This window comes from Bradysia coprophila, unplaced genomic scaffold (genome assembly GCF_014529535.1).
Source record: "Bradysia coprophila strain Holo2 unplaced genomic scaffold, BU_Bcop_v1 contig_732, whole genome shotgun sequence".
Taxonomy (NCBI): Eukaryota; Metazoa; Arthropoda; class Insecta; order Diptera; family Sciaridae; genus Bradysia; species Bradysia coprophila.
Genome location: NW_023503972.1, coordinates 3,739,956 through 3,864,771, shown reverse-complemented (window position 1 = coordinate 3,864,771; position 124,816 = coordinate 3,739,956). Strand labels below are relative to the sequence as shown.

At 34.2% G+C, this 124,816-nt stretch overlaps 1 protein-coding gene across 10 annotated transcripts; it reads right to left on the bottom strand.

The window, feature by feature from the left end:
- Window positions 1–27,690: 27,690 nt before the first annotated feature.
- On the bottom strand, window positions 27,691–117,345 carry LOC119084206 (optomotor-blind protein). 10 transcript variants are annotated; one of them, XM_037194088.1, is made up of 9 exons: window positions 117,254–117,345; window positions 112,975–114,404; window positions 89,455–89,568; window positions 87,227–87,389; window positions 50,859–50,942; window positions 37,406–37,552; window positions 37,222–37,298; window positions 31,445–31,662; window positions 27,691–31,375 (listed from the first exon to the last, which is right to left on the bottom strand). In XM_037194088.1, exons 2-9 carry the CDS (start codon window positions 113,472–113,474, stop codon window positions 30,585–30,587), a joined length of 2,094 nt encoding a protein of 697 aa, XP_037049983.1. In that variant the 5' UTR covers window positions 113,475–114,404; window positions 117,254–117,345; the 3' UTR covers window positions 27,691–30,584. The 10 variants fall into 10 exon arrangements, with proteins under 10 accessions (XP_037049983.1, XP_037049984.1, XP_037049988.1 ...); XM_037194089.1 differs by lacking the exon at window positions 117,254–117,345 and adding an exon at window positions 115,622–115,637; XM_037194093.1 differs by lacking the exon at window positions 117,254–117,345 and having other exon boundaries at window positions 27,691–31,360; window positions 112,975–115,587.
- Between the last annotated feature and the right edge of the window lie 7,471 nt (window positions 117,346–124,816).

The following is a 124,816-nucleotide window of genomic DNA, read 5'->3' as shown; positions in this document are numbered from 1 at the left end:
TTGTTTTTTATTTTATTGATATTTCACATAAGACCTACACATGCCACCAATGTAGTTATCGAGTTGCCCTAAGTATTTTCGAATCTTTTACTTCAATAGATTTAGCATACGGTTAATGCGTTTCATTAAACAGTATATAAGACCGCATTAGCAAATTTCTGATATAATCTCACAATTCTGCTAACTTATTATGGTAAAAATGGCCGTGATTCCGGAGATGTTTATGCGGAGATCAAAAAAGTAACATTTTGTAGCGAAATGACAATATAGAAATCCATCCCAAACTCAACAATTATTCATTTGGCAAAGAGATGTTTCCTCAAATTCACATCAAACTATTTATTGAGTTTTTTGAGTAACAATAACTTGCTCGTCGTCGACCAATGTGTGTAGTGTACGTACCTTTCTGTGTCACTTTGCCTCTGATGAATGAAGGTATTTATAGTGTTAAATGATCAAAGTAATTTTGATAAAATTAGAGGCAAATTATGTAAATTATACCGACAAACTTGTCAGTGAATCGAAAACCTGCATGATAATGCTGCCAAGTAATACGCAGCCCACTGAAAACAGGGGGTGACATGAAATTATTGTAAATTTCTAAACAACTAAATATCTGCAATAGACTTGGGAATTTATGCTAATGCAAAGTAGAAACAATAATTTAAGTACTTAGCACCGATGTTGAATTTACGTAAGAAACATAAACATTTATTAGTTTGCCTTTGTCACATGAAAAACATTTATTTATTACCTCATAAACACCGGTGGTATCAGGAGCCACTTTTCAAAATAGTTTGCCACAAAATTTTCTTTTCATATTCATATTTACCTTACTCTCTCTGTGCGACTGGTGAAAATTTTTCCTGCAACAGCAAAAGAAACCGTCAGACTGTGGCGGTTGGTGAGACCCGTACAGCACATTTTTGAGCTTACCTAACACAAATTATGATTTAAATTGAAAAGAGCTAGTGTTGGCTGAGCAGGCTTTCATTTAACCAACCAGTGTGATTTGTCTTCATCTTCACTTTACTTAAAGGCCGTCCGCAATTCAGTGTTGCAATACAGGCCTTAAATCAATGATAACTCCATAAATTAATATGAATTTCTGAGATACAAAATGATCGATCATACATCATACTAGTCCTTACCCGCTAAAAAATTTGAAAAAAAAAAATCCGTAGGACTGAGGAGCATACGAACTTTTTGACTTTTACCCCTTTGCTCCTCCTACCACCAAAGGTGAAATTCGTAATCTGGGCGTTTATATGAATTCGAGCTATCACACGTTAAAATAGGTTTATATTAGATTTGGCCGAGATGTTAAATTTTTTGTATGAAGAAACCAATTTTCAGACATTTTAAAATGATGAATTTTACCAACACCAACCTTACTTAGCGTGTTACGGTGAAACTTTTGAATTACTTACTAGGTGGGTTTTGATGAAATTTTTAGGGTATGTCAAAGACGTAATTCTAAGAAACTTATTTGAAAGAATTTTCATAAAAGTTAATAATTTTGGACCTATGAGCGTTTTAAGATATTGAAGTACTTATTTGACCGAAACTCGGAAAATATGGCAGATAGAAAGTTCGTTTAAAAGCCAAAGCTATAGAATTTTAGATTCTAGCCGACACATGTTTATCGGTTTTAATGGAGATTCGATCGAAACGATGACGGAACACTTACAAAATAACCGATATCTCCAAAAAACCAATTATAGTGGAAGTGTGACGCAAGTCCCATCATGCACTTACAAAAAACTGGTATCGGAAGGGTTTTTATTGACAAAAAATAGACACAAAAAATTTTAGAATTAAAATTGAATCGAGTATTCAAGAATTTTTTTCCCCAAAAACGGGCGCTAATCGTGCAACTTATCAACTTTTCTAATATTTTTACAGCCCGATATGAGTGTCCATCACTAATTGTTAGAAAAAATCGCTAGGTCACAATACCACCAAAAATCCATAAGACCAAGCACGTTGTCGTACGCCTAAATAATAAACAAAGAAGAAAAAACCCCGAAAAACAATAATATGGCATAATTCTATAAAAATAAAGTTGAAGTAGATAGCGCGACATTTTGGCGTGACGCGGAACCACAAAAATTTACATACCAGAAAATTATATTCGATTTATATTGTACCTATTGTAATTTTCTGGAGGATATAGAGTGAAAGGGTGAAAAAAGACACGACATTTTTCAAATAATTTCCGAATGGGTTGAGCTTTTGACAGCATATTAAATTAGCTGATTTATCGTTAATGGGTTCCACAAAAAACAAAAACTCATTATCATAATACTGATGAACCAAAACGGTTACAATTTCTAGCGTTTTTTTTTTCTTCTTCGGTTTACTTTACTTTTCTGTTTCGTTTTCGTTATTATGAATATTTATTCAGCAAGCAATGACATAGGCATTAAACTTTGTTACCGTCAGAGGATACAAAATGGGGGTATAAAACCTCAAACCACCCCCGACTGACTAAAATAAATAGTTTTCCAAATTAACGAATAACAGCAGCAGCCAACAACTTTTTAACCCGTTCATTGTTTGTGTTTTACTTTTCCAGTTTTATAAAATGGTTTCGTATATTTACTTACCGTTTACGTATCTCTCCCTCTCTATCCTCACACAAAACTCTTATATATAGATTCGAAAAACTATTTATGTTAAAAATAAAACTTTTTTTTTATTTTATTGGAATATTAAAGTAGTCGAATTATATAGTTAAATTCATTAGTTGCTCATTTGACAACCTGAATTTTATGTCTTTGGTCACGACAAGACAATTTTCTTATTACATTTTGAAGGTAAAAGTTGATGTTTTGCTTGCTCGGTAATAATTTAGTGTATTATCTTGGAACGATATAAATGCCTTTCCTAAACTGAATCTATATGTTCGACGGTCTCGTTTTTTTCGTTGTATTCTTTAAACTTTTTCTTTTCTTTTGATTTTTCTTTTTTTTTTCGTATAGATTTATGGAACTCTAATTTGTTTAAAGAAATTATTTTTCATTTTCAATTTGATTTTATAATAAAATTTCTTTCTGATGTTTCAATTTGAATAAGACAGGAGGAAAGACAAGCACGGGAAAGTAGATGTGGAACTTTTAACGTTATAAATATTTCGAGGACAAATTTTGATGCAGTATTTTGTTGGCGTATAGAAATACGAATGTGAAAAACGATTTCTTGGTAACTAAATTTTATGATTTTGTCTCGTAGAGAATGGGTAACGTCATACTGCAGTAAGATTATTAGACTGATATTTCGTATGCATATTCTGTTGGTAGAAAATCCATGCAATTAGCACCACATATTTTTACGTCAGTTTGAGGTTTTTTTCCCAATTGTTCGCATAAGTCAGTTTTTCTATTTGCTGAAGAACCGGCACTCATGGCCGCTCTACGACGAAATTTTCAATTTACTATCTATCTTCAAGTGCCCGTTCCTTTAGAATGAGTGGAATTGTTAAGCATTCTTCATAAATAAGTGGTATAAGTTATTTGCAGCAATTCTTACATTAATTACGTGTATCTGGAGTCGGTTACTGTTTAAGATGGATGATAAATTGAAAAACCTTGCTGCAAACAAAATGTCGTAAGAGATACTTGTTGTGAGGCTGGCATGGCAAGTGTGGTATCGTTGTAAAGCTTATACTGCAGGCTGATCAGGTATTATTGTTTTGTTGCAAACAGGGTCAACCTGTGTATTGCAGATGTGTCCTAGTTTCACCGAGGATGGTGAAAATAAAATTTTTCAAATATTGTACAATTCAGACAAATTTTGTAAAATCCATTCTCGACGTTTAATAAAGCATGAAATCCTCTAAGAATATCGCCATTCAAAGAGTTTCAAACTTTCTTCGTCTTGGACATATCATCATTCAAAGATGTCGAATTTTCGACTTTAGCTGGCTGTAGCTACGTGGTCAAGTTGTCAAGGGGAGCCATTTCAATACGAATTAGCTTAGAATTAGTCCCTCTATCCGTTGCGATAACAATCTGTATTCAAATTGACTCGTCGGTGCCGCACGACCATGAGTGCCGGTTCTCCAAAACGGCTGGAAAATTTTGCGAACTGAATGTGGTTCCTTATAGTTCTCGAGTCCCTCAAAAAGAATATAAAAAAAAATCAGATTGTCAGATTCAGCTTTTTTCTTTTGTTCGTAAAAACAGTAGTATATTTTTGGTAAAAGGTTAATTTCCCAAAATTTACCAAAATCAAACCTGGTAAATTTGAGAAAATTCTGGTAAACTTTGGCAAATTTTTATAAATAAATCGACTGAACAGCTTACCTGGAAATAAATGTTAGAATAATTGTTTATAAGATCTGCAAAAACTAGAAAATCAAATTAAATCGCAAAACCTAAATTCAATCGAGTTGAGGAAGGGTTCTGTTACCGTAAAGACTATGAGACTGCCACTTAATTATAAGTAAATTCTCAATAGGTCAAAGTTCAAGTATATAAAACCAGTCGGTGAAATAAAATTCTCATACATTTTTCCACCCCAGCTGAAAATTTTGACAGATAGCCCATACATTTTCTGTCAAAATTTTATTTCAAAGACTCGATGTGTACTTGAATTCTTATTTTATTTATAAATTATAAGTTAAAATCGCAATCTACCTATAAGATATCCTTTACATTAGCAGAGACGAATGTAACGGAAAGGCACAGATAGCAACTAACATGTCAACCGAACCGAAACCATGTGCTATGTCGTTAAAAAAACGCTGTAAATTATATTCCATGGTCTGAAATTGACCTGTTCCAAGCTTTATCCATAAAACGTAATTAAATTTAACCGATACCCAATATTTTAAAGCATATGGTTGAGGAGCAACATAATGGATGAACAAAGACGGGATCAGACCCCCCAAATAGAAGAGAACTCTAAAAATTAGGAGTTACATTTAACCTCCAGTTCCAGTTTAAACCAAGATTTAAAGTAATTTCACTCATTTGTCAGATATCTTTGAAGTGTAGTAAACTGCCAATCATATTGTTTCCCGAGGTCTTAAGTGGAATATTCAAAATTTACCTTTCCCACGATTCAACTGTTACTGCTGCTAACAATCAATTATTCAAAGTATTCCAAATTTTTCAATCTTTACCAGTTTCATAAATCTACACCTACGCTGCTGCTTGCTGTACATTTACATCAAAATTAGAGTTGAACATAAAATAGAAAATTCCGTAAATAAATAAAAAACACAAAAAAATATGGTCAAATGCGTCTAAAGTATAAAATGCAATTCTACATTTCGCTCGTTTCACTTACACAAATTAATTGGTTGGATATTATTCCCCTTTGCATGTAAACGAAAACATTCCTTATGACACCGTTGATAAAAATCAAAAATTTTCAATTTATTTTTAGCGCAACATAAAAACACACTAGGAGTGGTTCATAACAATTTTCATACTTCCTGCTATTGTTTCAACAACCGAGGATGAATTGTGTATTAATATTCCGTAATATTACGTTCGTTTCGTACATATATGTATAACCGAACTCTATAACTTTTAACATGATAAAGATGTGTTTGCGCGGGACGATTAAATAACCAGAACAAATTAAATGCCATTTGAAGTCACTTTAATATTTGTTGGCAAATTACTGTCAATTTACATTATTAAATGGAAGATATGACAATCGACTTTTAGGTAGTTTGGTATTTTTTGAATTTAAAACATGAATTTTCCATATTATAACATACGTAATATGGACATGCAATACAGTGAAAGTTAATGAATCATGTCATGGATGGATATAATGGATATGGGTGATCAATTATTTAGATTGTTGAAAATATTAACCGCGGTAGTCTTCGGTTTACCAGCAATACGATTCATAATTTTGTTAAATAGAGTTGGTGGAATTCTGTTTGGAGATTTACGTAAATACCTTCGTCTTAGGGGCCTTGATGCAGGTATTGAAGGATTTAAAAAACAAAATCTTCGTTCGGTACTCATAAAGACGACATAAGGGAGACCTACGGTTATGTCATCTGTTAATGACATCAAAAACAAAAAGAAGCGAGGTACTCTGGCTCATAATGGTCTTATATAGGCAAATGACAATGTAAACTTATGAAGTACAAGATTTGAAAGAATGCAAACATCTAGATACGAATGTGGAAACGTCTAGATGAGTGCAATACACATAACAATCCACTAGGTCGGTTTTGTAAACCTGCTAGACGAATGCAAAATTGTCTAAACCTATTATACGAGCATCTAGACGAATATGTAGTAGGTGTCCCATTAAGTTGATTGAGCAAACGGCTTGAAAGAAACTAGTTCGCAATTTCTCAGTCAAAACGTCTCAGTGGAATTGTTAGGAGTGTTAGGATAGGAGTCATGATTTTTTGGTGTGAATAAAAACACATAACACATGCAATCGTACACGCATACATATTTGAAAATTTGGAGGCTTTTTGACGGTGGAAAAATTAGTGCTAGAAGTAGGTCTATGGTAATATACATTCCTATAAGCGTAAGGGTTGTATAATATCTGTTCTAGCAAGGAGCGAGGTAAGAAACCCGGCCTGAATTTTGAAAATCTAATGAAATTTATTGCCATTTTTTGTGTTCCTAGGCGCGAACTTTCGACTAGTATGAAATTCAAACCCTTGGTTGTTTACGTTCAAAATGTATTCTCTAGTAGTAGTACAACAAACATTTCAAATCAATTATACATCATTCGATATAATATAAAATATTTCTTCCAATTTCGCCGTGCTGTCAAAGGTTTCCATCACATTTGCAGCGTTTGTTCTTTGGATTGCAATGCTCAACCGTTGTTTCAAATATTGTTTTGACCCTTTTTCTCCTGTTGTTGCGTGAATGAGTTTTCCTAATTTATCGATAAATTTGACAGCTTCCTCCCACCATGGACCTAACGTCTCGCAAGCAAAGGGCAGAAAGATGTAGTTATCTGCTATTATTTTCTTGTAATCTAGTAGTAGTAGTATTAGTTGTCGCTGACCATGGTTTGAAGTCAATATTTTAACATATTTTAATTTCTTAAATTAGGGAAGTTCTTAAGAATTTTTTTTGGACATTATTGTAAAATGTGCAAAGTAGGGAAATAATGGGCTGCACTCAAAGGAGTGATTGTTTTCCCTTTGCATCACTGTCCACAAAAATTCACGTGAAATAATTCTATGCTTTAATTTGTGGATTTATGTTGAATCACCACCATCAATGCACTTCAAGCAAAAGTGGTACTCTAAATAAGGTACTGAAACCTGACCGTGCTCCATACAAAATTTTACACTGTAAAAAGAGTAGGGATAAAATTTCATACAAAAAGTAATCTATTTGGCAGCTGTCATTAATAGCACTTTTGCTTGAAGTGCGTTGCCACCATATACAGAGGAACAATTTGTGCGACTTAATTGTTGGATTTCATTAAATTGTTTTTCATAAAAACTATGGCTGTGTGACTAATAAAATAAATTCTGCTGAAACGCTATTTGCTTAAAAGCCACACTAATGTTATAAGTCGTTTTTTGTATATTTTTTTTTCTTTCTCCTAAAAATGATTTTTTATTATTAAATTACACACATCGATGCGCGTCCGCAGTTGCTTGACGCGTAGAAAATTTCTACCAGAATGATAGCGTTAACCAACGACAACACAAACGAAAAAAAAAAACGTTGAATTCTATTCCAATTCAACCCAACCTTAATAAATTTTTTCGATCAAAATCAATTATATATGCAAAACGCCTTTTTAAATTTATGACTCAGGAAATTGTTGAGTTTAAATAATTGGTGTTAAATGCCTAATATTGTATTGTTTGTTCATATTAAATTGAATTCAAATGGTCAATTTTAAGAGTCTCATATTTTTGTTGCTGTTGGTTTCTCGGAGTTGCTTGACAGTTTTGGGTATAAATGTTTTTCGAAACATTACAATGGATACACAAATCGAACGCATGGGCACTGCTTTGGACATGCCATATGTTCTAGAATTATTATCCGACTTATGTTAATGAGTTAATGTTGGTGCGATCTGTGGACAGTTTATAGAAATAGACAAGGGAAAGAATGATCTACTATGCGTAATGAAGCAAAATTACAGAACGCAGAGACTTTTTCACTATTGTCTTTGAACGAGTGAAGAATGTAACAGATGCTGTGCCGTTAGTCCCGTACGAAACCAAATGGGCAATTCCAGCTAAAGAGTGGAAATTACTATTTCCGTTACAAACACTTTACCAGGTTTTTCTTCGGTTCCTTCGCTTCCTAGAGCTTGTTCATATTTTAAAATGTTGTTTATATGTGCGTGTGTCGCACGAAAAATGTTGTCCTCTTCCTGGGATCTAAAGATATCAAAATTTAAAAATAATGTTATGGTGATAGCAAACCCTACCTAAATAAGTAAAAGATTTTGAAAATAATCGTTTTTAAGTCTTTAACGAAAAGAATTAATAGATTCGACAAATATGCAGACAGTTTTAAAAAGTTAGACATTGGACTGCTAGCGGGGCTAGTCTACGGACTCATGAAATTAAATGATTGGAAACACTTTTTAATTTTTTTCTAAATTTTTAGAGCAAAATTTTTTCAGTAAGAATCGTCTCAGAGAATGAGAGAAAACGTCGAATTCAAGTATTAGGAAATAGACATCTGATTCCAGATAATCGTTTTAGAAATGTTTGGATCTGGAAACAGATCAGTAGATGTGAAGTCATCTAAAGTACAACCCTTTGACCCGATTTTACAATTTTTACTTTTTATGAATTATAGTACATTCAAATACCTATTACATCGTTTTCATTTACACTTACAAGAATTATTCTTCTCAAAAAACCCTAACACACTTAGCTTGTAATTTGCGTTAATTTCAGGGAAACGAAAGTAATTTTCAAAATCAATTAAGATTTACTCACACAATGATACATAATGATACAATGATTCACTATCTATAATCGTAGGAAAATACTTTGCCCATACCGACTGACTCGATATTACCTAATGCGACTTTAAATAGCGAAATGTGTGTTAAAACTAAAGAAGTAAAAGATTTTTAAAGCAATAGTTTTAAAGTCTTTAACGAAAAGAAGTAATAGATTCGACAAATATGCAGACAAACAGTTTTAAAAAGTTAAAGACATTGGACTGCTAGCGGGACTAGTCTCTGGACTCATGAAATTGAATGATTGGAAACACTTGACATACTTGAAACACTCTCAGAGAAAGCGAGAAAACGTCGAAATTACTATTAATTGCGAATAGTCATCTGATTCCACATTATCGTTTTGGAATTATTTGGATCTGGAAACTTTTTACTAAGAACGTACAAAGTAAGAACATTTTGAAAATGAAAAGGAAAACTCAGTCAGAAAATTGAACAATATAATGACAAAGACGTAGGTAGCAATGTGTGTGCATATAAAAAAGAACTTTAACGACAAACATAAAAAGCCCCCCGTGACGAATTTTCCACAAGAACGGAAACAAGACGTGTATACCGACATTTGCTTATGTAAAATGGGTATAAATAATAATTTATCTGTGCGATTATTTTGGAAATGTTTTTTTTTAAGAATTCAGTGGGTGGCCATTTTACGAAATTTTGGTTTATGAATAAAAAAGACACAAATAAAGTTTCGGGGGGAAGATAATATTGTTAGTTAAACGAAATGGATTTCTGTATAAATGTCTCGAATATCGACAGTTTGCACGAACAGATACAACAAATAAAAAGGGTTAATTTAGACGGTATACACATAATGTCGAACTGGAAAATCAAACCCACAGTTGACACTAAATTCCGTTTTGCTGTCGCGGTAACATTTTTTACATCAAGATAGACATGATACAATCAACGAAAATGTATTTCACTTTTGAAAGTTTGTTTTATACGATTCGAAAAGTTAAACCGAAATTTACTTATTGATTGGAAGTGATCACGAAGCAGAGTTACAAAACTAAGTGAATCCATTTTTCTTTGCTTTATTTAAATTCATAAAAATGTAAAGTTGGTATTCGAACGCATCGTTCTTTTCGACGATATTCGTACAATTTACATTGGAGCAACTCACTTCAAGCAAAAGTGATCATAGTTGACAGCTGTCAAACAGAGCACTATTTTGTATTAAATCAACGAATTTCAAGCATGAGTGCTACTCTAAATAGAGTACAGAAAACGGACAGTGTATCAAACCAAGTTTTGCACTGTAAAAAAATCTGTAACCAATTTTTCATACAAAATAGTAATCTATTCGGCAGCTGGCACTCGAAGCACTTTTGCTTGAAGTGTGTTGAATAAATGGTTCAAAAATGTACTGAAAGAATTTAAACAGAAGAAAACCGAATCATCTACCACTTGTTAATTGAAGCTGCAGTGACATGTGATAGCTCTTTGAACTCGTATGGATTCCTAGATTCCTGGAAAGAAGTCAAAAAGTTGCTGTAAGTATGCTCCGCCGTCACCAATTTTTTTTTTTGTAAAACATTTTTGTTAGTGGACCTGCGTCACGCCCGCTTACTAATGTGCGGGCATGAACCGACACATTATTAGTTACTTGAATTATTAGTCGGGTGCGAGTTGTCCAAAAAAAGCCGCTCATATTGAATGTGAAAAGCGATTTAATGGTTGATTATCGTCGATGGATCGACCAGTAATTCGAATCGTGATGTTGGCAAGCTGGGAATGGCTTGGTTTGGTCTAGGGAGCCGACGTTGCCCAACACTTCTTTTAACTCTATTAAATTTTGATTTTTTAAAATTTATTTAAAAATATAAAATGAAATATTTTTGACATGATTCCATGGGCGAAAATATTCCGAATGGTGTCTATTTTATGTTAAGAATAAAAAACATTAATTACTTTAAAAAGGCATTTCTCAGATTTTCCAGATTTGCACACTTTTTTGTATTGATGGGCATCATCTTGAATTACAGCGCCACCTGCATACTTTTTCAATCACTTATTATTTGCTCGTATGCAGAAAGGTTCAAGGAACACAAGATTTTTTCCCACTCAATTCGGATCAAAATTCAATTTTATAGAGCCGAAAGAAGTTGTAGCTAGCGGCGGCTCCCTGGCCCATCAGACCAGGCTGATCCTAGCTTGACCACATTGCGATTCGAGTTCGTGGCCGACCCACCTACGATAATCAACCATAAAATCGCTTTTTACATTCAATATGAGCGAAAGGACAACTAGCACCCGACTATATTGATTTCTGATAGATTGATGCGAAATCTTTTACTTCATTTCTTTTAACATGCAATTCGCTAACATGAATCTGGCGAGGACATTAATCCAAAAGGTAATAGTTATACTGTTGTTTCCTAGTCATCCTTAAATTTGCATCCCAAACATGGTGTACCATTGCGTGAGGTAATTAGACAACAAATTCAAACTTTTGACCTGAAAGCACTTCTGATGTCTGAATAAGTCTGATCGAATGAAAAAAAAAATATTGAAATTTCAATGGTAAGACCAATTTTTAGCAACATATGTTCACGAGTGCACACTGTGCGATGCATACGTACTACGGTAGCCCTTATAATAAACCGCATCATATGAAACATAAATTTTGTAAAAAAAAAACAAAAAAGAAACTTATTGAACGGCCTATAATAACTTATAATATCAGATAATTGATCGGTTCCATATGGTTAACTAGCCATCAACTGTAACTCATTTTGCATAATTTTATTTCTTCAAATATTAAAAACGTGTAGTTCTTCGATGAAATTGTTTTTTATTATTATATCGTGGAACGGATGTTCATTGAAATCGTTTATAAATTGGTATCAACACCATACAGTCATAAGACTATGGATTGGATATTGTTGTACAATTGTGTGTTGCTGTTCAAAAGGAATTTCTAAACAGTTTTTTTTTCTCGGTTCGGTGTTACTGACAATGACATAATGTCATTTCCTTTTCCAATAATTTAATAAAGTCTCTACTCTAACCACTTCTGGCGATATCGATATGTATGACATAATACTTATAAATGTAATACTGACTCTCACCCCACATACACACCAATTCATGTTTTCATGACTCCCTCACATAATATCATATGGTTTGTACACCGAACGAATATGAACCGATTTCGATACATCTCGCACCACCACAACCCATATGTGTGTTTGGTATATGTTTCCATTGCGTTATGTTATTGTGCTGCTAATTTCGTTTGGCATGCAATAAATAAGTAAATAAATTGAGCGTTAAACTGTCTTGGATGCAGTTTATTTCATTTTTATATATAGGATTAGGATATGGAAAAAGCGACAATTTTTATGACAAAAGCAGCAAGTCGTAAGGCATTTTTATTGATTAACTTTTCTTCCTTTTGTTTCGTTTTTTTTCTGTTTAATAAATTTGTTCCAATATCTCAGCCGATAAAAAAAATAAAATTGCCCCCAGCCTATCGTCAATTCCATGAGAATCAACTATTGGCAATGAGTATTTGCAATACCATCTCTAGCAAACAAACTTCGTTTTGACCCAGTCAAAATACCACCTTTTTTGACTTTGACATAATTTCTTCAATTTTTAGAAAATCGTTAGACTGTTTTCATAAATAAGGTAGGGGCTAATCGATTTATTTTTCTGATTTTTTTGTCAAGTATCCAGTACAACTACGAAAAATAAGGACACTCCTAGTGGTTGTTTTAATGTTGCAATGAGAAAGTACAACGGACGCTGTCTTCAACATCACACAATGACACAATGTACAGCTAGCTGAAGAGAGAAGAGGCAACCTAAGTAGTGAAATAATGGTCGGACAACAAAAGATGCTGGAATAAAAATAATAATCAGAAAACGCCAATTTTGGCAGCCTACATTGTATTTAACTGAATTAAAACAACAAATCTGTACAATGTAACAGATTGACAAAATGACAAAATGACACATTTTGTATAAGGAAAATGTCATTTTGGGGGTTTATGGCATCTACCAAATCACCTGCAATTGTTGCCAATCGATTTACTACGGCCAAACACGAAGACAATTGCAAATAAGGTATGTATACAAGAACAACAGCAAAATCATAAGTGGCCGAACACACATTTAACGAATCTACATTTAAATTTCAAAAAAGTTGATGCGTTGATGAAGTAGATGAAGCGTTTGGAAAAGAAGAATTAAAATTGCTGAAGGTGGTAATGAACCCTATGCGTTCAGATGCATTCGAAAGTTACTACATTTAAAGACATGCAAAAATCAAACCGAATGTTGGAATGATGAACGCTGATAATAATGGCAACGTATCGTCGTATCTGTTCAATTATATAAAGTAAAGTAATGATTGGATGTGTATGCAAATTTGAACTTGAACTTGATAATTACTTTGATATTAGGGTTTAGATTTAGTTGTATGTTGCTGAAGATGGAAGATAGATCTTCCAAAATGCATTCGACGTAAACATTTTTTAATTTTCTTTATAAATAAATAATATAATGGAACGCTACTACGAAAAGACCCCAACGCAGCAAAAACAATGTACGTCACGTCACATACTGCTACTCATCTGTATCGATATCGACGACAATAGTATTGTCAAGCTCTGAGTAAAATGTCTTCAAGTAATTAAATTTAGTGAAACTTAGCGAAATTAAAGAAATTTTTTCTCGAAAACAGGCTCTGGGCGACTATTCTCGTAACTTGACAATTGCGTGTATAAAATTCCATAAGAACTGTCACGTTACGAATTATTTAAGCAACGAGCCCAACGAACATATGAGAATTGAGGGGTTCCGAGAATTTGGCACACGTGAAGGGGGTGCCAAATTCCGTACATGAAGTGGAATCTAGCACATGTGCCAGATTACCTTTTTTCCTAGGTTTTTGAGAATTTGGCACACGCAACGAAGCTTGTGTGCCAGTTTTGTGCTAACTCATTTTAATCTGGAAGTTATGGTTGAGTCTGTGAGTCAATAAATTTGTCATTTTACGAGTTTTCGCAGTCAAAACTAATAAATTTGTCTTTTTACAAAATGACGCAAAAAAGCTATGGCTTTGAAGGCATCGAGATAAATTCAATAATTTGTCTACAAACTAGAAAATTCGTCCTTTTACGAAATCTTGCATAAAAGTTGCGATGTCTTGGAGGAATTGAGTTACAAACAATTTTTTTTACATTTTTTATCGATGAAGAACCTAATTATAAGACACTTTGTCTCGTATCATATGCCAAAAAAAGTTAAAACTTTTTTATAAATCATTTTGAAAGTCACTAAAAACACGAAAATTCGAATCGAAATACAAAAATTTTTGATGACATACTGTATTTCTATTCGAATTTTCGTGTTTTTAGTGACTTTCAAAATGATTTATAAAAAAAAGTTGTAACTTTTTTTGGCATATGAAACGAGACAAAGTGTCTTATAATTAGGTTCTTCATCGATAAAAAAAAAAAAAAAAATGTTTGTAACTCAATTGTCGTTTTCCGACCCTATTGAGCAATCGTCGTCGAGCAGCTAAACGTTGTTCCTCGAATCGAAACATCTCAATTCCCTAATTTTTGCCAAGCCTTCCCTTTATAGGTAAATAATGTTGACTAATAGTGACAGACGGCTAACTATGATTAGCACACCATTCACTTTTATTTATTTTTCTATTATGGCTACCGTGTGCCAATTTCCAAAGTTGCATGGTGCCAAATTACTCTTCAGATGGTGAATCTGGCACTGTGCTAAATTCACATTACAGTGGAAACTGGCACGCATCAAACTTGCATGGTGCCAATTTACCCTACCCCGAATTGAGGCCCTGTTCTGATCTGTGAAGACGATGATTCATGGCATTGTCAAATTATAAATTGACTGTAACTATTTATGGGCGATGCAAAAAGTGCCACACAATTCAGTAAATCCCGATAAATCCCGTTGCATTTCAATATATATTGTTCTACCATATAACGCATAAAAACCTTAGAGAGGCAATTTTGTGAGAGAATTTCATATATTTTCTCTCACAAATTCGCCTCTAAAAGGTTTTTATGCGTTGTACGGTAGTGTTAATCTGAAAGATCGCGGGATCCCTGAGACTCGAAGATTTTGTTTTCTATGAGAGGAACGTGATTTTGCCTAAGATGTACATTTATCGATCTATAAATTCAACCCACATACCAAATTAATGTTTAAATCATAGCACTGCGCTGTGGTTAAATAGTTGAGAAATATGGAGTAATGCGTAGCAGTAAATTGACGTCTATATACGATATTCCAAAGATACGAAAATCGTTTTTCACACAAGATGTAAAGAAAAACATTCTTTTAATAGACGAACCACATTTACATCGCCGTGTGTGTGACACACTTGAAATTGGTCTCGCCCAAATTGCCTCTGTCTTCCTACGAAAACATTACACCAATATCGATGTTCATCGAAATTATCTGCGGGAAAACCAATATAATATTCTTATCTCTCTGTTGGTATGCTGCTCTTCGATTTATTTATATTCGTTTTCATTGCGATTCGAAGGGGAAGAGGGTAGAACTTGTTAGATACGGAAAGGTCACATATGTCAAATGGCTTGTGTTAACTGTTAAGTAGAGTTGTTACTTAATTGTAAGCAATTTTTCTTCTAAATATTTTATTACATTTAGATGTATCCCAGAAGGGTGGATTTTGTTATTTATATATTCACTTGAAATGTGTATATAGAAGATATTGTTGTAATGTAAACGATGTCATTTGGTTGTCTACGTTATAGATGGTATAGATACAAAGAACTGAGATGTCCTATTTGGTACACAAATTTTCATCAAAATAATGGGAAAAGTGCGGAAAAAACAGAGTTAAAGTTGGTGAAGACAGAGAGAGAGCAAATTATAATTTTAACTCAAACTAACTGCCAAAGTGTTTGTCGTCAGCGTCCGTATTCGCATCCATATATGCCACGTTAAATACATTGTTAGTTAGTTCGCATGGTTGACCACCCTTGATTTGTTCTCTGTATAACTGTTTTTAACATTGAATGAAATGTGGGCTGAATTGATCATCATAGTAAAATGTCTTTGACATATTTATACGAATGTTCCCTAGGAATAAATATTTCGTTCGGTCCGTATTGAAAATGACACATTTTGAATGTGGCTACGATACACTTACATACATATGGTATGCTCTGCAGAAATGCTGTGGATACAAACTAATCAATTTTAAATCGTATTTGTAGTTCTGTTATTGCAATTTGTAAGCGTATCATGTGTCTGATGTTCCGGCATAAATGTAATGAAAATAATTTGAAAGGACGCACAAGATGAGTTTGAACTGGTCATATACTTTAGTGACCCGAATGGTTCATTTAAAAGGCAACAAAGGACAGAAATGGACAGACGTTTTTCATCCCTTTGGAGGATTCTTTTTTCAGTCTAACGGGCTGTTCACAAAAATCTCTAAATTTTTCGACACCCGCCCATGTCACGCAAAATGTATGAGAATTTAAAAAAGAACGTAAGGCCACGGTAATGCTTGCTTTCCACTTACCAGAAAAGTAATATAATTCGTGTGAGAGACAATTGAATTTTTTCAATTTTTGCTTTGTTCACATTGTTTGTCTCTCACAGCTCTCCGCGAAGTACTTTTTGTTAAGTGGAAACCATTAATTAATGCTTAGTTTCCTCTTACCAAAAAAGTACTCCGTGTGAGAGACAAAATTGAATTTTTTCTTTGTTTAAGTACTCTCACGTAGTACTTTTTGTGGAGTGGAGTGGACACTTGATTAATTAATTGATTTGTTTACTTGACAGCTCGCTCTCTCATGGCTCTCACACGAAGTACTTTTTGTTGAGTGGAGACCTTAATGCTTAGTTTCCTCTTACCAAAAAAGTACTCCGTGTGAGAGTCAAAATTGCATTTTTTTCAATTTTTCCTATATTTATTTGACGACACGCTCTCTCACGACAACAAAAAGTACTCCGTGAGAGAGCGAGCTGTCAAATAAACAAAGGAAAAATTGAAAAAAATCAATTTTGACTCTCACGCGGAGTACTTTTTTGGTAAAAGGAAACTAAGCATTAAAGCGCCTTACATGCAATGGCCGTAAGAGAGAGTTGCATAAGTTCACTCTCTTAAAATCTTGCATCTCTTTAGCACTAAGCTTTTTATGCGTTTTAGAGTAGTATACACTGCTATTTCCCTCAAAGGCGAGACGATGAAAAGAGCTGATACTAATTTTGGTTGGGTCTTGTCAGACCTTTAATATTACTCTAAACTCGCTTCACTTCAAATTAGGTTATCCCCCCGGCATTGCGTATACAATTTCCGACTATTCGACTAATTGCATTACTCTTCTCTAATTAATTATTTCATGTGAGAGAGAAAACTATCGCTTATATTAAATGTTCTGTTGCAACGTTTCGGTCGAATGAGTTCTCTGTGCGAAATAAACTCTCCAACTCCAATGCTGCTATTCGTCTTTTGTTGCTACAGAAGAAATAAATGATACAAAAACCACCTGTGTAACTCATCTCTTTGGTTCTGGTGCATTAGTAGTCCCAATACGTATCATTTCTTGCCCTTTTCAATTCATTCGTCGAATTAACATGGAACTGCATTCAACATCTTGAACAGTAACTCGTACAAAGTGTCTGCGGTCTGTCTTTGTTCTGTTCTTGAAATACATTAACGTATTGAAATCTGTAAAATGATGTTCAACCAGAGTTGAATTTTCTATTAGGTGCTTGCCATTAGTACTTCTCAACCTCTATTTCAATTAGTCCAATTTGCAGATGTAGAAGAGAGATTCGAATCAGTTTAAGTCAATCGTGAAGTTGCGTACAGAGCTTTCGGTTTATTTATACCAGCAAAAGTATTGTTGGCGAACACTGGATCTTCGTCTATCACTTGGTGATTACAAATCGGGGAAAACTAATTATCGAAATCGGTTGCGCTTTAATCGAGTTACAAACGTAACACTAAACCTTTAGGACCGCTGAAGTCGTACTGGTCTAAAAATTAAAACGCAGCGAGACTACTTAGTAATGAGCTCCAATGCCAATTCGTGACAGTTTATAAAATATAGAAGCTCATGGAAAATTAGAGGGAAATCATTGTCCTCAGGTACATAAAAATCAAAAAATCGTTCCCCATTCATGAAATGTCGACGGGCCCTTTATCAGTGGCATTCTTACTTCCCGTTACAACATTCAGCTAAAGTCCGGGCATGTATGGGCATATCGACTCTCAATAATTTTTATCTTTGCGTTAAAATTACGGAAAGGAACTCCCGTCAATAAATTGGTCTCGCTTCTCACCAAAATTAAAGCAACTGCGACAAATTGAACAATAAAATGAATCCAGAAATCGTCCCCCACAATCGGCCAACAAATTACCGAATTTATTTTATTGACAATAATAGCAAAATCTCTTCGTGTACAACACAGAAACCAGATCCCAATCCTCCCCTACACACACACACACACATATCTAGACAATTATTCGCCTCACGTCTTACATTTTCATAAATCAAATCAAAATTTGCGGTCACCGTGCACATCGATTAGTCACACTTATTCAGTTCCAGATGATAACATTAATTTTCCATAATAAATCCACAGACATTTCGGCCAAGCAAAATGGTAAATGTACTATAAATAAATAAATATTGGTCGTTGCAGACCGAGAAGAGATGGAGAAGACGAGGAAAAAGAATTCCTTCTTTTTTCTTGGGTATTTTTACTGGTTTATGTGACCAATTGATGTGTGATTTTCCCGTACATTTCCATTTATGACAAAAAGATCAAATTTGATATGTATCCAGCGAACAATGCGAAGGGAAAGTAAATTCTTGGAGAGGCCCTGGCCAAACAAATAAAATATTACGATTCGATACGGTGGGGGTACGTACAACGTGCATGCAATTTGAAAAATAAAATTATCGTTTTGGTTGTTTTGTGCTGGTTATTGCATGTTATGTAAAGTAAAAACTATTAAGGAGGCACCACAAATAATAAATGAAATTTCTGAAATTACTTTGATGAGAAACCTTGGAAGAATTTCATCAAATGAATTGAAACCGATGGAATACGACTCCGTTGTATCTAGTGTGATTCGTACGTCTAGTGCGGTAAAGCAGAATATACCCAGTGCCGTAAACTATGCTTTGTTGAAATAACCAAAGGTCTTATTGAGCATATTGTTGGATACGGCTAAAATATAAAATTTACTGAATCCCTGCGAACCGACAATTTTCCCGTAGCCTAGTAGCCACATCATTCCCACCGAGTTAGCTAATGACCCATTGTCGTCTCGACGTTAAGAGTGATATCGCGAAATCTTCGAGCAATCGGCTAGCCATGCCATGTACATCACACTGTTCCATAATGTAGCCCAGGGTCCTAGGAGAATTTATCACACGCATCCAACCAACCACAATCTCGGCTGCTTCATAAAAGTCAACAAATTTCGCATTTTATGTAAGAAGTAAAGTCAGGAAAATTATCATTGGAAAGGTGAGGTACCAAGCAACTCTGTAAATTAAATTTAAGGTGAAAAAAATGAAAGTGGTCGACAAACCGGTCAAAATTTCTTTGGAAATTGTCCTCTCCCTTATTGCCAGTAGTCCCTCCAGCACAAGTTTTTACATTTTTAGGAAGTACCGAGCCTAAGCCTTCTAATGGAACCCTAAACCGTTAGGTTTGCTGATGCGCGTACCCGTTAGTAGTCAGAGAAAATTTTTCTCAATACAGTCACTGAAGCCAGTACAGCCAACAGCCCGACGTATTTGGTAGCTTATGAAATCGGTCTAGTCTAGCACTACAATCCCCTAAAATTTGAACGAAGTCGACTCTTTATTACCCGAGATAATCTGTGTGAAAAAATTTCCACTTGAAAACCACCGATTTTTCAAACAGCTCTACCACGAAAACGACAATTCCGAGAGAGGCGAGATATACCTCGTTGAACTCGTAATGAAGCAAGGATTCGATGGCTACTATACTCGACAAAAATCCAGATACGTTTTGAATTTGTCCTCTATACAAATTGTTCGAAGATTTCGCGATATCACTCTTAATGTTCATTATTTTCACATTCTCCAATATTTGTGTTCATAATTTACGGAACGCTTTCCCTAGTGTCAAACAATCGCGACTTCCCTCTTTTCCGGCACACACTACTGGTAAAACGTTCTACTATTTTACAATTTGTTATCCACATCAGCGACAGAAATAATCGATGAGTTTTCGCCAATGCAATGTTTTATAGACAAATAAATGTTAAAACAAATGAAGTAAAAGATTTTGCATCAATGTCTTGAAAATACTTGAATAAGAAGACGGGAGACATATCTGAAGATGCTTTGTTTGCAACTCCGCCCGCCGGCAATAAAAATTTGACTTTAAAATTTGAATTTCCATCAAATTGCCATCAAAACATCAAAAACTTTTAAGTTTCACACTACATTCGGTTAATAACTTGGATAAGGTTTTTTAAAACATCACGCTAAGAGATGGCATTGGATAGGACACTCAAGTGTTGACATGACATCGAATGCATCAACGTCTACCACGACTGGTGGGGACGATATGAACGATAGACTAAATAGCATTGGATCAGAAAAGTGGAAAGAGCTTGTTGAGGCTGCATGCAGCGGACAATGTGTTTTATATGAAAAGAAAAGGAAGAGGAAACGATCTTCAGTACCGTATTTCAGCACGTAATTATCAGTAATCAAGAATCCAATTCCAAGTCTATTGAGTCAGCCAGTCACCTCTGTCATGTTCCCCAATTTTTATGAATCATTCAAATCCATAATTCTGACATAAAAATCATTTTAATGTCCTGTGACAAATCGTATGTGGGCAGCATAGAAGTGACCAATTATCATTTCGAAATTTATGGCACTGCATTAATATTCCCGAAACGAAGGTGAGAAATTGTCACTTTTGGTAACATCAGATTTCGTTTTTAATTCGGAAATTATTCGTCTCACGTACCAAATCAAAAAATTGTTTTTTTTTAATATTAATATCAAAAGTTGACTGGAAGACGCCGCGCTCATAACACAATAGAATCATAATCGTTCTGTAATTTTGTTTTTTTTGTTCAGAAATTAATTATTTATTAAAATGAGGCCCCTTAGGTTGCACTGAACTCGTGAATAGTAATAAAATTCTCTGTCGTCAAAACCGTCTCAAATACGATAAATGAATGAAAGATAGCCACTCATGACTTAATCACATCCTCATGTTGTACAACTATAAATGCGTACCGCTTTTAGAACAAAACAGAATTTTCATAACTCGTAAATATTTCAAAGTCAACGACAACACCTCTACATGTCCACATGTTTAATTTAAAATCGTTTGCTACTTTATTTCGATAATAATGCCTTCCGAAAAGACAAAAGAAATTCCTAACATCAAACCCGAATCCAAAAAAGCCAAGCAATGAACATTTTCAGCCCATCCGCGCAAGAATAAAAATAAAAAATAGCAACGAGAGCGACGAGACATGAATGAAGTTTAACAAGTAGTACATTTTGAGCACACCGTTTGTAAGACTCTATAAAGAATTATAAAGCACATGAGAAATAAACATGAGAAGGGGACCCGTACGAATAGTGTACACATGAGCTGGTTGTTCCCTCTCAACAGCAACTTTCTAAGTAACTAATTTACAGATTTATGACATTTTTACCATTATTCAAAATGGCGGCTGGCGCTCATTTTGTTAGGTATTGATAACACTACTGACGCAGTCTTCATTACCTTTCACACAAACGAAAAATCATGTGAATTGGTCAAAGATTAATCTAGATTTAGACCTTCACTTACCTTCACTGTACGGCCGAGTAGTTCGATATACGCCCACGATACGGAGCTCCGATATTTTTAAAATCCCGGATCGGTATTGGCAACACCTTTTCAATAAGGCAAGAAAGTTTGAAATTATCTATTGGAATTCCTATATTCACGCCGTAAGTGCGGTCGAAATTCAAAATGGAAAGTGCGGAGGTCTTTCTAACGTAGCGTCATTTTCATACAATGAAGCGTTGAAATGTATTTTTCGGTTCACTTTCTTATCGAATCGTTCACTTAAAATTCAAATCTTAGGTACACTTACGGTGTGAATTGGCGACTATCTCACATAATTTTACGTCTTCAGAAAAAGATTTTGTACCCATAGACTGAACGCCTGCTGCTATGTCATTGCAGGGGTGAAAATTTTCCCAAAATCGCCCATCTTCGAAATTAGCATTCCAATTTTGACATGAACAAACAGGAAAAAAAAACCGTTTAAGAGTGTCAATTTTTGTGTTGACAATTTTTGTGCTATCACAATATTTTTGAAATTCGTTCAGTTTTTCGTTGTAACACAAACATTTGTGCCATCACGAATATTTAGGCTGACACAATTTTGTTCGAGTTCGGTTCAGTTTTTATACAATTCACGCCGTAATAAGTTTGCCTAAAATATGAAATTTAAGGGAACAATTCGATGAAAAAGTGAACCAAAAAATACGCTTCCCTGTATGAAAATGACGATACGTTAAAAAGACCTCCGCACTTTCCATTTTGAATTTCGACCGCACTAACGGCATGAATAGCTTTTCATCAAAGATCTCAACTCAAATACCAATTTGAATTTACAGGACCAGATTATAGACGGCAACTGAATTCGCCCTTCAATAAATTGTATTAGGAAGAGATAAAAAATGGGTTCTAAATATAAAACAAATAAAAAAGTTGAGATAATAATTTCAGAAAAGGAGATAAAATCAGAGATCATCATGATTCTTTATGGTTCGAGTGCAGATTTAACCATAAAGAAACATTAAAGTCGACTAACATTTTCTTACAAAATTTTCTACTTGTGCTTTTCCGTCGAGAAGAAAGTTAGAGTTGAGTTGAGATCTTGGATCAAAAGCTGTTGTAAAAACTGAACCGAACTAGAAAAAAATTGTGTGGCCTAAATATTCGTGATGGCACAAATATTTGTATTACAACCAAAAACTGAACGAATTTCAAAAATTTTGTCAACTCAAAAATTGTCACCATCTTAAACGGAGAAAAAAAAAGAATGAAAACAATGACTCATAAAGTGACATTTTCCTGATACAAAACGTGGTATTAAACGCATAAGACTCTTGGCTTCGTACGGGTCTGAAAATTATAGTAGAGAGCCGCGACAAGACATTTTAACCCGAGCTTATACAAAGATGTATCGTTTTCAATATATACCTTGTGTGTGGACCTTCAACCTGACTGACTTGTCATTATCTCCCTGCCTGGCTGGATGGTATTAAATAAAATAAGAACAACAAAGGACTTGGAAATTATTCCGTGTTTTATTCTTTGCATATTTTGTTTATTGTTTTTTTTTGTCCTCCTCGCCGTTGTCTTCTTTATTTAGTTTTACAGATGGACATGGAGACGAATCTCGGGATAACATTTTTGTTTCATTCTCTCCGTATTGCGAATGGTCTTTATGTTGCTATCATTTGCCTATATAAATTTAATTGATTTTGCCACGAATATGTCTAAATGCGCTTTGCACAGACCAATATAACAATTTTTTGAATTGAGTTGAACATGTCGCTTTTTTCCTCTTCTCAGCGGTTTTTTTTCGGAATTAAACCAGCGCGGCACTTTGGACTCTTCTTGAATTTTATTTGTTTTAAATAAACACAGTCCTTTGTTTACGTTAATACTTTGTCGTTTTGTTGTTGTTGTTTTTTTTATCCATCTCTGCCATTCAATGTTTTGTGTGTGAATTAAAACATTTTCAAATAAATTACCCAAAAGTTCACGTATAGTTTCGCTGTTCGGTCGTGTTGGAATAGAATTTTTGTATCGAAGCAGAAAAAAATGGTAAAATAAACGACGTGTTGCATGGTATGTTTTATTGGCTTTTTGTTATTTATTTCAAATATGATAATTTGAGATGGTAGCGTTTTTTCGACAGTGGAAGTTGTACCATTAAATTTGGCACTATTATCACTAGGTCTGGCCAGGTCCTTGACTGTTGAAGTTATCAAAATGTATTGAAACATTTTTTTATTTATCACTTTTTCTCACGGTTCTACTGTTTTTTATGCATAAATACTGAGCCACATCATCTTTTCTTCAAGAAAAGAAACAGAAAACAGCAAATATTACGGTATTCGACTATTGTAACACAATTTCTGTTGTAGTGCTAGTAGAGCAAGTAGACCTGGTGAATGCTTATGTTTAAAGTGGTGGATGTCCTGGTAGAAGCTCAATGTAGCTTTACATGGGGCTATACCATATAAGTGACATGCTTATGGTATTTTTTCTTTTATGTAATAGGTAGTGGCACCCTTCTCAAAAACAAAATCTGATCAGTCGTAAATCGACCAAGTACTTTGTTTTCAATGGCTGTATGACATGACCTTGAGTAAATAGGAAACTGACATTTGACCCATATATTTCACCATCTGTTGTAGGCAGCTACGGCAAAAATGAATGAGCTCTGGCTTGTGTTTTCTGATATAAAACGAGACGAATAATAAATTTAATGAAGTAACAGATTAGTATCAAATCTTCAGAAGTACTTTTAACAAAAGAATTTACAGATTCGCGATACGAGTACTGTTTTCAAAGCCATGATCGATGACTTCCGGTAGTTTTCTTCAATATCAAAATGTTCATCTAGTCAGTAAACAAAAGAATGGACGGATTCCATTATTATATACAATTCTTTCTGTAAAACTAGACATACTACATCTGGCAAGTCAATTAAACACGATTTCGAGTTTTTACTCAGCCCTTCAACGGGTTTACGACTTGCAGCCTTCATAAATACTTTCGCAATAAGAAAACCTGCCAATTATTAGTTGTTCCAACGCTGTTATCATATAAAAAGTCCAAATCCATATACGATACGTTGACCTATTTTACGCTCACCCTTGATGAGTGGACCAAAACTTTGGTCAGTCGAAGCAGCGATTCAAATTAGATAAACGCACCGTTTAATACAATGGTAAATAAAAAACCACTCGAGACAAACTACTATTCGCCTAATTCATTTTTTCACGGAAAACTGTTTCACCACCACCCCTTTCTATTTTTGAACGGGTTATTCTATTTATTATGAAAGAAATTATTATGTTAGAAAATGTTGTGTCAGTTACGAGACGATACCACTTTTTGATATAACATTATAACCGAATAGATGCCTCTAGAATGTAGGATAGAACATATACTATATAATGATTGCCATATTATGTGAACGGGTGGTATATACAGAGCACATACCATTTTTTTTTCGTTTCAGATATTTTCCGAAATTCTTTATTAATATTTCCTTGTTACGAAAATGTTATTTCCGATTGTGTCACAAAATATTTGCATTTGAATTTTTCATCGTATTATGACGGTATATAATATATAGATACTGCTGGTATAATGTCGTACATGTCGTTGTCGAAACATTTTCGTAATGAAAAATGGTAATTATGACGTTAAATTTTAATTTGAAAAGGTTTTACAGACAAAGTAAGGGTAGGCGGAGGTAACGAGTATTACCGAGAAAAAAGCATCGCTGCTCAGAATACGGTCGGCAACATCAAAATGCAGTCAACGACTTTGAAATGAGTGACTCATTTCGTTTCAGCTGACGCGACTTATAATTTATAAGTGACATCTTCATATAAGAGGTTCTGGAAGGTTACTTATAATTTCCAAGTTATAAGTTTACTTATAAATTATACGTCATTTGCGTAAACTGTCTATTGACATTGATGTTGAAAGAAAGTCCGCTTGTTGCGGAAATGGTTTAAAAATCAGGCTTCGCAGAATCTGTTCAAAACTGAACTTTAATCGATTTATAAATTCTAAAATGGTGTCTATGTATGCTGTAGAGTCCGATGTACGCAACAAACATGATAAACGCACTTTTTGACATCGGACTCTTGAGTGGTGATGCCTCAAAGAAACAGATTTTTTTTGATGGGATTTGCCATGCAAAAAAAACGTGGGTAGTGGCTCACTACTAGTGAGGGAGTTGTGGATGTAATTGGAATTAATGGGGATGTCCCTACGTACAATTTACGACAACATTCATCTATTTTCGAGTCTAAGAAGAATTAGATTTTTCGAAAATTTGGTGTAAACTCAACTCAATTAAAGTTTGTAATTGGTTTGCATTCTACAGTTTCAATTGTTCCACCGTTCCACATGTTGTCAACAAAAGTAGCGTAAAAAGTGTCGTTTCACTCACACGTACGTGTGGAATTGAAGAAACGTAAAGACAAACGCTACTTCTATGTGATGGAATACGTGTGGAACAAAAAAAAAAAACGAAAGAAACAAACGAAACCCACCACATTCCTATGATGAGATCAGTTTACGTCCGTGAAAACCCTGAGCGACGATTTTGTATAAAATTAATTGCAATAAACTTCCATCGCGTTCTTTAAGCCAAGAGATTTCAAAGAATACCACACTCACCATAGTGACCATTTATTGTACACGGGCTGGTTATGCCACATTTATTCTGTGATGTCAGGTTACTCAAAAATTTGGTCCGAATAAATGGAACTTGATCAAAAAACCTTATTTTTCTATTCATTACGTATTGTTTTCTTATTTTTTCCAACTCTTTTTCGTAGACAACCTATTACTTGGTAGAGATTAAGAGAAACAATATCTTTCGTACCTTTATCTGAATCCTAAATCTGCAAAGTTATTAATGGACGATCGTAACTTCAACTATGTCGACTCACAACATTATTCTGGGTCAGTACGTACTGGCTTGGAGACTCTTATTCAGTTTCGCTTTTAGTACATCAGGTTCATAGAGTAGAAGCGATTATGGTAATGATTAAGCCCTAAGTCCTTCGTGGGCTGTCCAGGCAGATTATTATTGAGTTATTACCTATCAGGGATTGAGGAAATTTGGTGGAAATATTTACTTAAATATAGTTGCTGATTTGGCGTTTTTTTAACCTAAATTTCTGTTTTGACCCCTCTTCCGAGCAGAATTTACGCTCTTCACTAAGTTTGACAGCTCTTTAAGCAAATTGTTGCAAATCGACACTTTACGTGTAAGCTGTCACCGCAATCAGCAAAGGTCACAATACGTCAAAAACATGTGGAAAAATGAGAGAGAGAGAGAGAGAGAAATAAAATGACAACTAATACCTGCCTAAAGTAGCTGCAAAATTCGTTAAAAAAATTCAACTACTTCAAAAGTGGAAATGTTTTTGCAGCAACTTTTGCAACTACTTCAAAAAGATAGAGAGTCAAGGAATACTGTGTAAACTGAAACGATTTTTTTGTTGATTTTTTAATAAATTTATTAATTGATTTTTATTTATGTCTAAGTAAATAACATAAATTAAATGTTGCTCCATTAACATTTTTCTTGATACAATTTTTGTTTTGTTTCTTGTTCTGTTTGTTTGTTTTGTTGTTGTAAGTTTTTGTAATTTTTTTTTGTATGAAGTTTCGATTGTTCATAAACAATTTGTTTTGTTGTTGTTGTTGGTTTTACAAGGACAAAATTTATTTCGAAATAAATTTTCGTTTTTTAAAAATGATTTCAATTATTTTGTTTGTTTTGTTTTAGAGTTAAATGCAAGAGGAATCGGGACAAAAATTTAATATTTTTTTTGTTTTGAATTAAAATTTTCTTTTTTTAATTTAAATTTTTTATGTTACAAATAGACGTTTTTGTTATCCTTCTTCTTCTTCAATTTGTAATTGGTTTTATAATATTTTTGTCTATAATTTTGTTTTTATGTATAAGGGGGTAAGGTTTTTGTTGTTTTTTTTATTTAAATATATAAATTTGTAGGTGTTTTTCCTTATCATTTTCTTTTATTAAAGTACATTATATACATAAAGAGCTGCTGATACTATCTTACATTTACAAACTTTTTTTTTAACCTTTAGGTCATCAAAATAATTTTAAAAAAATTGTCAAACAAACAAACTTGAAAGCAGTGTGTGTATGTGTGTGATAAATTTAGTTAACTTTTTCTGATTTTCTTCTTTTGTATTTCATTCATCAATTTCGGCAAGGATTAATGGTATTATTACAACCAAAGCAGGTAACGAAATCAGAAAGTGTCCCATTTTCCCTGGAATATTTTCTTTTACGCTTTCAGATTATACACAATTGTCTTTCGGATTTTTCTTCTTCTTCATTTTTTTGTTTTGTTTAAACTTAATTGTAGTATTGCTTTTGCGACTAAATTATACCCTTAGTTAATCAAATAGTCATTAGTTTGCTTGAATAATTAATAATAATTAATAGGAGCTTGCTCTCTCAATATCTAATCTTGTTTTTTTCCACTGGTTCTACGGTTCTAAATGAATAAAATTGAGGAAAAGAAAATATTTAAATAAAACAAAAATATAATTTACAAATAAAACTTCTTCTTCCTCATTATCTGCATCTTCTTTATTTAAATTAAATTAGATCGAACTTATCACACATTGGCACCTAAATTAAAGAGTTTTTCAAATTAACAGAGAACTTATAAAATGATAAAAGAACTTCATTTGTACGAGTAAACTTTCAGTTTACACTTTTGATCTGAATCTGTGCTAAATTTATAGGTGAAATTAAATTTCTTTTTGCATTTGAAAAAAAATACGAATGAATGAATCCATTGAGTGTGTGTTTCTGTGTTTTTGTTTTGCATGTGTATACCTAATGAGTATAGACTAGTACGGTTAGCAGGCTATGGTTAATTATAAATATTTCCGATTTCAATTTGTAATCGATTCAATTGAAAATTATAAATTAAAAAAAAATTAGTTTGTCAGGCTTCATCGTTTTTGAACTGAAATTTTAAAAATATTGTGCATGTTTTCGCAGTCCGTTTTTTGTTTGTTTGTTGTATTCGCATATCCTGTTTCGATATATTTAGAAACTCTACCAGGGGTTTTGTAATATGCTTGCCTTCGCATTGAACACGTTCTTTATTCGAGGCGATTGTTTTTTTTAAATTACCGGGAACTTTTGTTGAAAAAATGTTTTTATAGATTATTACGAGATTCAACGGAAGGAAACATAGATGAAAATTTTATTAACGTGAAAGTCACTGGCTATATATGTTAAGAAATATGGAAACACTGGCGATCGATAGACAGCAGAAATTGAGATTGAGCCCGAATAGTATTCCTTACACTACCGATGCTTCCTGGGATCAATGCCAATTTTTGAGAAATAGATTTCACGAATTTGATTACATTTTTTCCAATTTTAAGAAGAAAAATGTCGGCAAATTCAGGAACTGACTGAAATAATAGCTCTCCCACTTGTTATAGCGAGTAGTCATATCTACTGTATGTGCTAATCTTCCAGTTCGGCAACAAAGTTGTACACAAATTATAAAAAGTTTGCAATTTTCGCTGAACACCGTCGATAGATCTCTTCAACATGTAATAGTAGATTACATTCAATGCTGCGGAAGTAATTCATTACATGAGGTAACAAGTTTGTGATAAAAGCAACCTCATAACTCATAAACTAAGTACATGAATCGCGTAGCTCCAGTATGCATTAAAAATTCAAAGGAGCTACAAACGTAGAAGGATCCAATTTATTCGGGTTTAATGCCTGTCTCATGCGAAAATTCATTATCACAAATGAATTTACGTAAAATGAAGCAAAAATATTCCTCAAGTAATGGATGATTTTCGAAGGCGGCAAACTGTCATGTAATGGTCTACTTTCACATAGTACAGGCAATAAACTACAACACGTACTTGCTCAGAAATTGTGGTTTTAACTAATGGATTACTTCCGTTTCGTACGACTCAAACGCCGAACCTAACACTCGTGAAAATATGATTTTTTTCTCGCAGTACGATGTCACGTAAAATGTGCGTCTGCAGAGTTTTTAAAACTCTGATAGTAAACCGAACTTTGGAAACCGTTCTACCTTATCGAATCGATTTTAAGCTTTCACAAACGATAAGCATAAGGAAGATAAAAGTGCGAAGAGCTTTTTGATTTTTGTAAGAAGGGAATGAAGGACTTTAAAAAAAAATTGTTCAACAACCAGTTTGGCTGTCATGGTCACAAAATTATGCAAAAAAATAGGATATTTAAACAGTGACTGTGGTCTGCGGTATAACTTCTGATATTTCTATCGAACTTTGTTATAGTCAACGGAGAAGGAGGATAAGGTTTCGTTACTTTTACGTTAGTTTTTGTTTTCTGTTTCTGTTTGTTTTTGTAGTTCCTTTTTTTTAACTTCCTTAAAACGTATAAATATTCTTTGGTGATATAGTCATTACTTATTTAAATTGTTAGCTATTTGTGTAATCATTCGAAATTTATAGTTTTCGCTTAACACTTTGATTAACCGATAGAAACTTTGCGATTTTTGTTTTTGTTTTTTTTTGTCAATTCTCTGCTCTTAGTTTAAATATTTCTTTTAATTATTTAGCACAAACATTGTGTCCATTTCATAATCCATTCCCTTTCATGGAAAGTTGAGCATTTTTTCCCCTTTCTTCTTCCCAAGTAGACACTCACATTACTTCCCCCTATCAATCTTCTATTGCATTGCAGAATGATCAATGCGTTACGCACTTAAAGCCACAAATTTGTTTAGTTCGGTATTCAGTGTCACAGCAGTTCCATTCGGCAAGTGTCACTGATCGCTGTTATGCATGGACTTACTTGTATCATCTCCTGAACCATTCATACTCGATTGCACGTCCAATCCGTTCACCATTTTCTCTATACTTTTTAGTTCTGACGGTGAATTGCACATGGATTTCTTGAGCGGTGCCGTTGTTGTCACATTCATCGGACTCGGTGACACTGAAATCGGTCGATTTGGTGGTGAGCTTGATGTTGCTCGCGGTCGTGGACTACTGCTTAAGCTTCGCGGTCCGCCCGAATTGGAGCCGGGCGTAACAGCATCAAAGGCTGAACCAAATCCAGAAGGCAAACTGTATGGTGAGAAACGGTGTCCTTTCAGTGCATTCAATGGGGACGTCGGTGAGTGTCCCGAATAGTGACCGAATAAGGCGGGATGTTGAGCAGCTAATGCCAATTGTGCATTAAATAAAAGGCCGGGATTGAAACCGGGATTCATGGCTGCGGCTGCAGCTGAATTGTGTAGCAAAGACATGTGTGGTGGCGGATACAGTCCGTGTGGATATAAGTAAGGCAATAAGTGAGGAGGTGGATGTATTGGCGGACCTACTGATATATTCGGCGACGGATACGACGTTCCGCCCGGTGCCGATGGATCTTTAGGACTTCCTGATGTCGGTCGAAATGCACCGCTCGTACTACCTCCAACACTTTCCGAACAACTCGAATCACTACCATCACGCTCCGAATCGTCGGTTTGTTGTAACCGACGTCGTAGCGCCTCTTCATTGCTCTGATTTTCGGCAGCCAGATGATTGAACCACGCTGGAAGAAATTTGTCTTTTTTTTACAAAAACGTACAAATCTTTTCGATCGGATGGGATCGCGGGCCGGTATTTAATTAGTTACCTGAGTGAGGATTGTGCATATGCGATAATGTGTGACCTAAAGGCATCAACGGACTTTGTGGTGGACCGACTACATCGAGTAGTTTGTCATCGTCATCGAGTACATCGTTTCGTGATCGTTGATCCAAGTGGCTGGGTGCTCGCGTACTGGTCACATGGGTGGGATTCAGTTTATCTGAATCGGAGCCACCGCGCTGTGCTAGCAAAGCTTGCCTGCAACAAGATTAGAAACAAATTTTGATAATAGGTTACTGACTGCGGTGGGCAGGCGATGAAACTATCAACGCCGAGTATACTAGTATCTAGTTAATTCAAAAAAATTAAGATTTCCGACCATCCATCGTCACACAAACATATCAAATTTTCACCCACCACAATAAGCATACTACTTCACGATACACCCAGCGACAATTTTTCATTCTTTTAATCCTTTAATTCGGTGTAATGTCGACTAATTTCCCTTGTTGACTGGTTATAAAATATTCAATGGAACACAACACGGTTCGTTTATTGAACCCATTCCTGTAATATTCTGCTACAAAGTGATGTGATACGCATATTAAAACACCAAGTCTTAAGCTCTTTTCGTCAATAGAATAACGGAAAATTGTCTGTATAATGTTCGTTTCCAGCAATGCCGTTTTTTTTAAACGTAATTTCACTCCCCTCACATTTGAATTATCCATCCGACGATATATATTAAGTGAATTGGTGCAAATTGAAAGTTAATAAAAACGCGTTGGGCGAAATGATGTGAAAATTACAAGGTAAAATAAATTTTCCTTTTTTTCTCTCTCATTCGACTGAATTATTGAAACCTAAAATTATGTATTTATTGATGTGCGGTGGTGCTGCGAGAATATTTATACGACATTGTAGCCACACGAATGATGTGAGCGTACGATTCAATTTAACGTAATCCTTTTACATTTCGTTCGTAGCGTGTAACTTATGGGTTGGGAAATGGGAACGAAACTTTCTTTGTGATGGCATAAGTGACATAAAATTCAAAGAACTATTGCCAACGAAAATGTGGATCTTCAAGAGTCAGTAAACTTTGAGAAACGACAAATCATCAGTTATGAACAGTAACAGCAATAGGAATCGATGATCTCAGGTTGAAGTTCATTGGGGTTAAAAATCTGGTAACGAACACTCCGGATCATTGAACAAACGAAGAACCAGATTTACAGTTTACATTGCTTGCCATTTCTAAAAGGTTAAGGAAGTCATAACTTTCGAGTATATTGTCCAACGTTCAAAAGGTTATAAGATTTGGAATCAAACACTCCGGATTGAACAAAAGAAGTAACAGATTTAGCTACAATGAAAGATTACCGTTTCTAAAAGGTTGATGAAGTTATGACTTCTTTAACATTCAAGTTCAAGTTCAAGATGTACAAGATTTGGAATCAAACACTCCGGAAAATTCAACAAAAGAAGTAACATGGATAGGTCAATTGCTAACATAACTATAAAGCTTCCTACTGCTACTCAATAAAGACAACCGAAAAGACAAAAAAAAATCCGAAATTCCATTATCCAGTTAGATGGATGTTGTTTCTCCATCTCCACGCACTTATATCCCTTAAGACAAATATTTACTTTAAACAAATCCGCAGAACATCTTAACATGACACGTTGATTGATTTTTCAATCAAAATGTATAAATCTATGGTGTCTGTTGATGTCATTTGCTTCAGTTAAACAAATGTGTGATGGCACATAATGCTGAACCCATGCATTTGCAAACCAACCCTCAGATATCAATGTTCCCGCTCTTCTTTCGTCGTATTTTTTTCTGTTTGTGTTGTTTTTGTTGTTGTCGGTTCTTATTTCGCAAATTTTCTATCATTTAAACTGGGGAAATTACAATTACAATAGGGGATCATCAGGAGGATGATATTTGATTTTGAATTAAGAAAGGTTAAGTTAAATCAAATATGTACATTGTTTTATACATTGGACAGTTGAAATTGAAAGATTATGGGGGTGATGGAAAAGAACTTTATTTGCCTGGTATCGATTTCACCGTTTCTGTTTGTATGCATACGGAATACTAAATGGAATCGAATTATGCGGTTAAGTTATGGAAATCTTGTTATCCGACTTTTGTGTTAGACACCGTAAAACTTTTCGACTACCAACGTTGTATGATGACATGCTATTACAAAATAATTCCCGTTCACAAAGAGGGAAGACGCAACTCTTATACCGTTATAGTAAAAGAAGTTTTAAGAAAGATTTCAAAGAAAGTCAAATGAATCTCTTCTCAATAATTTACTTTCGAGTTACGAACTCAACGATATCAATGCAATTCCATGAAAATTATCCGTTTGATCCAATTGATTCGCAGCCAGCATTGACTCTCAAACGTTTGACATTTTCATCTACCACCAGTTGCAAAAACTGACTCTGACTGTCTGGAAGTATGAATATTGAAATTACTACTATTCAGGGTCTGTTATTGGAGAGTTAGCTTACCGAAATTCCTTAAAATTAACGAAATTTACTAAAATTTACCTGAATTTACCTAAAATTTACAGGTAACATTTGGTAAATTTCGATAATTTTCAGTTATTTTGATAAACCAATCTGACAACAATAGGCCTTGATTCACTCTTGTGTTCTCACTTAGGAAGTTAGTCATCGATCCACGAAACAGATTTTTTTTCTTTTTCTAATCATGAATAACTAGATAAAACGTTTGACTTACATCGTCTGCATTAGTTAGGACTAAGGTGTCAATAAAGTTGAAATTTTCATTTTCAACTATGATTCTCTATCGCCCTACATGTACTATAAATAGAAGTTGTTCTGTGAATTACAGGAATTTCGTCACTTTTAACTTCAAGTGTCAACTGTCACTTTGTGAGTACTCTTGCTTCGAGTGAAGTGAATAAAGATATTCTTAATCATCCATCGAATAAACACATTCCCAACGAAAACGATTCACAATCAAAAGTCCCAAATCATTTTCCTCTGATTGTGGTCCCCTTTTATATATCCCTTCTGCAATACCTGTTGTTTCATTAAATCGAGTATTTTCACCCATAACTCTTTATCAAACACGTTATGAGGTCTCAATTACATGGCGATAATTTGTCTCCAATCAAAGTAACAAACATGCAGCCGAATACTGTTCTTATAGCCCACTGTCTAAATATTTAACGTTTATTGCGGCCAACCCCATTGACAAAACAATTCTATCGGCAACAAAAGCATCGAAAAATCTAGCTGAGACTAATTTGTAAACCCCTGTTCATTGTTCCGATGCAAAATATGCCACCACACATAATTCTTATAACCGAAAATATGTGACACATTCCCTCGGCTGAAAGGGTTAAATTGTCACAGCTTCAAACAATGACAGAATTTTAAACGACACTTCTTGGATACATTATACGATATCATTGCGTTTATACTGTGGATATAAATAACCTATAAAATAGTGCCTGAGGGTGGACGCTGGATGCTGGGATTGAATGTGTAACGTGGAAAGTGAATATTGTTGAACGGGAGAGACACAGAGGAGAGAAAAAAATGTATCTAACTTACTGTGTGAACGACGATTTATGTTACGGAGGGTAGATTTCTATTGATGGGAAACGTATCATAACGATGAGGAATTAGAATGCGACGATAAAAATATGCGACTTTGATTTCCTCACCTCTATATTTATCAGCGAGCGAGAGTTATAATGAAATAATAGTGCGGTGTGGATGAATTGAACTTTTTTCTTTCTTTAACCCCACTGCCCTAAGGGAAACTGACTTAAAGAAATATGCTTTGATGGAAGCGTTGGTAAATCAGATTGAAAGCTGGATGACACCGGGGACTCTGTTATTCTACTTTGAAATACCCCACCATCGTCACACACAATTAATTATAGAAATTTTATAAAGAAAATATAAAAAAAAAACTTTCAATTTCTCTCTATAATAGCCTAGCTTTCCTTTGTGCCCTTGTATCACTTAAAAACGAAACATTTGTTTTGAGTTGAAGCAACGTTTCTAAGCCGAGCCAATGAATATCGACACACAATACTGGAATTATTGTAATGCAATGTGGCATTCAATTCACTTTAATAGGATTGTTGACTTACACAGTGTCTTTATGCATTAGGTGGTGTAAAATCGATAATGTTTTGTTCTACAACCGGATTAAAGTTTGAAAAAAATTACGTTGGATCAATAGAGCGAACAAAAAGCATTTTATGTAGGTGAAGTGTCACACTCGTAGCCACTAAATCAAATCTGTAGTTTCTTTGTCTTTGTTGTTGGGGTTATTTGAACAATGCGAATAGAATGGATGTGATGAGATTGTCTCGTTGCTGGAAGTTTTCTTAGGTGGAATAATTTTTGAAATGATTTAATCGAAAATAAAATACCGAGAAAGATTTTGGTACGAAAAACTTTCTCTCTTTAGTCAACGGAGGAGCCACTACAAAATGTGGAATGTGGATGCCACCCCACCGCCTTCATGAAGAACACACACACTTAACAATATAACAATGTCATCGACAGCAATGGAAAAAAATACGCTTTGAACTGTGAGTAGCATCTTCTCAATATAAAGGTTGAAACATTCGAAGTAATAGATTTTGCATGAAAAATATTTCATAGAATCTTCTGTGAAAATGATTCGTGGTGGAGGTGGTATTAGTTTTCGAAGTGTACATAAAGCTTTCCAATCAACATGTATGTTGAAGCGTTTGAAGTAATAGATTTTGAATCAGAAATGTCAAATTGTACACGAACATTCTTTAATCAACATTACGACAGTAAAAATAAAATGGCAACGCTGAACAAAAGGTTTCATCTCCGTAACAGAAAATGAAGCAAGCTAAACATCATTCTCTTTTTTAAATAGCGCGTCGGAAGGTAAAATAAGTCATAAACATTGCGAGCATAAGATAATAAAACCCGGGAAAGAATTCCATTTTCAGCGTAAAATATACACCGTCTATGTACGCATAGTATATGTCGGGGATGTGTAACATATAACAACAGGAGGAAAATGTCGAAAGTAAAAAAAAAAATATAAAAAAACGAAAACAAAAATTTTATAGTCCTTCGGTTCCATAAGCATAATATGTGATGTGTTGTACATTTTCCTCTTTGTGACTCGGGCGTGGTTTAATTTCCCATAAATTTGCATTTTACAAGAGCCGTCGGTGATTTTCTTACATTACCGTAGCAAATTCAAATTTTAGCGAAATTTCGTATTCATGAGCTTAGATGGGAAATTGAAAACCTGTTACGGATAATGTGTAAATTCAAATCACTTCCCCAGATAACATCGCCCAATATAACAATCAAAATTTAAATTTATTCTTTGCATGTTGTGGTAGTGGTAGTACCTCTACTCTAGGTTAGTGTACAGCGGATGGATGGTTTCTTTTTTTTTTGTTTTTTTTTTTCCCTTCATTTATTGGCTTTTCGTGGCTCAAATCAGGCGTTAATGATTGTCGATTCAGAATTTGCCTGTGTTATATTCGCAACCGAAAAGTGACTTGCAGAAAGTTTTTTCTTGGAAACATTTTCTTTCTTTTTTACGGGAAAAGAATGTTAGCCAATATTTGACTTCCGGGGAACTTCCTTTTTGTAGTTGAAATTGATTTTGTGGCATTAAATGATTACAAAGCAGAAAAATTTTCGATCGTTTTTTTTCTACCACATAAACATAAAACGAAAAACGTTGATCGAATAATGGGCGGGATAATAAAAAAAAGAAAACCGTTTAAATGGAAGAAAATATCGAATAGGAAAACTTACTTCTTTTCACGTTTTCCAGCACCAGAATCACGAAATCCCTTTGCAAACGGATTGTTATCTATCTTCAGTTGAGTTATCTGCAAAAAAAAAATACAGATGGAATTATTCACACAAAACAGTCCATTTTCATCTCAATCTACACATTCAATTGTTGCGTAAATTGCACACTGAAAACTTTACGAACCTTTTCATTTTGATATGCCGTGACTGCTATAAATTCGGTTTCCTTAAAAACATACGTTCGGAACGTTGAGTAGGGCAACTTTAGAATGTCATTCGCTCGGACCAAGTGAAATCGAGGCTGATATTTGTGCATTGAGTTAAGTATCGTCTGAAAATAATAGAGAAAATTTGTTAATTTATAAGAATGTGGAAACTATGCGGAAATGATTTTCCGTTTCATTATAATGTACAACTCCAGTTCAAAGCGCTCAAACATTAAATTAAATTTTACTTTTTCCTATTAGGATTAGAAATGACGAAAATGTTTTATCATATCCTTTGTATATTGTCTGGTGTATCTGATATACCCCTTACGCTGTTTACACATCTAATTCGATAAGCATTTTCAACAATTTTCCGCTTTGTACTTATTAGGAGAAATACTTTGCTGGACGTTTATCACAATCGGGATGGGTCAAATACACTCATTTTCCTAAACATTTTCATTATTGTAGCGCTTCTGTATTTACAATGAAGTTAAACACCCTTGCGCCCTTTAGATAATGGCAATGCAGCTCTTGTGAGAAAAACAAAAAGAGGCAATGGAAAATCGATCAATTGTGATAAAAATCTTCGTGGATGTGCAATCATTACTTCAGAAAGAATAAATTCTGTTCTTGCCCGACCCCCGACGGAAGAACATTTAACATTTTCATCGACTAAATAATTTTTACTCCTTTCACCCCTGGAAACTAGTTGAGAAAAGCTTCTACAAACGATCTGATAACGAAAAAGAAGATAAAAAGCGAATAGTTCTGGTTAGTATTCGCTTTTTAACAAAGTGTTACAACAAATGAAGTAAAAGATTTGGCTCAAACCCTAGGAAGGTGATACTTTAAACAAAAGATTTAATAGATTTGATGATTTCTAATTATTACTAAGACGTAAATTAGAGGTCACATACACAAAACGATTGTTATATCAAATGAAGTAATAGATTTATCTTCAAATACTAGACGATACTTTCAATAACAGATTTAATGCTAACACAGTGAAATCTTTTCTATATGTCCACAATTACTAAAAGTATTAAAACACACGAGTGACTGCTACCGGCTAAGTTGAAACGCGTAGTCGTTGTTAATTAGAAACAATTTTTATCCGAAACAATTATCTAAATTGCCCCCGTATTATTGATGTGAATGGAAATATTGCTCGGTTAAAGTTCAGAATGACTAAAACGAACGTTTCACTTAAGATTTACTCGATTTACAATCGAATCAGGTTCTCACACCTCTGACTTATAGCTCTTCAATTTAGTTATTTTTAAACTGGAATATTTACGACCATGATTCCTAGAACGTAGATATCGGAGAAATTCTCACGCATGAAGAACGTTGAAAATAGTGAATGAAAATCGCGGTCAATTTTGTTTCGTTTTTTTATTTTTGATATTGAATGAGGGTATTTGCAATAAAATAGTAGATTACATTGGATGCTGCGAAAGTGGTTCATTACATGAGGTAAATATTTTGTGATAAAAACAAACTCCCAGATGTGTTTTTGTGCACCAAATTTCGCTAACTGTCTTTTCGACATGTGTATCCGATCCGAAGGTACACAAATCCACTTGTCAAAAAACTGTTACCGAATCAAGTTTCCCCAAAATACACGAGAGAGTTTTCGAGTTTCACAAAATCATATTACGAATTAATGAATTACAGTGAACGACATCTCAAATGTCTCACTGTCATTTTTTTCAGAGAATGTCATTGTGAATTTGCAATGACACAATAAAATTCTCAGAAAAATTTGACAGTGAGACATTTGAGATGTCGTTCACTGTACGTAGCAGCATCCGAAAATATTCCACATTGACCTTTTTTGCAGGGGACAAATTGCTATGTAATGTTAAACTTTCGCATGGGACGGGCAATAAAAATACTAAGATGAGAGAGAAAGAAGAGTGAAAAAAAAATGAGATTTGAATATTAAAATGAATTTAGAGTTAAATTCAATGTGTTTGACCGAAAATGGATAGAATCAAATGAAAAACTTTTTTTTTCCCTTCCCGACCAATAATTAACCAATCAATCCTCCGATAAATCATGTTTTTATGGGACTTTATCACTTTATGGAATATACCACGATAAATTGGATTAGGTGCAATAAAACTAATATTTTATAGAGATTATTCTAAATTTTCACGTTTTTATTCAAATTAACTATTAAAAAACTGAAAAACTTTTTTTTTTGTTCGTTTTGTTTTTATTTTTTTTGTCTTTTTTTATTCATTTTACGAATGAATATATTAAATGCCGCTCGGCTATTATATCTGTCCGGTTGCCCATGGTGAGAATTAAACAATTTTTACGTTTTTCCAAATATAAATCGTATAACTTCCAATTTATAAATGAAACGAGAAAAAAAAAACTGATTTTGATGATGAGAAAAAGACACACAACCGAACTGAAAATTATATACCATCTCCACGTATAAGGTGATGAAGTGTTTCTAAACTAATTGCCTACACCGTTCTCGTATATGCAAAGTGGCTTAAATTATGTGATACGATTAAATTAAATGAATCAAAAAAACTAAAATAAAAAAAAAAACAAAAAGACGAGCTATAGAATGATAATTAGTTTATATATCGCTTTCCATACTCTTTGTTAATTGACTATGTGAGGTCTCATCAAGTATAAAATGCCATAGGTGTATTCGCCATTATAGATTATAATGTTTTTAAGCGGAGAGATAAACACCCAAGTATATATGTTTTATAGGTGATTATTATAATGCGTATGTAGGTATCAAATGCAAAGCGGTCTTTTTGTTTCTATCGCGTTTTAATCTCATTAATGTAGGCTACAGTTGAAATGGTGAAAATAACTTAAAGATTTCTGTACTTTCAATGTTGGTTTCTGGCTGTTGAAATAAAATCTGGATTTTCGTATGCAGAATGATTTTGATCAACGCAACGTTTACACAACGGCAGGATTGTAGTTTTGAAACAGTTTACGATATGGTAAAGTGCTAAAGAGAAATAGTACAGACTCCAACGTTAATGAACAAAGTTTTACTGTACATATGGAATCCAGCTGCACGTCATACAACGCTTGTGAATTATAAAATTGATTTCGGATCTCGGTGTAGATAAACAGCCTCCATACAATTCGGCCAACACTCAACGGGGAACAGCTGCATACTCGATTTTCGACATTTCATTGATCAGAATTTTATTTTTGTTATGTTGATATTTTTCAACTGGTGGTCCTTTTGTGCGCGAAAATATAAAAACATAGAAATTTCTTCTGTAAACACGAAAGTCTTTTTGTTGTTCAATTCAAGATGAAATGGTATATATACATTTATTCTCAAAAGAACAACACTGTCATTACATTAATGATTGCCAAATGACACAGTATACTCAACATGTATGAATAATTTAATTGTTTTGATTTCGTTTGATTTATGTCCTTCCCGGATCATAAGTGTGATTGTGTAATATTCGACAACTGCCTCTCACCACTTCCGTTACAATCTCTTGAATCACTGACTTATTAATTTTGAATTTTTGACAGAATTCCGCAAAAAATTTTGGTATTGTTCCTCTAGCACCCACCATGAGACCGATTACACTTAATTGTTTCAGTTTTAATTTGGTTTGAATATCGGCTATACATGGTTCGTATAATCGTTTCTTTTCTTCGTTCACTGACTCTGGTTGATTTTCGTCGCTTTCGAATCGAATCCCTTTGCATATAAAGATTCGTATATCCGTAAGATGACGGTTGATTTTAGACAGTTTTGCATGTAGCCCTTACTTAGTTTGTCGTTAGTTGTAGACATTGCCTCAAATCGTAATCGAAACGGTAAATTGGTAAATAACTATTTGTGTTTAGTGTTTATGCGTCTGCCTGAGACACTGAAACTAATCTAAAATACTATAGACATAAACCATATGTTAAAAAAATTGTTCCGAAAATTTTCAATTTTTCCTGCTAAATTTAACTAATCCCTTTATTTTCCCTATTTTATTTACCATGTTTTTGTTGAATTATACACTTGATATAATTCTATCTGGTGAAGACAAGTAGTCTAAATAAACAGCAGAGTCTAAGTGACCCTAGTTAAGATAGAAAATTGTGAAAGTCACTTTTCAATAAACAGCCGAAAGGCACAGTCGTGTTTCATTGGAGGTTCGGATAAAGGACTTATCCGAAATATCCTGAAGTCAGTCCACATATTCCAACAGTTTTTCGACCTTAAAAGAACTCACTATACAACATATAAATACAAAATTCGCAACATACAAATATTTCATCATTTCAGACGAAAAACATTTAAAAAAAACTTTTTGTAAACAGACAAAAATTCATTATTTTCAAAATTTTGCGCACAAAGGACCACCAGTTGAAAAATGTTACGTAGGCAACCTAACAAAAAAAATCGAAAAAGTAAAAAAATATCGAGTATGCAGCTGTTCCCCGTTGAGTGTTGGCCGTGTTGGCCGAAGTGTATGAAGGCTGTTTTTAGGTGTTCCGGTTGAAAGTTGACTGATTTACCATTCAATTAAGCGAGTGCTTGTTAGCAAAAGCACTGTTGTTTTACTTGACGTATCCTTTTTATGCTGAGAAGTATGTTTCGGTTGTTGCATGCTTCAGGGCCGAAAATCTAACTTTACTCACGATGCCACCGGGAAATGCGTCATTACTTCATTGACGAGATATAAGCGTTAAATCTCATTTAGCGAGGGGAATATCTTACGTAATTGATTAGAACTTTTTATTTTGCCAAATGCCAAATTCAAAGGGTTTTCTTGAATGAGATCTAGGATTGTCTTGTCATACAGTTAATGTCAGCCAAATTTGCGTCTAGGGTTGCTTCAGCTGTTTAACCAGCTGGTCCACTTATACAATCATATTGACTATTGGGCGAAGGTTATATGCCCGCTTGTTTTGTTTTAATGTCACAAGCTCGGTCGACATAAAGTGTAATTTCGAGGGTTCTTTAAATAGGACAGCATTATAACAACCAGTGTTGTAAAATTCACTAGTCAACATCGCCGAAAAAGTCTATTTACCAATAATTCTCATTTCGTTTTTGTTCTAGATTTGAAATCATTTTTTAAATTACTCATGTCTAGGGCCTTCATTCTTTTTCCGTCATAAAACATTCCTCTCGTTATAGCGTTAATTCTTGCAATAATTATTAGTCAAAGCGTTACTCATTCATAATAAATACACAATAACATAGTTATGCATATAGGTATTATATCGGTATCCTATCCACGACCATGAGACATAAATTCAGAAAGTCAGCGTGAAACTCTTTAATTTCGAAAAACGCATAATTGTTTTCATCCCGCAAAAATATTAATTCAGATATGTGTTCGGAGTCAATATAAACCTGATAATTAACCTTTTTTTAGACTCAATATAACAAATACAAATTTAAAGAGAGAAAAGAAAAAAAAAACTTTATTTACGGCCTGTCATCTGATGGGTGGTCCATTTTTTTAAAAATGGCTATCGATTCTAAAATGTTGGCTGTGTTGTTGGTTGGAATATATATATTTTTTTCTTTTTCATCATCGCTTTTAATTTAATAATGTTGTTTTCGTTTTGTTTTATTATATTTATTTATTATAAATTTTATGTACAACCAATTAAAAAGCGAGCGATTAAGAAAAAAAAAACAAAACAAAACCGAAGTAATTTTTTTACGAAAAGGAAGTGCCAAATGACGTTGAACAGAAGAAAGAAAAAATTCTGAAAGACAAATGAATCAGAAAATGAAAATGAAAAAAAAAAAAACGAAAATGAAATCACTTGGCATCCATTGATGATTTTCATAAGTATTTATAAAAGCTTTCAATGGTTACAGCTCTTGCATGTGTGTTGTTAGGATAAATGAACTTTTCGAGAAATGTTTGTGTACTTAAACGATGAAATTTGTAGATTATTGACATGAGGTGGCATAAGCAAAAACAAACGTCATTAGATGAAGTAACAATTTTGTGGTAGAAGCTAACTCCGAAATGTTTTTGAGCAACAAGCTTCGGTAACTGCGCTTTTCGACAGGTCACAACATTATACATTATTTCAACGCACTTCAAGCATGAGTGCTACTCTAAATAGGGTGCTAAAACTGGGCAGTGTATCAAACAAATTTTGGCACTGTAAACATTTTTCATACAAAATAGTACTTTATGTGGCAGCTGTCACTTGAAGCACTTTTGCTTGAAGTGCGTTGATCATTTTCACGACTTTCCAAACGTCAGACACGATACCAGCTGTCAAGCATGTCGAAGAATATCGAATGAATTGAACGAACGATTTTCATGCAAAAACCAGTAAATTGAACGCAATTAACGTCAATCGACTACTTGACGAAAAATTAAGTGGGGTTATGTTGGAGAGTACCGTATAATGAAGATTATCTATTTCCAAGCTAGAACCAGTGCTGTAATTTCACATAAAAATTCGCAAAAAATGAACCGAAAATATTCGACATGTAATCGATCATTTTCGGAGAAGGTAAGTCGCTACGTAATGTTCAACTTACGTATGGGGCAGACAGTAAAATTTATTATTGGCTTTTAAACAAAAGAACGTCAGGAGTAGACCAAAATAGTTATTTGTGTATCTCACTTCGTTCGGGCTACAACTCGCGAAATTGCCTAAAAGCAATCGTCCAAAACAGATACTCAAAAATATTTTCATGTAAGGGGTCGAAAACCAGAGAAAAATCTCAAAACTCCCTCATTTTCGGCCCCGACACATGAAAAGTTTTTTTTTCGTGGTGGAATGATTGGATTCGGTCATGCTGCAACACATTGACTCGATACTATTCACAATTAACTTCACTCAAAATAGAAAACAAAAAATTATTTTCATGGATCGCAGTAGGCGATCAATATTGCTTGAATGCGTGACGCATGTGCGCATTTTGTATTTAAATGTCAGCCACTGACCTGGTCTAAGTATTCGTCTCCAATAATTAATCAAAGATATCAAACTGTTCTCCTGGAGAAATTATTCAAAACCTGACAATCTTTGGCTCTGCATACAATAGTAAAGCGTGAGTTTATCACCCAGTACGCATCAATTTTTGCCTTGATTTTGAATTTTGATATTTAACACAAGTATAAGCAACATCATGACTACACAAGAGGCGAGTGGTGATATCGCTGCAGACCCGAAGCGATCAAAACCGAATCCAGAATCGTTGGAAGAGAATTTTCCGGCCACCGATATACTGGCGTTAAATGATGATTGCTTGATGAAAGTGTTCGACTATTTAAACGAAACTGATCTGCTGAACGTTATTCGAACGAACAGTCGATTTAAACTTCCATGTCAGCAGTTATACAAGCGACGATATTGCCGCAATCCGGTAACCGTATCGAATGTTGACGTTGGTGGAACATTCAAGCATTCCATGAGCATTTTGGAACAATTCGGTCCGGTAATATCCAAATTGTATGTCCGATTTAAGACGGAAAAGATCGAGAAACTTCTGGACGCAATAGTTGCGAATTGTGACACAAGCATTGTGGAACTGGAATTCCAACATTTGAATTCTCTCGTCAAAGCGAGTTCGATCGCCCATAAAGTTGGAAACAGACGGATTCAAACGTTTTTGGCTAATTTGGCGAAACAATTCAAGAATCTTCGCAAGCTGAAGTTCGACTATTGCAACAAGTGGAAGGTATGTTTGTACTCGGATGCGATCATCCAGAACATTCCGAGTTTGATGTCGTTTTCGACAAATGAAACCGCAGCTGGACTGTTTTGGTCATCGGAGAAACTGGAACAGTTCATCGGATTGAATCCGCAAATTGAGCATCTCAGCATTTTGTTCGAAGTGAACGAACAGGAATCAACGGATCGTTCGTGGCACATCAGCAAGAGTTTCATTCGACACTTGGATGATTCGTTGCCGTTGCTGAAGAGCTTAGAAATAAATCGAGTCTCACTGCTGTCACTTCCCGAATATGTTCCGTCTCCGTTTTCCATGTTCGATTTTCGAACGGAAAACGAACCGCCGGCGGATCAATTCCCGAACCTAAAAGAGTTCACATTCGGCTGCTTTCCGGAGTTTTATGGCATTGACTTTGGCTTCCTGATGTTTCGCAGTAATGCCGTTGAAGTGCTGAGACTCTCCTACTTCGACTACAACATCCACTATTTCATCATGCATGTGTCTCAGTTTAAGAGCTTGCGAATCCTGGAATTGGAGCTACCATTGAATCACTTTGCAAATCTGTTGGGTCAGAGCCGATTGACTGATGCTGTTTGGCGGCCGTTCGGCATCCGAGAAATAATAGCTAACAATTGTCGACTCACGAAAATCATCGTTCGACAACATCCATGTGAAGCTTATCAGGGATTTTTAGTCGGTACTCTGGCTACCGAGGATGCTTACCGGGACGCGATCAAAGGATTCGAGTGGAAAATACATTACGGTATTGAGTGTCTAATGTTTGAAAAACTTCCAGCATCCAAGTAATTTCTTCGTTTTTTTAAAGTTTTGTTAATTGTTAATACCTTACATGCGCTACAGCAACATTTTATCGTTCAGTTGAAATAAACCACAATCCAAGTCTATAATTCGCTTGTTGTTCTTCTTCAAATTAAATCAAGAGATTGGGACGACAGCTCCTTGCAACTTAGTTAACCACAGTTGTGGAACACAGTGAAGATTTCAAATTAACTAATATTTCCGGTTGAATTGCCGTTGAGTTGCTTCGAAACGAGTATAGCGTGAATAGTTTCCTCAATAAATCGCGGAACGGAAGTTCCAAATTTGTTGTTTTCGTTTTTTTTTTTTTTCAGTGTCTCACATGAATATATGGCAGAGCTTTCATTGTTGTTTCTCGTTTAATTCGGAAATTTTTCTTTGATGGACAGATGATGGAAAGGAATGATATTAGATATTAGGGCCAGGTTAAAGCGTTTTACATCGCAAAATGGTTACAAAAAGTAGAAAAAAATGGAATTCGAGAAATTTTGGACGGTGATAGAACACAATAGTTAAAATCGTTAAGAAATATCGTTAAAAACGAAAGATTGCGTCACATTTAGCCTTTCACAGACTAGACTGCGAGCATGTTGTTACCGAGGTCTGTTAATATATTGGATAGAGCCGCAAAAGAAAACTGCACTACAAATTAGATTTATCAGTTTAAGTGCGGTCACATATGACCATGGACCACACGATCTAGCGAGTGATCCCTTTAATCCTCTCTTGTCATCATATTAACTCTCCAATATCTACATTTACCTACGCTCTGCATGAACTACCCCAGGTGAGTAGTCTGATCCCTAGTGAAGTTCCTACTGATCCCTAGTGACTACTCAGTCAAACGTAAAGCTGATCTCTGAACAATAGATTTCAATTTCAGTAAAGTAAACAAAATGTTAAAGTAAAATTGATTTAAATCCTACATACGACAGAAGGTTGCAATTAATCAAAACGAAACGGATAAGCCGGTCCGAACACATTTTATATTATTTTGTCGATTTCTTTTTTAAATCAAAACAAAGCCAAACGACCGAAGAAAAAAAAAATTACGAGCAACACATAATAAGTCAACAAATCCTTTATAATCCGGGAGAGCACGCCATAAAAAAACGTGTTATTATCGCATTCACTTTCCGGCAAACACAAATTTTAACTTAATTTTTGAATAGTAGAAACAGTAGCTAAATTCACATCCATTTAAAAAATTGAGATAAAAAAACGAAGTTAAAAATTGATGAAAAAAAGCAAATCAAACGAACCGGTATCGATCATATTTAGTCTATGCTAATGGATTCCGATAAGTCGATAATTAATTTTAGCATTGATTATCGGTCTGTTAGTGCTATTACCGCACATTAGTATATATTTATGGTACGCATAATATGCAAAAGTTTGATAAGACTTAATAGTCTTTGATTGCATTGCCATAACGACACCGGCTCTATTTAGCCTGTGTATATTTACCAAATATTATTTAGTGAAGTAAAATGGTCTACCATACAGTTTCTTGTCTCATTTTGGTCACTAACGTTAAATACAGAGAAATGTTAACAGATGGCGTTGCTTCCGCCCAGCGCTGCGTCATCTGTTATCTATTCTATCAAAAAAAAAAAACAATTATTTCATCGATCATTTGGTCTTTCTTGTTTAAGGTCTTACAGCACTAGGTATCTCAGTCTTATGCCTTGGGCATAAATTACGGAATTTTTCTCGTAATTTAGGCCCTCAGCATGAAAAGTTGTATACGCATCTTTTGTAGACGGTTTATTTTAGGCACTTTCGCTTGTCACACTCACTTCGTTCGGGCTACATTCCGCGAAATTTCCTAAAATATACCGTCCACAATAGATACTTAGATAACTATTCCTTAAATTTGTCAAAATTCTCAAAGATTCGTCTTCTTCTTTATTTCCAAGCCATAATGTCTTCACGGTGGTGAATCAATTTAATAGCATATATTAGCCAAAAAAAAGTCTGATGCGCCTTTCTCAATATTCTCAACTTACTCAGAATTCTCAAATTTGTCAAAGGAAAATCCAAGGTAAGTATATTGAGGAGGTAATGCTAATGCCATATATAACCGAATCAGATGTGCGGTGGCACAAAAGTTCGATACAAACGCCATCTCATCCCTTCGTTGAAAGCAAAAACTGGAATAGAAAGTCGGGCCATCTGTTGTGAGATAGCGAAAATATTTGTCGGGCCATCTGTTGTGAGAGAGCGAAAATATTTTTGTGAAATACAAGTAAATCGTAGTCAACCATTTTAAAAAAAGATGTCATTGGCATAGAACTTATGTGCTAGGCCGCGCATCTGAACGGCATTACCTCCTCACTATATTTACTTTGGGAAAATCTCTTGATTCTACATAAAATACGATCAATTAGAATCATGATTAACTCAATAACCAATATGTTTCCATTCTAGACTAATTAAATACATTTTTGAGCAAAAGAAAGGCCAATTCTCGAAATTAATTGTCTTGCCACAAACTACTATGAATCGTTTTCGTTCAAGAGTTTTTGGTAGAAAATGAGTTAGCAAGAATTTGTCAGGCTTCATTTGTAATTGTGAGTGATTTAGAAAAGTAGAAAAGTAGAAAAAAATGTGATTATTGGCATTTAATGTGAAGCGAATGTATCCAGGGCTTATTCGGATTTTAAATTCTTAAATTACTAAAAATTCTGATAAATTGTTAAATTTGAAAATTTTAAGAATTAATTCTCAAAAATTCTTGAAATCCTTAGAAATATTTCTACAAATTTTCAGATATTCTCATTTCTAAATTTTTTAAAGATTTTATCTAAAATTTGATAAAATTATTAATTTTCTAGAAATTCTAAAAAAAATTCTTAAATTTCTTAAAAATCTTAAAAATTCCTAAATCGTTTTTTACATTTTTCCCTCAAAATTTTCGAATAATAAGCCCTGAATGTGCTGCAAATTTTGTGCAACCAAAAATTCAAATTCGCACGAAAACAAAAAATTTTGTTTAAAGAAAGTATACCACCTTAGCTATACGTTCATGTTATACAGTAAATTATGCAACATTGAACTGATTTGACCTTTATATAGTTAAGTATACCAATTACTAATTAATAAATTCGTTGGATAGATTGACGACATCATGTATTTTAATATCGTAAACAGCTTCTGTGTATAGTTTATAGACACACATTTTCCTCTACATCAAATGTTATTTTGAAGTTCATCGAATATATGTGCGCTCATTAGCATAATGTTTATGTGTAATGAACGACGAGAGAGAAGTAAAAAAAAAACGTAAAGTTGAAAGAAATAAAAGACGAAGAAGAAGAAAAAAAACCTCTGACTAATTAACATTTTATTATCTACGATCCGATATATATATTGCTCAACGGCGATATATCCTTCTTTATATTTTTGTTTAGTATAAAGTAGTAGAAGACAAAAAAAAACTTTTTTTTATATATTTTTCTTTTCATTTTGACGACATCATCAATAACAAACAACCAAATTAACAGAGACACAGAGCAATAACACATATATAAAGAGTCATCATCGGGAGACTATATCACTCTGTGTTCTCGAATTATGCCCTTTCGTTTCGGAAATTTATTGACTTATTTAAAATAAAAAAAAAATTACAAAACGGCTGGCCACCGCGAAAGAAGTTTTGTTCGACGTTTACATTGGAAGTCGACATTTATATATCGAAAATTCTTCTTTTTTTTATTTTAAGTTTAAAAAGATATCGGTGTGATGAGACGAATGTTATGTGTTCGTACCTTTGAGTCTTCATATTCTTGAAAACTTTTATTGTTTTTAATTAATTTAGAATTTAAAGGTGATGTGGTGTGTGTGTGTATATGTGTGTGGTTTCGGTGTCATTATTTAAGTTTTTAATGTGATTTTGGATGAAATTACTTTTCCACAGAAACTGTGAAGTTTAGCCAGTCTCTCAGTAACTTTATGATCGACGACAAAAAACGACTTCATTCTGGGTAAATACAAATGGTCAAATGTGGACTCTTCAACATAATGAGTTATAAAGTTAAATGGTGTGCTGATATGAAAAGTTTTCATTCAGTTCAGTCACGTCCAAAGTTCTTGAATGAACAAAGTCAACGCTTATGTAATGTTTGTTTTGCCCTTTAACCCCAAGTGGAAATCATAACTTCAAAATGTCGAAACGAGAACTATATCTTTCAGATATTCAACTATGAAGAGCTTCGAGTGTTATGATAATAAAACGTGAAACAAACGGTACTCGAATCAAAGTCTCAGGTCACCTGTGCTAGAAGAATTCCAACGTATTTCACGAACACATTTTGCAGTGCTGCCAGTAATCGTTGGCTCAAATTTACTGACAGCACTGAAAAATGTGGCTGTCATTATTGCATGATCCCTTAGGTTATTCACCAATTGAACCAACAATTTGGCAGTTTCAATTTTGAATGCCACAATAGCGCTCCCAGCATTAACACTCGGGTTGTCAGACGTCAAAAAGCCTCCAAATTTGGATACATGCCTGCGTTCACACTTTTATGTGTGTTTTTACTCTTTTACTCACTGTCTTAACGAATAAAATGCAAAGCCTACTCTGATATACCACTGTGAGAATGACTGTGGTTTGAGCCTGAATAAAACCTGTAACGTGGCCGATAATTGCCACATTTTCGAATTCAAATATCGGTGTTTTACAAATTATCCATCCTTGGTTAAAGGAGTCTTTACTCTTGAAGGAAAAAAAGATTTTTCGTACAAAGAAGGGGCTGAACATTTTTCGTTTTGTTTGTGGATTAATCAGAATTACAACAAGAAGACAATTGCGTTTTAGAACATAAAACCCTGCACCTACCATCATCATGCGAATAATAACTACGTGTATGGTCAACGACTCTTTCGTCAAAGATCTCGCTTCCAAAACTTTATTATTAATGAACGTTTTTTTTTAAACTCACCGAATACATGCTATCACTTTGTTGTTGCTGTGTTTGTGAGTTAGGTAAATCATAAAATCGAGATTGCCAAGTTGAATTCCAGAACTATGGGGGAAAAGACGATACCAACATTATAATGGATTTGAATATCTCTGTTTTACGATTATGAAAATGTAACGCTTCATTCGATGAAGCGGGAAGTAGATGACAAAATAGAATTTTAAAGTTTTTACTAAACGAAATTTGGACACTGGTTTTTCGCTATTATTTAAATTTGAAATTTTTACATCTGGAATTCAACTAATTTCAGAATTGTTTGCAATCTCTAATGGAGTGAAAATTTAAGTAAAAGCTTGGTTAAAGGTCATCATTGAGTTTAGAGGGCAAGTTCCTTAGAATATCGAATAGTTTCGTCGCAAATTTAAGTAGATGTCGAATCGGAGACATTTTCTCTGCTTTAAACAGAAAAAAAAGAGTGGAGGGCGAGGCAGTAACCTTCACACAGAAATCGCCCATTTCTGTCCAAAAGAACTAATTCAAATTGGCTTGAAATGTTTCGGTTTTAAACGATTAAGCTTTCAAAAACTTTATCTATCACTCTCAAATTTCGCGCAAAATTCGAATATCCTTGAATAAATTCAAATGTTGTACATAATTTGATATGATTAAGGAAGTTAGCAGAGCTTGACTTTCCATGAAATTAAAAAAGTCGCGTTTCGGATACAACCCGACTGTAATAAGTCTTTTTCTCTAAATATCTCTTTCGTCTGAGTCTATTGCAATCTAACGTGTCAGAAACAATTTAAATCACGTGACTGCGTCTTCCTGTGCTTTGGAATTGAATGGAATGTAATTTATTAAAATATAGATAGATGAAAGTCAAATCATAATTTTTCAATTTTTTTTTTTGTTCAAACAAGTTCTATTACTTAATCATTTGAAAGACCTGTCGCACCGGCGACGAACGAATGAATTTATTATTATTTTTTCGTGTGTGCGTTTTGGTATTATATTATACATTCGACTGATTTTATAAGTAAATTAATTAAACATGTAATGACATAAAAAAATAACAACCGATTCAAGTTTACACGACCAACACGAGTGATATACATTTTTGAAAATCACGATGACAATTTCGTGTAATGGAACATTTTTTTTCGTGATTCGTTTTTTTTTAAGTATAATTTGAGTCGAGATAATTATAGGAACAATTACGATTATAAAAAAGTGATGAAGATCACCACTCGATAAATAAATTTATTTATATGAACCGGTTATTAAAAATAATTATCTCCCATTTAACACACGTAATGTTCCAAAGAAGGTGTCTTTTTCAATATCAGCACTATTGACTGAGGTGAGTGGTTAAATTGCAACATTTCTTAATCATGTACTTTGATGAAATTTTGGTCTAAATTTCCCTATATTGGGGCCATATTGTTATTATTCCCGGACTAAATCTACCAGGTCGTTATGTAGGAAACTACAGAACAAGCAGATCTAGTACTTCAATTGTTTGTTGAGCAATACGTTGGATTAAAAAGTGCCTCTTTAGTATCCCATTTTGTTGACTATAGCTGTACCTAAATCATTTCTTTGTAAGAATTAAGAATAATGTCAATTTGGTGTTGAGGAATTTCGCGCCGTGACATTCACAATAACCTACAAAGTGACATTTTCCTTATACAAAATGTGTCTTTTTGACAATTATTGTTAATGACGCGGCGCGAAATCAGCCGTCAGTTTATTCCTCGGTTAGCAAAAAAAGATGTAATCGCACGTATCACAGTATACACTTTGAGTCTAGTACTTCTTTTGTTGAAACTAGTTTTTAGAATTTGTTACAAATTCTTATTTTCATTCAATTTGCTACAAAAGTCAACCCTAGCCAGAGTCAATCTGTTATTTCTGTTATCGTTGGTGCTCACAGATGTGTAATCCTTTTAAAAATGTTTCGCTATTGTACTCAGCAAGTGTTCTGTTGGCAAAAAAACGGACTAAGAAAGATAAACAAAGCCCTGGGGAAATTAAATTATCTCAAATATCTCGCTAATTTACTCGCATGCGAATATTTATTTCTGCAAAAAGGGAACTTTTCAGCGTTTCATCCCTGAAGTAGTAGACTGCTTACTAATAGAAGAAATTATGCGAAAATTCTTGTGTGAATTTTACAGATCTCGGCATCGGCTCAGAGAACAAACTATTTCCACCATTTTTTCCATCGACAAAAGAGGTGTTTTACAAAAAAAAAGTGAAGCGAAATTTCTTCGCTGTGAGGTAAACTTCATTTTACCTCACATTTTTCAGTGAATTACCATTGTTTTATCACTAACATTTTCGGTAAATAAATTCCAGGACAATCCGGATTTGTTTCCTATTTTTAATAAAGAATTGAAGTTCCACATTTTACAGCTCTCAATTTAATATTCAAAAGTTAATAATCTCTTGTTTTCGAATATTAAAAAAATATTATTTTTTGTTTCATAAATACAAATATTCGTAATTACTAAATACGTATATCGATATGTGAAGCACTAAACGTAAGGTAAACGTGATACATGAACATTATCAATGGCGGCCCAATCGTTTGATGTTTTTGAAAAAAAAAAGTTTTATACATCGTGTGTGTCCCCAGATATGTATATTGGTTTTATTCCGATAAATACGATTTTTATTTGAGTTTATGTATGCATATAAAAGAATGAATTTTTGTACAACAGCAACACAAAAAAAAAGATTTTTTTTCTTATATTTTGTTATAAGAAATAACCGTCCCCCTCTGTCCGTTGTCGTCCCAAAGAACGAGAATGTTGTGTTTTAAGTAAAATTAAAATTGTCGGAAATGCGACGACAACGACGGTAGCACTAAAGATAGAAGGTTTATATTCGATTTACAAGTTGATATTAAACGGTTTCGTTCAAATAATATTACATCGGTTTTTGTAGTCTCAGCGTGAGAAAAATATCTTTCCGATTCGATAATTAAAATTCATTGTTTCAACAGCAATATTGCGTTCTTATCGTTACCGAATCGAAGGTGTTTTCTATCGCACACAACATTTTCAAATTAAATTGTTCTACTGATGCAAAGATATTCTAATTGAAGATAAATACAAAAAAAACGAATGTAAAAGTTCACAGCCGTCTTCTTTACAAATAAATTTGCATCAAACGCTGCCCACCAGTGCCGCTACTTCACCCGGGCATTTACCTAGGGCACAAGCGTTTTATATTTATTGGAGCAAAATTCTCTATTTGTAAGCGCAATTTGAAGGAAAATAGTTGATAAAATCGACCCCGACATTTTTTTGCCAAGGGCGCCAAAAAACTAGTGGCGGCACTGCTACCCTCAGATTTAATCTTATTCAAACAGTAGACGTAAGATAGCAAATTACTGAGAAAATATACATTGAGAGATCTTGTGTTATTTCACTCGGTTCGAGTTCTTTGAAGTTTATGTTTGGTCTGAGATTAAGGTCATGAAATGTTTTAAAACTAAGTAAAATGAAAAACTGATTTTCCAGGCGAAAAAGCAAAACTCAGCCGTGATGAATTCGACATATTTTCGTCTTTCTAACTTTCTAAGAGATAGTAGATGAAGACGCCACTAAATTTCTTAAATTTTTTACCCGCAACCAACTTATTGATAAATCCCGAGTGAAAACAAAATCTCAATCTATCAAAACGTCTCTCTGTGTCATTGAGGAAAATTTTGTATGAAAATCTCTTTCATTTCGACGGGTTTAAGCTTTTGAGAGGACATTGACTCATTTCAAGTTTGTTTTTTTTTTACTCTGGGGACCAGGTCCGGTTTAAGGTTCTTTAGGAGAATAGATTCAAGGAGAAAATTGTACTTAAAAAGTTGTTCGTTGTGAAGACGCTAAAATTATAGTTTTTCGCTTAAATTCCTTCCTTGATTATAAAGAAAAATCTGTTCCAATCTCAGGTAACCGCACATTTTGTTTGATTTAAAAATATTTTCTATTGAAATCAAGATCTGAAATTTATCATCGTGCACCCGCCATCTACGTCAACGTCTTGTGACTTATAAGTTACAGAAATATCTTCCATCGTCGTTTAAGTACTGTGTGAATATGACCACAATAACAGATTGAGTGCTATTTAGTGTTGGAGAAGTCGAACTCGTGTTCTACTTTCAAATCAATTCACTTGCACGCCATTCAGCAACAAAACAAATTGCATATGGAAAATTGTTGCCAATGGAAATTGATTAATCAAATTGATCACATTGATACGACTTCATTATAAACGTTTACGTTCAAATTTCATTTAATCGAATGGTATCGATTCTTGTTTATACATTCGGGGTTCTACTGAATCCATTTTCACCGACCGATTTGAGAATACAATTTCCAGAAAACCTATACCTCGTATATATCCATTCCAATATTTCTATTTTATCGGAATGTAAACCCTATTCAATGGATAAACCTGTTGAAAGAACCGAACTGGTTGCATTTCTGTCGACGCAATTTATCATTTGCCTTCAAATTGCTGCTCCTTGTTATAGTAATACAACAAGATCCAAAAAATTGTCGTTTCGTACCATATTGGGTGAATCATATAAACTCATCATATCAATGTGCCATTCTTAGACCGTTCCGCAATTACATTATCTACACGTTTTTCTACAACGTGATGCGATCATATGGACTTATTGACTGGAGTGCAGTATTGCAAGTTTTGTTTATTGAGCTAACTGAGTTGGTTTTACTGATTCTTTCTTTAACATGCTGAATACGAACCTATACCAATTTTCTTCAAATTACACGTAAAATGTTAAAAACATTCGGACACATTTATACAAATTCACTAATAATGATCTAAGACTGAGCCAAGTACGAGAACAGAATTTCCCAAGATAGTCAAAGATTTTTCAATAAATTGAATTTGTAGAGAGCGTCTTTTTCGTAAAGCGGGTAAAAAGGCAAGGAGCGATTCTTATACTAAAATACACAATCTGCCGATCTGGTCTTCGGAACAACGACTTTAAATCATCAACGTTATTTATAGATTGTACAACGGTCACAAAAACAGGCGATGAGCTTTGGCAAAAGTTCACCAATATACATCAAAACTCACACAAAAACTGATGAAGTAAAAGATTTTGCATTTAACACCAGGTGATAATGTACTTTAAACAAAAGACTTAACAGATTGAGTACAAGAGCATCATCATAATTTGCAATGAAAGTAGATAAGTAGTTATGGCCAGTCCACACAAGTCGGAGCACATACGGATTTGCATGGCGCCACCTCAAACGAACTCATTTCTAGTGGAAATTTGCACTAGAAATAAGTTCGTTTGAGGTGGCGCCATGCAAATCCGTATGTGCTCCGGCTAGAACAAATTTGAACGTTTGGCCATACCTATCTATTTACTTTTATTGATAATTTGGACATGTTTCCATCGAGAGAGCGTTTCGTACAAAAATGCATGAAACGCTCTCTTGTGAGCCCAGTTACGTCGGTTACGTCATTCGAAAAATTTATTGTGTGGAATAAAGTCTAGGTTTCAGGTTATACACTTATTAATATACTAATGTCGTCGGAGTAAATAAAAATGGAGCGAAAATTTAAATTCTTTGTTTAAACTCTATCCCATTTCAATCATATCAAATTCTAGTCGACGTCGACTGTTTTCCGCCAGAATTAATATTTTACTGTGATATTAAACATTCCCTTCGTGTTGTTATTAGCGAAATGTTTTCAAATAAACCTTGCGCATTTTTTGCCTGATAATAAATTGTTTCATTGGCAGTCAAATAATAATGTAAAGTCAGAATAGTACACACAATTTTCATCTACCTTGCGGAAGGTATTTTCATCACAAAATGCGTTCCCATTTTTCCTCGCGAATGTAGATAGTGAAATGATTTCGTTATTTATGAGATAAAAATGTAGAAAATGAAAAAATGTTTCATTGCGTATTTGAGTCATAATTGCGAATTTCTGTTTAAATGCAAAGAGGCGGAAGGGAAGTGATATTTGATTCGTTTCAGCTGGAATAAACCAGGAAGGGCGTAAGAAAGTAATGATACAATTTTCAATGGTAAAATATAAAGTGTCGTTAACATTAAACATAATATTATTGACGAGATTGCATTGACGAAATTCCGATTTATTGCTGCGCGAATAATGTTTCGTGCAACAATAAATCGGAATTTCTACGAAATTTTAGCTACCGTAAGGCCGAAAACGCACGAGTCATTTTCATTGACAATTAAGCTGCATTTTCCAATGTAAATAATGGAAAACGCTGTATAATTCTCGATCTCAGCAACACAAAATTAATCATTTGTTTTCTAGAGTAACTTTGGCTAAACATAGCAAAGGAAACCTTATTCAACTTTTTCCTTTTAAAAGAAATAATTAAAATTAAAAGAATATTTGAATTAGGTGTCTTTCGCGTTGCTGTGTTTGGCTACATTAAGGCTTTGCGAAGAATTGTTGTGCCTCATATAGAATGTTAAAAGAAAGCGATTTCTGACTAGTTTATTTCAACTGATCTCGAGATGACACTTCAATTTCTGACTAGTTTACTAACTGATAGAACCTTTATGACCACACGTCGATAACAATTTTGGCAAAAGGTGCACACACTGTTTTATCTGCCGAGAACATATATACCAAGCCAAACAAAAATGCTCCAGAGGGATAAGTGGGAAATTATTGTTCTAGGCAGATAAAGAAGTTTATTGATGTGAACTCGTCCTACCCAAAATGGTACTGGACGTAATGGACTCATCAGTGACAAACTAAACTACTGACGAAACTAAAAGTTTACACAGCTTTGTAAAATGGTTGGCTTTCTATTTTAATACATTTTCTGAACAGCTTTTAATGCTTACGTGAATGTTATTTTAATCCAAAATCTGCTGAACGTTCTAAGCTTTTCGTTTTATAAATAAACGAAAATAGCTCATCAAAACCCGGAAAATTCGGAAACCCTTTTGTGTTGTCATTCAAATGTAATGTCATATGAATACGGCACACAATTTACGCTTAGATCCATTAGTTGAAAGTATTATGACTAATAATAAAGCAGAAAAGGAGTTTCACATAATATTCCTTCCTCCTCCATTTTATTAACGAGTGCTGGCTACATACAAAAAGCAATGTGTGTCTATCACTCCACGCCACATTTTATACACAACACACGTTACCCATTACTACACATTGGCTATATCGTTTTCAGTTTTGCTTAAAATATTTTCCGAATAATATTGGAGTTTATCTCAGCATAAAACATTTTATCCTTTGATGTGAATCGTTGGACTGTTCATTTTCGAGACCTTTGTAAGTTTGCAACTATTTGGCCATATTAATGTGATGCTTGAAAACGTTCCCCAATTCCCCAAGACGATGTCCTTTTTGGCAAATCAGGTTGAAGAGAGACGACATACACATCAGACGTGTGTATGGTATACCATTTGGGTTGGGTATATCATGTCGTTCATGGGTATAATGTCCACATGCATACACTTAAGACACATGAACTTTAAAATTTAAATTGACAAAGCATACATGCTTCATGTGTAGTACACGTTATGTACGGACGAGACCCCCTTATCTACTCAAAATGTGTACATCATCAATTTTGTGAATATATCTCGGATGGAAACGACGTTGGTTGTTGTTTCGAAAATGATTTTCTTTTTATTGACTTCAGTTATTTATGTCTATATCCTTCATACACAATAAATTTCAACCGTATCTACTGTTGCATAAGTTTATATTTATATATGTGACGATAGAACGGCGAAACCCATTGACAATTCATCAACGTTATAATAAGAAGTTCAATCGAAAATTATTATATTTGTCTTTTTGCAAAATTTTATTGATAAAACCCATGTGGATGCCGCTGCTGTGACATGACAACGTCGATAAAATTATTTATGCGATAGGTTTTCGTTTTTAATGATATCATTACGTAGGCTGTCTCTATAAATGTGCTTACTTGTAGGCTGCTGCATTTTATGATGCATTGTTTTGCTAGCGAAATGATGCTTGATTAGTAGTCGGTTCGGTTTGTTTAAATGGAAACGATAATTATAAACATAACAGCAACATTATACCTGAGTTTCAATCAAATTTAATTATCAAAGAAACCTTCCACGGGTATAAGTAGTAGAACAAGTGATACTTTAATGGCATATTCCGGAAAATATTCTGTTACCGGGGAAATCATGCTGTCAAGTTTAAACTTTTTCGACAACAAGAAGGGAAAAGTTAATTTTATTTATTGCCAAGACAAAAAGTTCAGCGAGAATTTAACTGCGGGAAATGAAGTTAAACGGAAACTTAGGCTGAAGGAGAAGCAATATTTACCTGGAAATGAAGTAGGTACTTTACGATGCAGTAAAACTAATCGGCAATCACGCTCAACTTTCCACGAAACACAACCTCTTTTCTAAGAATTCGTCTAAATTTTCGTACAATTTTCTAGTAATTCCTTTCGCTATCTCAGGTTTTGTAATAATCCACTTTTCATATTCAAAGAATTAAACTTTGTGCGGAATGAGCACAATTTTCCAACTTTCCATAAAAAATAGGGTTGAGAAGAAGTAAAATTCGCAAGAATATATTTGCACACTGTAAGTTTTAACTATATCTCAATTTACACAGTCTGCAACTGATCTTGCGGACGGTGCTGTCATCTATTGCCGCTAGTTGAAACAAAATAAAATCAATTGGCTCAGGAAAAAATCTGACATTAAATAGCAAAATTAATGTTAAAACTTATGAAGTAATAGATTTCTGGTAAAAATACTTGGATTGGAAGAAGTAACAGATTTCACACAAACAAACAAACAAAAAATACTTTACGACCTATAGTGGCATCCCATAATCCCATCATACATCCGACCTTAACCATCGAAACCCAATACAATGCATGTATCGTTCGTATACGAAACAAAACCAAAAACAAAACTCAACCTGAAATAAAGCACGCCACATGCCATATTCTTAACCGAGCCTGATGTTAACTGAGTAAGAATAATAAATATTTGTATTATCATTTGTTATCTTGATTGGGCCGCCCATTCGGTCGCGCCTACGATAAAATTTCGACACCACCAGCATATATTTCTATTTACATTTTTCGTGTTTATTAATGTAGTTGTTAATGTAAGTAAAAGGTATGTTTAATGGAACTCGGGCTGGTATATACAATATAAAAGTTGCTGAAATGTATTACAACTTCGTTAATTTATTGCCTGGCTTACAAACCGTACGAATTGATTAAGTGAATTATTGTTGTTGCGGTGGGTTTTTTTTCCCTCTTCGTTATTTTTTGCTTTGCTTTTTCCACTGTCCAATTATATCGTTAAAAGGCATTCACCAGCCAAGTAATAATCCTTTAATCAACTTAAAATGTCGTAAAGACCCATCATCTTCCAATTTCATCTTTTCGATGAAAAATGGACTGAACAGCCGGGGGGAGTGTTATTAATCTTACTTTATAGCTCAAGCCATTAAACAGCTTTTAAATGATTATAAAGTTATGCTCAAGATGCTTCGTATTATATACAGTGAAAGGTGAAAGTATTGTTATAAAGTCTTTCCATCGTAACACGATAAAAACTCATCAAAGGGATCTTGCGGTAAATCCATTCTACTAACCCTAATTTTCAAACTGTTTAGTGTCTAGCGCAAAGTCAGTCACAAAGAAAACAAAAAAGATTTCCCAGAACTTTGTTTTCACTCAATTAGACTAATTTAGAACGAATTAAACTAATGAAGACGTCGGATCATTAAAAAACTTGCTGGAAATTATCCCAAATGTTGTGAGTTTCGTGGGAAATCGAGGATTTGTCCACCACAAACCTCAATTATCATTGAACATTATTTAACTTTGAACACGATGGTGGTTACTTTACATTATCGTGGCAATGAATGATAAGCTTTTCAGTACGGGTGTGGTGCATTCGTGTATTCCATTTCATCTTCGACGAGCTTCATTAAAATGTAGTAAATTTTCAAAAAGAATGTCCGTGAAAATTCAGTATAAGACTCAATGAATGAAAATGTCTGCGTGTGCAACAATAATCACCCCTAATCTGTGCAATTAGGACGCTTTTCGACTCTGAATACTCTTGTTAAAATATGGTTGAGCCTGAGTCCAAGTATTAACTGGCTCTTGAAATATTTTTGAATTGTAACGTTTTTCACCGTAAATCCCAACTTCAGCATAATTAGCCGATGAAACTCTTCGTACAAATTTCAACAAATCCCCATAATCTGAGATTTTAACCAAACACAGACAGCAATCTCCCCAATGGGGTATAATGTTATTCCTCTAGTGTCGATATTCAATTTTGAAGTATAACATAATGAATTAGGTGATATGATTGCATACCGTTGTACCATATCGTATCGCATGTAAAGTTAGATTAAATTGAAGTTTCGTTGTAATGCTGCTGAAATTTTTGTATGCACAGACCGAATTTTCCTGAATTTTCCATTCAAGCTATGAACTTCATATCCACACACATCCATTTTACTGCAACAGCACAACGAACTTCCTATGATTTTATATTTGTGTGGATGTGTGTACGTTCTGCTATAAGAAAATGCAATAAACCACCCTTATGGCTGAAGATTATTTACATACTCCATACTTATGGCAAACATAAATGCCATGAATTATGCATACGTGTGTAGAGTCTGTTAACACCTCTCTTCATATACGATAAAATTTACATACCAGATTGCATTGCACACACCATTATTATGTTTCACGTAATATCGTGTTGATGATGGTAAAATGCAATATGGGATATTATGTACATGGATTGTGTGCGATGGGTTAAGTTTGCTATACAACATTAAGCGACACATATTGCATAACTTATACGTAGTACATAGCTGAATATATCTGGATGTGGATGGATGTCCTTGTGCAATTTAGGTTTGCACAAATATGTTTAAAGTACAAAACAAAAATTTCTTCGTTTTTTTACTAACTTAGACGTTTATACCGGGTGCAAATTGCTGACTAGTTCAAGAACAATGTGGATTTGAAGGATTTTTAATAGGTTTTTTACACGTTATCAGCTAGAGTAAAGCTCACAATAAACCATAGTTTGAAGTGGATGCGCCACACCCTGTGTACTACACTACACTCTCTGATTATACAATATTTATATATAACGGTACACTATAGATACAATGTATACATACCAGTTCATACAATGTGAAGTGAAAGGGCGGAAACTTTAACGAGGTGATAAATGGATTCTATTTTCGTTGCAATGATTTCGACTTTGTAAATTTCGTAAATGTTTTAGCGGTTTGTTGTTTTTCATTTTCGTAGAAAGAGTGTTCAAGTGGTAGAAACGGTTCGAGCTTTCCGAGGGAAATATCCGTTGCTCAGATGAAACACTTTTGGTAATCAAATTTGTGAGAAATTTAGTCATGTTTGTTAAGCCCGTAAATTTGGAGCGCTGTTTGTGCAGCTGTAGAATTGTGAGATCAACAACACTTACATTTCTCTCTGAGTTATTGAAACAATCCTACCACGGAGCTTTATTTTCATCACTTTATATCTCATTGGCCGGATGGTCAGTTGAAGTTCTTTCGAGTTAAGAATGAACATCTGATGAAGGATATAAAGAGGGTTTGGAGAGAGAATGGACTTGTTAGACTCCAACTTAAGCTAACTCTAACTCTGACTGACATCGATTCTCATTTTCGACCGACTTATACTTCAATGCTGAAGTTCACTGAAGTGAATACGGACAAATATCGTAAAGAAATGACCATCAACAAGAGTCATAGCATCCTTTGAGGAAATATGAAAACTATGAAGGTTATTACGAAACGATAACTGCCGAAAGTCCGACTATGTTACTACACTATTTTCGGGACCTGTTGGCTTGAATGGTTACTTACCAGCCCTCAACCAAAACGATCTGGGTTCGATTCCCGTGTCAGACAATTCCACATGGATTTTTTCTATTGAATTAGTAATTTCCTAAGGTTCGCTCAAGCTTCACAATCGTGGTAACGATGTTAGAACACACTGAATGACTCGTATGACGTAAACCAAATACAATGAATTTGTGTGCATAAATCCTAGCCTACATTTAGGGTAGATATATCACTTAATCACGTAACTTTCCTCAGAGATTATTTGCATACTTCGAGGCGTGTCTCGGAAGTCACGTTAGGTGGTCCAGACTGAACTTTTTATTAGTCGTAAAAGAGGTCTCTAAACAAGCAAATATTAACATTATCATTCACGAACGATCGACGAGGGCGTCATTGTTATACATCTATGAATCCCATATTAACGACACGAACAGATGTTTTAACTGTTATCACGAAACGATTGGGACAAAGTGCTAGTTTCATATGAACAACTCAAAGGTGAAAAAACCAACTAATAATCGGTCGAGTTTAGTAGAACTATATTTTAATAAATCGACAGCATGCAGATTAATTTCTAAAATTATAAACTACACATTAAGCTCTAGACTAACAGACCAAACAACTGCACCCTAATTGTATGTTTGTTTTATTTTCTGGCAGTTATAATTTCAGTTCTTTTTTTTCAATTTCAAAACTTAGGCTAACTAGTTGCTGTGGTTGTGGAAACACAGGGCATACAGCAGACAGACAATCTGTTTAAAAATTCTTCATTTTTTTTTATTGTCTTATGATAGTTTCCTCTTTCATATTAAATTTTTATTGTTAATTTTTTTCCACATTCATTTACGTGTGTGTATACACACCGTATAATACACATCCATCCACATCACAACATATAATATAGATGAATGTTGTTAAATATATGTATCCATACGAAGAGCCATAAGAACGGCCTCGACTATGTGCTTATATAGTTAGATAGATCGACAACATCATAAATTTATGTGTTTATTGTGTTGTGCGTGATCCGATCTTGTTATATGTTTTGTGATCATGGTTTTTATGGTTGTTGGTGGCATTTTTCTTTCAACACATTGATATACAATAAATTTTATTTTTATTTTTCTTGGATCAGTCTTAACGAGTGTCTAACAAAACGTTGATCATTGAATCAAATTAACAAATGGAAGAAGAAGAAGAAGAAAAAAAAATCTGAATTTCGAGTTATTAATTGAACCAATTGAAGCGTTGGAACTGAAGGTATTTTATCTTGGGACACTTTCAGTTTAGTTGTCTTATTACATTGATGTCAATTGTTATAGAATGCGTATTGAGTAGGCTCGACATGAAAATTATATAGTCCGGTACGGTAGTCAGGTCGGAGTAAATATTATTTTCGGGATCCTTAGCTTAAAATTTATTTTTGTAACAAGTCGCAAAACGGGACTGTTTTTGTCATTAGATTTGAAATTAGAAAACGTGTGAAGTGAGTTTAATAACAACTTCATGTGACAGTAGACAACACTGCTCTTAGCATGAATACTAAATTGACAGGTGTCAAATTTGGAGGTTTTAGCGATTATTTGTGTTGTATGCCTTAACTCATACAATGAAAACAAGTCATCTATCTTCATAAAAGAAACGCAGTGGCTACTGTGATTTCATCATCCTCCAAATATTTTCTATGTTCATGCTAGAAGCAGTGCTGTGGACAGTGTCGTCGAGTTTCGCAAAGTGTTGCATCCAACGTTTTATGTAATTTCGTAGGTTTTAGGGAAGATTGAACTAATGAAATGAAGTACCAGATTTTGCATCATCAAAAACACAACCAAATTTTAAGCTAAATAAGGATCAGATTAATAAAATGTTACGATCGCTCTTAACACAAATCTACTTAAATGTATCAACACCTTTGCACGACTGCTACATCACATAATAGCGTTTCCGATTGAATTTCGAAACCCTTCAACCGATCAGGGCACCGAATAAATAAAAAAGAATTCGGTCGCAGAAGAACTTTACATTTACAACACCGAGATATTGTTTGTCATGTAAACATTCGATATTGGGCGCTGTTTGAACAGCTTTATTTGAATTGGCATCGAAGGATATAGAATTACTTTTCGGTTCACTAAGCGAGACACCATGCAATGCATTAATTATAATTTCGAATTCACGCGAAAATAGCAGCTATAGTAAAGCAACGTCGTTCAGTGATAGTAATCTGTGAAAATTTGGTGCTCTGTCTATCAAACTGCATCAAACTAAAAATGTTTAGTGTAAAATTCCGACTGATTCCCTTGATACAGCAATTCGCTCAGTGATTTGTTAGCACACATTTTATAATTAAAGCGTATCGATGGGCGCTCAATGCGAGTCTGCATGACTGTAGGTAAGTAAGTACAAATCAGCTAAAATACGTTTTCATTGCACAAGCAGAATGTAGAAGAAAAAAAGGAATTAAAACATAAAACGAAACAAACTTGGTATTTAATTCGGTTTGGTTTAATAACACAACACACATACACAAGCACACACCTGCTCTGTGTGGTTTTAATTCTCACTTAAAAGTTTTTAAATTAATTTAGTGTTTAAAAATATCGCCTTTTCATCTTTGTTGGATTAGAAAATTTATCGTCAATTTCTTCTTTATTATAGGAAAAAATTTATTAATTTTTGTTTCTCTTTCACAAAAAAAAGCTGAATATTAATGAAACTAATTAAAAATACAACGACCACCCTGTTCACTTGTTCTGTGTTGCTTGTGTGTGCAGCAAGGCCAGGCTATTCTTTAATTTATAGATTTTTAATTTTTCTTTTATTCATAAAAATACATTAATTGCTTCAAAATGGAAGAATAAAACAAAACAAAAAATAACCAGTCAATGGTTGACTATAAAATATTACACGGCTAATCATTTGTGTCGACAACGGCGACAAAAACGAGCAAAATGAGCTCTGGTGAAGTCATAATATGAATATATGCAACAAATGAAGTAAAAGATTTTGAATCACAAGCGAGACGATACATTAAACAAAAGAAGTTGTCGATTTTTAAAGGTTTAAGTGAGTGTCTAGGTGTATTCGAGTCAATTACGAAGATAAAACACATTTTCTCGCAGACCCAGACTGGTTATCAATGGCCCGGGTCCAGGTCCAGGTCCAGGCCCAGGCGCCAAAACTAATAATTTTGTGTAGGGCGCAAAAACAGTCTGGCCGAGTTGGGTAGGTCAAGACATTGATAACCTTGACTCCCTTAGATGAATGTACAGCTTTTAATTTATTGTAGCCTTATTGTAATTTATTTTAAAAGAAATTTTTTTAACGGTGCAACGTATGGATTGATGTTAATGATTGATTTGTTATCGACAACGACGACAAAAACCAGATGAAGGCCTCTATCTGTTTCTCTTGTATATAGGAAATTGAGTGCTTTTCAAACAATCAAAGTAAAAGATTTTGTAGCAAACATTAGGCAATAAGTTGAACAAAAGAAGTAAAAGATTCGATAACTTTAAAGCGATACACTTGCCGTTTATAAATTGTTTCAAAATCGAATATTATTTTGTATGAATGAAACACGTTATATTATACCTCCACGTCCTCCTAACCATTTCGTTCACATCATTTCACATATATGAAAGCAGCATCGACATAATAAATAAAAACGTAAAAGAACCAGCCTCCAACCTATTTGCTAAATTTCGTGTTTTCTGATCATAAAACAATGTAACTAACTAGAACCCTGTGTTGTATAACGATGTCGATGAAACTTAAAAGAAAATAATAAGAACTAACAAGATGATATATTTTAACGTACACTGTTAACACAAATCGCTAACGGCAAGATGTTGTCTTCTTCGTCGTCGACATCGGAACCGGTGCAATCCAGCTCAAATGCTTTGGTTGGTTATGACATCAGAATGTTGCAAAGGGAATTATTTTAATTATACCTTCGACAGTACGCATAATCGCTAGACAAAACACTCTGACCGTGAACGGTATCTATACAATCAAATTGAATATTTTGACAGTGTACATTGCGATATATACCTGTCGTCTACTCACAATAGGAGGGCCACCGAAAAGACTTTTTAAAACAAAAGATGTTCCGATTCTCTTTTTTTTTCTCCGGCAACAAAACTGCTGGTCCAACGGGCGCCACATTATTTATGTTGATTTCTTATGTAGGACAGTTTGTATGTGAAAAAATTTTTGTATAAAAAGAAATATGTTTATGTGCGCACATGAAAGATTTTTTTAGTAATAAAATAATTTTATGAATTTCTTACCATTCGGAAGATATAGTCGAACAACTCACAACGAAGGGATTTGAGAGAGAGAAAAAAGCAACACAAAAATTGTGATTATTATCTGATGTAAGTATTTGGTTTATAGAAAAAAAAAAATGAGACGAAAGAAAAGCGATTAGAGATATTTGTGTGCCGCCGTGGAATGAAGTCGAAAAAGAAAAAAAAATCTTGAATTTGATTGAGAATCATACTCGATGGTTGCAATCGAAAACACCTATCCAATTAATCATTAATTAGTTAGTCCAAATCAAGGCTTATTAATTAAATTAAATTTGGTTTATATATTAAAATTTTCGATTATTATTTGAGTTTAATTCGAAAAGCCAATTTAAAATGGAAATAAATGGTGGAACCAGTCGAAATCACACTTCACCCAGTGCCTCAGTTAATATAACTTTTACACGTTCAGTTAATATACTCCAACACATTGAGTGCATTAGTCTTTTATATAACAAGGGATAAAAAGATGATGATCCGAGGCGAAATCGAGGCTAATAAGCACACTAAACCGAGACTTTTTATTTTAATCCCGTGTTATGTAATGGCTTTTACATGCTACATGCGCCAACAACCGTATTTTTCAAAAGTATCGTTTTCATGTGTTTATTGACCTCGGCTCCGCCTCGGATCAACAAAATTCACACAAAAACTCTACTTTTCATCTTTTTATGCAAAATACTATTACATGCCTTTACGCTTAAAGTCAATTTACTTTTCATCCCTAGGGTTGTAAATAGTAATTTTCCTCCATAGCGAAAACAAAAGTACGTTAAAATATGCAGAAGGAATGCGTTGGCTCAATAGTAACGTAATAGCCTTTTTTTAAATTGTCTTTAATTGAAGTTAAGCCTTCCACCAAGAAAACCCTGGTTCAATATCCCGGAGAGGGCAAATTCTGAAAAGGATTTTTCTTTAAAGTTCAGCATGATAGTAACGTTCTTTGACGTACCCAAGCTTCAAAATTTGGGTAATTGAGGTGTTTGGTGCCTTCAACATATGGACTGTACACAGAAGATTGACATGTATGACGTCACCCTTATACACTGTGTACAAGTATCTGTGTCTAACTTTAGGCGGAGATACAATTAGCACCAGATAAACGTCCTATAAGACTTTGTAACTTGTAGGCGTGGTTCGGAATTCACGTAAAGCATGTGGTCCACACTCACCAACCCGCAATTCCTATATTCAGAAATGGTTAGTAAAAGGCTACAAAACGAATTCCGGTTTATGTGGCTCGTTCCACTGCGTATTACTTTCTTGCTCGAGCTCATAAGACACTCAAGAGAAAATTGTTTTTATCAGAAAAACACAATAATGTTAAGCTTCTTAAGGGGTTAACTGCATCACAGTATCATTTACTAAATCAATGGCACGCTGTGGAATAAAAATTTTCCTCCTTTTTTCTCTCATACGGGAACAGATAATAGATTGCTTTAAAAACCTCTTACTAACCAATATATCCTATCGAAGAGCATTTATATGCCCCCCTGAGAATAGCATACGTATATTTATATGAATTACAACCACCGCGCGTATACAACATACGTATAGCTTCCTTTAATCTCTTTACAATCATAAAACCATTCAAAAGGAACAAAATTATATCCATTACGTCATTTTCATCCTCCTCACCACTTCGCATTTTATATGAATGTATGACTGTTTCCTTCAGTATTAGAATGTACACACAAGACTCGGTGATATGTATCGGGTCTGTAATATTGATGTATTTATATCCATTAGAGGGTAGCTTTAATAATGTCACAAAACACCCCAAAATTACTTTATTTCATATTAATTTCCAAACAATTGCTGATAAACCGCGATAACAATTATTTTTTTTGTGAATCCGAATGCTATACACATAACATATAGCACATGAAATATTGACAGTGGTTTTATGGTGATCAAGATAACCAGCCAGAGGCAGTAGACACCCAATTCTTTGATATTACCATGGACTACAGTGTGTGCGTTATTTTTTTTTTCCCGATACGGAAAACCATTTCGTCATTTCGATAGGAAATTGTTGTATTTGTCACTCTATACATGTTATGGTAGCACTCCCTGAACTGGCATTAACTTTAGTTTTGTGTGGAATGGATACGATTTCGGTTAATGATGTGGCATAGAGAAAGTAAAAAGCCCGGTCATTTATCCAATTCAACTGATATGATTATTAGTGAATCCAACTGACTGATGGGCTGAAGTATTTTTATAAATTTATGGCTTATAGGTTACATGAGGTGCATTAAACGAAAAGTTGTTGGTCATGTGAAAATATTTGGCTGAAGGAACACTGGACGCTACAAAGTAGTTTTTCTATTGTGAATCTGAGTCTGTTGAAGTAGTTGCAAAAAATATTTTTACTAATTTTGCAACTACTTCAGGCGAGTCCCAATAGTGGCGGAAGGATGACAAACTCTGATTGATGAAGATGTGCTCTTCCATTTCCTACAGGAAGAAAGTAAATCCACCCAATCTTTGCAATGTTCTAATTCAATTACTAAATATCAGACCAAGATCTTGACGGCATCTTTTACACAGAGATGCAGTTTGCTAATTTTACGGCCTTATTGTAAAATTTGCTCATCATTGTCTCCATTATCCCGACTTAGAGTCAATTATTTGTGGGATTGGAATCTAAAAATTAAAATTTAATTTACAAAAAAAGCCAACCAACCAACAACAACATCAACGACGACAAAACCAAAAGTCCAACTGATTGCATTGCGTTTATTAAGAGAATGGAGCCAGAAGAATACACAAGAACAGAAATAAACCATCACGAGTCAACAGTAACAGCAGCATACAAAACTGTAACAAAAGAGAGAAAAAAAGAGTCTCAGAAAATCGATGGCTCGACCGCGGGCGCCAGTTTATTGCAGTAAGACATTTGTTCATATATATAGGAATTTTCGGTACAAATTGGAAGAAAGATGGCAATAAATTGTTTGGATAAGGTTGCGCCGTATAAAATGTTAGTCAAGTAGCGAATAAAACAGAAAATGAAACTCAGTTTTGTGTCTGTTGTTTTTAGCTAATGAAATGGGATTGTTGGTTGTGCTGCAGTGGATCTCATAAAATCATGTACGAACTGATGTCAACATTGATATACATCACAATAACAAACGATTCAGATAAAAACGGCAAAACGAGTAAATTTTATCCACTGTGTCTCTTGGCGATTGCATTTCTCTGTTGTTGCGTTGTGTCGTAGAGAATTTTTTCTGGAAAATATTTTCCAATTCAAAATTTAACTTCCTATCGGGGAATATATCATCAATCAAATTGGCTCTTTGTTAAACCTACAACCCATGGACCTTAAACAAACATATAATTATGTGGTTTACATCGATATATAAGATCAGCGGGTTGTAATATTTTTTCGGACAAATGGTGTGTATGATGCAACATTCTCATTCGTTTTTATTTTTTTTATTTTTTATTTTTCGTTTTGTTTTTGTTGCTGATGCATTTGCTGGTATAAATGTTATGATTTACCTTGATATGGGTTTTCTCAATTTGATTCAGTCAGTTAAAAGGGAACACTTGCACGTTGAACATTTTATTCATTTTGTTTCGATGAATGACTTGAACATATGCGCACGCAATGCTGATAATTTTTAAAGCTTGTGCCAATGTTTTGTAATTAAGATTCGCGCCAAAAAATTGTTACATTTTTGCACCTTTAACCGATAGCTTTGCATTTGAGCAGGTTGTGTGGACGTTTTCTTTTTTAAGTCACTAACGATAAGGAGAAAAGTTTTGATAATTTCAACGTATTTCAACTGAAATTAGACATAAATTATGTATCAAAAGGCAGTTGCTTTCACAGTGGACTGCGTCAAGACAAACCATTTCAGATGGTTGACCATACTAGATAGGTCACCATATCACTATTGCAGTCATTACTGTCTTAGAAACGTTACTCGTATCACGGTATTATCATGAAATCTACTACTTTCGTTGTTAAAAAATACAAAATCTTTTACTTCATTTGTTGAACTATTCATTTTACTATAAAAAAGAAAATTAGCCGATAGTCATCGCTTATTTTTGTCGGTGTTGTCGATAACAGATCATGACCTCCTCCATTATGCAGAATAGAACCGAACATTTACCTAGTGATTTAACCTTTTTCCAGATTCGGAATCAATACTGCAGCATTTGTAGACTTAGAACTCTAGAACATATAACCACCAGTTGTATACGATAGGGGCCATCTAAATAGTTTTACAGAGACATTCCAATCGTTTTTTGCTGATCGAAATTTGAAAATATTTCTACGAAAAATTCGCCAACAATTTCGGCAAATCAATCAACTTTGTCATACAAAAAGTCGCATAAATAATTCGACGAAATTCTTGTGCATATCAAAAGTTGTAGAAATTAATGTGTACGAGACGTTCACTTTATTCACCAAATGCACACTTCGAGCTACCATCATCAACATCCATTGCCATGTCCCGTGTGTACTCCGCACGTTGCGAACGAAACGGAAAAGATTAAAATAAAACATATTCACTCGATTAAATTTAAATGTAAATAAAATATAAATTGCGTTGGCCTTTAACCCAGAAGCTGGTTTAAGGTGCAATATTATCATCATTTTAAATTTAATTGCTGGCACTGTACACATGTTTGAAGAGTAAACATTTTATTAAATTATTCTCCAAATGAAAGAAAGAAAAAAAAAAACAACAACAAAAATCTCTTGTCGATATATTTCTTTTCTATTTGTATACCGGAGATGGTATAATATCGTTTTATTGACATGACAATTTTATAATTTATTTAATTGAATGGTATACACCGTGGGAAGTACATAATAGGCGTTTTTTTTCTTCTTCTTCTTCAACTGATTTTAAATAATGATTTTTGTTGGAATATTGCTGCTATATAGGTACAATTAGAGTTTCGAGTGATATGAGAGTCAGTCTAACCATACCTGTGATTGTGTGAACGGTCAATTCGGATGTATTTTCTCTAGATTGTTCGGATTGTTGAATGTGACCACCATTCTTTGTAAGGCAGGAGGTTGATTAATAGTTAATTAGTTACCAATGATGGCAATTGGTGAAAATGGTACTCGGTTATGCCTCGATCGGCAAATTTCATACAATAACTACCATTTTCACCATTTGACCCATTATTGCCAAGAGGCTATTTTACTCACAGATAGAAATATGGACCTAGATTTAAATCTTTTCAGGATTAACAGTACGCGACCGACTCTTTTTTGGAATTTAAACTTAATTCCTCAGGAATTACTTTTTTTATATCGGGTAAAATTAAATTTTTTAGATGTGTCGACATCTTATGCGAGTTCGGGTAATGAAGGAGACATTTTTTTTATTTATTTCAAATGAAAAATGTTTAATTGTTATGTAGAAAATGTTTAATGTACCTGAAGAGATTTGAGCCCGGGACCTACTGCACACCAACCAAGAATCTTCACACTGAGCCATTGCGTTCTTAATTTCTCCGGGGTTTATTTCGAACCGTTGTTACAGAGAAATTAATCCCCGTGGGATTAAAATACGCGTTTTAATCTTGGACCGTCCCTAAGAAATCGAAAGTAAGCCAACACGGACCTATTATTTTAGGCCCAAATTTTTATCTGTGCTCAAAAACTTGATGTAAAGTTCGGCACTCGTGTAGTAAAGTTCACTTTACTTTACCAGAGATGTAAAGAAGATTTTCCCTCCATAAAGAAAAGTCTTTACATCGCTCGTAAAGTAAAACGTTTTATTACACTCGGGGAAATAATTTGATATTTCGTATCACGATTCACGATGAGTAAACGTACGTAGGGCTGAAGCCCTCGTACACTTTCAATCATCTGGCTATGAAATATCAAATTACGCACATTCGGGTGAATGTGCCATATTCAATATGATTTGCAGCAGTGCGATTCGCACGCTGGTTGCTGCATGGGCTGTTGTGTGATAACTTTTATACAAGAAAGTACAAGGTTCATAAAAGATCGCCAGGAACATTACATGATTCCACTGTTCTGATTTATAACCACAAGGTTAAACATTTACGTCACTCTGTATTCGTAGACAATTTGTTGCAACAGGCTCGGTCTCAAAGGGCACATCGGACATGAAAATCCCACATTTTTGTGAATACTTTTTAGGTGAAACTTCAGATGTTAGTGATGGTTCTCTCTCTTCCACGTTTTTCAATGTACTTCTGTTTTTCTTACTTCTTCTTCCGATTTTTGAGAATGTCGACCTTATGTTCTCCTGTAGTAATCTTACTGACCATATTTTCGTTCCGATCATGATTTTAAACCGAATGAAGTTATTATTGTTCCGAATGGAGTGTTACCCCCGGCTTCGTGATCTGTTACTGACAGCAACGTTAAAATTAAGCTATGATCTCTGGTTATAGTGCTCTTATATAGCAAAAAAAAAAGTGATTAAACAAATGAAGTAAAAGATTTGGCGCTGAAATTTTCAGATCAAATGAAGTAACAGATTTACAATGATGATGTGCTTGAAGAAGAATGAAATATTCCATTTAAACATCTGCAACAACTTTTAGTTGAAGGTGTTCTGTGTAAAAATACTACCGTCGGCAAATTGATTTTTCTTTTATTTTTTGGAATACGAAACTTCATAAATTGCTAATTTTCTGTTCGTAAAGAAAACAATTATTTCACAAACTTGGGAACAGAGAAACTTTGCTATGTGATATTGTTCGTTAATCAGCGAAATGTAAAAAAACACACACTCACGCTACTGGTGTTGTGGAAAGGAAATCATTCTAACACTAAATGGTGCTGGTTTTATTATATTTTTGGTAGTTTGTATAAATTACAAAGATAATAATCGTTTGTAAAATATATAAAGTATATCGAAATGGAATATAGGTATACAGCGGTTATGCATATATAGAGCCAACAGACAAACACAGAAAGTATAATACCACCAGAAATGGTTTAATAAGAAAATAAAATTCTAACTTTCGGGTGGTTTATTTTCACCGGTTTGTTTTATTTTCTCTCATTATGTCGGTTATAGTGGCTGAAGGTACCATATAATAAAGGATTGAAATATGTTCTTTTTCACAAGATAAACCATATCCACCCCAAAAAAAAGTCCATTGTGTATTGTGTATCAACTCAACAGAACAGTGTTATACACATACATTTTCATGGGTTAATGTATATATTTTCCGACACGTACGGTGTGGTTGGCAGTTCAACTCTGTCTAATGTTATCGTCCTTTTGCACGCCATGGTCGGAACGAAATCCGGAAAACATATGTATAACATTTTCTTTTCGCTTTCTTTTTCGTCGAACACAATTTTCTCGAATAAGAAATTGTGTGTAAGTTTTTCTTATTGGTTCGTATGAGCGAACCAATTGAATAAAATTGTGCCATTGCGTTTTACATCGTATAATATATGCGCTCCATTACCTATCTATTTTCAGTGAGTTTATTTGCCCTTTATTTAACAATAAATTTGATGAAATGCGCACGAAATGCTGATATGTCTATGCGAAAGTAATGGTGAAAGTGTGTTTGATTGGGTTTTTTTGGGGGATAAATACGTGACAACAACATGAAATTCGTTAGCAGACAGATATGTCAACTCATATCGACAGAGGAACGACAAAAAATAAACGAACCATTTTTTACAATGTGATTTTATGTGACGAAATTAGTAATACATTGAGCATGCAGATCCGCTAAAATTACGTTTATCGAAAGAAGTACTAGATTCGATAATCATAATTGAGTCTCTGACAGGTTACCGATCGCTTTTTCAGATCGGAAATGCCACGAACCTTTGAAGCGCTAAATAAATCCAGAAACTCATGGTTTGTTCAATGGATCAAATATATTTTAGACAAATTAATGTTAATTTGCCATGTACACAATATTTCAATCCCAGAAAGCTCTAAGCTTCAAAAACTTTTCCATGAGAAATGTAGTGGTGCCAAGAAGCTGACCAAATGTTCAGAGCTCCGAGCAGGCGAGAAGTTTACTTTAAATCAGTCGAATGGCAGATCTCGGCTCTCCCTTTCCTTTTGAGGCTTTTTAACGTTGCACGGCAGGTTATAAGTGGAAATCTCAGATTACCCTCAATAAAATTGGTTAAAGATTTACACGTTAAATCACCAAGAAGTTTTGACTAGTGTGAACTTTGTAGCCCGAGCCGAAGGCAAGGACATGAATCACTCAGGCCATGTATAGTTATTTGTTCACCTAAGGTATAAAAATTTCTTACTTTTTTCTGGATGTCACCACAACGTTTTTTCACAACAAAGACTCCCGAAGTTTCAGCTGAGAAAAACATTTTTTTGCGAGTTTTATATTTGTATATTACTGACATATACTATAAGTTTCCCTGTCAATTTCGAATAATGCTGTTTATAAGTGCTACGAGAATTGTTTGGTGAAACATCGCGCATATGCAATAATAATATATTATTGGCATTTGAGGGGAATTTGAGTAAAGTATTCTGTCAGTTTTAATAAGGTTCGCCTATGACTTCTAGGTTAATAATATTGAGTGGAAATCATCGCTCGTAGATAATACCCTCTCAAGCAAACAAACTCCATTTATCAAGGTGATAAATACCAAGGTTCTGAAAGAACAGGTTAAGACACTTACGAAGGCGGGTGAACCACAAATCTTGACAATTCAGACATGTATATTGTTTGAAAAGTCAACTTGAAAACAATTTTTTTTTGTTAAGTTGAAATCGTCAAATAAAATTTTCCAAACCCTCGTTGGCGCTACAGAAAAATTTTGATCACACCGCCTTCGTGATCAACTCGAAAGTGTCTTAACCTGTTCTTTCAGAACCTTGGTAAATACATTTGTATACCACTCCTACTCGTTTACGATTCGTGAGTCTGTTCACTTTAATTCTTATGAAACTTATTTTACACCTTAATTCGATTTTTTAGAGAGTTTGTTTGCGATAGAATATTATCGTTGCAAATAAACTAATTTATGTGCAAAGTTAAACCAATTTTCCCGCATGAGTAGCAGACGTGTGCTCCTAATTAACAGTGACAGAATTAAACCACAATTTAAAAAAATTATTTGAATGTACAAAATAATTCATAATCTACTCAACAATTCGTTGAACTATGACGCCGCGCACAAAATATAAATCAACAAAAAAAACGTGATCCCTTCTACAACAAAGCGAATACACTGACCAATGGTGGTGACCTTCAGTTATAGTAAAAATAAAATTTAATCAAAAAAAACCCTCGTCTGTACACAAGCGCATAATTATAATGTACTCATCTCACTCTATCAGTGTGTTAATTTGTACAATTCAGGATCATATCTTCACATAATAAAATTGCATCGCATCAAATATATTCGTGTACGCCATAATAAATTTATAATAGAGGACGACATTGTATATGGTTTAGATGGTTAGGTAGAATTTTTTTTTTTACTTTATAAATGTGTGTAATGGCATAACACACACGACGCACGAAAAAATACATTATTTAAATAACTTTCCCATTACAAATAATTGCACATATGTATATAACACCCCATTTATCATAGAAATTAGGGTGGTGTTTTTTAAGTTCAGTTATCGTGTCAAAACTACACTTATGTACACATATACATGGAGTTGTTTTGGTTCAAGAATATTTCGTTTTTTTTTCTTCTTTTTTTTAATATCATCGTGTAAGTAATACAAACATGGCCGCCGTCTGTACATATATTACGAATTATAATCTTTCGCATTTTTAACTGAATCGACCAAACACACATATATATAACGACATTCACGAAAAAAAGGTGTATGTTTGTGTAGTGTGAATTATTAATTAACACACGGACAATAGTCACTTATAAATGTGCACTACAAAAAAAAAAAAAATCGAAAAAAAGGGGGATGGATTGCATCATGAAAAATTAATTTGATTAAGGGAAATGAAAACGAAGAACGAGGAATGTGGATTATGATAAAATTAAGTCTCAGTGCTATGCATATATACCATTTTACTTTTACAAACTGTCTACCCCCCATACAAACTACACCATTTTCTGTACCCACTGTGAAAAGCCAAAGGTTCGTGTCACTAAGTTTCAGATGTCAAAACAACTATTTTAAAATTTGTACATGGGGAGGGCTATTTGAATATAAATTATTCAGTTGCGGTATTGATATCTTCGACATTTTTATTCACTTAATTCTAATTTTGTAAAAGGACAATAAGCATATAATATACGTCTCGAGACGAAACCGTAGGCAAATTATATAAATTGGTCGCACTGGGAGGGAATATTGTCACGCTAGTCTAGCCTTCTTGCAGAGTTTTTTTTTCTCTTGCTTGATTGTAACTCGCTTTTCTTGGTATAATACATGTATTATAATCATAAAGCTCATTACATGTCTATCTGTGATGGGTAGTTAGTGTGGGGCTCGTGGTTATAAAAAAAATATTATTCAAAATGTCCCAGTTAAATATTTTATGGCAATTGTCGTATTGTTTGTGTAAGAACCCACAACTGGCATATATGATTATATTGAACTGCTTTATTATTCAAAAGCGTGCTGTGATGTGGTGCACATAAAGAACCACCAGTGATTTGATTAAAGAACTTTTAACTTTACGAAACAAATGTTAAACTTCGTCGGTTGAGTAGTATACCTAATTCGAAAGCACAGTTTCAAAAAGGCTTAGTTGCCACTTCTTAAAACCTCTTAAAACTCTAGTTTGTGCAGCAGAGTACTGCAGCAAGAATTTGAGTGGAGTCCGAACTATGTAATACTTTGAGGTCACAACAAAAACTTTTTAAAATTATGATGTCTGAGGCAAGAGGTTTTATAGAGGGTATCTCCCTACTAACATCCTTACATAGCTTAAAACTTCGAGTTTCTAGAGTATCTTTCTCTCTCTTGATGTGCTGAGAATGATTTATACTTACAGCGCAGATTGCGCGGATTTTTTTAAATAAAAGAAAACAGCGAAAGTTTCCATACAAAATGAGGAGGAATAACTAGATACACTGCAGTGACCAGAAAAACTATTAAAAGTTTTAATCGAGACTTCACTTTGTTAATTCGACAAGACAACACTTGGAAGATATTTTTCGTTATTACTGTCCAAGGGATCATTCTTCCACCTTTCTCAGTGCTGCCGGTAAATTTAAACAGTAGATAACTCGACAAAGCTGCATTCTCTGCAGTCAAATTTGTGTCTTACCCGTGGAGACGAATTTATGGGGTCGAACACACATTTGACTTCATAAAGTGAATATTTGTCGAGTTATTGATGATTTTAATTTACTGGCAACACTGAACAATGTAGACGTCATTATTACATTACCCACAGCGGATTAACGTAGCGAGAGAAGTGACCTTACTTCATCAACTAAAAATGACTTTAATTCTCAGACGACAATTTTAAAGATTTTTGTCTTCGAAACTCTGAACTTTTTTTTCTCTTTTATCATCAATGTTTCATCTCCAGTCCGGTGGGTGCTTTCAAAGGTACATTTAAATCCAACACACGACGAAGAATATTTAAACGAATGCAAAAGAAAACCCATTCAGGCATGATCAATTACAATATTCTTAAGCTGCGACATCTTTCGTTCCATTCCAAAGACCCATATATATATGAATATGAATATGCGTGCCGGTTGTCAGATCAACCTTTTTTCTATTACCACTAAATGTACGAGGGTACAATTAATTTGCGGTTCATCTTCCACATTCAAGCAACACTGTTGACGAACGTATATTATATTCCACTATGCAACATACACGCCAAATTCAAACGAAACAACGTAAGGCCCCGTGTGTGTTATATATAAATTTTTATGATACAGCTTATAACATGTTCATAAATGGGACGGCATTTTCTTCTGTTCTTCCAACTCGATGAAAACTCTACACAAATTCGCATTAACTAACTTGTCATTCGAAAACGCGACGAACTGTTAATCTCTTTAACTATATTACATACCCTCTTATAGCAGACAGTATAAAGTATAGACTCACCGTTTATCAATTTATAGCAAAAACTTCTCCTCACAGTGTGGTGTGTGCATATACAACATATACGATTCCAAGTTATTTTGGCAAATTTTTATAAAATGTGAATATGAACACGACATATAGTGGAAATGACACAGAAAAGGGTTTTCATGTTATGAAACGATAGACAATTTTTATTTTTTGTGTTGCTTGCTCTGAACGCTGTTTGATGCAACGAAGATCACGAAAAAAAACATCCTAAAAACATGATCGGAGCAAGGATAAAAACTGACATCGTTCTATAATAGCATGGGCTTATAAATGAGAGGAGAACAAGGCAAAAAAAAAAATTATTATCAAAATATCGGCATCGCATAAAAATTAGGCAGGAGGATAATAAACACTCATTTCAAGGTGTATATCTATGGCAAGAAGGTATATCCCATTCTTATATCCACGCTGATGATTTTTTTTCCTTACTTCTTCTTCTGTATGTTAAGACGTATTGTTATAACTATTATTAGCATTAATTCTTTTTTGTTTGCGACGAATAGATGGAGAAAAAAAGGTCTGTCTAGCATGAAAAGATGATACCTTTGTGCAAGACAGATTGATATTCTTATCTATTGTTGAAAATCACTCGACTTTAAAGCTGAACTATTTGGTAGGCGACCGCAAAAGGACAAAGAAATTTGTTTTGCTACTGTGATTTTGGTGTTTTTGGTTTGTGTGTTCGGATTTTTTTTTTCGGTAATTCCTCTGTAGAATAGGATGATGAAACACAGACGAATTTTTTTATTTAATGCTCTGGAGAAATTAAACTAATAATTGAAAACGCTTTATGGAGAGAACAAAATGAAGATTTACACATTGTTAATAGATAAGCTACGGTCAGGTAAAGAAGGACATTCTCAATGTTATATAATTACCCTCACACGAAAAAAATCATTGACACGATCCGATCCTGAATAGATCAATTTTTTAATTGAACGTCCACAAATCAACGCAAAGAAATCATCGCACCGCAATTTTCTTGTTTTAATTTTTTATGAATACAAACCGACCTGCCTACCTATTTAGATAAACCGATTGCAAACATATATATACATTTGCGCCACGATACACCGCGCGATGTGCACGTTACGATTGTGCAGACTAATTACATTCGAAATGAATTTGTTTGTGTGTAGAAAATGTTGTAATTATGCTAAATTTGCCGTCAATTAGCTGAACATTGCTGATACATAATAAGGTTGCCGAGCCCCCATTGTCGAGGCATTATATAATTGTTATGATAAATTAATTTATTATCTAAATGCATAAGTTCTAATACGAACAAATTACTTCTGACACTGTGCCACGGTGCGAATTCAATAACCAGAACTATTAATTAGCTGCTTGCTTGCTCATTGCAGTAATTTTTATTTAAATTGTGCTAATGGCATGGGAATATTGAACTGAGTTTTCAATCTGGTTAGTGGATTGAAAGAAGTTGGCAATAAAATGTGGTCCAAGTATTGGAACGTTTACATCTGGTCAATCATAGTAGGCGCCGTGAAAATGGCTGGACGTGAAAATTTTTCGCTCGCCGAATTTGTCTTAATTTTGCAAGTTATTTATTGGTTTTCGTGGATTGATTCCAAAGTTGTTTACGGTTGTCCGATTTTTTTTCGCGAGCGATTGTGGTTTTTCCCGAATGAAATTTACGACGGACGGAGACGTAGGCTCATGGGCGGTGAAACAGGACGGTAACCAGCATTTTTTGGTCAACAAGCTGTTCAATGGAATTCATGAATTTGAGGGAAATTGCAAGAAATAGGGGCCGAATGCCAATGTGGAAACTAAAGTGGAAACTAACAGGATGGATATCGAAATGAACTGTATCCAGATCAAACAGTGAAACTCAATGATGAACAAAGGCTCTGATTCTAGTATCAATATGTTGCAAATACGGGTTGTACCGCATATGATACTGAACTGATACGTTCGGGACACAGTGCAGCACGGTTCGGAGAAAACTCTGACTCTAGTTGAAGCAGATACGGTTTGTAATTGTTAACGTTTTCGGTAAGTGTGATGTAACTTGGTGTGTGAATTGTTGATGCTTCCCAATTTCCATTCTCTGAATGCGTCGTTTCTCACAATTTTTCTTTGTCATTTCTTATTAGGAGCATTTGCGCTTTTAGACTTGATGTGATGTTTTGCCAGCTTTGTCAATCAGATCCTTCACGGATAATCCGGTACGATTAGAAGCCTTAGTCTTGTTTACGCTCTACATTCGTGCGCAACTGTACACGGTTTGCAATTGTTTGTGATTGCTCTAGAGTTTTTTCTTTCCGTAATGTTGCGCGCTTCGAGTTTCAGTCTGTTGTTGATTTTAGTTGTTGTCGACGTCTGTTAAGTCAACAGAAGTTGAAGAAGGACTTGCTGGTCTCTAACTCGTTGTGTGACCCTGATTAGTGGAATGTGTAGACTGATGCACTGGAAGTGACGCGAAAGAGTGGAAGTGTTACATGAAAGGGTGAATCTTCTGTTGAGTCCACATGTGCCTTGGAAGTGGCAAGTAGCAAAGAATTTTGCTCCGAATTTTTTAATGGTTGTTTTAGCGGGCTTAACCTTAAGTCGACCACTTGGTTGAACTCGCTGTGTCGTTTCTTTTGCCTTTGAGTTGCGTTTCGTGAGGTAATTAATTCGCTAGGACCGGGAAACGCCTTTCTGATTCTTTTTGTAAAAGGAGAAATTCCCTAGGGTCGAGCGAGGTGCCTTTCCGTAGCCTTTGGTAGAAAGATAGGTTCCGTAGGATCAAGCTGATATTTCGTATAAGGATGAGTTCTCTAGGACTAGAAAAGCCTTTGCGTTACCTTTCGTAGAAGGAGAAGTCCCTAGGACAAAAAAAGCCGTTCGATAGTAGCCGACTTTCGTCCGCTTTTCTACACCGGATTTCGTTCGTTGTCTTAGTCTTCGCTTTCACCCTTCAACTCTTGCCTCGTCAACCGCTTTCTGAACCTTCGTTCACTCAGAGAAAGATATGAAGATATACGCATCTAATCTAATACTATCTCCATCGTATGTACTTTGACCTAATGACTTCCTGGAGAACTCTGATTCGATTGCTGCGAAGAACGTTCGAGGATTGATTGACCGTTGGAGGTGCACGAATTTGAGACTGTTGAAGGTCCTGTTATGGAAATCTAAATACTGAGCTGAACAAACGGAATGGACAATGGTGAGATTAGTGAGAGTCTCCATAAGACAGGTAATTGTAAAGTTATAACAGGTGAGATTCGGACAACTAGTTCGTTATCAGGTAATTGATTTCTCCTTGTGGCATTATATTGTGTCACATTGTATTGTATTATAACTCAATGTTTTTCGAGCAATGAAAGAGCTCAGGTGGTCGGTTCATCTCCCCACTGCCGTGTAGATAGTCCGATCACTTTGTCGAGCGACGGTGATTGTTGTTAGATTAAGTTTCAACATACCTCGAGTAGCGATCCAGCGCTGTTCACAGTAAACGTGATTTGTTTAATATACAATGCACGCTTACTATGAACCGGAGAGTAAAAAGGGGGATCCAAGTGGATAACTCCCACTGTCAGTGATTCAACGTTCAAACTCTACTGGTTATGTGCACAGGCACCAGCTCTTGATATGTCACGGTCACGGTCACGGTCACGGTTTACATCTGGTCAACCTTTTGAGATCTTAAAATACTAAGCAAAGACTCTGGAGAAGAAGTCTGCCTTTTACACGTTATAGAAGCCATTTCAAAGCGCTGCGTCCTGAATTTTGTAGCACAGTAACGGTTGAGCTTCCTATTTCATCAACATTCACTAGCGAATTTTTACAGTTTTAACAAGGCTACTCTTACTCATATCGCAGACAATAACTGAGAAAAGCAGAGACAGAGTCTAAGATTCTTCTGTTATTCGTTCATTATTTGAATAGCTAACGTGGTCTTATATAAATATCTAAATGCAGCAAGAAGTTACATATAATTATGGCAAATTATAAGAAAAATGAAATATCATTAGTTTAGCTTCATTCCCAATAGGCAACGATGTTTTAATATAATATAAAATCTGTTGACACCGTCAGACTATTCGAAGTCAAATCAATGAAATTTCATTTTTCTTATAATTCGCTATAGTTACACATGCTCTCTTTCTGTATTTAGATCAACTAACAAAATGCATGCTCAAACAAGTAAAGGAAACGACCAGTTAAATATACTTGGATCAAGTGAAGTAATAGATTCAGTCGCGTTTTTTGTGAAAACTCCAGAATTAAGAAATTAATTTTGTGTTAATAAAATGCCATCCGAATACCCGGACATTATTTCTAACAAAAAAGGAAAATGCTAAGAAAGAAATGAGATTACCATTTTGTAAGTGTAAGTTCAAGCAACATAACATACGAATATAAATCCTTCGGATGAATTGCAATGCGCGAGATGCATAAAGTTGCATTCAACAATTTTCGAAAAGAATATCAAAGAAAATAATTACGTAATTGCGACGGAAACAAAGTATAAAAGGTAGCTGCATTGCTCAACGTTTTAGACGAAGAAGCAGCAAAAAAAAGTGTTTTACAATCTCGCTAATGTTTACACCTGCTAAATGGAATGCTAGCCGATTTACTCGTTTAAATGTCTTTAAAAACAGTAAATTGCAAGATGTGATTGCGCGATGAGCATAAATTAACCATGTCTATTATTATCGCTCCTCGTTTTCTCTGCTGTTTAAGTTGACAAAAAAACTTATTTATAATTGAATTTGTGTTAGCCACGGCGGCGTATATTATGTATATATATATACGGCGACGGTTCGTTTGGAACATACAATTTAACAGTAGAGTGCTGACGATGCAAATTTTCTTTATACTCTTTTCCGAACCAAATCAAATAAAAATTGCCATTTTAATGCGAAAGACGACGGAATGATCAAGACGATATATGAAGAAAATAAAGTCTCACATTACATAAACCAACACTCATTTGAACACTTTAAATTAATTAATGTTGGTCTTTTGGCTCTCCATCATCTTCATTGCTATCCCGGCAGTGTCGGTCAATTCCGTTTCTAATGTTATCGCTACCAATATTTGCATTATCATTAATTGTTTCTTATTTCTTTCGAAACGGTCATCATTTAGTGTATACGTGTATGCAATGTGCGGTGGTCGGAAGTCACTTTCAACAAATTCAATAATCTTTAAACAAGCGACACATAGAAATATCAAACAAATATGGAAGCCACAAATCAAGAAAGGTATTGAGAGAGACCAACGAAAAAAAAACCGAACACAAAAAAAGAAATAACAAAATAGTCATCACAAAAGCGCCGCTCATTGATTATTATACCTTTAAGTTGATTGAATAAATTGTCAATATAAAAAGGTTTTTTTTATTATCACTCATGTTTGTTTGAAATTATCGGTTAAATGGTGTTTATTTTTGTGTGTGGACATTGTTTAGCTTAGACACGGATTTATACTTACAGTAGTTTAAACATAATCAAATATAAACAGGGAACCGAATACGTTCAAAGTTTGATGTGTGAAAGATGTTTTAAGCGTTAGATGCTACCGAAAAAAATCCATCGACATCGACAACATTTAATTTGAATTTTAATTTAAAGTATAATGGTTACCAAACACGGAATTCCCAATTGTTTGTGCCATGAATATTAGGTGGACAGTATTCTATACGGAAGGCAATAATGGCGCCGTTATTATTATTAATTGTCAATTTTTTTTTTCTTGTTCATTAAAAGCGGTCTATTACGAGCAACGTCATTGTCGGTAAATCAATAATTCTACCACCTGTAGGCAAGGACTTTTCAATTTATTTAATTTTTTTTAATTGAGTTATCGTTGAAGATACAAAAATTCGATTTATCACAAAAGAAAAAGTTTTTTTTTTTGTTCTCTTGGGACACGCTGGTACGTGTCATTGTTATTGAAAAAGGATGGTCCAATTAAACCATCCCGTGATAGGGCGACAAACATTTATATTGACATTGCTAGCTGATAAAAGGTAGATAAATGAAGCTCAGAAAAAAACGATCAATTAGAAGCGTGCAATTGTGCGTAGGATAGGAACATTTCGGTCAAATATTTTGAGAAATTAAATTGCCAAAGATTCCCGAAATTCCTGATTTCTTCGAATCAAATCGATTTAGCTCAAAAATTAAAAAAATACTGAAATGGCCATAAAAACAAGGGAGGCACCTCGATCTAACGTGACAGAACCTAGGGAATTTTGAGGAATTTATTTACCATAAAAAAGGCCCTAAACGAAACCAAGATAACCATGGCAGAGTAAAGTCAGGCAGGAGCGCTTGATTTGACTAGACACCGATTATCCTTCACTTTCATACTATGGTTAGCTCCCCTATTTTGACATTCGGAAAATAAATGACTTCTGTCTGCTGTCACATATCAACCAAAGAGTATTTAGCATTTAGTGAGCCAAGGATCACGCCTTTAAATGAAGTCGCTCGGGTAGATGTTTTCTTCGGATGTGTCAGTCGGTTATAATTGAAAAAGAATGGTCAAACTAAACCATTCCCTGAATGGACGACAAGCATTTGAACGGAGACATGTTCGAAGACTTATTACCCTCCTCACATAAGTTCACTGTTTTTTACACTTTCGGTTAACATCAATCTTATTTTCACTACGAAATGCATTAAAAATTGTTACGATACCAATGTCATGTTCGCGACTATGACAAAGTCACTGCTCTCTTAAAAATTAAAAAGGAACCTGACAAGAGGCCCTTGACGAATCGTCACTGAATTCATAATTTTGAAGATAAGTGTAAGTTAATTGAATCTATATGTTCAAAGATTTGTAATGAAAAGGCTAAATGACGTGACCATGAGCGTGCTGGAAACGGGAACGATGTAAGTTGTAGCGGTCAAGTAAAGCACAGAAACAAACTGCCACTTTGATAGGAATCATCGAAATTTTGAGGGAATAGATATTTATGCTAAAATTGTAAAACTTGACTTAGTCTCGAACTCTTTACTCCATCTCGAACCGAGGTACCGTTCCATCGTTCTAGTAGTATAATAGTACATTACTATACCAGTGAAGTATCAAATTATTTCACGTGTAAAGTATCGCGTTTTACTTTACCAGCGAGGAAAAGGGACTTCACTAGTGAGGAAATGGCCACATTACCTCGCTAGTAAAGTAAATAGTTTTTACATGCTACATGAGTCGAAAACCGTACATTTCATGTTTGAAGCACGTCTTTCCAGGCCCTCAGCATGGAAAATCCATTACAAAACTCGGGATAAAAATGGAAAGTCTCGTTTTCGTGTGTTTATTGACCTCGGCTTCGCCTCGGATCAACAAAATTCACACAAAAAATGTACTTATCATTATGTTATGTATCATTATCTTATGTTAAATTAAACGGTTAAATACTTGAAGTGATGATAATTTTGTATGATCTATTCAACGATGGAAAAAGTTTCGATTTTAATGTCAATATATTAAAGATACCGTGGTTTTACTTTATAGATGAACAATTTTGTGATATTTTTGATTTCGAAAACGTTTCTACGTCAAGAATGTACGTGTCGTCTATCACTCAATTTTAATACGTTCTTAACATCAAATTCATTGAAATATATTTTAATGTTCATTTATGAAAATGAAGCAACTAAAACCTCGCTCGGGTTTTTGGTTAAATTAATTTCCTTTGCATTCGTTATGATGCGGTGTAAAATTAACTTTGTTACAATACGAACACAGAATCTCCACTAAAATTCCAATTAGCTTAATTTTTACACCTATGTAAGGTTAATTAACTGTAAAATATATTGCAAGTGTAGCAAACATATTTCCCTCACACACATTCGATCCCATTCTTTGACTTATAAAAAGAAAATTTTCCCTCACAAATATTTCACGCATCGCGCAAGGATAATTTCTCAGCTTTGACTAATATAACTAAATTACATTTAAAATTAAATTAAAATTTAAAAAAAAGATTTCAATTAAACTCGAAAGTGTTGAACTAAAAAAAGGCGTCCGAAGAAATTGTAAGAAAACTTACAAATCAAGATTCATTTCCGATTGCAGTGCTGAACCGACCAGCAATGCAACAGAAGACACAATCATTTTCAAGTTTAATCGAAATTTTAAAATTATATTTCGGGATACAACGTACAGTACTTACAAATCCATGTTTGTCGCTAATGTTGTTTGTTAATTTTAATTTGTGAAATGATACCACTTTTTGCATCCACTGTTCACCCGTCGATGGACTGTCCGGATGGATGTACATACGTTTTGGCATTTCTGGATCCGCTTTACCAGCAACCATCCATCGGCTGAAAGGAAAACCATTTTTTGTTGTTGTTTAGATTGAAGGAGGACATGAGAGGTATTTCAGTATGTCACACGTCGAGGCACAGAGATTCTCGACATAGGCTGACATGTTAGGTGTCAATCCAAATAACTAAATCCATCTTCGATCAGTGCTCGTATTATAGGTCTCAAAACAAATGCCTGAAACCTGTTTTGACCTAAAACTGATGTAAAATCTGTCAGTTCAGGTTTCAGGTATATGAATTTATGGCTGGAAAATTATATGAAAATTGCAGGGATACCTGAAACCCGACCTGTCAGGTTTAAATAAAACAGGTTCACGTCAGGTAAGGTAGTTTAGACGATACCTCAGAGAATCTGGCACACGATGCCAAAATACCGCAGTTTTAAACTACGTAAAAGGTGAACTCGCACACGTAAGTTATTGCTGCAAATGCTTTTTAGCCATGTTATCGACTTAAGAGGGTACAAGGGGTTAGCTTCGGACACGAACCAAAATTGCGCGAAAAATAGGGCATGTTCAGGAACATAATTCTCAGGATTCCAGAGATGGAATACAGCAAAAAGGGGATTAACGGTTAATTTGAACCTAACTTAACAGAAATGTGTTTTCGCATTTATAAAATTACTTGATTTTCACAATTGAAACACGTCTGCAAGGCAAATTTTTTTTCCCACTTTAGGTACATTTTTTCGGCAGTACATCGAGAATAATCACATAAGTTGCTAAATCAAAACCATCCCTTATGTCGCTGACCACGAAAATGTGTTTTCCTTTTTTTTTAATTCCTTTTTGTTTTGACGAAATTAGGTAAAATCAAAAAAAATTTCTACGGCGGCGGCCATCTTGTTTTCACTGTATTTCTATGGTGGTCGTCTTCTATGTTCCAGATTCATTTGAATAAAAAGAGGTGGCGCCATACTATTTGGTTTATGTCCACAGCTAAACCCTTGTACGCTCTTAATGAGTACTTTTACAAAATTTTGGCATCGAAAAATCGGGTGCGAGTTCACCTTTTACGTAGTTGAAAAATGCATTGTTTTAGCATCGTGTGCCAAATTAACCCACGCCTACGACAAGACTTTTCAGATCAAGTCATTTTTTGATCTCACAGAAAACTAGCTTGAACCTCTCAACTCTGTCAGTAACGTAGATGTCACTGCAGTGAACCCTAAACCAAAATCCTTACAGTTATTCCTGTCGAATTCAAATTAATTTCGCCCACAGTTTGGTCGAAAGAAGGGATCTCAAAATTATATTTTTCATAGTGTCCAGTTGCAGTACTGGTTGTAATGTTTGTGTATTTTAATAAAAAGAAGACCGCGATGAAACTTGCGGATCTTTTTTTATAACAATTTGGAAGATATGAAAAGAATTGAAAATATCACAAACGGTGAGAAAATATCAGAAATGCAATTATCGGATCAGATCTATTACTTCTTTTGATTTAACGACAACATTAGCTTGAAAATTGATGCGAAATCTTGTACTTCATTTCTTTCAACATGCATTTTACTATATAGGATAACATTAGTCGTCGTTAATTTTTACTGTCGTTGTCGATAACAAATGGATATAAATGCGTTTGTTTATCAGTGCAATTACGAATACTTCTACATGAAGTTGAATAGAACAACAATCGATCTATCCCGGTTCTTTTAGAACTGAATCACACACTTTGCGTCTGTCCAAAATGCAGTCACGGAACAAATGTATTTTTCATTTCGAACAAAAGAAATTTTAAAATTTCCTTGGTTGAAAGTACATCCTTTTCGATTTACCTGCCTGATTTTAATGATCAGATAACCGCTAACTATCACCATAATCATGAAATTGATATGTTAAAAGATTAGAGAGCTCGTATATAATGTACGTATACGAACAACGGCACATCATATATGATTGAGCCGTCACTTTTTTGTTTGTTTAATCAATTTTAATCCCTCCCCAAAAAAAGATTAAACCGAAAAAATAAAAAAATGTTCAGCCAAACTTCAACGCATCAAAACTTTAAACCAATTTTGAGTATAAATATTTCTCTCGTGTAAATTGTTGTTTTTTTTTACCTGTTGTGAAATTTATACCGGTAATCATCAGCTGCTACAATATCCAAGAGTAATATGTATTTTGCTTTTGCGTCTAGACCAGATACTCGAAATTTCATTTGCGGAAACATTTGTCTGGAAATTAAAAGGAAAATGTTTTTTAGTTTGAAGGTTAAATTTTTTTTCTTGTTGGCGATTAATACGCATCGGTCAGAGGTATTTATTTAATATCAATCGAAATGTAATTTTTCAACTATTGTAAAATAATGAGAAAAATATCTAACATTTTATAAACAACACACACACGAACACCGTGCTAAGGTCTTGACTCATAATAATAAGTTTCAGTGTTATAATCAAACACTTCTCCGGCTTTTTTTTCCCTCTATAATATTTATTTAGTCTGATGAACCAAAGGTTATCATACCCATAATAATAATTCGTTCGTATTAACACTGGCGATGACGGTCGTAAATTAGTTTTTGTTATTATGATAAAACTTCTGCTGGATGGGTTCTGAAGTGTATGGTGTGTCATTATCTTTCTCGATATTTTTGATTTATTTTCACAATTTTCGTTTTTTTTATTTGTTTTAGTTTCTTGTGATTGAGTGCTGAAGTAATATCCGACATATATAGAGAGTAATAATGTCATCCTCTTTAAATATATCACTCGTATTTTATGTGATCTTTGACCAACAATTATCCGTTAACAAGTTTTTTTTGATTTGTATGTAGACCATGAACAGAAATAGCTTCGATTTCCTCGTCTTCGATTTTCGATATTAGTTACACATCGAGATCTAACGTCACTTGCTCGTTAATATTGTGGCCCAGGGCTTATTTGGAATTTACATTCTGAAAATTTCGAAATAATTCAAAAAATTTGAAATAATTCCAGTCGGAGTTCCAGTATTTAAAACGAATGACTTTTTCTATTACGATTACTTTCGAATGCTTTTCTTAGGGTTTACAACTTGAGCGTATTTTGTTTGACTGGGGTCACTTGTGACTCGATGCCGAATATCAATTTTATGGAAGAGATTTATTAACCTGTCACATACGGCTATTCATCTGTTATCGATAACGACGACCAAAACAATGACAGACTCTGTGTAAAATGGCTCTTTATAAAGTAAAATGCATGTTAAAAAAATTGAAGTACAAGATTTGAAATCAACAAATTAAAAATACTTTGATCGACGGAATTAATAGACCCGATAAAAATACTAGTCATATGCTTGCCGTCTGTAACAGGCCCAGAATTGCGACAATGATGGCATCTCCACTATAAAACAGAAGGCAAACAAATAAACAGCAATTAAACACCGGTCACTTGTTGATTATAGCGAATGTTGAAGCGAATTAAATATCTTCAAAATTGTCGTCATAAAAAAAGAACACAGAACTAACAGATGTTGTACAGTTTTTGTTCGTATAATAGCGATGCCGAAATTTATAACAAGATAAAGCAAAATAATTTCTTTGAATGCACGAAATACAATGCCATCGATCAGCAAATTTATTATTTTGTCCAGGAGAATTGTGGCACTGATTTGGTGGGACGTTTTTTTTTAGATACGGCGACAGGTTTAAACTGTAAGCCATCAACAACATTTAACCTGACACAAATTGCAGTGATACCAACAGTGCTATTATCGGCTCTGTTTACTTATTTGGTTCAACATTCAGATTGAAGTTTTAAGCTTAAGCTGGTTGTTTATTTGTTTCCATCCACATCTCTATACGTATACGATTAGACACGAGCATAAACATTCATTGTAATATTTTCGAAAGATTATTGCAAAATCTTTTACTTCAATTGATTGAACATATTTTTTTAGTGTATAGGACCGCATCAGTCAGAGCTTTTCGTTGTTTTCGATAACAGTTAAATATTCGTCCGAAGTATAAAAATTTACAGCAGCTATAGTTCAGAGAAAAGTAGGGTTTTATTCTTTTTCTGGTTTGTTTTGTTGACCAACGAATTCTATACATAGGTTCCTCTTCAAATACTGTTAGAATATTTATTCTGTTTGTCAGAACTTTAGTTTGAGTCCAAACGACTACCTCAACTTCAATTGCTGACTAGTAGAGTGTATCCACTTTGGTTTCTACTATATTATATTACTGTCAACCTTTCGTTCCATGTAACATTAAAAAAAAAAAACAATTTTTAATGTCAATCTCGTCTTGTCTTTTCGGAAATTATTAAACTTATCGAAACATAAAAGGAAAAAAAATCGAGAACATTTAAACTGTCTGTGAAAAATGCAACTGTTCCAATAGACTACGCCAAAATGATTTTTTTTCTCAATTTTTTTACATAAAGCAGCTAAAAATTGAAAATAAAGATACCCGTGTCTCGTCTTTTGACGAAAAAACTTGAAACCGGAAAGATTTTTCACTTTATAAATTCCTGAAATATGTGATTTGCGCCATTTTCCACCCAAATTCCACATAAGGTCTTAAGTTTGCCACTTTGCAATTACAGTAGTAATGTTCACTCAGTTCATCCAGTTTTGACTGATTCACTGAATTTTGTTTTGATGAAATGTCAAATCGGGACAGTAAATTTTAAATCTCAAACAAGTTTGTGTCGAAAATTTGTAGTATTTCGCGTAAAACAAAGTGAAATAATTTTAAAGACAAATTAATTTGGTCAAACATTGTGGGTGTTGTGAAAATCTCATTTTTTAAAGGAATTTGGTGTGAATTGTGCCATTCAGTGTTCAATTCCTTAATTTTATGTGCCTAGAAATTGCCTGCAATACGTTTTGTGCTAATTCAGTCGGTAAAATGTGAAGAAAACATACAAAAATATGTTGCCATTCAGGTAAACAAAATTCTTGACATGTCTGTTGTGAAGATAGTCGTAAGTGACACCACAAAACTGAAATTTTTTTGTCCGTTAATTTAAAAAATGATTTTTTTGGCGGAAATGCTTTTATTTGAATGTGTGCATGATTCCGGTAAAATAAAATAGTGATAAAGTCACCACTATTGATGACCTTTAAAATGGCATCATTGGTTAAATATGATTGGCATAGTCTATTGCATATTGGTCGTTGCACATTTTATTCGCCTTGAAAAATCTTATTTATGCTTCAACGACACTTCAGCTTAACATTAAAACCAATAATAATGTCTCGAGTTCAATCGATTCAATAACTAATCGAAATAATTGTTTCCCTCTAACCGACTGGCGCCTATCCGAAAAACCCGAGAGTAGTGGCAAGGAAGAAGATTGAACATAAAAGAGATGCAACAGAGCCAGAGCCAACAATGAAGCATAAAATGAACAACAACAAAAAGAAGAAGAAGAAGAGAAACGACCGTTTCGCGATCTTATAACAAAACTGCTGCAAACATTGTAATCTGTAGCGACTGATGTTTGTTTTTGTTATATAATTTCTCATTTAATATCATGTTTTTCTGTAATATTAAATTTATTGTTTTGTGAATTTTGTGCGATTATTCATCTCGTTTTGTGTGTATGGAAGGGAATATAACATTCGATCCGTATAAATATACCCACAATCCATTTTTCAGTGTTTAACATGTTATAAGGTAATATGGGTACAAAAGTTTTATGGTATAAAGCGAAATGCGAAATTTATATGTGCTGGATGCAATTTATTGATTCTGATTGTGAGGTCTACACGTACGGGTATTGTTTTAAATGAAAAACGAACACAAAATCCTTGGAGAATGCTCTCTCGCGATTCTTCTTCGGGTTTTTTTTCTGCATAGAAAATTCACGTAGAGTGAAAATTTTGCATTGTGATGATGGTGGTGCTGTTGATTCAAGAAAAATCGTGATGAATCGAACAGTATCGAATCGGGTGAAAATGTTAAAACAAAACAAAATTGAGAATGGACAGTTGAGATGCTTTTGATTGACTATACCGAATTCATTCGAAACCAAAAACCGGACTACTCCCCTATTCATCGGGAGAATTCTTTGGGTTCGAGAACTGACACAGGTGCTGTGTTTTATACGTTCGCAGTCAAAATGACATTTAAATTGAGTGCTAAACGTTTGCACGCTCTTAAAGTTAGCGTGTTTAGTTGAAATCAAGAAATTAGACTGTTATTATATATTCAAACTAAACACTCAACGCATTGCATATTTATATTAGCTCGAATCCAACTCTTTGTTTCACATTTCTATCCACATATTTATTCTGTCTTCTCTTTTTTCGCAATAAAATCGTTTCCACTAACGACGTATTTTTGCATAACATTTCAAATAAAACCAGCAAAAATCCCAAAGATGAAATGTAAGCGTGGCCATTACTGGCGCCTGGTTGATCGAGATTGAGTGATTTTCGCCCGAGGGCTTTACTGTGTGCGCACACAGCCTTGTTGGTAAAATTGAACGGGGCATAGTATACCATATTTAATACTTAACACATTTTTTTTGGCTTGTTATAATTGTGTATATGCATACATATATCGTGCACTGGAATATCTCATCATAATTTTAGAGACGAGAGGATTGTGTAAAAAGAATAAAACAGAAAAAAAAGAGGAAAAAGAAAATTGGAGGTGGTCCCGCAATTTGGATTTTGGTTGCATATTCTCGAGTTTTTTTTTTCTTTCTTTCTTCTACTTCTCGATACTTTGAAAAACAAACATTGGGCATCTGAATATTCACATCACGTTTTTATTGTTTAAAAACGAATTTCGTTGCACCTATACCAACGAAATATTGCACAGCGTCTCCGGTACGCGAATGAGTAGTTTTAAAGGTATAAATGTTTGACTGTATTTCATTGCCTTGTTATCTGGTTTGCAGAAGAATGCATTTGAGGTTTTTTTTCCTGTTTGTATGGTTTGCATGCATACGATTTGATTAATTTGTTTAGTGGGTATGTTGTAAGTGATTACGATTAGGGTGCATTGCGTTTGGATTCGTTAAATTGGCTCCGTACCGGACATCCGAACATTAGACGACATACATACCAGCAGTGTAACTATTGGGACAGAGCTGTTACTTCTTTTGATCTGACAATTTTCAAGACATCGATACGGAATCTTGTACTTCATTTATTTAAACAAGATGCATTTCACCAAAACACTTCTTTGTTTATTTTTGTCGTCCTTGTCGACAATAGTCGATTCCACAGGAATGGGGAAATTTACTTCAGAGAATTGAATTCACGGTTTCTTGTCTGTACAAATTGAATCTATCGTCTACAAGGTTACCTCACCATCAAAAGAATTTCGCAGCATCGCTAAATTTTTGTATAACGCCGTTTTGCCTTAGATGTCGTTGTATAATTGAATTCATAACACAAAACCAATGTTTTGTCGGCGGCGCGGTGTTCACATTGATGTAGAATGCATAAAGTAACTTAATACTCTCTTTCGAAAAGAACAGAGAAAAAAATCCATGAAAAACATGGCATACACTTCAAAATGTGTGTTTGTACCGTACATGTTCAGGAAGTGTATGTCTTTTGTCTTTTTTTTATTTTTGAGAAAAATGATTATTTTATTAGTTGAATAATGTTCCATCATTTGTTCAATTCGTTTAATAATGAATTTCAGCGTTTTCGTAGTTTATTTATTCTCTTTTAAGCTTTTGTTCGGCTAAGGAACGGAAAAGAGGAACGGGTCAAACAACATTTTAGCGACAACAGTCGTTTAATACGTCTCGTACTCTGGATAGAACACCATAGAATTTTACATCGTTCAACATCATCATATTAACTAAAAATTCAGATTTTATTCAGTTTAAATTTGTATCTGCCTAGAAAGTCTCACTTAACCTTTTACGAACGGCGGAGGTACTAAACAATAACAATTAAATCTACTACTTCTATTGTTTAAACTATGCTCAATACAAAATATTTTACTTCATTCGTTCTAACGTTCCCTTTGCTATTATAAGAGAAAAATAGTCAGACATTATCGCCTATTTTTGTTGTCAGTGTCACTGACGGATAACTATCAAATGTCAATTAATAAAACGATATAAAGTGGGACATTAAGGAAGGAGCATAAATTTATACAAACCCCATGTTATGCCCAGATCATACGACATTTTACAAAGGACAACCACTTTGTATGAGGCATGAAAAATACCCTTTGCAAAGGGCAACTCTGACACTCATCAACGGGAAAAAAAAGAATGCACATTCCGATACAGGGACTTGAACAAGGTGTTTAATGAAAAAAAAGAAACGCTAAGAACAGATCCAAAGCGTTCAGCGTTCACATCATTATTCAGCTTCATCATAAATACCAAACGAGTAATAAAATGATGAAAATTAAAAATTAATTGAAGCGCCACCCAAAAATATTTTCATTTTTTTTATTAAATTAAATAATAAAAACCAAATGCAGGCACTGTATATTATAATATATTTACCAAGCATCCACCATAATATAACCGCTGCTGGCTACGTTTCATTCATCTTCTTCATTCTGTAAAATGTTTCGTATATAACTATATTCACAAATTATTCACTAAAAAAAAAGGAAAACGAAAACAACAAAAAATACCAACTGATACTCAAACTAACTACCTAATAACGCATGTCATTAAATTATGGTACTAAATCGAATGGGTATCGCTGAACGTGAACAGACTCCACATATAATAATAATCAAAACGAAAAATATTTGTTAGTTTTAACATTATAACGAAAATGCATAATTTTTATGAAACAGTTAACCATCATGCTATACATCACTCCGTTCTTCTTTTTTTTTTTTTCGTCCAAGATAAATATACAAACAAGGTAATTTTCTCGCCAGTCGCCAGGTCTTCTCGTTTATACCTGATTATATTTCATCGACCCCATAATTATTGGCGTGACCTACCACTTTGAAAAATATACACACATCAAATATAGAAACATATAAAAATTGGATGTATGGATGTGTAGCGTATATATATGTTCCATGACATGATTATCACGTTCAAATATATATAAATGATTAGTCGTATTATGCTCCCATAATATGATATGAAAAGGTATGGTATAAGATAGGTATCATGGAATTGATGATATTACTCAGGTAAAATATGTTGGTTTTTTTTTCTTATTTTCTAAACGAGAACCCTATAGTTTATAGCGTAGACAATATTGAAGAGCGATAGGGAATTAGAATTGTTAGTTTTTATTAGCGTGTTTTTATGTGTTTGGTATACATTTTTTCTGACAATTTTTTTCACTGCTGATGTCTTTACATACATAAAGTTAAAGAGGCAGATAATCTCTAATGATACGCTCTATTAATAATAGCCCGGAGATGATTTATGACAATCGTATTTATTGTCGTTCGTAATTAAAGTGTTGGCTGTACGATCGGTGATATATTATGGTGGTTGCTTCGAAGTTCGAACATAAATCCATTATTGTAATGAGCACTTAGTGAAAGATTAATTTCAGAATTCCGCTACAGCAATAAGATCAAAATTCGCTATAGACCGAGAGTTTATGTGCAGTGCATATTTCTTTGTCTTAAGGCCAAGGTTTTAATGTCATATTATTACGCCACCTACGCAAAACATTTGTTCTGATATCTTGTTAAGAGAAACGCAATGATAGTTCATATATCCCACTTAGCTTACGTTGAAGAGAAGCCACATTGGTGTCAAGTTATATGGGTGGCATGCATGACGAATGAATATTAAAGTAAAATTGTTTGTCTTGCCAGTAAATATAAAAAATTGGAAAGGCCAGTCCAACCCTGCAGTAACTCAGAATTCTTAATGTTCACTCATATTGGACGGTGTAAAATAAGTATTTTCTCGACCCAGTGACGAAAAGTTAAACTTGTGTTGACTTTTTTGAGAAAAACGGGGATAAATGCTTTTTTAGGCACACGATGTGTACTCTCACACATGTCACACTCGGCCTACACGGCCTCGAGTGACAATCTTCAAATCTACGCTGCTTACATAACTAGGGATAAAAGGATGAAAAATAGAGCTTTCGTGTGAATTTTTTTGATTCGAGGCGTAGCCGAGGACAATAAACACACGAAAACGAGACTTCGATTTTATCCCAAGTTATGTCATAGATTTTACATGCTGTGAGTGTCGAAAGTAGTGCTTAAAGCATGAAAAGTACGGTTTTCTATTCATGTAGCATCGTAGCAAGTAAAAAAACATTGGTTAAAGACGTATCACCCCTAAGTGACCTCGAGACAGCTGTAATTTAAATCTACATCGTCATAGGTCACAGCCACAAATTTACTCTCAGGTAACCTCTGGCACCATTTTCTCGCCTATGAGACTATGTTATCTGCAGCATCATTTTCTGCTGGTATTTAACGGAAAACTGAATGTATTTTCTCATCATGATCTACACTTTAAAACCGCTACACTTATTTGAGACAATTGATTACTATAACCTACTGCCTTGGCATAAGCAGAGCTAACCTAGGGAAATACACATACACACATATATAACAGCGAAACTTAAACAACTTGTAATTTAAAAAAAAAATCGTATTCCGTTTTATCATGGAATATAAGTGCCGTTTGCATAAGATATGCAATGCTTTCTTTCAACACAACACCACATAATTTGCCTCATCCCCCTGGTATATTCGACTGTTTTGTTGTTTCACTTACTATACAATATACAACCTATATAACATACAAAAATATACATTTCGATGTGCAACTCTTTTTAAAACTTAAAAAGTCTCGCCTAGCGCTTCTTTCTGACACCCTTGCATAATTGCAAAGATAAAATGAGTTTTTCGCGAGGTGTTTTTTGAATGCGCTATTATACAATCGTGTACGTATTCACAACGTAACTCGGGGTACATCGATGCATATATATGTGTGTTGTGTGTATAGTATATGCACTGCACATAGAGATGTGTGTTAATGAGTGAATGACGTGTTATAATTTTAAGTATGTATGAGTCACAATGAAAAGGTTTCTTTGTGATGTTTTTTGTATGGTTTTGCTGTGCAATTTTTTTTTATTATTATTTTTCCACTGAAACAAGAAATGCATGCAATATGTACGCGTATACCCATCGATATAAGTATACGTTACCATTTGGCATGCATGAACTGGGGTTGATTTTCGATTCGGTTGTTAGAATATTCACATCGACATTCGTTCATAAAACATTCAAGCGAAACATTGCCTCAGTGCGGTCCTTTTCGACAGTTCCATTAGCGAACTCATCAAAGATTTCTTTGAAGTATAGTAAACAGTTGAATGAAATGGTATGATTTAATAACACAAAGTCTATTGAATGAATCGGGCATCAATGAATAAATTTGCAGAATTTGAACAAAATTGAGGGAATTATGTGGAAGTTAAAGTTCCGTCGTAAAAACTACGGAAAGGTAGGTGTTGGTGGTTATATGGCGGATCGATTTTTGTATTGTGGTTGTTATATTTAAGGGTAGACTATGAGGTGACGACGAAGAGGTTTTAGTTAAGGATTCATATACTTTTGTAGCTAAATATAAAAGTGCGACGTGTAAGATATTAGCGAATTATTATGAAAATGAATTTTATTTTTAGCGCGTCAATAATTCTCTTTTTGAGATGAGTGATGCTATTTCTGAAAATAAATTATGGATGTTCTTGAAATCTTTGTTGCACAATGTACACATATTGTGATTAACAATCGGTAGCCCACATAACTTGATTGGATTTAATTTCGCGGGCTACTTAAAACCATTTTAATTAATGTAATCAATTGTCAATTAAATTAACAGCCACTGTGCTAGGTAAGCTTGGCATCTTAAATTGCGCATTACTGAATGCCAGCATTTTGGATCAAGTAAAAACAAAAAAAATGTTCGAGTGAACGTTGATTTAAATATTAATTTATCACAACAAAAGCAGTGGGAAACAAAAATTTTCGAACTTAGATTAGTCTTTTGTTTTCCAATTCAAGCAATTAATAAACATCTCGTTAATTTTAGTATGAAACAATTATTGTTGTTTGAATCATACGGCCTTTTTTTCGGGTTCAATCGTGTTCTGTACGCATATCAAATTAATTTTAATTAATTCACATGTAAAATGGTTTTAATCCCAACTGGTTTACTGTAAATGCAATTTTAGCATTTGTTTTATTGACGATTTAGATTTTATTATTCAATTTAGACATTTTTAATCAATTAAAAACGCTGTTTTAGTTGTAAAGTCGTTATACATATAAATCGTAAACCAATTAATTCCGTGAACACCAAGTTTGATATTGTTGTTGGAACACATTTTTATAGGAAAAATTATTTTTATTTTGAATGATTGTCGTTCATGATTCAATTCAAGGTCGGAAACTATTCAATTCGCCACGAAATTTAACTATTCATCTGTTATCGATAACGACGGCCAAAATAATGACAAGCTCTGGGTAATACAGGCCATAGGAAAATTTATGTTTAAAAAAATTGAAGTACAAGATTTGAAATCAATCGATTAAATATACTTTGATCGATTGAAGTTATAGACCCGATAATAAAACTTATCATATGCTTGCCGCCTGTAACAGGATAATTTTTCTGTTGGAACTTTTATAACTGAAGACGTTTACAAAGAATCTCTGTCAATTCTGAGGTTGTGGAAATTTTTCAAAAATCTATAAAAAGATAGGATTTGCTCAGTTCCGCTGTATATTTTATTTTTTGTCGTTGTCTGGTATTGTTTAAACTTTAGTGAAAAGTATCTATCAAAAGACCCTGCGGCGACAAAGGTCACCAGGAAAAGTGAACACATTTTCCATATTTTCAGAGAGAGTTCTATTAAGTCGTGTAAGTGCTTTAATTTTGATGCTACCTTTCCATGTCTATCAGGCTACGATGCGCCCTACATCTATTCTCGTTATGGCCATTGTAGCGATACATAGTAGTATAGTGGTTTTTTGTAGTGTTTCATACAGGAATTTCACAAAAAAAAAACAATTTTTAATTTTATGGTTGGTGGGAAATCTGCTAAATTTTTTGCTGTTCTATAAAATCTTTTACTTCGTTTGCTTTAGCATAAATATCATTTTTTTAACCCTTTAGATAGTTTTGTAATCATCAAATCTGATACTTCCATCACAGAAATTCTGTTACTTCACTTCTCTTAACATTTTACTATATAAAACTAAAATTAACCAGAGGTCATCGTAAATTTGCATTTGATGTCGATAGCAAATGATTAGCCGTTTAGCTGTAAACTAGAGATGTGCGGGCCGCCCGAAAATGTCGGCCCGTCCGAGTTTTTATCCGGCCCGATCGGGCTTGGGCCGGACGGGCTATAAATACGTCGGGCCAGTTCGGGCCGGGCTTTAAAAATGAATTTCGGACCGGGCTTCGGGCCGGACGGGCTTCAAAAAAACATCGGCCCGCACACCTCTACTGTAAACTTTGGGTATGTCACGCAGATCGCCATTTTATTAGATACGCGAGAACACACCACTTCTGAAGATTTTAGATTGAGTGAAATTAAATTTTAGCTGGACAACATTGTTGCGTTGTTGTGCGTTAGAATATGAATTTTAGGTGAACGAAAAAGAAAATGGTATCCCAATACTCTCTCTAGCAAACAAACTACTTTTATTAAGGTGGTGAAAGAATCAAGTAGCATCTAGAATTTACATGTAGATTACGTAGTCAGTCAAAATGTAGAATAGTGTTTGTAGAATACAAAGAAATGAGATGTGAATTTGACACAAAGAGCTGAGTTTGTTTGCTAGAAAGAGTATTGTGTATTCTCATGGTGTACGATGTTAGTAAGCTGCGTAAAGCTTCGAATTCATAAGTCAACTTTACGAACATTTTGCATGAATAATTTTCAAGGATTACGTTGACTTATAACTAATAATTAAAACCGGAAATCGCAATCTATCTAAGTAAAGAACATTTTTTCCGCTCAATATATTTCAACTCTTAAGGTTGTATACCCGGCCTTAATAGACACACATTGTCCAATGAAACACAACTTTGCTATTCTATTCACTGAGTCTATTTCGTCTAATTTCTACTAAATTTATGGCTATCAGAATATATATAATATACACAGGTAATACTAACTACTGTGAAGTGTTCAAAAACAAACAAACCCATCATGATACACCTGTCAAATACGAACGAAAAAAAAAATTATTTAATTTTCCTTTTGTATTATTATCGAAATTTTATTATTTTATTATCGCATTACACCTATGTCATAATTTTATATTATTTTTTTTTTCTCTCTGTTCCTTATAATATATTATCATGTCAGAATTGTTGTGTTTTTTTCCCTGTTGTTTTTGTTTTAGGTAGAAAAAGTTATAAAAAATAAAATATTAGAAACAAAAAATGAGCGAAGTTTTATTGCTTGCATGTGTTTTTGATAATGGTGTGATGTGTTTGCTAGCTTAAAAAGTCTTGTAGTCGCTGGTGTATGGTGTTGGTTTTTTTTTTCGTTGTCGAATTGAACGTGTACGTGACCGTCATTGTAATAAAGATGTTATATATTGTGACAGGATAATTTTTGTCATGTTTTGTTTATTTCATGTATATGTCAAAGCCATTTCGGATGATTGTTTAGAACACAGTGTGGAACTTAATTTGTATTATATTTCAATCATTCATGTCTCCAATTTTAATCATTTTTTTTTCCTTCATCGTTTTGTTTTTCTTTTTTTATAATTCGCTAATTCCATTCAGTAACAAGCACGTCATATGTATTACGTGTGTCGATAAGTCTATTGAATATAACGTAAAAGTTTGAACCGATCATCTGCTTAATTTAATCATTTCATACCTGAATGATCTGTCTCCACATTTTGATCCGTTTCAAATGGAAAAGACATCTACAAAACGACAAAGTTAAATAAATTTGTCACAGAAAACATGTAAATATGACAGTGAAACGTATAAAGATAAAGAGAAACAGTAAAATAAAAATATATTGGAACTGAAATCAACCCTCGCATTCGTTTAATATGTCTTTTAAGTTCATTAAAAAAAAACTGTTGAAACAACTTTTTATTTGGCGTATAAAATAATTTTCAGAGTATTAATATCGTTGAAATGAAATACAGTTTATTAGATACAATTGACTTTGTATAGATATGTTTGTCGTTTACACATTTATGATCACTTTGCATCAATTGATACACGTTCGTATAATACAGGGTTCCAATTTTTAAATCAAGAACATGAAATCAGGGATACTTGGTTGCAAAGTATATAAACAATGAAGGTAATGCAGACCCTCAGCGGATCAGAGAAATTACAGATCCAAACTTTCAGGTGAATTCATTTTCGTATGTTGTCGAACTTAGACTTGTGCAACATAACGCCGCTAAATCGTTCTAAATTCACCACTAGATGCAACTTGCCGCAAACGAATTCATTACATGTGCAACATGACGGAGCTGAAGTTCACCTGAAAGTATGGATCCGTGTGTAACTCTGGATTTGCATTACCTTCAGTGTTTATATACTTTGACTTGGATGTACCACTTTATTCATCTACTGATGACGTCACACTTTTTCAGTGCTGCCAACTCAAAAGGTGTAAATTTTTGGGACGACCCATGCAAAGTATATAAACACTGAAGGTAATGCAAATCCAGAGTTACACACGGATCCATACTTTCAGGTGAACTTCAGCTCCGTCATGTTGCACATGTAATGAATTCGTTTGCGTCAAGTTGCATCTAGTGGTGAATTTAGAACGATTTAGCGGCGTTATGTTGCACACACATAACATTCGTTTGCGTCAAGTTGTATTTAGTGGTGAATTGGAAAGATTTTGCGCCGTCATGTTGCACAAGTCTAAGTTCGACAACATACGAAAATGAATTCACCTGAAAGTTTGGATCTGTAATTTCTCTGATCCGCTGAGGGTCTGCATTACCTTCATTGTTTATATACTTTGGACCCATGAAGGTCCATTAAAGGACATGTTAGGAGTCGATTAATATTTGACGTTTCGAAAGGGTTTAATTTAAATGATTAACATCTGCTGGAAGCACTGAAAAAACATCATCAATAGGTGGCACTTGACAGAAAATCTAGTCCTTCAAACAAAAATGAAGAACAACATGAATAGAATAGAATTGAGTAGATTGTTTGGTTTCATCAAATTCACGAAGCGTAGCGATTGTAACTGGAAGGTTGACGCGCAGGCATGATCTGACACAACGTTATTGGTTCATAGTTCATGCGTTTTGATTTTTTTTGATTAACTTCAGGAATATGCATTTTGGTATTAATGACAATCTGACCTCATTCCTCTTACACTATTTTGGATTTTGAAGAGAATTGAATTTTTGTTCGTGCAGCAATTTCCATTTTCCAACCGTTAAATAGTTATTGATGCAACAAGTTTCGTTTCGAAATATATTCGAAATGTATGTTTGTCAAGCCAAGGCAAGCAAGAAAAACTAAACCATTTCTTTGAATGCAACATCATGGAAAACGGTCTCACTGTACAAAATTACACATTGAGCAACAAGAAATCGTGGTATTGTTTTCGAGGTCACGCACTTTTGTTCTGTATTAAATAATTCAATTCTGTAGTGCGTGACCCCTTTGAGTCGGTTCGGTTGAAATAAGAAAATCGACAAAAATTTGTTGAAAGAAACGATGTCCATTATTAAGTTCAATTGTGGTTCTGCCACTGATGGTGAAAGGTATCAAAACTGACGCCTTTTCAGAAAGGTTTTCTTTTCTGCAAATTGAAATGTTTACAACAATTTTTGCGGCTGTTTAGTGTGTCCTCCAAACACTCTGAAGAGTAATATTATTTACAATGAGCTACATTTTCATTCAAACGCACGTTAAACGCCAGGTGCCGTAAAAGATGCACAACTGTGCAATCGAATTGTTATTTCTGTGGTTGTGAGTGTCTGTGAAAATTGAAAGAAAATGAAAAGAAATTGAAACAATGTAACAAGATCTTGACCCAGAAATGTCGAAATAAATGCTTCGATATCAAAATATGTTCAATGCGAATTGGTCCATATATATACACATACAGGCTGACAAGCAGGCATGCATTGTATACCTTATGTACGTACAACGTGATCATTATTTTGTGAAATATTCACAAATCATCATCATCATTTATTAGGACACATAATTTTAGCATGGAAAATATTTATGTGAGTCATAAAATACGAAATACCAATATCACGACAACTCTTACATCTTTATAAAAACAATCTTTGGATGAACAGAAGAAAAAAAAAATTGGAAAAAGAAAGAAAAAAAACTCAACGAGAAAAAACAAATACGAACAACAAAGTTCATTTTACTGCTGACTGGCAACATAAGATTACATAATTATAGGTCCGAATAAATTTTTGTTTAAATTTATTTCATTGGAGATATGAAAAATATTCATTATATTTCTATATACGAACGGGAACGACGGAGTAATATGTTTACAGAAAAAAAACGAAGACGAGGAAAACGAGTTGTTCGTATAGCCCCCAAACAAAATCTCGAATAAAGTCTGTACCTTAGGTAATTTAGAAATTATAATTCGCTGTTGCAAGATGCTTAATCATCTTCTTCGGGACCACACCACTTGAACTCTAGTTTTGTTAACTTATTTGTTATACATCCCAACCATAACCATATTATAACAAGACCATTAGGTATAACAACGTTAAAGTCATCGCAGTATTTGCTGTAGAGTGTTTCGTTGTTGGTTTTTTACAGAATTTGTTTTTTTTATTTATTATTTTGACGAGAAGATGATTTTATTTCCCTCTTTTAGGTTGATTACTGTTGTTTGTCTTGGGCAAGTTATTATGCAATTGAATGAATGATGATGATTTAATTGATGTGAGAAAGGATGAACTCAGACTGGAAAATGTTCATGGGTTTTTTTATGTTCTTCGTGTGTTGTTTGGCTTCGAGTTTATTGTTTATAATATTAAGTATAACAACGAAATGAGGAGGTCTTAGGTTGACGTATTAAATTGAAAGTTTGTGATTTAGTTGGTGGTTCGGGATTTTTTTTTCTTTCTTTCGTTTCGTTTAATTAAGGGTCATTTAATTAAGTGAACTTTATTCGAAATTGAAATGATTTTTTGTTTTGGTTTCTGGTTGGGTCTGTGGATGAACGATTAATTGAACGGATTTCGTGGTGTCGGTTGAACTGTATTATTATAATCGTGTTTGATGAATTAATACCATTCAATCTGTGGATTTTGAGTTTCTTTTACATTTCAGACATTATTATCAATGAAACGACTCGTGTGGTCTTACAATTCCGGCATCTTTTGTCGTACAGTGACTAACATTCTAAAACCAGCCACTGTATGGAATTTTAATTTTTCGATTCATTTGAAGTTCCCAAGCGTTTACCATGACAAATATCAACCATTTGTTTATTGATTTTCCCACTCATACGCTAGCGCATGCGTGACAAGTGACCGTGTTAAATTATTGTCCTCTAGACACTTAAACACTGAGAAATGTCAAAAATATCGAAAAGTTAAAATTTCACAGATTGCTAATCGATTGGCCAGTTTTGGAACGTTAGTCACTGTAGTTGAAAAGAAGTTCTCTAAGGGGCGAAATGAGCACAGTTGGTTCATTTTAAAAATACATTTGACAGTTATTTAAGGGGGTTTTAAAAGTCATCGATGATCTTAGTCAATTCAGTGTTTCCAGCCAATGGTCATTTGGCGCAAAATGTAAATACGCTTTAGCGAATTCAAATTTCATGGAAAATGTTTGTTTTTGTATGTGACTGGCACATGATTTCAAAGTCTTATCGATCAGCCGATATTGGTCCTATTGAAAAACTAATTACCTTGCCAGACTCCTGAGATCACAATCTACACAATGGCATTTTGTTTGATCGAAATCCATCGCGTAAAAAAATTCATTTTTCTGAATGTGGCGGTTGTCAAACTAATGCGACTTATACTCGATATACGGAATATACGAAGATATACTCGATATACTGGATATACTCAGAATATACGCGATATACTCAGCATATTTAAAAATGAAAGGAAGAGCCCTAGTGTTTGATTATAGGATAAATGCTGAAAGGTCTAAAAATCAGGAGAATATACTGCCTTGATTTTTAGATGTTCCCTTATGGCAAATTGAGAATACTTTTTTCACCCAGGTAAGTGCATTGAGCATTTTCATCGTTTATGCTAGTTCATCATCAGATTCAACGTTTAACTTTACTAATGAATCATTAGGTTCCCTTGATTAAATAAAAATGAAAATTCATCAATTCGAAAGACTAAATTCATTTGCAAGAACGGCGGAAGAACATGAAATAAGGATCGATAAATAATTTGTTTGTAATGAACGTCCAATACAGAATATTTATCGAATGATTCCTTCCCTCATTAAGAACACAAAACTGAAAAGGTCTGCATTTCCATTCCTGCATTCTCCATCGTTAATAGAATTTCAGTAATCAACGTCCCAACTTTCCAACAAAAATTTCCTTACATTTTCCATCGCTACGTCTCGTAAATATTTTTACCGTCAGCATGCATAACCGCTGACGTAAGTCACAATTGAAATCTTATTGTTTCAGTAACTGTACGCTTAAAGAACTGGAAAAGTAGGTAAAAATTTCCTTTAACCAATTTTCAGCCGATGGTTCGTCATATCAATGAATGGATACGAAAGAGGTTTTACCGAAGTACTCGCGCTTAAAGTCTTACGAAATTAAACGTACACTTAAACACTGAGGTTTATACTCAAACATACACCATAACACAAGTTGAAGCACAAATTAAACGTTTTGGTACGCGCAAGTTAAAAGTTTTATTTTGGATGTATATATTGTACATGGAAAAGCATTACCGTAGTGTGGCAACAAAATAATTTAACTTCGGGCTGTTCTTTATGAGTAGTCGTGGTGTTTAAATAAACTTGGATTTCACTTTTCATTCTTTCCCTTTATAGTGTAACTAGAGGTGTGCGCCGATTTCAAAATAGTCGGCGGCGGTGCGCCGACTGGTGATGGATCGGCGGCGGCGCGCTGAAAGAAATTTAATGTCGGCGGCGGTGCGCCGATCGGCGCGCCGATAAATTTAAAAAAAAATCTAAACTTTCTAAAATAATGCAGACATTTGAAAAAGCGTGCGCAATCCTTTTTACGAACACTGAATTCTTACTATCTTGCAAACTAAAGAACTGAAGTATCAACCACGAATCCAAGTACAATCTCATTTTTATCTTTCGAATGTACAATCCCTGACCTTCATTTTAAAAACATCTGATTCAATGAATCCAAGAATGATTAGTGAGTTTGCCTAAATGACATATAAGTCAACTTATAAGTTGGAAATTTTCAGTCACATCTTCATCTTCATACTAGATGTTCTAGAAGGTTACTTAAAATTTACAACTTATAATTTATATGTCATTTTCGCAAACTCACGATTGTCCTTTCGATTAACAAGGTTTTGAAAGAACAGGTTAAGACACTTTCGAGTTGATCACGAGAGCGGTGGAACCAAAATTTTCCTCTGTAGCGCCAACTAGGTTTGGAATATTTTATATGACGATTTCAACTTACAAAAAATAATTGTTTTCAAGTTGACTTTTCAACAATATGTCATTGAATTTGTGTTATGTTTGTTTGTTCTTAGAGTCGGTTTAAATGTGTGAATTTCGTTACAGTAATTGAATTAATAAATTTTAGGAACAAATTTAACTAAACGAAATAGTGAAAATTTATCAAATTAAAGTCAACGGTTTCAGAGTAAAAATATCACAAATTTCATTAAAGAATACTACTAAATTGGTTGCGAAATCGTATCAAATTGTCGGTACAGGCGTATCCAATTGCATATTCGAGCAATTGAACAATCAGATTTTATGAATCTTCAGAAGCAAAAAAGTGCAATGGATTGTTTTGATATGAGTCATCATAATTTCCGTTTTGACAGAACAACATATGACTCAGGGTTGATAAGTAACTACAAAGATAGGGTTGTCCATATAGTGGCCACATAGATAGATGATAAAACGACAAAACGCCATCACGCCAACTCTCGAGTGTAACTCTATGGTTTGCGCAAATAAGAGATTTTGATAAACATAAATGTATAAGTAATTAGTAATAAGTGTATTTGCTGAGCAGCATATAGCAACCTGACTTAAAAAATTAAGAGATAGAAACATTTGCTAAAACCTTGTAATCACGCACACACTGTTGTATATATATTTCAGTTTAAGTTTATATTGCCGCCCATTAAAATGGCTGAAAGCAATAAAAGTATAAAATTTCGGCGCGACGAAAATGAAACCGGCGGCGGCGGCGGCGTGAGCCAATATTTTTCGGCGGCGGCGCGCCGAAAATTTGGCCAAAAATCGGCGGCGCGCCGGCGTAAAATCGGCGGTGCACACCTCTAAGTGTAACCTACGAACTATCAGAGTAAAATGGATCAATAAAAATTTCCACAAACAACTATGGAATCTACCAACAGTTTTCAGTTCGGTATAAATTAAGAAAAACAAAAATGAAAATGTTTTCATGGTCGAAAGGAAATTGATTGTGATGGCAGTTTTAAGGGGAAAATACTTGTTATAAATTAACATTTCATCAGCCAGTCTTGAAAGTAACAATAAAATCTAGAATGTCGGGCCTTCAGTGGAAAATCTTCGTTATATTTTCTTGTTTGTTAGAAGTACCGTCCACTCCATCACAAGTCATCAGACATGATGCTTTTTGAGTTAGCTTTGTAAGTCTTACAATCGAGATAATTTTTATTGTGTCGGAGATTGTTTCCAAAGTGAATTTCATTGGTGAATGAACGGAAGAAATTCATGTACCAAAATTAAATCAACAGTCGCTCTAGTACACAATCATCCAAAAAAAAAAAAAATTGGAATCAATAGAAACGTTTCTGTTGTTATTCACCTTAGGTCAGAAGTAGCTACCCTCGTAAACATAAATTACGCTGTGTGCTCGTTTCGTAAAATATTTATATTGAAACATTAAATCTACGATGAACAGCACAAAAATTGTCTATTTTTATGATGAAAACGTTTCTATTAGATCCACACACAGACACGACGGACAATATGTAGTCGATCTGGAAATTGTGGATTATTATGTGGAAAATCCTTTTATATGTAAATGGGCAAAAGAATATTATGCAGCTAAACCGCAAAGATGAGCATTACGTGCACGCATACAATCCATTCTTAAAAAATAACGAATTTTATCAAAATGTAATGTGTTGTAAGTGTATATACCATATGGAAGATAGAAATGGGGGGTGAATTTAAAAAAATACAATTTCTTACATCACATCAGAACACTTCTTTATAAAGATAAATTGTTAGGTTCAAAATATTTCATTTTAACAGGAATTTATACGTTTAGACTCAGAGGCGTATGCCCAGAGCATTTTAGGAGGTATTTTTTATTCAAATAATAAACTTTCAGAGTGAAATAGTTATTGTTGTGAGTGAATGTAAACTTGAGTGTTTCATCTGTTGCAACGAGAAAAATAAATGATGAGTTCTGACCAGTGTTCACTTATATAGCAAAATGACGGTTAGAACTAATGAAGTAGTAGATTTTATCTTGGAAATATTCAGGTGTAAAGAAGTAATAGATGTACTGATTACAATGTGCTAGGGTGATACGCTTAAAGCTTAAAAATGGTTAAATTACCATAACAGTGAAGACTTCGTTCAAAGCAAATTGCTAATGTTTCCTTTCAATAAATCTTCTTAAATATACTTCCGATAGATTGTGGTGCGAAACGGAAGAAATATCAAGTGAATGTGCCCGCTGAATGACTTCACAATACTAAACAAAATCTAAGCTAGTTGGCTAGCTATATTCAATACGATAGAATTAGTTATTTGTTTACCAAGGGTAGAAGGTTTCTATTTTCACATCGTTTGCAAAGAAAGAGCAAAAGCGAGCGGTGAGGATATAGAAATTTTCTCACCCGAACTGCCATCACTTACATAATCAAGAAAACATGATTTTCTCATATTATTTCAGTGGTAAGGCTATTCAAGTCCGCACGGATGAAAAGAATTTTTCCTGCTAAACTGACGTCTTAAAAGGAATATCCGAAATTGGCGAAAAAATACAGTTTTAGCTGGTAATGTTCTAAAGCAAATTTTTCGATTTCTTTTTAAAATCATTCGACTCTAAAACACTTATCTTAAGACATCGATCGCTATATATTTGAATTTGATTCTTAAGAAATCGTTGCTAAGTGGAAAGAAAGGGCTGTCGGTCGCAGACCTTAAACATATCATCGCATACCAAATTTTGTATACAAAAGTCCAATTTAAACTGCTAACTACAAATAATAAGTTGGATTTGGGACAAATTTGAAGACACGGCTCGCATTAAATACTTTCACAAACGGGCTAGTCGATCTGATATCCTGATAATCGACAACGTGGGCAAACATAAACGATAAACTCTGGTTGGTGTTCGAAAACAAATGAAGTAAAAGATCGTGAGCGGAAGATTATGCAATTAAGGAAAGGTTAAACAGGCACAAAATGTGACAGCATGACCTTATCAAACACTTAAAATTATTGAGTGCAGTGCAATTGCAGCTCCAACTACGGTATCATGTGAAATTGCTATGAACACATTCATTAAAAATTTATTCCGAATTTACAAAAAAGATTAAAAATATTTAGAAAATTGGATTGAAAATCACAGAGCCACTGCCACAATCATATTCACTATCAATGTAGTTAAACCATTTTTTTTTATTTATTGAAATTAATGTAATGTTTAATGCGCTTTAATGTGTAATAATAATAATAATACTTGTGTGTGCTGCATATCGTGCTGACTGTTATGCAAATTATTTTATAGAGAATTTTATAATTTGTCATGTCTGGTTGAATGCAAGTTGCAAATTGTCGCACGATTCGTTTGAAAAACATCTCACAATTTTCCATTATTTTCCATTATGATTAATTTAAAAACATTAAATGTATTACATGATTTGGACTCATCGTTGACAATAATATTATGGCAAGCTTGTATTTGTAATGTTCGCATCACACAGTTTCCATTGCAACAATTTGTGCAATTTAAAAAGTGATTTGCATTGGGTTTTTTGTCAGTGGTAACGATTCATTGTTTTTTTTTTTAATAATTTGTCCGACTTAATGGGTTCTATTGCGATACCGGTAATAATCTCGAAGCGCTTATTCCTTGCTCTGATAAATGTGCTCCATTTTCCCATATTTATGGGACAAGTTTAAAAAAAAAAAAAAAAAAAACAATTTGACTGCGACTGAGTAGTAAATATTATTAGAAACTCCTTTGTCAGTCACGAGAAAATCCTTCAAAATTTTACAAAATAAAATCCTCAAATTCAACGAAAAATCTCTAGAAAAGTCTTAAAATCATAGAAAATCCTTTAAAAGGTTCAAGAAAATCCAATCAAAAGAAAATCCTTGAAAAACTGAATATTTGGAATTTGCCTAGAACGCAGCGATTTAAAGAGCGCAAAATATTCTATTCGGGCCGTAAAGAAAGATAGATTTAAAAGTTTGTTATAAGAAAGGGCTTCAATATTTTGTTGAATACTGTTTGCCGGGACGTATCACGAAAAATTAGTACATAAAAATCTAGCTCTTCATTTGTTAAAAAAAAATTATTTAATCTAGGCATGTTATTCTTTCAACAATTTATGCGATTTTCAGCGGCAAATTATATCACCTAAGATAATTTCCGATTCTACAGCAGACATTAGAAGAATCTTGTTCAACTGATTGTAATTGTTAGACAACGAAAATAGGATTATCAGCGGTTGGCGCGGTTGTATAATCATATGCTATCGGCCGCAACTCCAAAAATGTGCACTCATTGACTGAGTGCTATCTTATATGGCAAAGCGTACGGTACAAGTTATAACAAATGAAGTAAAAGATTTTATATCAAATATTATGCAAGACGTTTTAAGCGAATGAAGTAATAGATACAAAGAAAAAATTCGTTCCTAAAAGTTTATTCACTGAAGCTGCTGTTGTAGCATTTCGACGGATGAACTTCCACCAAAAATAAATAGGAACAAACGATCATTTCTGACCAGTTTGCATCTCAGTATTGCTTTCGGTTATCGGTTTTGTGAACGGAATTTCAATGTGAATTGGATTTATTTAAGCATTTCTTGGTAAATCAAAGTAACTCAGCTTAGTTTTCAATCAATTTCGAATTTTTCTTTTCATTTTAATTCATATTTTCGTCACTATCTGCACTGCACACTGTAACGCAGATGGTGAAACGCGTGCACTTTTGTTATCTTTATTTTTCCAATCAGAATGAACTGGAAAATTTTATTGAAAATTTTGGAAAACGAACCAGTCTAAAATGTGACTAATGCGTCAACTTCAAAGCACAAATTATTCAGAATTTCCATTTTATATTCCATTTTTTCCCTATACTTCGCATTAATTCGCATATCTCCATTCTCTTTGCATGCACAATATATAAATTCGAATAAATTGGCGATGCAGTCGCCGACGGTAAATACAAAAAGTGAATGCGAAATGCATTTTTTAAGAGAATTTTCGCATCTTGTGTTGCACATAAAAATTCAAACAAAGAAAAAAAAAGCCAAATTCACTCACCTTCCACTTTTCGTTATCACCATTTCCGTTCCTAATTTATGAAATTTTTCCCACAATTCTTTGCCTTCTAAAGTCACTTTCGGATCATCCACCACTCCATCATCTTCCGGCTGTAACGTTCGTAGCGGTCGCATAGCTGGATGCAGTTGATGAGCGGCAACCGACGCTAGGACAACATCTTCAGCCGTTGTGTATGGGGTGCCGAGCGGATGATGTGGATGGGGATGGTGCGGTGGCAGTTTCGGTAGCAATGAACCCGAATATAAATGCGAATGTGGACCGCCTGGTGCATTCGCTAGTGCAGCTAGAGCGGCAGCAGGAAAATATGGTTGATGCGATCCTGGTGAGCCTTGTCCTTGACCTGGAACACCGCCCGTCAACAGCGACGAAACGCTGAAGTCTGTGGGTCTGGGCAGCTGCAGGAATGGATGATATGCCATCCCCTTAGCAAACCTGCTGATGTCGTCAGATTGTATGGCTTCCTGGACGTCGTATCTCATCACAACATGCCAATAAAATCACTTCACGATTTTTTAGTTTGCTCAAATAATTTTTTTTTTTCAATATTTTCGTTGCAGTCAATTAATTTTCTATTACGCAAATGATTACGTTCGCAACGAACTAACACTTCAACATAAACTTTTTTTTTCTCTCGTAAATTTCCGTGGTTTAAACCACAATATTTGTACTTTCAATTTTAATCACTTCATAATCCTCTATATAGCACACATTTAATTTATGAGGAAAAGATAACCGAAAATCGCTGGAACAACACTCGTATCATTATCACTACACACGCGCATTTTGAAACATTTTCCCCCCAACAATATGCCGGAAAATGCTTATCTCAGTCGATATAATATGAGCAACACTAAATTTTTACACAAATTTTTTTTTTCCTCTCCCGCTTAATGATGGACGATACTAACTTCACGCCGGTCGATTATGGACTGGTTATAACAGCTACGATATAATACTTGGTGTCTGGTTTTTGGTGTCTGCAATCACACCTCTGGTGTTTGACGGGTGTCGGCTTCGCCCCCTTCAGGCCACTCCTTCAATGTTGTGCGATAATCGACGCGGATTGGTGTGCTGTGTCCCAACCAATCGTTTTATACACAAACGCGATAGAGATTAAAATGGTGCACAAATATGAGTGTGTATTCTCCTTTTGCCTATATACACACTTTCCTCCGGTTTTTCCTTTTGTTTTGTTGGTGGTGTTGTGTGTTGTTTTTTTTTTGGCACTGAATGTGTGTGCCCGTGTGGATTTTTATTCTTATTTCTCTGTGTAACCTGATATTTATGTGCTAGTCGTTGTTGGTTTTTATTTCTTCTATTTTTCGTTCTTTTCTCAATGGTATAATGTGTGTATTTAATTTGGAATTATTTATACGTTGAGTGAGGTTTTGCTCACCTATTGAAGATCCCTAGAATTAAATTTCCACTAAAATGAATTCTTTTCTGTTTTGCTGAATGTAAAGTTTTTATGATTGGAAATTACGCATTCTCTGAACGAAACGCGTTCGTCGTGTATGCCTTTATTACATATTATTTGTTGAAATGTTATTCCGTTTTCTTTTCTTTTTTTTTTGAGTCGCACTAGCGTTTGATTTGATTTGATTGAACTGATCGAAAACGAGCACGTTAAGTAAGGCTTATGAGGCGATTGTGATTTTCTGAAACAGTTTTTTTTGTCGAATAAATTTCCGTAAAAATTTATTTTTTTCGAATTGTCTGCAGTACGACGCAGGTTCGTTTAAGTCAATTAATTTTTATGATGAAATTAGAGGTCAATTAAGAAGTTTGTTGTTTCAAACTTAAAACAAAATAATTGTCTATGGTCCCATGCCAATTCGACGTGGTTGTGAACTTATTTATTCAGCTACCGTGAGAACAACCGTGAGTCAACTACGAATTCAATGAATGAATATTTCGAAACAATTTTTTTTTTTTTGGTTCGACTAACACGCTACGAAGCCAAAATGTTCATAATTTGCTGAGCGATTTGAGTCATAATTAATTTGCTTTCTATTATCCCAATAGTTTAGCTATTAATGTTCATTGACGTATTGCTAAAACATTCATGCGAATCCCAAAATCAACCGCGAATCAGAGCGTTTTTTATAGCGACGGTACATATTCTCAATCCATTTGGATTCTTTCCCGTACCAATATTTCAATTTAATTCCCAGCAAGAAAAAATCCGGCGTTATAAACCACCACAGAAATAATTTTGACAGAGAACCGAACGAAAATGTCTAATTGGAATTTGAGTTTTCCCAATTAGAATCACATTCACAATCGTTATACGAGACGAACCGAAAAACAAATTATCAAAAATCGGAAAAATACAAAAATTCTCATTCAAATTAGCATATCGCCATGAACATTCGAATCCGTTTTGTTGATTACAATTTTTTCACTTAATTTGCACCTCGAAACTAATTCTTCACGCGCCGTTTAGAAAACCTCGCGACAACCGCCTATCACGGATATCGACTGGTCAGTAAATTGTACAAAACTGAGAATTTTCCTGCCATATTTGGCTGTGTCTGTATTGGTGCTATCATGATGGTATTCCAACCGTGTAAGTTTTTCTAAACTACGAGTAACAAAAAAAAATATTTTGTATTTATGTACGAACATAGCTTGAAGCTATAAACAGATGAGACAACCACGTCGCTTCTCTACAATACTGAAGATATTTTCTGTTGAATACCCAGAGAGATATCTAGAAATAAGATTATAGAATCGTAATATAGTGTAAAACCGACACAAACACGTTTATTTTAGACGATGGGGGACTCCACAGCAAGCATTTCAATATACGTACTATATTAAACATTTGCAGACAACACGCGAAACGCAAAGAGGGGCCATATTGTATATTGAATGTGACATCAACCTCCGGTGTCGGTGTAGGCGCCTGAAACAGCCGCCAAAATCTGTGTGTGGAGGGGTACACAATTTATAGCACACGCCCACAAATCGAAGAAGCGAAAAAAAACCAAGTAATTTCAGAAAACGAGTGGGGTAAACCATTACAAACTGGTTGTCACATATTTTCTTGTTTTAAAGTATACTAATAGGTACCCAGTACCCATATTATATAATCGTGAATTAGTCGAGGAATATAGGAGAAGAAGAAGCAGCAGAGAATAGAAGAAGAAGAGCAAACGAAAATGAATCACGGCACTTAAACAAGCGTTCGGTTATATGGCATTTTCTCAAACAGTTTTTTTTTGTTCGTGTTCGTATTACGAGTGAGTTTGGTATATTATAATGTGGAATTATGGAGAATGCGCCAGCATAACAAACGTTTTCTGCATTATTCATGAGTATGGAATATGAGGCATATTATAACTGAATCGAACTAAATTTTCCAGATGAATTTTATGGATACCTATGTGATGCTCTCTCTAAGGTTGTGTGTTCATCACGGCTCACGATGGATGTTTAAAATATGGTTCGGGTCGTAAATGTCCGCTATGTATAAGTACGAAATCGTAAAGAGATTTCGAGATTAGAATTTTGGAGAAATTTTCTTTGAGCACACATCTATCTGGCTGAATGATGGTTAATCGATAACTTTTTTTTTTTGCTACTACTGCTGCTGCTAATAATTTCGGTGAATCGATATACGATGTTCCCTTTGTGTGTGGATAGATTTGTGGTTTATGATGTCACATGTTATGCAATGATGCACATCAAATGTGGTAGATACTTCCTAGAACGATGTATTTAATCATGCCGGTCTTCCGTTAATTACACTGCTGGTTTTAGATCTTGGTTGTTAGTTTTTCTTGCTAATTGAATGATGTTACCCGTTTCACTGTTTTTGTTCTGGCGCTAAGTCTAAGCTCTGAGCTAAACCATCTCGTTATTTTTAATGACAAATTGGTACTGGAAAAACGGTCAACGTAACCTCACATAATTTTTCGTTAAGCTGTGCTTAGCCTTAATATTGACGTAGTTTTAGGTAAATTCATTTGTTCAAATTCGACATGCCTGATGTTGCCTTAAACATGATGTATTCTGACAAATGATATCCTCGAATGTTGTTCCAACGTAGAAAATTCATATAAAATCTTTCGCGTTGGTTACACCAATCGCGAGCCATTCGGATACAACATAGAAGTTTCAAATTACTTTCTCCCGTTACAGTTAAAGTTTATTTTATAAAAATTGTTCTTTTAATAAATGACGTCCTATTCTAAAGGGAGTGAAAGCACCAATTCGTAAGCCACAAATATACAACACTGACAAAAAATCTTACCTGTAGCAGGTAACTTTGTCTCCAGTTAATATTCACCACTGCTGTAGCGCCTCATATGAAAAATACAACTGTGGTACAGTGTGTTCAAACTAAATTAGAACGTCGTAAGATTTTTTAGAGTTTCTAAAGTCACTAATGTCAAATAGAAAAAGTGCGTCCGTTTCAGTCTTTTTCTCAGGCCGCACTTTTTATTTTGAATTTGAATTTTTCGTCTTTTTCAATTTTTTGTTTTTTGCTACAGAAAGTTTTCTATTTTAGGTTTTATTGTTTTATTTTATAATTTGGAAGCTCAATACTCTAATTTACGACCGGGCAAATAAAAGAATCAATAGAAGTAAGTAACTTATTTTGAAATGCTATCAGATTTTTGTCATAACATATTACAGTGGCCGACTTTCAATTTTGTGGTATAGTGGCCGCTGTTTGACCAGCTGGTCCATTTAAACAAGCAAAGTCAGTTAATTCTATAATCAGCAGGAGGTGAAAGTAGCAACAGTGGTTTGTTTATTATCGTTAACAATACAACTAAAGAGAGTTGCTTTATAATGCAAATATGTGCGTTGGTTGACATTGTGTGCCATGGATATACAAGATTAGAAGGTAACGTCGATATGGCGCAAAATTTGAAAATAAAAATAAAAATGAAACAACAACTTTCTATGAAAAGAGATTGTTTCGCATGAATAGCATGTTTCAGAAGGAAAACATGTTTCAGATGGTGAACATACTTGAGATGGAAAACATATTTCAAATGAGGAACATGTTGCAAATGGGAAAAATATTTCAAATTGGAGACATATTTCAGATGAAAAACATGTTTCAGATGGGAAACATGTGTCAGATGGTGAACATACTTAAGATCGTAAACATACTTGAGATGGGAAACATATTGCAAATGGTAAACATATCTCAGATAAAGAAAACATGTTTCAAACGAGAAACGTGTTTTAGATGGAAAACATGTTTCAGATGAAAAATATGTTTCAAATGGGAAACATTTGTCAGATCGTAAACATATTTGACATGGGAAACATATTTCAAATGGAAAACATATCTCAGATGAAAAACATGCTTCAGATAGAAAACATGTTTCAGAATAGAAACTTGTTTCATATGGAAAACATGTTTCAGATGGTGAACATACTTGAGATGGGAAACATATTTTAAATGGGAAACATGTTTCAAATGGGAAACATATTTCAGATAGAAAATATGTTTCAGATAGAAAACATGTTTCAGATGGAAAACGTGTTTCAAATTGGAAACACATTTCAAATTGGAGACACATTTCAGATAGAAAACATGTTTCAGATGAAAAACATTTTTCAGATGGGAAGAATGTGTCAGATGGTGAACATACTTGAGATGGGAAACATGTTTCAGTTGGGAAACATGTTTCAGTTGGGAAACATGTTTCAGTTGGGAAACATGTTTCAGATGGAAAACATGTTTCAGATGGAAAACATGTTTCAGATGGAAAACATGTTTCAGATGGAAAACATGTTTCAGATGGAAAACATGTTTCAGATGGAAAACATGTTTCAGATGGTAAACAAACTTGAGATGGAAACATATTTCAAATGGGAAACATATTTCAGATAGAAAACATGTCTCAGTTGGGAAACCTCTTTGTTCTTAGTAACATAATATACAGTAATTCTACACAAAAAAATGATTCCCATCTGAAACATGAATGCGAAACAATTCTTTTCATATAAAATAGTTATTTTTTTATTTCGATTTTCAAATTTTGCGCCGTGTCGATGTTACCTTCTACTCTTTTATATCCATGGCACACAATGTCAGCCAACGCAAATATGAACGGCGTAACCGTATATAAAAAAGATCTAAAAGATACATATCAGGATACCCATAAAATTTCAGGATCTAAAAATTAATTACGGTTAGTGCATAACTCCGTTCATATTTGCATTAAAAAACACGAATACACTCTCTTTAGTTGTATTGTTAACGATAATAAACAAACCACTGTTGCTACTTTTACTTCCTACTGATTATAACATTAACTGACTTTGTTTGTTTAAATGGACCAGCTGGTCAAACAGCGGCAACTATACCACAAAATTGAAAGACGGCCACTATATGACTGTTATAAATTCACTGAACCTTAAAACACTCTAGAAAACACTGTCGAACGGGCGAACAGAAAGGAGGCCAAATGAATGAAAATGTATCTTAGACACCCGGAAAAGGGCTTTAAATACGAAGGTTGTATGTGAAAACCAATGAAAGTAAATAGATAGGTATGGCCAAACGTTCAAATTTGTTCTAGCCGGAGCACATACGGATTTGCATGGCGCCACCTCAAACGAACTCATTTCTAGTGCAAATTTCCACTAGAAATGAGTTCGTTTGAGGTGGCTTCATACAAATCCGTATGTGCTCCGACTTGTATGGACTGGCCATACCTACTTATCTACTTTCATTGGTGAAAACGGTGCATTCAATAAAAGTACGTTCAACGGGACACAAGTCCAAAATTCAGTAGTTTTATTATTATTCGGAACAATGACAAAAGTCTGATAGCATTTCAAAATAAGTTACTTATTCTTTTTTTGCCCGGTCGTAAATTAGAGTATTGAGCTTCCAAATTATAAAATAAAACAATAAAACCTAAAATAGAACACTTTCTGTAGCAAAAAACAAAAATTGAAAAAGACGAAAAATTCAAATTCAAAATAAAAAGTGCGCCTGAGAAAAAGTGTGAAACGGACGCACTTTTTCTATTTGACATTAAAGACTTTAGTAACTCTAAAAAATCTTTACGACGTTCTAATTTAGTTTGAACGCACTGTAGATAGTGTACAATACCTGTAGACAAAGTTACCTGCTACAGGTAAGATTTTCAATTTTTTTGTTGGGAGTGAACCTGATCTGCTCGATCTATTCAGAAGCAATTCAATACTGAGGGATTCTTTTGAGGTCCGTTTGAGGTTTTGAGCTGAGGTCCTCAACATTCTTAATAAGTAATAATTTAATAAAATAATTGCATTAGTAAGGTCACAGCAATGAAAGTAAATAGATAGGTATGGCCAAACGTTCAAATTTGTTCTAGCTGGAGCACATACGGATTTGCATGGTGCCACCTCAAACGAACTCATTTCTAGTGCAAATTTCCACTAGAAATGAGTTCCTTTGAGGTGTCGCCATGCAAATCCGTATGTGCTCCGACTTGTATGGACTGGCCATACCTACTTATCTACTTTCATTGGGTCACAGCCCTCGTCAAAGTTCACCAAGGTTCCACCGATTCAGAGAAATTTTCTGGAAGTCATATTTTCGGCCCTTGATCATCGAATTTTTTGAAGTAAATATTTACCCTGGGAGTACTCGACCTCAGCTTTCCAACGAGCCCATACATGCCAGTGTCCTCGTCACCTTACGGACTACGAAACCACATTTTTCGACTTTTGGCCGCTTACCACCGTCCAGGTATGGAAGATCAAAAATATGTAAGACTGGTTTTGAAGCCTAAGTACCAAGGCCTAACTAGGCATTTATAAAAAAGTCCCGGAAAAAATAGCGCCGATTTCGGTCAGTCGAAATTCAAAAGAATAATTTAGAAGAATAGTTTATAATTTTCATCATTTTCGACGATTTAAAAAAAAAGATCTTCCAAACTGGACAATTTCTTAGAAGTCGTTTGGTGAATTTGTCTATGGGACGTTTTATTTTAAAACCAACATTCTAACTTCGTATGTTCTGCTTTTGAGGCAAGTTTGGTGATTAGTTAAAATTTCATTTCAGCTATGATTCGCCAGACTTGTTTGCGTGCAGAATGGTCATTTAACCGGTACCAGAATGGTGAGAAATTGTTGAATTGCACATTAATGCAAAACGTCGAAAAACGAATTTAATCATCTCTCATATCGAAACAGTGGTCGAATGTCTTACTATTTTTTTTTCGAATGACTATGCAATCCTTCATCGTTTTAAATGGACACAAAAACTTCAATGGAAACGCCAGTACCAAATTCAAAACGGATCCGTTTCAAATCGATTCACATCAATAGTCAAAACGATAATTCGGTGTAATCGATGTCATTTTTTAGGAACGAGACGTAATAAAACGCTCAACAATCAACCATTCATCGAATGTGGTGACCAGCACTTTATTTTATTCAGATTTGATTAGAAAGTATATATCGTGTGCATTGACAGAGTTTTAGACTATGCGTCGGGTATACTGAACTCAATTCGATTTCGTCGATGATTTCAGAAAATGAACAACGAAATGATAAGTCAATTTTCGAGTTAATGGAATTCTAAATATTTCAACTCTGAGAGTAGGTAAGACGAATATTTAGATGAGTTGCTATATGCAACAAAATAGAACTATACAAATGAAGTGATACGATTTATGCTGAATAACAGACGAATAATACACTAAGTGAATAGAAGGAGAGATGCTGTATGTTTTCTCCTAAGAAAGTGCCATCTTGTTACAAAGAGAACTGTATGCGTGGTACAGATAGTGTTGAAGTCGTTAAAAAAAACTTTTACAGGTCGTCTGAAGCCTTTACAGAGTGTGTTTTCTGGTAATTTTCATTTCTGAGTTGCAATGATTATAATAATTAAATCTTTTGCTAAAATTGTCTGAAGTTTGCTCGATGTTTTATGGAAAATCTTTTACTTCATTTTCCATTCAAATAGTTTTGCTTTTCATTTCGCTTTATTTTTGTCGACGTTTGCTGATAAAAGATGACATTGGGGTTTCTAAAAGTACTGAAATGACAAACAAAAGATTCTCACTTTCAATTCGACCAACTTGATATAATTCATACAATCTTCCATGCATGTCTGTTGTAAGTGGAACGTAACGCTTGTTGTAGAAAGCCTTAGACAATTTCAGAGGGTATAACCAAGGGTTTAATCAAACTTTTCAAGGATTTTTTAGTGAATTTGAAGAATAATCAAAATATTTCCCATTTCCAAAGATTTTGAACGTTCATCATAATCCTCCGGTCCCAATCATACATAATATCTTTACCGTTATCAATGTCAGATAGTGTGGAAGTCTGAACTATCATTTCACGAGAATAACGAAATTTTCCAAGTTCCAGATCTTTTGTATTTGGGAGACGTAGGACTTTTTATGGGAAATTTATTTATGGAAATTTTCGCAAGGAACACACCGTTGACACTTGCGATAATTTTTATTGTCGCAGGGCTTCCCAAGTAAAATACCTCGCGCAATTGTTTGGAGATTGTTATTTTGCATAAGGGATTATGACCCTTGCCTTGGGCTCAGGCTACCTACAAACCGCCCTCTCGGCAAAATAAAACTCTCAAGCAAATACGACTATATTGAAGTGACTGAAAATAATTTTAATATAAAATTCATAATTTTACTCGACGCATCAGGGAGATAAAGTGGACATTATTTCACACTGTGACAAAAAATTCTTTTGAGTTTTTCGATAAATTATGTATCGATGGGATTATGATGGACTAACGTTACAGCTAAAAATTTGAAAATTTAGTTTGGCTTCTGTCATTATGAATGTGAAATCCACAACAAACTCCCAAAATAGCGAATTCTGTCGATATTTTCAATAGAATGGCTTGCTAATCTGTAAATCTGTAATGTGAACTAATAATCCCAACTCTGGAAAAGCTAAAACTTCAATTGGATCATAGGTTTTACGGTATAGTCCAATGTATTGAGCATACTTGGGTAAATTCGTGTGTCAAGCGGATTTATACGACAAAAATCGATCGCTTCTTATTCATAGTTCCGCCGACGAAATCACAGGATTTATCACACCATCCTTCTCAATTTAATTGTTTCTTGACACGCAAACTTACGAAATTCAGACACTAAATTCCCCTTTGTCACTTTAAACTTTCAATCTGCAATTTCCTTTTGCACTCTGTGCTCTCTTACATTTTCCATCACTTTACGAATTTCCTCTTTACTATCGACCGTGCCAGCAGCACACACATAATGATCTCCTTAAAGGATTTTCCTCATCATAATTATGGGTCTCACAGTTAAATATTCTATTTTTTCTATATAAAAACCAAACAAAATTAACAAATAGCCGATTATCGTTTGCCAGCATAACACTTTTCATCTCGGTAATTATTATCGTGCGATAAAAAAAACGAGAAGAGGCACATCCGACAGAAAATATACGTTTTCACATTCTCTTTAAATCAAACAATCGCAAACATGGCCAAAATCAAAAAGCATTAAAAAAACATTTTCACAAAAATGACCGCATATACCCAACGATCGCACAATATAATTGCTCCTCGTCTATATATATAACGTGTATAGTATGAATGGAATATTAAGCAAAAAGCATATAAAAAAAGGTTATGTTTTGGTGATACTTCTATTATCACAGCAGCCGCTACAGCGGTGTGAGTGAAACAATGAGCTGAAGTACTCATTTATCGCAGCCGTTTGATGGTGTTGGTTTATACACCGTTGCCAAATTGTGAGCCGATGAAAAAGAGAGAATTTTCCGATGGGAGGAGCATGAATATTGTATAAAGGAGGGAATAGGAATGCAGCTGCGCAAGAAAGAATAAACAGCGAGAAAACATGTAGAAGAAGTGAAAAAAAACTGAAAATAATTTTTCATGCTAAGTCTGCATTTATTATTTTTTACTCAATAGCGTTAGACGTCCTCGCAATGGTGATTGTGTTTTGGATTCAATTCAACGACGGGTGATTATTTGAGAAATTAATCCGAGAAAAACACTGAGCCAGTTTTTCTTGCGATCGTTTTTTTGTATGTTTTCTAAGCAATTCGGATTTTTTTTTACCTGACGACAATTATGAAAGTAGAAGGGTTTGCATAGTATTGACCACGCCTTAAGGTATTGAGTGAAATATGCAAGCTTTAAATAAGTTTTTTTTTAATGTTGCTGCACGAAAACCTATTGTAATGCTCGTCAATGATATTATGCTTGCCAGCAGATGCAATTCGATATCATCATCGTCGTATTTATTATTTTTGGTTTCTAATATTATTGACATGCAGACTGTAGACTCATCTATAACATTTAGACAGTCGATGGAACTATTGTCGAAAAATATATCAGATTTTGAGTACAAATTTATTGTGAGAAATAGATAGCCGGCAAAAAATGAATAAAAATCTCGCAATTCCTAACTCCTAATTCCTAATTTATTTGCACCAATTTTGTTTTAATGAGCTCGTATAGTATTTTCGGTAATGTTTTCCGTCGAGAGAGGAATATTACTAGACCCGAAAAATTCAGCTGTCATCACGAGTCACAAACGACGATTTTTGGGCTTGAAAACTGAAATGAGACGAAACCACTCTAAAGCCGGCTCGTGCTGGAAAATTTTAGCATAAGTTAGGAACAACGTAAAATCCTCTCTCTGAGAAGTACAGAAAAATCAAACGTTTCGATCATAGTTTGCGTGTCGAAATCCGTGGAATTTCGTGTCATAATTACACATCTAGAGCCTAATAAAGTACTTTGCACCTTGATTGGATAGTACTATTCTGCAACGGCGCTGCGAAAAGTGAACTTTCTCATGCCTCATTTGGGTGACGTATG

Coding starts and splice junctions, on each gene's coding strand:
- LOC119084206 (XM_037194088.1), bottom strand. CDS start 113,474: ATGAGATACGACGTCCAGGAAGCCATACAATCTGACGACATCAGCAGG. Junction 87,390..89,454: donor CGGTATAAATTTCACAACAG/GTAAAAAAAAAC, acceptor TTTTCCTTTCAG/CCGATGGATGGTTGCTGGTA. Junction 31,663..37,221: donor GCTGGAAAACGTGAAAAGAA/GTAAGTTTTCCT, acceptor TTTCTAATCTTG/TTGCAGGCAAGCTTTGCTAG.